Source organism: Ambystoma mexicanum, chromosome 2p (genome assembly GCF_040938575.1).
Source record: "Ambystoma mexicanum isolate Mex_15411 chromosome 2p, UKY_AmexF1_1, whole genome shotgun sequence".
NCBI lineage: Eukaryota > Metazoa > Chordata > Amphibia > Caudata > Ambystomatidae > Ambystoma > Ambystoma mexicanum.
In genome coordinates this window covers 961,181,248-961,325,426 of record NC_090923.1, presented here as the reverse complement: position 1 = coordinate 961,325,426, position 144,179 = coordinate 961,181,248, and positions in this window count along the sequence as shown.

Here is a 144,179-nt window from a genome sequence, read left to right as displayed (position 1 = left end):
AACTGCGAGACTTGTCCTTGGCCTCAAGCCCAGGGACCGTATCTCTCCAGGACTGAAATCTCTTCACTGGCTCCCAGTGGCTGCGAGGATTAAGTTCAAAACCCTCTGCATTGTCCACAAGGCCTTCTGGGGCCTGGGACCTAAATACCTTCAACTCTCTCTTCCTAAATATCTTCCTTCACAAGCCCTTCGCTCATCCGTCTCCAACTCCCTCATGGTCAGCCGCTTCTCGAAGCAACGAGCTGGGGGTAGATCTCTCTCCACAGCAGGGGCCTCCCTCTGGAACAGCCTTCCTGCCTCCCTGAAACTTGAGGAGAACCATCTCCGGTTCCGGAAGCACCTCAAAACCTTCCTCTTCGCTTCTGCCTTCTCTCTCCCTCTCCCCTGCTAATCCTGCTTAACTCCCCACTGAATTCAGCACTAAACCTGCATCTGGGCCACTCTCAGCAACCTCGGTCCAGGGCCCAGCCACTCTTCCACTTGCACTGCCTCCCTGGCTCCCCCTGCACTGTGGGACTGTCACTGTATCCCTACAGCCCCCTTCCCAGCACTTGCTCTGCACTTACCTCGCACTTGCCACCAGCTGGCCCTTTTTATTTATTATTTATTATTTATTATTTTTTACGCTACTTACCTTGTACTGCACTTCCCCCCCACCTCCTCCCCCTGCACTTCCTCCTTTTCCCCTTACCTCTGCACTTGCGCGATCTGAATGACACCTGGCCTAGTAGGATCGTTTGTCTGTCTTCCCCTTGTTTCCCTCCCTCCCTGCCTCGTCGCGCCTTGAAACACTTGTGTATAGGCGTGTTACAAATACCATATCATATCATATCATATCATATCTCTAAAAAGTCTAACCATCAGCTACACCTCCTCAGAGGTACTCTACCTTTTCTCACTTTCTCCCAGCAGCTCACTGTCTCCAGAGTCCTGGTTCTCTCTAGGCTGGACTACTGCAACAGCCTCTTCCTCAACCTCCCTGCTTCTGCCTTGCGCCCTCTGAAACTCATCCAGAGCAGAACTGCAAGACTTATCCTTGGCCTCAAGAACAGGGACTGCATCTCTCTGGTGCTAAAATATCTTCACTGGCTTCCCGTGGCTGCAAGGATCAAGTTCAAGACCCTCTGCATTGTACACAAGACTTTCTGGGGCCTGGGACCTACCTATCTGCAACGTTGCCTACCTAAATACTGTCCCTCCCGAACCCTGCACTCATCTACCTCCAACCTTCTGCGAGTGAACCAATTCTCCAAGCTGAGATTTGGAGGAAGATCCTTATCCTCAGCAGGTGCTTCCCACTGGAATAGTCTTCCTGCCGCCACCCGTCTTGAGCCTGATCTTCTCAAGTTCCGGAAACTCCTCAAGGCCTTCCTTTTCTCCTCTTTGTTCTCTCTCCCTCAATCCAGCTAACCTAGCTCTCTGTTCTTTCCCTCTCTCCCTCCCTCTGTTTCCTCACAGCTTGCTGACTGGCCGCCTGGTGTACCTCAGAGTCTCACAGGTCCCGGGCACCCCAGCCAGACCTCTCTCGCACATTCCTCAGGGTCCTGCACTCGCCCCACCCTCACTGCACTTGAGAAATGACCCAAGAGAGCGGCTTTCTCTGCACTTACCCTAGTCTCCACTGACTGGGTGCACTTTGACCTCCCCCTCCCTTTAACCGTCTCTGCACTTGCACGGTCCGAATGCACCATGCCTGAAGATCGTCTGTCTGTTCTCCCTAGCCTTCACCCCTTAATTGCACTCGGTAAAACTGCAGGGTCGTCGTCAGGCCTACTTGCTGTGTCTCAACTGTTAGTTGTATTATATGCACTTCCTCTGCCTGTGCGGACTATTATCGTCTATGAATTTCAAGGGCTCTGATTCGACTGTTTTTCCCAATGGCCTCATTGTCCGTGAGCGCATTGAAACCCTTGCGTTGTGTATAGACGCTTTATAAATAAACATTGCCATTACCATTTACAGATTCTATCAGAATAGGAAGAAGATTTATGATCCAAAAGAAGATTGATTGCCCAACAAAAGAAGTAAATATATGAATTTGTGTTTTTGGAAAATTGTAGTGTGAATGTATGCTTCTTTAGAGCTTTACACTTTTGAAGATAAATCTTAAGCATTGCTAATGGAATTTAGATTCCCCAGTGGGGGGTCAATGATTGAAGATCTCCACTTAGTAATTGAACCTTTGACTGGTATTCAGCCATTATAAGTGTGCAAGGGACCCGAGTGTCCCACACACTGTCGGCACTTTTTGTATGTTCAATAAAAACCCTTTAACCATCTCTGAGATTGGGAGTGAGTCTTGAGCCATCCGTAACACTCTGTAAAACCGTTTCAGGAATGGTACAATGTGGGGTCTTCCAGGAAGTTGAGTGTTAATGAATACTGCCAACATATATTTCTAACAAGTGCCTTAGTCTCCTGGTTAACTCTATGTTTTCTATAAAGCTTCAACCCTAATCGACAACACAACACAAGATGTTCCTCTTGAAAGTCCCTTCCATCGGTAGTCATAATTCCGGTCTACCACCTGATTTTCTGTAAAACCTCTGCCATCAGGCCCCTCCTTGGACTCTGGCTCTCATTTCGGTTTGCTCCTTCAAAATTCTCTTAGGTCTCTCCATGGCCTTCTTTCTTGTTCACCATTTCCAGGTTCTCTAGGCCTCTCCACAGACTAGGGTTAACCTTCAACATTTTTCTCAGGTCTCCCAAAGGCCTCATATCTTTATATGCTAGAAAAGTGTTTCTGCCCTTCAATCTGGGTCGTTGTCAGGCAGACGACATTCTCACCCTTCTGCAGGGTCGGACTGGGACAAGAAATAGGCCCAGTCACCCAAAAAAAGTGGCCCACCCCTCGTCTCACGACCCTTGAACTCTGATGACATCACCGGGAGTGATGTCATTTGACCCCACCCCAAAGTGACATCCCGGGAAGCGATGATACATGACCTTTCACCTCTTGACCAAACAGGAAGTGGCATCAAATAGCATTGTCCCTAAGTACACTAAATCACTCTGAATCCAAGCAGACGTCCAAGGCCAAATGATAATATGTTATTGTATAGCACTTACACTTAAGCTCTTTTTTATAGAACAAATATGCATACAATATCACCCAACCTGTGTTGGTACTCATTTATTGACCTAAGAAGGATGAAAGGCTTTTTGAAAAAAAAAGAAAATATATATATATTTGTTTTCAATTTTTTTTTCTTCCAAACCGTCCCAGGCATGGTCAGAAACCGGCCCCCACTCCCCAGGGGCGATTTCGGCCCGACCACAGGCCGAAAGGCCGAGGGGCCAATCCGACCCTGCCCTTCTGCAATGGGGTCTCTACTTTTCACGTTTATGCTTCTCTTGGGAGGATTCCATGGTTCGCCCTCCCTTAGCCTGTTTGGTGTCTAAGGGAACATCCAGCGGCATAGTCCACACCAGTCTCAGAAGTATCTGGCAGAGATTCTGCTCTACTGCTGTCTGCAGACGGGCCACCTGAATCCAGGTAGCCGTCTCCCTTGTTCCCCAGGAAGCAGAGCATCTGCTCTCTTCCATTTTGTACCTGTTCATGGTTTTTCCCTACCCTTTTCTTAGACTTGGGTTAAGGGTCCCATGTTTAAGCTAACTCAGGATTAGCCTTTGCTCTGGTTGGGGGTTCCAAGGTTCATTAATGGTCCTCTGCAATGTTGTCATAATGGATTTCAAATTGCCTGGTTGTTATCCCCGTTTTAGTGGTTAAATAATAATTGGACCTTATTGTTCTTAATTATTTGTTCCGAGGCATTATATGGGTGTCAGGCCCTCAGCGCCATCTTGGAAGTCTTATTGTGTTTGCTCATGACTCCGCTGTGTTCTCCGTTAATCAGTATCTGCAAGGTGATCTGGTGTGGCGCACAGGCCAGACCATGTGGTGTGGTCAGGATACTCACCTCCCTCGGATTGGTCAAATATGCTTGATTCATTAAGCACCCACAGTTCGGGTCACTTGTTAGTTTTGCTGGTCGGGAGATTTGTGAAGGATATGCATGTTCGGCTAAGCGTTCATCATTTCAGAAATACGTTTGTTCCACCGAACCTTGCTGGAACACTAATATTTTTTCATTTCAATGTCCCCTTTTTGGGGCATACCCCAGCTCATGGCCTAGTTTCCTTCAAAGCTCAAGGAGTTTAGGACTAGAGGTTCCTTACTAATGGTTGTGGGTCGTTGGTCTTCCAAGAGGAATTATGGCTACCATGGCTTAGAAGGGGTGATGCGCCCAGAGAATCCTGCTCCACCCAGCCTCTCAGAGGCTCATGGAGCAGCGGTCGGACCATCCCAGTCTCTCCTCATACAAACGTTCCTCTAATTCTCCAAAACAACCAAATAATTTAACTATGCCTCATGGAAGGAGCAAGTGGTGCATCTTGAGGTGTTTGCGAATTTGCATTCAGGCCTCTTTCGTTTTTTCTTTTCCATTATAAACATGAAGCTGCAAGTGGCAGAATGGAAGGAAAGGGGCAGGACTGCATGTGCTATTCACAGGTCTAATGGGACATCTAGTTCAAGGAACCGTCACCTACTTCTATCATTGTTTGAAACAAATAAGTAATTTGTTGTCATGTATTAAATGAATGAAATGTGCGGTGCCACAAAAGTAAAACTTTTTTTCTTTTTGAATCAGAGTTTTACATCGTTTTACAAGTACGAGAGACTATAAATGTCGACTCTGTGGTCATCCAATGGAAACACTTCGCCATCTCATCATGAGCTGTCAGGGCACCATGGACATTTGTCGCAATCTACTGGGGAGATTTTTTGTAAACAATCGAACTTCAACAAAGAAAGACGTTTGGTTACAGCTGCTACAGGGCTCAAGGTTTTGCCCTGCTAGAGACGGTATCAATCTTTTTTTTTAAACTTGATGGACAGAAGTGAGAAAGAAAGTTTAATTCTGCATAACAAGACTGAAAGAAGCTGCCAACTCTGGCTGAACTGGTCCTTCCCTCTTCTCCTTTTGTACCCGTATTTTTCTCCTTCCTTTTTATTTTTCTTCCCTTTTCCTTTTTCCTTTTCACACAATTGACTGAAATGATTGTATCATGTTTTAAGAGTTATGGAATTTGTGTTTACATATTTTTCTTCCTTTTCTTTTTCTCAAATTTTTTCCACTCATTTTTTTTTCTCTTTTCATGCTGAATTTGAACTGTAACTGGTATAAAGCTTCTGTTGAAGCTAACACTGATTAAAAAAAATGTAAAAGAAATGATAGAGTTTACATTTAATTTCACAAAATAATACATTAATCTAAGGGTTTCGTGGGGATTTACATTTAAAACTCAGATGACCCATCACAGTTTTAAAAGCACAACCAGCAAAGATGCTTACACAAAAGTGCACTCATGGTTCATTTTCCATCAATTGCTGCCTGCTGAACATGAGCAGCCCAGGACTGTCAGGAAAGCTGTACATTACTAAAGCACGTTGCAAAGCAAAAACAGTGACTGATGTAAAAACAGGTAGTGATTATGGAGGAATTGCGTCATGATCACTCTGGGCCCAACATAACGGTAGGGAGGTGAAAGGGGGCTGCACATTATCAGGTCACTGTGGAGAGGCAGAAAGGCAGCTTTCATAAGTTCAGGGAGACAGGATACCCTTAACCTGCCCTGGTAGTTGCACCTATAGATCGGAGAGACCATGGGGCATCTCACCATGTTTGCTTCTTTGAGGAGACACGGCTAAAGCTTGTCTCTTTGTATGGTGCTACTGCATTTTTTTCTGTCTGTCACTCAATCTGCTTGAGCAAACAACTAAAGAACTTGTAACCTGGGTTTTATTGTCTTTGAATTTTAAAGTGGAACGGTTTGACGTGGGCAGTACGGGTGTTTTGTATGTGACTTTGGAAAGACGACAAGCAATTACATATTATTTATGCAATGTAAGTAACCATCTTGATCGTACTGCTATGTAGGGAGATGACTTCATATTTAGATGCTATTAAGCTACTGCGTTCGGGAGATGAAGCAACAATTATTTTGGAGTATGCTATAGCAACAGAAGTGGTGACTATAACTGCGAATTTTCAACTAATAAGGCAGCTGGTCCTGATCACTTTCTGAACGAGTTCCTCGAGGCAACGGGCATTGGTATTAGGTAATTACAAAACTGTCAAGGTCTATACAAGAAAGTAATATAAACTCCAAAATGTGGGTTACTAAAGCACATTCTTGCAGGGCTTTAAGTGGGCCTGGGCTAGTCATGGCAGAGTCTCAGGAAAGTGTTTCGGAGGCGAGGTACTGCTAGAGCACCCTAAAGTTCCCTGGTAGGCCCAGCCCATCAGGCCGATAGATGCAAATGCCTTTTATTCCAAAGCCTGAATAAGAGAGAGCTTCAGACTTAAGAAAAAATCGCTTGGCTCCTAGCAGCCTCACCCTTTCTTCCTTAATTGTGGGAACAACCTCTGCCAGGCATCCTTGAGATGCAGAGATCTTCAACTTTACACCTGAGGTGAGAGCCTATGCTGCACGCCATCTGTTATACCACGTCCCCTGTATGTCACACCATCTTTAGGGAACGCCCCCTGTCGATTTCACATGCCATTTAAAGCACTACACGTCTTTATATGTTTATAATAATAGTAAAACACAAAGATTTTTTAAATAAATGATACGGCCTAGGCTGCCTGGGCCGTACCTAATGAATTGCCCCTGCACAGTCCATGAGCCGCTCATATACACTTTCGAATTAAAATATTGCAACGGATGAGTGCTCCGGAACAGAGCACCATTGCAGCAATTAGCAGCTGACTCTCCTGGTTGGAGTGCCTTGATGCCAGCACTCCCCTCCCGCCCACACGAAGAGCCCCCCCTATTGGCTTTTGGCATGCCAGCAAAAATGCCTGGTTCATCCTACCTGAGCTGCCCCTCTCGGTGGCACTTCCTGGGCTTGCAGGAGCATCACGTCATGGTGGCGCACACCCTAACCATCACCACTGCCATGCCACCCTAGCAAGTAAACCAGTTTTACCCCAGAGGATAAAAGTATAAAACTGATTACTTCCACTATGGCTGATGCCTTCAAGGTCACGCTACATGAGACCATCTCAGCACCATCAGAGCATGGCCCCTATGCCGTCTTACGACCTTTCTCTCAGGGGAAACCGACTCGGAGGGACGAAGATGCATGGCAGACTTGGATGGACCAGATCACACAGACGATTCACGACTGGAGAGCCCCTCAAAGGGAGAAACAGCATCAGGTGATATAGAGTCTATGTGGTCCTGTGCTACCTATCATTCAGTCACAGCATGCTACGCATCCAGACCACTCAGCAGCCAAAATTATGTACACCGTGGATGGTCTGTTTGGAGCCACTAAGGCATCAAGTTCACATTCAAATACTGCACCTCACATCTCCAACTGGGTGAAAAGCTATCTGAGCAAGTAGCCAGGACAGAGTCAACACTCCAGCTGACCTTATAATGGTGGGGAATTGAGCCATATGGATGGAACCTAGACAGGCTGTAGCAAGTCCTGGGTGGAGCCAAATCAGTGCTGCTAATTCTCATGCATCCACGACTTCAGGAATGGATCCAGAAGCCACCATTGAACCAATAATTTGTCCAAGAGGTGCATACCTTGGAAGGAATAATGGCGGACACAGCGTACTATCGTCCCAGCCAGTTGGAAAGCCCATCTACAGCTCCAAAGTGAGACCTGAGACGTCAGGTAGAAGCATTGTGGCAGGACATCCAGACCATGAAGCTGCTTCCGGCATTAAATCTTCCGGACCATCTTCACAGTGGGGGCAGACAATAAACCCCTGTTAGGACTGGTTTTCTATACTCTGGCCTGGTGGACAGATGTATAGAAGGCCAACCTAATTCAGTGACAGGGGACACTCTGGGAGCTGTAGCCGAACCAGTTAAAGGTAGGTGGATGAGTGGTCTAGGCTAAGTCTCAAGAGATGGTAAGATTGTAATGAGCACGCACATTGAAACATCAGGTAACACACTTAGACAATCAGTTATAAAAAATACTTATGTATTTATGGCCCTATACCACTATGAACAATTACTACTAGCATGTAATATTGTCACACAACACCAAATAAAAGATACATATATACAATCAGTGGAGTAGGGCAAAATGCATAACAAACCCCTGAAAAGGAACGTAAGTATTAGTATGCAGTCCACAGAGATACAACACTAACTTGTCCATCCCTAAAATGTATGGAGCCTTGTGCCCAAAGGTTCACCAAAGTTCCACACAGTTTTGTGAGACGGGAATAAGTGAGTGTAGGGCTTCTGGGGTCCAATGACGAATTCCAAGTGGTAGGGGACAAGTTATTCTAACTAACAAAAGTGTCCTCAACTTTTGGAGTGCTTGTGCGAGCAATCAGTGGCAAAGCCAAACTGTTGTAAACGTTTCTAAAAGTTATCAAACTTTTAAAAGAGAGTTAGTGGTTCAGGTAAGTATCGTTAGAACTCATGCCTCATAATCTGATTCATTTTAGGACTAGGCAGGTCTTCTGAAGAGGGTCCGAGGTCACTTTTCCCACCTTCTGTACGGGTCCCTGATGTGCAGGGATTGCAGGTTCGAGCACTTCTCCAGTCAGCGACAAATGCTGGTGCAAGGTCTTCAGGTTTGAGAATGCAGGAGAACTCAATGCTTGGCCCCTCTCAGCACTGATGCAGGAAAGCTGTTTCAGACAACGCCTGCCGATGCACCGTGACGCAGGGGGATACACTTGTCACGGTCAGACTTTGCATCCTATCTCAGGTCCCCTTTATGCTGGAACCACGTAATTTGGCAGAGGAGAGTCTTTTAGTACAAGATGGCGATCCCCAGGTTTCAGGCCTCAAAGCAGAATGGTGATGTCTGCAGCACGGTAGCCCAAATCTGAGCTGGTCAGCCACTGTGTGATCCAGGGGCAGTTCCGAATGCTCTTCTTCGCAGGACTTCGAGCTGATGTCGAGAATTGATGTTCCATCCCCACCAAGGGTCGCAGCTCCTTCGCAGGAATGCTGAAGATCTTCACCAAGACAGGGCTCTTCCAGGACAGCAGCAGAATTTTATCACCAGGACTTCTTCCAATGAGTCCATGGTCTCCTTGCAAGTCTTGCAGATGGATAAGGTACTTGGCTCCTTCGATTTCTTCCAGGATCTCTGAAGAATGGGTGCAGACAGTACCAACCCACTTCCTGGCAGCAAATACACATGGCCCTGCAATAGCCCAGCAAAGCTTCTCCTTTCCGGGGCACTGGAAGTCCATCTAAGGATTTTCCTGGACTCACAGGCCAGGAATAAGGATTAGTGACAAGATGGCCAAAGGGCAAACGAAAAGCCTTGTGGCACGGCCATGTTTGTAAACTAGCCACAGTAGGTAACCAAATCCAGTAAACGCGGCAATGCTAAAGTAAAATACACTGAAAATAGCAAAATGTAACTGCTGCCACCAGCTTGTCTCTTAGGCACACCTAAAGGAACCATAAATCCTATGAGTGTTAGTCAAGGGTAAAACAAAAAGTGGCCCGAGCTATGCTAATACTTATATGGCATACCTGGAGGAATAATTTGTGACCTACAATCCAATATGGAAGCCCAACTTGAAGTTCCTAGTCAGATACATTGATGACCTGTTTGGGATATGCAATTGGGAAACTTTTTCAGTTTCATGGATACCATGGCACCCAGAATCATTTACTTCAACCAGAAGTAAAACATCAATTGAATTTCTAGATGTTAGGATCTACTTCAAATCAGGTGGCCTACGGATGACAATTTACACCAAGATAACAGACAACACAGTCTATTATATGCCACAAGTTTTCATCCTAAAAAAACATTTGAATGCATTCTGTTGAGTCAATTTCTAAGATATAAACAGATTATCTCAGACAATGAGGATTACCAACAGAAAGCTGAAATCTTGACAGGAAAATTTCAAGCAAGAGGCTATAACCGAGAACAAGTAGATCAATCTGCTGCAAAAGTAAACAATGTGACCAGACTCAAAGCACTGACTCCAAAAGATCGTTGGCCAGCAGATCATTTGGTATATGTTACCACATATTCTCAACAAAGTTCACGCATTAAGAAAATAGTTTTAGAAAACTGGAACACTCTGCATCTAGATCCTACATTATCTGTGCTTTTCCCTGAGCCTCCGTTGTTTACATATGAGAAAAGCTGATCCATCATAGATTCTTTAGTAAAGGCCGATTTTGCATCAACTGTAACAACTTGATTAGGGGCAACTCTATCACCCATCCACACATGGGTCACAAGATTTCTTTACATCACTCTGCCACTTGTGACTCGAAAAACATAATTTATGAGATAAAATGTCCATGTGGACTCTATTATGTTGGCATGACAACAAGAAAGGCTAAAATGCGCTAGTCGGGACACAAATCCAACATTAGACTTAATTCTGAATGTTTCCCAGTTGCCCACCACTTTAAGAAAGCCAGACACATCATTGCCCAAATTAAATTGATTATATTGGAACACATACTACTACTGAGTCGTGTTGGAAACCTGACAAAATTACTCCTTCAACAGGAACTATTCTGGATAGATCGCCTTGACTCAATGGCACCGAAAGGAATGAACGTAGTTTGGGATCTAAGCTGGCATTTGTAATTGAACACTTTCTAATTGTGCCAAGGCCTTTTTAGTTTTTCATTTTGATTGCTAAACTACTGATTTAGATGTCTGAATCAACAATCATGTTGGTGAATCAATTAGATAACAAATGTTAATCAGGATGGCTATTCTGAACAAAGAATTATTTGTAGGGTCAAGCTGTTTGTCCCACAACCATTTTACTTATTTATTCCGATGTTCTCCTTGTTTACATACACAGGGGTAATCGGCAAGCACACACTATTAAAATCAATCATGCATTGATCTCCGATCTGGTTCAGCCGCCTATTTTGGCTTCATGATCACTTTATCAGGCAGTACCCGTTTTTCATCACATTACATTTGTGGTCTGCCACACCACCCTACCAGGGGAACACTCTGTTTGATTAAAGTTATAATCAAAACGACAATACAGCTTATGCAAATTCCAGCATACGCGCAAGCGTCAATGGTCTCCATGACAACCACAGGCGGCCGCTGAGCCGATTTACGCAAAGCGAAAGAGAGCCCCGATTGCCTTGACAACAAGCAACGGACAAGGAAGACGCCATTCCAGTTCGGAAAAACTAGTTGAAACTTCCTGGACTTCACTCTGCAGCAAATTGTGAGTAAACACACTATTTCATATCGGAATAGTTCCTGCATATTACAAGACGAGTGAACTATTAAAACCAGCGATTATATAACAATCCGCTCGTTCTGTCCCACAGGACACGCGGACACCCAGAAGATACGATCTCCCACACACAGCCAGAACGCCTTCTTAGCCGCTGAGATCATGACTCTGGGAGTTTCTAAAACACATACACTTCGACCAAGTAAGCCAGTCATATAAGTATTAATTAATATTGATTCAGCATGAGAGCAATGTGGAATCGCACACAGATCTGGGACCTACATATTTCGTTATAGGTCTTGTCACCCTTATGAGCATTGAACTCAACTAGAATATTCTCCATGTGTTCTAATAACTTACCCCAATGGAGTGGTAAGCTCAAATGATTTAATTACAATGTTACTTTATTACCTATGGATGAATGGCCCAGCCATGGGACCCAGTGCTAATAGACAGCGACTGATCCCGTGCCTGGCCATCCACCTATTTTAATGTTGGCAATACTCCTTCTGAGCTCCCCTTTCTTTGGATTATATTTTGCTTCAGAAATTAGGGGAATAATACTGGATCCATCCCGCTCTGACGATTGAGACAACAAGTCTTTCCCTTTCTGGTGCAGAACATATAACAGTCAGGTCAGATGAACTTTATTTTTGAATCTATTTTTATTTATAAAACTCGACTTAGATTTCACTTATTTTACAGGAATCGTCCTTTCTACCTACATCTGATGAAGGGCTCTGCCCGAAACGTGTAGTGTATACATACAAGGAGCATCACTGGGCTGTTATGTTCTTCTCCAGTACTACAAAGCTCCTTGAATAAAACAGAAGTGTTTTATACAAATGGACTTTTCTCCTGCACTAAGTGCCCTATGAAAGAAGCATTTATTGTGATTTACCCTTTATTTTGATCAATATTCCTTGTGTTGAATACATTATGATGATTTTTTTATGTGCATAAAACTAATTGTACAAACCCCGAGATTTAATGTAAAATAACATGCATGATGCTTTTTTGTACTTCTTACCCTGTTAATTAAAACATTATGTTTAAGCAATGAGTTACTTTGGACATTGAACAAACCATTGCATTGTTAGCTTCAGGATTGCCTTTTAGTTGTCTCCCATATTTGCGAGACCTCTCTTTTCCTGTTATTTGTTAATGATTTTGTAGACATGATCCACTCAGGTGCACCTGAAATTCTCTTTAATTCTAAAACTGAATCCCTGAATCCAGTTAAACTGTTACCAACTATTGAACTTTGTGTGCACCTCTCCCCCACTGCACACAACAAAAAGTGGACCCCATGGTACTGCATTGTAAGAAGCGTTGTAGAATGACAAAAGGTTCTTGAACACTATTGTCTTGAAGAACGGTAGCCAGTGAGCTGCTCTGCAGGCAGCTTAGATGTTTTCTAATCTAGTTATGTTCAAGGCGGCACTCCGGTCATTATTTTGAATGATCTGGAGTTTCTTCATATTTTGGGTCGATCTCCCAGCAAAGAGGACATTGCAATAGTCGAGTGTGGCGCCGACTACAGCCCAAGCAATCGTCAGGCAACTGTCACTTGGGAGGAATGGTCTAGTGGCATTTAGTCATTTAGTTGCGTAGGCTGCTGATGAGGCTATGGCGTTGACCTGACGGGTGAGGGATAGCATGGCTTTGAGGTATACCCCGAGAGTTTTGACGAAGGGAGAGACTGGGATCGATGAGACTCATCGATCTGAAAGGCTGAGTAAAGAGGGTCAATTTTTGTTTAGTACCGCAGCTGGTCCAGTGATGAGAAGTTCTGTTTTTTTAAACAAAAATGAAGAGGCTGGATGAACCATCCAGCCAAGACTGGTGCTCACGCTTCTGTTCCGAGAACTGAATGATATAATTATTTTCTGAACAGAGTCAATCAGAGTTCCATTTGTAAATTGTTTCTTCACAATTTAATTAATATTCAAAATGTATTTGATTGTTGCGTTGATCAATGTGCATAGTAAATTCAACACCATCCAAGTTGATTGCCAAAAACATATGGTTAACAGTGCCTATGCATTTCGGAGTGTAGCTCCTTCCTCAGGGCTGAAACCATAACATAATATGCTTTTTCTAATGAGCCACAAAAAAAATGAATTAGTTAAACAAATTAAGTCCATAATGTCATACACGTGGAATGTTCACAATATATCACATAGGGTGGAATCAAAGGTAGTGTACATAGCAGATACATACTGCATCCCGCGTGCACATAGGACGTAGTAAAACAGGAGTGCAAAACATGAAAATAAAAATAGAGAAAATGCAAATGAGTGCAAAGAATTTGTGTGAGAAACTTCTTAAGTAAACTAACAATGGTGCCCAAACAGAATTAAAAAAAGTAAGTGTACCTGAAGTTCAACTTGAATATACCGTGTGTTTCTTATCCAGATTGAGTGTGTGGAGTAAAAGTGTCTCTCTTGAATGCTGCGCAGAAAAGCAAATAAGAATGGAATATGCGCGTAACTTAATACAAGTATGTCATTACTGAAGTAAATATACTAGAATAACGCTACATATAGCCACGCGTCCTATAATGGTTACCTGATCGCTCGAATGTATGTCGGAGCACGAGAAGTACGTGTGTCCAAGGAGGTGAACGGCGTTCACTTCCTTGTTTTATTGGTTGCCATGGTTTCCTCGGCTCGGCACTGCGCAGCGTCATTAAGCGTGTTGACGTGGCAGTGCCTCGCGTCCCGTATCTCCATGGGGTTCGGAGTACGGGAATGAGGAATAACCATTCGGATGAACACTAAATCACTGTAGTATTAGAAACACTCGCTCGTGTGGATCAATGTAAAAGGTAAAAGCGCATAGTTATACAAGCCGGAACCACCGTGGTGATGATTCAGCATGTTGGATCGTAATGGTTACCTGATCACTCGAATGTATGTCGGAGCACGAGAAGTACGTGTGTCCAAGGAGGTGAACGGCGTTCACTTCCTTGTTGTATTGGTTGCCATGGTTTCCTCGGCTCGGCACTGCGCAGCGTCAATATGCGTGTTGACGTGGCAGTGCCTCGCGTCCCGTATCTCCAAGGGGATCGGAGTACGGGAATGAGGAATAACCATTCGGATGAACACTAAATCATTGTAGTATTAGAAACACTCGCTCGTGTGGATCAATGTAAAAGGTAAAAGCGCATAGTTATACAAGCCGGAACCACCATGGTGATGATTCAGCATGTTGGATCGTATCTCTGCATATAAATCAGGGATGTCAATGACTGGTATGGCAATTAAACAAATGTGAAGTATTCATACCTGCTCACTAGATAATGGGAGGTAATAATTTCTGTGTTACAGGCTTGGAGTACATTGCACATGTGGCTCTTATGGGCTAATGTAAGCTAGCATTGGGATCCATTCGCTGAGTCCCAAACTGAGAATTGAATAAACTAGTGTTTCAAAAGTTGAACAGTAGAAAACCATCTTAGTAAAACCTATGGTATAATCGTAGTTAAATAAATACACCATGTATGAATAAATAAAACATAGTTATGCAAAAATAATATACATTAAGAAATAGACTGGGAATAAAATGACAGAACTGAAAAACAGAACACAAATAAGTGAAAGTAAATAACATGTCCACAATGTACATGGATATGTGGATGATCGTGTACTATCTGTACCCTAAAGGTAACAAGACCAATTGATCTCCTCATTGAGCCCTCTGGGGGCAAGTGTCCCAAGTCTATCTATCCAGAAGCACTCTCTCCTGTCCGGTCTATGTTGGAGATTCTCATGGGGTTCATGTCGATGTATGACCTCCAGTATTTGGAACCGTATCTGTGCCAAGTTGTGACCTTTCTCTGTCCAATGTTTGGCCACTGATGAAGTCATATTCCGGTTGCGGATACATGAGCGGTGTTCATTCCACCGCAATTTCGCCTTTCTCTTCGATTGTCCCACATAGTACAACCCACATGGGCATTTGATGGTGTAAATGATATTAGCTGTTTCACATGTCGCAAAGTCCTTAATGGGCAATTTCACACCGGTGTGTGGATGGTTTATGATTTGTCCTTTCAATATGTATCCACAGTTGCTGCACTGCAGACATGGAAATGTTCCTTTACGTTTTGTCTCAAATCTTTTCTGAGGCGGACGTGTCTTTACCAGATGGTCTCTAAAATTTCTACTGCGTTGATATGCAAAAGTAGGTAAATCCTTGAACAAATGTTCAGTTTTCTGGTCACATGATAAAATTTGCCAATGCTTCTTAATGATAGATTTGATTCGTTTACTTTGTGTGGAATATTTTGTCACAAAAACCAAAGGTGGTTCAGATTTAATTCTTCTAGATGGTGTTAATAGATCATCCCTGTTAATGGTCTCGAGTCTGGTTTTTGCATTGGTAAATTCACATTCTTTGTAGCCTCTCTGGATAAATTTCTCGCCCATTTTGTGTAGTTCGATGGTGTAATCAGTAGGGTCACTAATAATACGTTTAACACGTAACATCTGGCTATATGGGAGATTGCGTATGAGGCTTGGCTGATGAAAGCTCAATCTATGGAGCAAATTGTTGCGATCGGTGGGTTTGGTGTATATGTTCGTCTTGTATCCTTCTCCTGTAGTCTTGATTTCAACATCCAAAAAATGGATGCTTTCTTCCGAATACTCGTGTGTAAACTGTATTCTGGCATCGATGGTGTTAAGATCTCTGAAGAATGTTAGCAAGCTTTCTTCACTCTGAGTCCAAATTCCAAAAATATCATCAATATACCTAATCCAGATAGCTAGGTGTAATTTCCATATAGGATGGTTCAAAATGTGGTCTGTCTCAAATTTATACATGAAGGTATTTGCATATGTGGGTGCCATGGTGGCACCCATCGATGTTCCAGCAATCTGTTGATAATGTTGTTTCTGGTATTTAAAATATGAATTTTTGGAAATGAACTCCAACAGGATGATCAAGAATTCTTTATTTGCTTCTAATTCGCCAGTGTTTAACAGGAGCCAATCAACCGCTTGTATTCCTAAATCATGTGGGATTGATGTGTATAAATTCTTAACATCCAAGGTAAACAAAACATTTGTTGGGACATAGGGTATAGCTTTAAGTTGTTTCAAAAAGTGAGTGGTGTCCTTGATGTAGGTGGGAGTGTTCTGGATGAGTGGCTGGAGGAAAAAGTCAATATACTTCCCAATCTGTTGCAATACGCTGTTGACACCTGCTACAATAGGTCTGCCGGGAGGTTTAAGGGGATCTTTCTGGATCTTAGGCAGAGTGTAGAAGTTAGGTACACGTGGGTTGGTATTCTGTAAAAATATATGTGTATGGTGTTGTGTATAAGTTCTGTTTTTTTGTCATTGAGACAAAGGCCATTAGTCGACATCCAGACTTGGATGGTGGCGTAGGATGGAGTTTAGCCTAGCAGCGTCATCAGTGTAAGAACCAGAGAGGGGGAGGAAAATGTGCGTGTCATCCACGTAATTTGTGTAGGCTACACCAAGGGAGTCACTGAGGTCAAAGAGGGGTTTCGTGAATATATTGTAGAGTGTAGGCGAGACGCAAGAGCCTTGGGGTACTCCACAGTTGATAGCAGTGGGGGTTGCACAAGCATTCCCAGCAAAAACCTTCATTATTCTACCTTCAAGGAAGAGGCGATCCAGGATACTGCTTCCTGTGAAAAGTAGGCTGAGGATGTGAGGTGGTGGCATAGGATGCTGTGATCGACTAAGTCAAATGCTGACAACAAGTCTAAGAGGAGCAGCCGGGCAGTGTTCCCTTCATCCCTGAAATCATCCATCTGGTTTTTCAAGTCTAAGAGTGCAGACTCTATCCCGTGCCCTGAGCAGAAACCGTATTGGCGCGTTCCCAGAATGTGATTTTTCTCTAAATGATGTTTGTTAGGGAGAATTCTCCAGAATAGCTAATTTCCCTTACCTACCGAGTCCCTCAGCAGCTTTGCTGGATTTCTAGGATTTATTTATTTCACCTGTTAACAGTGTGAGCCTTTTTCCCACTCTTACATGTGTTTTACTATGTGTGTTTTTACAGTTTGTGTGATCTTGGGCTATGGAGCCTCACCTACTCCATAGGCATCATCTGTTTACTGTGTGTTACAGTGCACCTTTAGTGCAGTGACACAGGGTTGTCTTTTAGACTCCGTTTTCTGGGGCTGACTACTGTCCCCCAGAAAAGATAAAGTTGCCATTAACTTTATTTAGTCTCTTTAATCACAGACCCAGTACACCCCATCTTACATGGAGTATTGGAAAGGGTTAATAGTTATCCCTTTTTGTCTGTTTCTCTTGGAGCATTGTTTCACTCCCTTTTCATCAAGACTTGGCTGGTGGCAGTGGTAACTACCCTATTTTTCATACCCCGGTTATCTTAAACAACTATGGTATTGTTTTAGGCTATTTTATTAGCCTCAAACATAAACCCGCTTGACCAAATATATTTTATTTCGGTTCCGGCTGGGTTTATTCGCCATTTCTTTTTGTAAAAGTCTTTTTTCGTGTTTTACTCTGCGTGCCAAACCAGGTTTGGTCCCTTTGTCCGCTGTCTTTTAGCGGGCTTCTGCACAGAAGCCCTCCTTAAGGCGCCTGCAAGTCTGGGTAGGCAGGATGTGAGGGAGGGGTCTTAGGACCCCTGCTATGGGTTCCCTTGGTAACCCAAGTCGCACTCCTGTTTGATTGGCTGGGTGACTGTCCTTGCCAGGACAGCCACCCTGCTGTGTGATTGACAGCCAGGCTGTGTGAATGGGGGAAAACTGCATAAAAAGCAGGTCTCTGGGACTGAGAAGGCAGAGTCGCCACTGGAACTAAAGAACCGACGAGGAGCTGACAGAAGTGGAGCACTACAATGACTGAACCACCCAGTGAAGCCCTGCTGCAGGTCCGAATCTTCAGACTCCAACGACAAGAGAGGATCCTCCAGGAATCTTGTTTCCTTGTGCTGGTGGGACCAACCAGTTTGCCCAAACTTCAAGCCTGGACCCCTCCTCTGGTCGAATTCGCTGTACAGAGCTACAGTGGGCCAGATAGTCAGGAAGTTCGGACCCTGCTTGGGTTTTAAGGAGCGCACCTTTTATTCATTGCCTTGCTCTGCTGCTGGTTTCTTCCCTGGGTAGTGCAGGACCCTCCAGTCTTCCTACTTCTTGTCAGTCCGAGAGTCACTTCAGGAACCGTGAGCCTGCAGGAACTACCAGGAACGTCCGCCTCAGCTACAGCTGCCTCTCCGTTTTAAGGTACTGCGCAAATCCGGTTGTTCATTTCGTTCAGCTGCGGTGAAAGTGTGTGAAATCTTTCACCAATCCGAGGGCTTGTCCTTCTCTTCTCTTAACATCAACTTTTCTGCCGACCAACTTCGTCCGGAACTCGTGGCACAAACTTTACCGCGAACTACCTTGAACCTTGTGATCTTGAGCAAAAGACTTTTGTCCTATTGACTTTGGCCCTAAGCCTTTTTTCCCTGATCCTATCACTGTAGTTCCTCTTGTTCAATTGCCCCGAGTACTTACCTGTTGATGTGGTTCAATTTCTATTTAACTTTGTCTTTCCCTCCCTTTTAAATTGCTGGAGTGCCATTTTGCTCCCACTTCATTTTGTGAGCTTAACTTGTCTGGAACTTATTGGGAATGGTGTGGTGTATTAAGAGTGTGATTTCTAAACTGATTTACCTTAGTGAAATGTATACAACTGATGTGTAAATAAATGTATATTCTTTTACTCAGAAACCTTGAGTCAGTGTTTGTTTGAATCATGGTAATGGCTGTCCTTTGTGTAACTATTTGATACTGCTCACTTACTCTTGAGATAAGTCTGGCTGCTCAGCCATCGCTACCACTTTACTGTGTAGTACAGGCTTGTACCAAATGTGAATTTGTACTGTCACTTGTAGTCTTAATTGTGTGTGGTGTTCCCAAAGGGTAATGCATATAATTCTGTCTAACAATGTTGTATTCAGATATAGGCCGCTCTGTCAAGTATTTTAGGAGGAAGAGGACAGTGGTAACAGGCCACTAGTTATTGGGCGGGCCAGTTTGAGTGTTGGTTTCTTTAGAAGGGGTGTACCCAAGCTTCTTTAAGAATGCAGGGGACCACTACTGTAGTGAAGGAGGTATAGAGGATGGCAGTGATGAGTGGTGCTAGAACTTCAGCACACTCTTTGATCAGGGGGGGGCGGGCAGATATCCCCTTTGCATATAGATGGCTTGAGCTTCTTAGTATGAGTATTTTTTCTTGGGTGGAGATATTGTGGAAGCTGAACAATGGGATATCTGGGCGAGAGTATAGGGTGTGGAGGTGGATTGGCAGGGATGGGGGAGGCTGGCTTGATTAGTATTTTCTTTTTTAGCAAGGCAATTTTGAAGATCATTGCATTCTGGATACTGTCACACCATGCAGTATCTTTGGTAAGGGAGAAAGCCTCTGGGATTGCGGTTTCCAGTTCTCTGAGGATAGTGAATAATTCCTTAGTGTCTGATTTGGCAGTGGCTATTCTGGTGTTAAAGGGAGAGGCTTTGGCTTGCATGATAGCTTTTTTATATTGTTTGGAGAGGTTCAGGAATTTCAGTTTGGAGTCTTCTGTGAGATTACTTTTCCAGTGGGTTTCGGCCAGTCTTTTCTTTGGCTCTGAGTGGCATAAGCTCTTGGGTGTTCCAGGAAATAGTATGTGCTACTACTTTAGCTTTTTTGGGGGCTAATGGGGCGATGACGTTGATGGCAGTGGTCAGAGTTTGGGTATAAAGGTCCACTAGTAGCTTGGGGTCAGGGCTGTCAAAGGTCTCTAGATTGAGAGTGTTGAGGAAAGGAAGGAGGTTCTCTTTGGTTAATTTGCAAAAACTGTGGTGTAGCGCAGGGGGAAGCCTTGAAGTGGGTAATTAGGTGGCGGGCCGATGGGGAATGCAGACTAGATTAAGTGGTGGTCCGGCCAAGGGCAAGGAGAATTGGTTATGACAGATATGGGACAGTTGAGGTCAGCTAACCAAGCTAGGGAGCACCCTTTTTGTGCGTCGGGTTGTGAATGCATTGGTTGAAGCCCAAAGTGGTCAGGGTGTCGGCTAATGGGATTGCTGGGGGGTCTGTTCGATCATTAAATCCTAAATTGAGGTCACCTAGAAGTACTTGTGAGGAGGGTTTGATGTGGTCACCCAAAGTGCATAGGAGATCTTCAGCAAATGTGAGCATGGGACATGGCGGACAGTATATGAGATGGACCGAGATGGTGTTCAATGGGGAGGTGGTCAGTTTAAGTGAGAGGATGTCACAGTTGTTGTTGGGAGAGGTGATTACTGGTCTACTAATTAGGTGCTCTTTTGCGATGAAGGCCACTCTGCCTCCTCTAGCGTTGAGCCTATCACTCCAATAGTGTAGCCTATTCGGAGGGCAAGGGACATGGCCGGGCCTGAGGCTGTGTGTAGCCATGCTTCTGTGATCACTAGGCCGTCGAGGTTATTGACTGTTAGGAGGTCATGGGTACCTAGGGCGTGCGCAGTAAGTGATCGTGCTTCAATCGGAGCTAGAGTGAGATTGGGATGGTGAGCGATGCGGTCGTCTGCCTTTGTCCTTTGTGTAGGTAGGAAGGTGGGACAGGAGGCGTCACTAGGCGACCATTGTGGCATGCCCTGGACTGGAGAAATGTGGTGTGACATATTTGAAGTACAAACATTGCTATTAGTATAAGCATTGATCAGTGTGTCTTTAAGCTGCAGGGCATAGGCTGAGGCTGGTGAAGTGCAAATATTTCTAACATTACAGGCATCAGTCAGTGTACCTTTCACTGGCCGGGCAGTGGGCGAAACAAATGGAGTGCAAACATTTCTAGCATTACAGGCATCAGTCTGAGTACCTTTCAGGAGGATTGCATTGCCTGGATGCCATGGATTGCTCTGTGCGTTATGCACATTGTTTTGAATGTGATTAATTGTTTGATAGGTAGCCAATACAGCATTTTTAGTGCTGGAGAGATGTGGTCCCTTTATGATAGTTTGAGAAGACTGGCCGCCGCGTTCTGGATACATTGCAGTTTTTTCAGAAGTTATTCCGGCACTCCGAGGTATAGGCTGTTGGCGTAGTCTACTCTGAACATGATAAGGGAGAAGATGGATAGTGTTTTGTGGGTAAAGGAGAGGAATGGTAGCATACTTTTGAACATGTGTAGAAGGAAGAAGCATTTATTGATTATTGCATTTACTTGTGGTTCCAGCGTTAGCTTGTTGTCCATTGGGACTCCAAGTTTTTTAAAACTATGTTAGAAGGCGTGGGCGTTGTTTCTAATTCTATAGACCATGGAACGTATTGGTTGTTTTCCTGGTTTTTGGATATGATCATGATTTCTGTTTTGTCAGGGTTGAGGTCTGCGTAGTTGTAACATGTGAGGCCATGCCTTTTGAGGGGTTGTTTAATGGAGTTAGGTAAATGTGGAAAAGGAGAGGGGATAGGGAGGATGCTTGTGGTACTCCACGGATGGAGTCCCGTGGTGTGGATTTGAATGGTTTTAACCATACCTTTTCTATTCTTTAAATTAGGAATGGTTTAATCCAAATAAGTGCTGTGTCGATGATTCCTATTTCTTTTAATTTATTGGTGAGGATGTCATGGCTGACTGTGTCGAACGCTGCAGAGAGGACAAGTAGTATCAGTGCTGAGTTTATCTCGGAATCCGCGTTGGTCTTAAACTCATCCCAGATAGAAATAAGTGCTGTCTCTGTTCCTCTCATAGGTCTGAAGCCGACTTGTGCCTGGTCCAGTAGACAATGTTTTTCTACATGTTCCTGTGTTTGTTCATAGACATAGGTTTATAACAGTAGGGAATGTTTCATATTGATCTGTAGATAGAGAGGTCGTCCACATTGTCTGTTGTGTCTTTGAGTAGAGGTTTGCTAAACGCCAATTTGAATGATCGTGGTACTTTCGCTTTTAAGAGCGATTGGTTGAAGAGGCTTCTGTGGCATTCCAGACTCATGCCCTGTGTGAGGGTTGTTTTATAGATGTGCGGTGGGCAGCGGTCAAGCAGGGGGCCTGTTTTATTGCTATGTTTTACCAGCTTCAAAAAAGTTTCTACTGATATTTCGGTGTAGCTTTGGAGTTTGTTATGTAGTTTCAATGTTGGTGGGGTAGCTTGTTTGTTCTGGTTGCTTGGTCTGCTTAGGATGGTCCGATGTATGTCAGTGATTTTCTTTTTTAAGTGGTCTGCAAGGTCGTTGCAGAGTTTTTGAGAAGGTACTGGTGTGTTGTTGCATCCAGGTGGGATCCTCATTTCATTTATGATGCTAAATAGTTCTTTCACTTTGTTGATGGCTTTGTTGATTCAGTTGTCGTACCAATTCTTTTTCGCCTTGCGAATTTTCTTATTGTATGCGTGGATTTGTCATTGGTTTTTGGGTCGGAAAGTAATTCTTCCTCCATTCTAGTTCAAGCTTCTTAATTCTTTTCATTGCCCTGAAGAAGGGTGTAAACCATCCTGCCATTGCCTTCTTTCATGATGGTGTGAACGGTTTTTCTGGGGAGATGCTGTCAATTGTTTTGGTGATCCATTTCTGTATTAGGTCAGTTTTTTACACCTTGGTCCGCTCGGTACAGGCTAGCGGTTGCTGGTTTTGTGAGTTCCAAATGTTCTATTAAGTTACTACCTTTGATGGTCTTCCAATTTCTTTTCCAGATTATGGGACGTGTTGGGGCTGTATAGGTGCTTTTATTGGTAGTTTGATTATGAAGACAATTATAAGGTGGTCGCTCCAGAGTATCTGTATTGGTGGTGCAATGGTAATGAGGTTTTTGTTGGTGAGATTGTGTCACGCCTGTGTCCTACTGTGTGTGCTGTTTATTTCACCATCTGTGATTCTCACCCACATATATAAGGACAGAGAAAAAGAATGCAAAAAGTGGGAGAAAGCGAATGAGGAATGAATGATAGGAGAAAAAGGGGAGGGAGAGAGAGAGAAGAGGGGAATAGAGATAGAAAGAGGGGAGAGAAAGAAAAGGAGGGCGACAGATGAGGACAAGTGAAAGATGAAAAAGACAGGATGGGGAAAGATAGAGGAAGGGAAAGAGAAAAGAGGACAAGGAAGTGGCAGGAGAGAGAAAGAGGGGAAGAGAGAAAGAAAGAGGGGAAAGGGAAAGGGGGGTGAAAGAAAGAGGAGGAAGACAGGGAATTGGAAGAGAAAGAGCAAAAGTGAGAAAGAAAGAACGAGTGAAAGCGAAAATGAGGTGCAAGAGTAAAAGGAGCGAGAGAGAGGGAGAAAGGAGAGAGAGCAGAGGGAACGAGAAGTGGGAGATTGAAAGAGGAAGCGTGAGAGTAACTGTGTGGACCTCACTGCAGGTGTGAAAGCAGAGCTCCAGAAAGGCAAATGCAGCACTTCATGTTTAAAACCTGTGTCTGTCATCAAAATGCATTTCTAAATCACTGGCTATGTTTTCGAGCATGTCCAAGTGCTAACGGGGCATTTACATGGAATGGTATTAGTAAGCCGCCATACTGAAGGCTTTCTCTGCAGGATATGGCGGGCGGCGGCTTTTATCTGCTTATTCTCACAACAGGAGCTAGGGGGGGGGCGCTGAGTGAGGCTCAGATCTTCTTATAAACGGCTGCATGAGACTGGACCGCTTGGGGGAAGGGGGGTCGAGGGGGTTCGAGGAGGGGTTGCAATTCCCTCCCTAAAGGCCTGACCTGTTCTATTCTATGGGTAATTGTGTGTGCCATAGCTGTTCGGTGTAAACTTACTTTTTATTTCTCACATTCGAATATGCTAGAGCGAACTCTCCTGCAGGAATGGCTGTGTCCAGGTGCACTCCAGTTTATTAATGCCGGGACATGCTGCCAAGACACGTGCTCACTTCAAGCACGTTTACTTCTCCGCATTGGTAGAAGTGTAACAAAAAAAAGTAGTGGAACTGTGACCCCGGCGGGGGACAACGTAGGCTGGGAGGGAGCAACGTGCAACACATTTTTCAAGGGTGCAGCCATGCTGGTTGACAGCCAATTGTGATGAAGCAGATTTCAGTTTAGCTGTAATTGCTATTCAGTGGTAAAGAGGAGAAGTGCGTTTCAACTTCACAAAGAACAGTTCCGGAATGGTTATAGGACCAAGACGGCAGAAGACTGTTGGCAAAGGTGTTTTGACGAATCAAGCAACAAACTATTATTTGCACTGACTTTCCTTTTGGATAAAATCGAATGTTATTTATTGGAAAATGATAAAAATGTGATTTAAGTTTTGATTGGTTCTGGGTGACAGTGCTAAAAGGATAGGTATTGTGTTGTTTGGTTTTTGCTGTACACCTCGATTCTTTCTGTATTTTTTGTATGGTTCTCATTGTATGGTAATGTATTTGTAAATTAGTTATGGATTGTGGTTTTCTTCGTTGTTTTTCTCTTTTTAAAGTTTTGTAATAAACCAAATAAAAGAAAAAATATTGAAAAAAGTCCTGGAACTGTTAACAGTAAAAAAATAAAAGTAGTGGAACGCCTCTCCCTCCCATTCCTGCTCCCTTCGACAGACCGCTACTTCTCCGAGAACGGATGAATGCATTTTTGTATTAGAGTGGCCTAGCGCATACCGCACTCTGCGCTGTCTTTGTTCTGTCAGTCACAACTGAACTCTGTGTAGCTTAGTCTTACTGAAATGCAATGTCATTATACCGTCTTCTGTCATGCATTAATACAGTCGATTAAAATCAGTCATCTTAATGTTTAAATTAACGTTCTTAGGCATTGCGCGGGTTGCGCATGCGCACAGCTGGCAAACGGCTGAGGAAGAAAGAGCGGGCCCCTCCTCATTCACCTCGTGCTGCTGGAATGGTGTCTGTTTTCTGTCTGTCTTGACCTTCAGCCAAGCAGTAAAGCTCGCTTAAGACACTACCAAGGAATGGAATGATGTCCAAGGCCCGGTGAGCTCTCCTGGAGGGAAGCATCAAGCTCTCCGCTCTGGAGGAGCTGGCTAGCAGTGATCCTTTATTCAGGCTCGCCTTCTTTGACTTTCAATTCTGTTAGTTGATAAACCCAATAGCCTTGGCTTATATATACTACAGCTGTGGTGATGTACCTTTATATTTAGAGGCGCTTCATATATGCTGCATTAAGCATCATTACACACTATTGGTTATCACACTAAGAGGGTAATTCATAGAAATTCGCACAAAAATGGCGCACGCGGCTTGAACAGAGTGTCCCCGTGCGATACACTGCGCCAGCCGCGTGCGAAAAAATCCTTTTCATCGCACAGCGTATTCATGGATTTTAGCCTCCGAAACCAGCCGTGGCGCAGAGTGGCGCAGCGACCCTGCAGCAGCGCCAGTTACGCCCCCAAGAACGCCCTCGTGCAAGGAAAAGCCTTCACAATCCCCAAATCATCGCAAAGGGCTGCGCTAACCCTGGACCAGTTCACAGGGCTGGCAAACAGCAAACGCCAAGCGGGGAACGTGTATTTCAGTGGTTCGCGGGAAGTCCCACGCGCGATTGTCCTGGGTACGTGTACATCAGGGGTGCGTGGGAAGTAACAGACGCTATTCCATCAGGGCACATGTATTCCAGGGGTGCGCGGGAAGTATCACACGCAAAAGCAGCAGGGTACGTGTATTTCAGGGGTGTGCGGGAAGTATCACACGCGATTCCATCAGGGTACGTGTATTCCAGGGGTGCGTGGGAAGTATCACACGCAAAAGCAGCATGGTACGTGTATTTCAGGGGTGCGCGGGAAGTATCACACGCGATTCCATCAGGGTACGTGTATTCCAGGGGTGCGTGGGAAGTATCACACGCAAAAGCAGCATGGTACGTGTATTTCAGGGGTGCGCAGGAAGTATCACACGCGATTCCATCAGGGTACATGTATTCCAGGGGTGCGCGGGGAGCACCACACGTGAATTGCACGTGTGGGTCGTCCCAGGTGTTCCCTATACACCCTCCACGGCCCATGCAGGTGGCCCACACCACAGGGGCCTAACCTGCACATGTCCTGCAGGCACCCCATCCACCATGGCCATGCCCCCCAGCCAACCCACATGTCACCTTGCACTACTGCCCAACAATGCATGTCCCCCTGCACTCCCAGCCACCAGGGGCAGCCTCCACCAGGCCCCCACTCAAGTCCGCTATCACCCCCACCCCCCAGCAGTGCAGGGGCAGCCTCCACCAGGCCCCCACTCATGTCTCCCACCACCCCCACCCCCCAGCAGTGCAGGGGCAGCCTCCACCAGGCCCCCACTCAAGTCCCCTATCACCCCCACCCCCCAGCAGTGCAGGGTCAGCCTCCACCAGGCCCCCACTCAAGTCCCCTATCACCCCCACCCCCAAGCAGTGCAGGGGCAGCCTCCACCAGGCCCCCACTCATGTCTCCCACCACCCCCACCCCCCAGCCATCAGGGGCAGCCTCCACCAGGCCCCCACTCAAGTCCCCTATCACCCCCACCCCCCAGCAGTGCAGGGGCAGCCTCCACCAGGTCCCCACTCATGTCTCCCACCACCCCCACGCCCCAGCAGTGTAGGGGCAGCCTCCACCAGGCCCCCATTCATGTCTCCCACCACCCCCACCCCCCAGCATCCAGGGGCAGCCTCCACCAGGCCCCACCCACCACCCCCACCCCACAGCATCCAGGGGCAGCCTCCACCAGGCCCCCACTCATGTCTCCCACCACCCCCACCCCCCAGCAGTGCAGGGGCAGCCTCCACCAGGCCCCCACTCAAGTCCCCTATCACCCCCACCCCCCAGCAGTGCAGGGGCAGCCTCCACCAGGCACCCACTCATGTCTCCCACCACCCCCGCCCCCCAGCAGTGTAGGGGCAGCCTCCACCAGGCCCCCACTCAAGTCCCCTATCACCCCCAACCCCCAACGGCAGCCTCCACCAGGCCCCCACTCAAGTCCCCTATCACCCCCACCCCCAAGCAGTGCAGGGGCAGCCTCCACCAGGCCCCCACTCATGTCTCCCACCACCCCCACCCCCCAGCCACCAGGGGAAGCCTCCACCAGGCCCCCACGCAAGTCCCCTATCACCCCCACCCCCCAGCAGTGCAGGGGCAGCCTCCACCAGGTCCCTACTCATGTCTCCCATCACCCCCACCCCCCAGCAGTGTAGGGGCAGCCTCCACCAGGCCCCCACTCATGTCTCCCACCACCCCCACCCCCCAGCCACCAGGGGCAGCCTCGACCAGGCCCCCACTCATGTCTCCCACCACCCACACCCCCCAGCATCCAGGGGCAGCCTCCACCAGGCCCCCACACATGTCTCCCACCACCCCCACCCCCCAGCAGTGCAGGGGCAGCCTCCACCAGGCCCCCACTCAAGTCCCCTGTCACCCCCACCCCCCAGCAGTGCAGGGGCAGCCTCCACCAGGCACCCACTCATGTCTCCCACCACCCCCACCCCCCAGCAGTGTAGGGGCAGCCTCCACCAGGCCCCCACTCATGTCTCCCACCACCCCACCCCCCAGCAGTGCAGGGGCAGCCTATATCAGGCCCCCACTCATGTTTCCCACCACCCCCACCGCCCAGCAGTGCAGGGGCAGTCTCCACCAGGCCCCCACTCATGTCGACCACCACCCCCACCCCCAGCCACCAGGGGCAGCCTCCACCAGGCCCCCACTCATGTCTCCCACCACCCCCACCCCCCAGCAGTGTAGGGGCAGCCTCCACCAGGCCCCCACTCATGTCTCCCACCAACCCCACCCCCCAGCAGTGTAGGGGCAGCCTCCACCAGGCCCCCACTAATGTCTCCCACCACCCCCACCCCCCAGCCACCAGGGGCAGCCTCCACTAGGCCCCCACTCATGTCTCCCACCAGCCCCACCCCCCAGCCACCAGGGGCATCCTCCACCAGGCCCTTACTCAAGTCCCCTATCACCCCCACCCCCCAGCAGTGCAGGGGCAGCCTCCACCAGGCCCCCACTCATGTCTCCCACCACCCCCACCCCCAGCCACCAGGGGCAGCCTCCACCAGGCCCCCACTCATGTCTCCCACCACCCCCACCCCCCAGCATCCAGGGGCAGCCTCCACCAGGCCCCCACTCATGTCTCCCACCACCCCCACCCCCCAGCAGTGCAGGGGCAGCCTCCACCAGGCCCCCACTCAAGTCCCCTATCACCCCCACCCCCCAGCAGTGCAGGGGCAGCCTCCACCAGGCCCCCAATCATGTCTCCCACCACCCCCACCCCCCAGCAGTGTAGGGGCAGCCTCCACCAGGCCCCCACTCATGTCTCCCATCACCCCACCCCCAGCAGTGCAGGGGCAGCCTCCACTAGGCCCCCACTCATGTCTCCCACCACCCCCACACCCCAGCCACAAGGGGCAGCCTCCACCAGGCCCCCACTCATGTCTCCCACCACCCCCACCCCCCAGCCACCAGCCACCAGGGGCATCCTCCACCAGGCCCCCACTCAAGTTCCCTATCACCCCCACCCCCCAGCCACCAGGGGCAGCCTCCACCAGGCCCCCACTCAAGTCCCCTATCACCCCCAACCCCCAGCAGTGCAGGGGCAGCCTCCACCAGGCCCCCACTCATGTCTCCCACCACCCCCACCCCCCCAGCCACCAGGGGCAGCCTCCACCAGGCCCCCACTCATGTCTCCCACCACGCACACCCCCCAGCCACCAAGGGCAGCCTCCACCAGGCCCCCACTCAAGTCCCCTATCACCCCCACCCCCCAGCAGTGTAGGGGCAGCCCCCACCAGGCCCCCACTCATGTCTCCCACCACCCCACCCCCACCCCCCAGCAGTGCAGGGGCAGCCTCCACCAGACCCCCACTCATGTCTCCCACCACCCCCACCCCCCAGCAGTGCAGGGGCAGCCTCCACCAGGCCCCCACTCATGTCTCCCACCACCCCCACCCCCAGCCACCAGGGGCAGCCTCCACCAGGCCCCCACTCATGTCTCCCACCACCCCCACCCCCCAGCCACCAGGGGCAGCCTCCACCAGGCCCCCACTCATGTCTCCCACCACCCCCACCCCCCAGGGGCATCCTCTATGTTAGGCGGAAACCTGTGCAGTTCCCTCTGGGACCACTGCAAAAGATTAAGGACTCCAGGCGTTGGCGGTGAACCTACTTGGTAGCAGTCTGCACCACACAGATTCACGTGGTAGCTGTGGCTGAGCAGTCAGACTTCTCTCAAGAAAAGTTGAGCAGTATGTGGAGTATACAAGATAGGGCAATTCTTCACAGCAAGACAAGCAAACACGCAACGAGGCTTAGTGTAAAGATATTAAGGTATTTATTTATAACAAAATGTCTAGGAAAAACACTAAGGCAAATCACGGCAAACAAATCAAACACAATTACTCTACGAAGTAGACGATCAATCCCCCTAGCAATATCGACAACTCTAGGTTCTACCGGTACCACTTATTTTCAGACAGAGGTGTATACCTCAACCCAGATGACACTCGAATATTAGTTAGGACGGGAGAGAGAAAGATAGGCAGGTTAAGAAAACAACACAGTTCGATCATAGCGGATAAAATGCAAGGCAGGAAGGCAAGAATCACAATAGATCGTAAAGTTCAGGGGCCAGGCCCACTCGGAGAGAGGCAAGGCGCAATGTCCCAAAAAGTCTCTAGGGGAGATGCATTCAAGTCTGTATCGCAAATTGTTATCGGTAGATCGAACCAGTTCAGAACAAAGAATGAGAAAAGCTTGGAGGCGACCCAACGGGACGGAGAGGATTAAGACACCTCACTCGAACCGATCGAAAGGTAAGCCAGGAGGACACGGTACCTTGTTGTGGAGGGCAGCTCCGGCGGGGGCAGTTGTTCCTGGTGGTGGATGCACGGCGGGTCTTTGCCAAGAGTAGAGATGATCTCGTCGTCGAAGAAAAGGAAGTCCGGTGCACCACCAGGGAAGAGACCAGCCGCGGAGTGCTCCGTCACAAGGCACCACCTTTTGGTCGCGGTTCAGGGGTAGTGGCTATCCGGTTGCCGAGGTGCTCTGCACGGGCAATTCGACCACTGCGTCCTGAGGCGAATAAAAAGCAAAGGGGATTGGTTGTTCCCACCAGTCAGGGGAAGAGACTCTCCGGCAGGGAGATCTCCTCTGTCGTCGGGAAGTGGTGAGTCGGTTCCGCAGGTCTCCACCGGAGGTGTCGTCGTGCAGGTCGGCTCAGCGTTACCCTCGTCGGATTCTTAGGTCCTGTGGCGACTTCTGAAGATCCAGTCCCAAAAGCCCTGCTTTTATGCAGAAAACCCCCATTCATTCAGCCTAGCTGTCAATCAACACATGCTAAGTGGTGAGCGGGAAGGCTCACCACCTGGGCCAATCACTCCACAGTGCGACCGGAGCTGGCAAGGCAACTCGGTCCAGGGTGCCTAAACCCCCTCCCACACCCCTGTGGTAACCCAGACAGAATGGCACCACTTTGGAGGGTCTCTGTACAGAGCCCGCCAAAAGTGGAACAAAGGGCTCGACCTTTGGTTTAGGAGTCACAGAGACGAACACAGACGCCATTTTACAAACCGAGTTCTGGCAGAAAATACCACCCGATAAACCTATTTAAGATAAGTAGATCGGTGGTACGTTAGAGATTAATGAGAAAAAGTATCAATCTCCAACAATGGGACGAATCCCATAGGGTTATGTTCGGGGACGAACATAACAAGTAGTTTCCACTGCCACCAGCCAAAACTCGACGAGGGGGGACGGGACAGTGCCCCCTCTAGTAACAGATCCAGGAGTAATCGAATTACCCCTACTAGCACGTCCACAATAAGATGGTTTGTACTAGTTCTGTTAGTAATTTTAGGTCTAGTAAAGCCAATGGTGACTTTACATGCCCGGGGAGACAGTAGTCAGTCTCCGGGTATGGAGTCTATGGTGGAGGACCGCTAGGACGCCCCAGTGTTACGGCACGCAGGGTGCGGTGTAACACACATAGAAAAACATATGAGACCCTATGGAGTAAAAAGACCCCATAGCCCATCGAACACATTGACATTTCAAAGGAATTACACACATACATGTCCAAGAGTGGGAGAAAAGAGTCTCACTCTTGGCAGGATGGAAAAAAACAAACTCCAGAAATCCAGCAAAGCTGCTGGGGGACTCACTAGGTTAGGAAATTCAGCCTAAACAGAGAATTCTCCCTAACACTCGCCCCCCCCAGACTAAGGGACAGGAGGATTTAATCCACTCCTGGATGAATCTCATACCTCTAGTCGATGACATACATCCTAGAGAGACCATCAGCATTTTGGTGGCGACATCCTGACCTGTGCTCAATGGTGAAATCAAACCCTTGCAGGCAGATCGACCATCTCAGTAGTTTTGGGTTTTCCCCTTTCATTTGCATTAACCATCTCAAGGGTTGGTGGTCAGTCTGAATGACGAAAGTAGAACCATACAAGTACGGCCTAAACTTCTTCAGAGCCCACACGATAGCAAAGCACTCTCTTTCGATTGTTGCCCACCTTGATTCTGGATCCTTCAGCTTGCGGCTGATGAAGCAAACGGGGTGCTCCCTACCCTTCCCATCCAGTTGACTGAGTACGGCACCTATTCCTACATTTGAAGCATCTGTCTGCACAATGAAGTGTTGGCGGTAATCAGGAGCTCTGAGTACTGGGGCTTGGCAAAGAGCCTTTTTCAGGTTTTCAAAAGCCTGATGGCACTCCTCGTTCCATTTAACCTTTCTCGGAAATTTGGGCGAGGAAATGACATTAAGTGGAGAAGCTATGGTCCCATAGTTCTCTATGAAATTCCTGTAATACACAGTGAGGCCTAGGAAGGCTCTCACCTGGGTTTGAGTAGTCGGTGTTGTCCAATTTTGCACAGCTTCAATTTTACTGAGCAAAGGCCTTATCTCTCCACCGCCTACCTCATGCCCAAGATAGACTACCTTACTCTGTCCAATTTGGCATTTGCTTGCCTTTATGGTCAGATTGGCTTGTCCAAGAGCCTGCAAAACATCTCTCAGGTGGGTTACATGTTCTTCCCAGGAATTGCTGAACACTGCAATGTCATCCAAGTATGCCATGCAGATGTCCTCCATCCCATTTAGAACCTGGTTTACCATCCGTTGAAACGTAGCAGGTGCATTCTTCAGTCCGAAAGGCATTACCTTAAACTGGTATAAGCCAACGGGGGTAGAAAATGCAGTTTTCTCCTTGGCATGGTCTGTCAGGGCTATTTGCCAATAGCCTGACGTCAAGTCAAATGTGCTGAGGAACTTGGCGGCGCCAAGTTTATCCACCAACTCATCTGTTCTTGGCAAAGGGTGGGCATCAGTCTTGGTGACTGCATTAAGAGCTCTATAATCCACGCAGAATCTAAGCTCTTTAGATCCGGCCTTTGGTACTAACACAACTAGGCTAGACCATGGACTAGTAGAGGGCTCTATTACCCCGAGATCGAGCATCTTGCTGACCTCACCTTTGATGTGGGTTTGTACGTTTTCTGACATGCGGTATCCTCTGCTTTTGACTGGCAGACAGTCACCAGTGAGTATGTCGTGCTGGCCCCAAGGGGTCAAGCCTGGTGAAAGCGAGAACAGGGAGGCAAACTGATTCAACATAGATTTGCACTCTTCTTGTTGCTCGGGTGTCAGACTGGAGGAGAGATTCACTCCAATTTTTTCATCTAAAGGTAAGCCTCTGAGGAGATCCGGAAGAGCTTCACTCTCTTCTTCTTCCTCGGATGACGCTAGAAGCAACGCTCCTACATCAGGTCGCGAGACATACGCTTTAAGTCGGTTGGTGTGAAAGACTGTCGGAGCCTCCTTGGGATTGTCCAAGTCCACCAGATAGTTAACCTCCCCGAGTTTACCCACTACTCGGAAGGGTCCCATCCACTTATCTTGCAAGGCCCTCTGCCTTGTTGGGATCATAACAAGAACGAGCTGGTCTTGAACGAACTCAACCATGTTAGCCTTTTGATCGTGCCAGTGCTTGACCAATGCTTGTCCAGCTTTCAAGTTATCGCTTGCTTCTGTCATCATGTGCGACATTCTCCTCCAGAGACCTATCACGTAGTCAGTCACTCTGACTGACTTGGGGGAATGAGCACTCTCCAACCCCTCCTTGATCAGGGCCAATGGACCTTTGACGGGATGACCATAGAGTAGTTCGAAGGGAGAGTAACCTACTCCCTCCTGAGGGACTTCTCTATAAGCAAAGAGAAGGCATGGCAGTAGAAGGTCCCACTTACGCTTAAGGGGTTCCTCTAAAGCACCTATCATGCTCTTCATGGTTCGGTTGAACCGTTCTACCAACCCATTGGTTTGTGGGTGGTAGGCTGTTGAGAACTTGTAAGTAACTCCACAGGTTTTCCACATGGCTTTCATGTAGTGGGACATAAAGTTTGACCCCCTGTCAGAGATTACTTCCTTAGGAAACCCGACCCTAGTAAAAATAACAAGGAGGGCCTTAGCCACAGCCGGAGCGGTAACAGTCCTCATAGGAATTGCCTCAGGATACCTAGTAGCATGGTCTACTACAACAAGTATAAACCTGTTGCCTGAGGAGGTTGGAGGATCAAGGGGACCAACAATGTCAATCCCTACTCTCTCAAATGGGACTCCCACAACTGGGAGAGGCACTAACGGTGCCACATTCTTGGAGCCAACCTTACCAGAGATCTGGCAGGTGTGGCAGCTCCTGCAGTGTTTTTCTACTTCGGCCCCCATCTTTGGACAATAGAAGTAGAGCGAGAGCCTTTCCTTAGTCTTCTTGAAACTCAAGTGACCAGCCAAAGGAATCTCGTGGGCTAACTGCAAGAACTGTGGTCTGTTCTCTTGGGGTACTACAAGTCGTTTGTAGTCTCCAGGTGCAGACTCGGTCGGTTCACTGTAGAAGAGGCCATCTTCCCAGTGCAACCTGTATTTCCCAGGCTCTTGCCCTTCAGCCTGAGCTTCTGCCTGGTGGCGAAGACCTTCCAGAGTTGGACATTCTCTCTGTCCCTTACTGAAGTCTAGCCTGTTGGGTCCACCTTCTGCCAGTAAAGACTGCAGCTCAGGATGGTCAACAGGATCCAGATCTCCAATGAGTTCCTGGCCTTCCATTAGCTCTTCCTCAGAGTCTAATTCTACCACACAGGGTTGTACCTCCCTCTCAGCCTCGGCTGGAGGTGGAGTTACGGGTGTAACTTTGGACAACCGCGGGGAAGTCTGTGTTGGCTGCACTGGAATGCTGGCTGCTGGTTTCGGGATAGAAGTCTTAGGTTTCCCTTTCGCTTCTGATTTCTTGGAGACAGCGGCCGACAAGTCCAGTGGAGCAGGAGTGATATCTTTCTTCATCATCTCCTGGAGAGTTCCGCGCATGGTCCTCTCCCTTGCGGGTCTGGTTAGCTCCTGTAACCGTTTACTAGGAGGTCTGGGAGTATGCGATGCAACTCTGAGAGTTTTCAAATCGTTACCCAACAGCACGCGTCCTGGTACCTCACTCTGTATGCTGACAGGTATCTTCACAGTCATGTCGTTACACTGGATGAGAACTGGTAATTGGGGAAGCATCTGCACAGGCCCTCCAGCTAATTTGGTGAGGCGTTGGGTGCCTTAGCAACATCCTCGGCCTGAAAAAATGATTTATCTACCACAGTTATGCTGGCCCCAGTGTTCCTAATGGCAGGAGTTTCCTGACCATTCACCTGGACACTGTCCTTATAATACTCTTTAGTATTATCGGGGATAGAATTATAGACATCTAAATTCTGTTGTTCCCACAACCCCAGAGATACTAAAGAAACGCTGGCTGAGACTCCAATGGGTTGGTCAGCTAGCAGTAGAAAGTTTCCACTTGCCATTTGGACTTCCTCCTCTGGAGCGAAGGCTAAGGAGACAAGCTGGACCCCTGAAGGTTTACGCTTACATCTGGGATCTCCTTTCACGTGATCAGTCGAGCCACAAACAAAGCATTTACCGAATGCTTTCTGGAATGATGGCTTGTTCTGACCTCCTTCCGGTTTGGCACCAGAAGACACACTATTCTGCTGTGGTTTTCCCGGTGGCTTACCCTTCTGGTTTTGTTTGGGGCCCTCTTTGTAATGGGAGTTATTCGAATTCTCTTTTGAGTCTTTTTTAGGCTGTTTTCCCTCATCCTTCTTCTGAGTTGCCCCAGAATCCTTATGAGTAGCCCTGTTGGCAACCCACAAGTCAGCAGCCTTAGCTAGCTCCCTGGAATCCAATTCCTTTGAATCAGCCAAGTGCTGTCTGAGCTCAGGAGAGCAGGCATCATAAATAGACTCCAACATAAAAAGATGTCTCATACCCTCATAAGTGTTCACTTTGTAACCCTTAATCCATCCCTCTAAGTTTTTCAACCCTTCACTCACCCAGGTAGCCCAAGGGGTACCATCATGCTTTTTTAGGGTTCTAAACCTCTTAAGATACTGGGAAGGGGTCTTCCCAAATCTAGCTATTAAAGCTAGTTTCACACTTTCGTAATCCGTCTTATCCGCCTCCACCTACTCCATTACCACATCAGTCGCAACAGGAGGGAGCCTAGAGAACAACCAGGGGAGCAAAGCATTCCCTGTGATGTCCTGGAGCCCATGATTGTATTCAAACAGTTTCAACCAATCCAACACATCCAATCTCGGTTCATACATACCCACTAATTCCTTCGGCATCCGGGGTCTTTTGGGACTGGAGCTCCTAGAGGAACCAGAGGAGAGAGAAGCATTTTCCATAGACAACTTTTTCATCTCTAACTCGTGATTAAGTTCTATTTCTCTGAGTCTTAACTCAGCTTGCTTCTGCTCAGCCTGGACATTCATCAGTCTGAACTTGAGCTCTTGGTTTCGTTCAGATTGAGCCAAGAACCGTTTATATTCTAGTTCGAGCTTCATTTTTTCAAGTTCAAAATAAGCAGGGTTACTTGTGGGACCTGGTATGGGCCCCGTAGGCACAGCTGGTAAGGCAGGTAAAGGAGCAGGGGAGACAGTTTCGTTAGCCTCTCCGTCCTCATCAGCCTCTTCATCGCTATCATCAGAATTACGATTCAGATCAACACCATTACTGTTATCTACAGTTGCTGGAGAGATTGGTTCCTCTGAACCAGTACCCAGACTTTGGTTCGCCAGCAATCTCTCGATTAGTTCTAACTTCTTGCCTCTTACAGGAAGATTCTCTTGCCTACAGAGAGCTCGCAGACTCTCAGTATTTTCACTTGACAAAGACTCTTGACTGTAAGTTTCCATCGTAGACATGTTTTTTGAAAGTTGCTTTTTGTGCAAAGTTTTGTGGTTAGTTATCCTACAGTGTCGAAAAGCACTCTAAACTGTATACTCGATACAAATCCCACCGCTGTACACCAGTGTTAGGCGCAAACCTGTGCAGTTCCCTCTGGGACCACTGCAAAAGATTTAGGACTACAGGCGTTGGCGGTGAACCTACTTGGTAGCAGTCTGCACCACACAGATTCACGTGGTAGCTGTGGCTGAGCAGTCAGACTTCTCTCAAGAAAAGTTGAGCAGTATGTGGAGTATACAAGATAGGGCAATTCTTCACAGCAAGACAAGCAAACACGCAACGAGGCTTAGTGTAAAGATATTAAGGTATTTATTTATAACAAAACGTCTAGGAAAAACACTAAGGCAAATCACGGCAAACAAATCAAACACAATTACTCTACGAAGTAGACGATCAATCCCCCTAGCAATATCGACAACTCTAGGTTCTACCGGTACCACTTATTTTCAGACAGAGGTGTATACCTCAACCCAGATGACACTCGAATATTAGTTAGGACGGGAGAGAGAAAGATAGGCAGGTTATGAAATCAACACAGTTCGATCATAGCGGATAAAATGCAAGGCAGGAAGGCAAGAATCACAATAGATCGTAAAGTTCAGGGGCCAGGCCCACTCGGAGAGAGGCAAGGCGCAATGTCCCAAAAAGTCTCTAGGGGAGATGCATTCAAGTCTGTATCGCAAATTGTTATCGGTAGATCGAACCAGTTCAGAACAAAGAATGAGAAAAGCTTGGAGGCGACCCAACGGGACGGAGAGGATTAAGACACCTCACTCGAACCGATCGAAAGGGAAGCCAGGCGGACACGGTACCTTGTTGTGGAGGGCAGCTCCGGCGGGGGCAGTTGTTCCTGGTGGTGGATGCACGGCGGGTCTTTGCCAAGAGTAGAGATGATCTCGTCGTCGAAGAAAAGGAAGTCCAGTGCACCACCAGGGAAGAGACCAGCCGCGGAGTGCTCCGTCACAAGGCACCACCTTTTGGTCGCGGTTCAGGGGTAGTGGCTATCCGGTTGCTGAGGTGCTCTGCACGGGCAATTCGACCACTGCGTCCTGAGGCGAATAAAAAGCAAAGGGGACTGGTTGTTCCCACCAGACAGGGGAAGAGACTCTCCGGCAGGGAGATCTCCTCTGTCGTCGGGAAGTGGTGAGTTGGTTCCGCAGGGCTCCACCAGAGGTGTCGTCGTGCAGGTCGGCTCAGCGTTACCCTCGTCGGATTCTTAGGTCCTGTGGCGACTTCTGAAGATCCAGTCCCAAAAGCCCTGCTTTTATGCAGAAAACCCCCATTCATTCAGCCTAGCTGTCAATCAACACATGCTAAGTGGTGAGCGGGAAGGCTCACCACCTGGGCCAATCACTCCAGAGTGCGACTGGAGTTGGCAAGGCAACTCGGTCCAGGGTGCCTAAACCCCCTCCCACACCCCTGTGGTAACCCAGACAGAATGGCACCACTTTGGAGGGTCTCTGTACAGATCCTGCCAAAAGTGGAACAAAGGGCTCGACCTTTGGTTTAGGAGTCACAGAGACGAACACAGACGCCATTTTACAAACCGAGTTCTGGCAGAAAATACCACCCGATAAACCTATTTAAGATAAGTAGATCGGTGGTACGTTAGAGATTAATGAGAAAAAGTATCAATCTCCAACAATGGGACGAATCCCATAGGGTTATGTTCGGGGACGAACATAACAAGTAGTTTCCACTGCCACCAGCCAAAACTCGACGAGGGGGGACGGGACAGTGCCCCCTCGAGTAACCGATCCGGGAGTAATCGAATTACCCCTACTAGTACGTCCACAATAAGATGGTTTGTACTAGTTCTGTTAGTAAATTTAGGTCTAGTAAAGCCAATGGTGACTTTACATGCCTGGGGAGACAGTAGTCAGTCCCCGGGTATGGAGTCTATGGTGGAGGTCCGCTAGGACGCCCCAGTGTTACGGCACGTAGGGTGCGGTGTAACACACATAGAAAAACATATGAGACCCTATGGAGTAAAAAGACCCCATAGCCCATCGAACACATTGACATTTCAAAGGAATTACACACATACATGTCCAAGAGTGGGAGAAAAGAGTCTCACTCTTGGCAGGATGGAAAAAAACAAACTCCAGAAATCCAGCAAAGCTGCTGGGGGACTCACTAGGTTAGGAAATTCAGCCTAAACAGAGAATTCTCCCTAACACTCCACCAGGCCCCCACTCAAGTCCCCTATCACCCCCACCCCCCAGCAGTGCAGGGGCAGCCTCCACCAGGCCCCCACTCATGTCTCCCACCACCCCCACCCCCCCAGCATCCAGGGGCAGCCTCCACCAGGCCCCCACCCATGTCTCCCACCACTCCCACCCCCCAGCATCCAGGGGCAGCCTCCACCAGGCCCCCACTCATGTCTCCCACCACCCCCAGCCCCCAGCAGTGCAGGGGCATCCTCCACCAGGCCCCCACTCAAGTCCCCTATCACCCCCACCCCCAGCAGTGCAGGGGCAGCCTCCACCAGGCCCCCACTCATGTCTCCCAGCACCCCCACCCCCCAGCAGTGCAGGGGTAGCCTCCACTAGGCCCCCACTCAAGTCCCCTATCACCCCCATCCCCCAGCAGTGCAGGGGCAGCCTCCACCAGGCCCCCACTCATGTCTCCCACCACCCCACCCGCCAGCAGTGAAGGGGCAGCCTCCACCAGGCCCCCACCCATGTCTCCCTCCACCCCCACCCCCCAGCCACCAGGGGCAGCCTCCACCAGGCCCCCACTCATGTCTCCCACCACCCCCACCCCCCAGCAGTGCAGGGGTAGCCTCCACCAGGCCCCCACTCATGTCTCCCACCACCCCCACCCCCCAGCAGTGCAGGGGCATCCTCCACCAGGCCCCCACTCAAGTCCCCTATCACCCCCACCCCCCAGCAGTGCAGGGGCAGCCTCCACCAGGCCCCCACTCATGTCTCCCAGCAGCCCCACCCCCCAGCAGTGCAGGGGCAGCCTCCACCAGGCCCCCACTCAAGTCCCCTATCACCCCCATCCCCCAGCAGTGCAGGGGCAGCCTCCACCAGGCCCCCACTCATGTCTCCCACCACCCCCACCCGCCAGCAGTGAAGGGGCAGCCTCCACCAGGCCCCCACCCATGTCTCCCTCCACCCCCACCCCCCAGCCACCAGGGGCAGCCTCTACCAGGCCCCCACTCATGTCTCCCACCACCCCCACCCCCCAGCAGTGCAGGGGCAGCCTCCACCAGGCCCCCACTCATGTCTCCCACCACCCCCACCCCCCAGCAGTGCAGGGGCATCCTCCACCAGGCCCCCACTCAAGTCCCCTATCACCCCCACCCCCCAGCAGTGCAGGGGCAGCCTCCACCAGGCCCCCACTCATGTCTCCCAGCAGCCCCACCCCCCAGCAGTGCAGGGGCAGCCTCCACCAGGCCCCAACTCATGTCTCCCACCACCCCCACCCGCCAGCAGTGAAGGGGCAGCCTCCACCAGGCCCCCACCCATGTCTCCCTCCACCCCCACCCCCCAGCCACCAGGGGCATCCTCCACCAGGCCCCCACTCAAGTCCCCTATCACCCCCACCCCCCAGCAGTGCAGGGGCAGCCTCCACCAGGCCCCCACTCATGTCTCCCACCACCCCCACCCCCCAGCAGTGCAGGGGCATCCTCCACCAGGCCCCCACTCAAGTCCCCTATCACCCGCACCCCCCAGCAGTGCAGGGGCAGCCTCCACCAGGCCCCCACTCATGTCTCCCACCACCCCCACCCGCCAGCAGTGAAGGGGCAGCCTCCACGAGGCCCCCACCCATGTCTCCCTCCACCCCCACCCCCCAGCCACCAGGGGCAGCCTCCACCAGGCCCCCACTCATGTCTCCCACCACCCCCACCCCCCAGCAGTGCAGGGGCAGCCTCCACCAGGCCCCCACTCATGTCTCCCACCACCCCCACCCCCCAGCAGTGCAGGGGCATCCTCCACCAGGCCCCCACTCAAGTCCCCTATCACCCCCACCCCCCAGCAGTGCAGGGGCAGCCTCCACCAGGCCCCCACTCATGTCTCCCACCACCCCCACCCCCCAGCATCCAGGGGCAGCCTCCACCAGGCCCCCACCCATGTCTCCCACCACCCCCACCCCCCAGCAGTGCAGGGGCAGCCTCCACCAGGCCCCCACTCATGTCTCCCACCACCCCCACCCCCCAGCCACCAGGGGCATCCTCCACCAGGCCCCCACTCAAGTCCCCTATCACCCCCACCCCCCAGCAGTGCAGGGGCAGCCTCCAGCAGGCGCCCACTCATGTCTCCCACCACCCCACCCCCCAGCATCCAGGGGCAGCCTCCACCAGGCCCCCACTCATGTCTCCCACCCCCCCACCCCCAGCAGTGCAGGGGCAGCCTCCACCAGGCTCCCACTCATGTCTCCCACCACTCCCACCCCCCAGCAGTGCAGGGGCAGCCTCCACCAGGCCCCCACTCATGTCTCCCACCACCCCCACCCCCCAGCCACCAGGGGCAGCCTCCACCAGGCCCCCACTCAAGTCCCCTATCACCCCCACCCCCCAGCAGTGCAGGGGCAGTCTCCACCAGGCATCCACTCATGTCTCCCACCACCCCCACCCCCCAGCCACCAGGGGCAGCCTCCACCAGGCCCCCACTCAAGTCCCCTATCTCCCCCACTCCCCAGCAGTGCAGGAGCAGTCTCCACCAGGCCCACACTCATGTCTCCCACCACCCCCACCCCCCAGCAGTGTAGGGGCAGCCTCCACCAGGCCCCCGATCATGTCTCCCACCACCCCCACCCCCCAGCATCCAGGGGCAGCCTCCACCAGGCCCCCACTCATGTCTCCCACCATCCCCACACCCCAGCAGTGCAGGGGCAGCCTCCACCAGGCCCCCACTCATGTCTCCCACCACCCCACCCCCCAGCATCCAGGGGCAGCCTCCACCAGGCCCCCACCCATGTCTCCCACCACCCCCACCCCCCAGCATCCAGGGGCAGCCTCCACCAGGCCCCCACTCATGTCTCCAACCACCCCCACCCCCCAGCAGTGCAGGGGCAGCATCCACCAGGCCCCCACTCAAGTCCCCTATCACCCCACCCCCCTGCAGTGCAGGGGCAGCCTCCACCAGGTCCCCACTCATGTCTCCCACCACCCCCACCCCCCAGCCACCAGGGGCAGCCTCCACCAGGCCCCCACTCAAGTCCCCTATCTCCCCCACTCCCCAGCAGTGCAGGAGCAGTCTCCACCAGGCCCACACTCATGTCTCCCACCACCCCCACCCCCCAGCAGTGTAGGGGCAGCCTCCACCAGGCCCCCGATCATGTCTCCCACCACCCCCACCCCCCAGCATCCAGGGGCAGCCTCCACCAGGCCCCCACTCATGTCTCCCACCATCCCCACACCCCAGCAGTGCAGGGGCAGCCTCCACCAGGCCCCCACTCATGTCTCCCACCACCCCACCCCCCAGCATCCAGGGGCAGCCTCCACCAGGCCCCCACCCATGTCTCCCACCACCCCCACCCCCCAGCATCCAGGGGCAGCCTCCACCAGGCCCCCACTCATGTCTCCAACCACCCCCACCCCCCAGCAGTGCAGGGGCAGCATCCACCAGGCCCCCACTCAAGTCCCCTATCACCCCACCCCCCTGCAGTGCAGGGGCAGCCTCCACCAGGTCCCCACTCATGTCTCCCACCACCCCCACCCCCCAGCCACCAGGGGCAGCCTCCACCAGGCCCCCACTCAAGTCTCCTATCACCCCCACCCCCCAGCCACCAGGGGCATCCTCCACCAGGCCCCCACTCATCTCTCCCACCACCCCCACCCCCCAGCCACCAGGGGCATCCGCTACCAGGCCCTCACTCAAGTCCCCTATCACCCCCACCCCCCAGCAGTGCAGGGGCAGCCTTCACCAGGCCCCCACTCATGTCTCCCAGCAGCCCCACCCCCCAGCAGTGCAGGGGCAGCCTCCACCAGGCCCCCACTCATGTCTCCCACCACCCCCACCCGCCAGCAGTGAAGGGGCAGCCTCCACCATGCCCCCACCCATGTCTCCCTCCACCCCCACCCCCCAGCCACCAGGGGCATCCTCCACCAGGCCCCCACTCAAGTCCCCTATCACCCCCACCCCCCAGCAGTGCAGGGGCAGCCTCCACCAGGCCCCCCTCATGTCTCCCACCACCCCCACCCCCCAGCAGTGCAGGGGCATCCTCCACCAGGCCCCCACTCAAGTCCCCTATCACCCTCACCCCCCAGCAGTGCATGGGCAGCCTCCACCAGGCCCCCACTCATGTCTCCCACCACCCCCACCCGCCAGCAGTGAAGGGGCAGCCTCCACCAGGCCCCCACCCATGTCTCCCTCCACCCCCACCCCCCCAGCCACCAGGGGCAGCCTCCACCAGGCCCCCACTCATGTCTCCCACCACCCCCACCCCCCAGCAGTGCAGGGGCAGCCTCCACCAGGCCCCCACTCATGTCTCCCACCACCCCCACCCCCCAGCAGTGCATGGGCATCCTCCACCAGGCCCCCACTCAAGTCCCCTATCACCCCCACCCCCCAGCAGTGCAGGGGCAGCCTCCACCAGGCCCCCACTCATGTCTCCCACCACCCCCACCCCCCAGCATCCAGGGGCAGCCTCCACCAGGCCCCCACCCATGTCTCCCACCACCCCCACCCCCCAGCAGTGCAGGGGCAGCCTCCACCAGGCCCCCATCCATGTCTCCCACCACCCCCACCCCCCAGCCACCAGGGGCATCCTCCACCAGGCCCCCACTCACGTCCCCTATCACCCCCACCCCCCAGCAGTGCAGGGGCAGCCTCCAGCAGGCGCCCACTCATGTCTCCCACCGCCCCACCCCCCAGCATCCAGGGGCAGCCTCCACCAGGCCCCCACTCATGGCTCCCACCCCCCCACCCCCCAGCAGTGCAGGGGCAGCCTCCACCAGGCTCCCACTCATGTCTCCCACCACTCCCACCCCCCAGCAGTGCAGGGGCAGCCTCCACCAGGCCCCCACTCATGTCTCCCACCACCCCCACCCCCCAGCCACCAGGTGCAGCCTCCACCAGGCCCCCACTCAAGTCCCCTATCACCCCCACCCCCCAGCAGTGCAGGGGCAGCCTCCACCAGGCCCCCACTCATGTCTCCCACCACCCCCACCCCCCAGCCACCAGGGGCAGCCTCCACCAGGCCCCCACTCAAGTCCCCTATCTCCCTCACCCCCCAGCAGTGCAGGGGCAGTCTCCACCAGGCCCACACTCATGCCTCCCACCACCCCCACCCCCCAGCATCCAGGGGCAGCCTCCACCAGGCCCCCACTCATGTCTCCCACCACCCCCACACCCCAGCAGTGCAGGGGCAGCCTCCACCAGGCCCCCACTCATGTCTCCCACCACCCCACCCCCCAGCATCCAGGTGCAGCCTCCACCAGGTCCCCACTCATGTCTCCCACCACCCCCACCCCCCAGCATCCAGGGGCAGCCTCCACCAGGCCCCCACCCATGTCTCCCACCACCCCACCCCCCAGCAGTGCAGGGGCAGCCTCCACCAGGCCCCCACTCATGTCTCCCACCACCCCCACCCCCCAGCCACCAGGGGCAGCCTCCACCAGGCCCCCACTCAAGTCCCCTATCACCCCCACCCCCCAGCCACCAGGGGCATCTGCTACCAGGCCCCCACTCAAGTCCCCTATCACCCCCACCCCCCAGCAGTGCAGGGGCAGCCTTCACCAGGCCCCCACTCATGTCTCCCACCACCCCCACCACCAGCAGTGCAGGGGCAGCCTCCACCAGGCCCCCACTCATGTCTCCCACCACCCCCACCCCCCAGCCACCAGGGGCAGCCTCCACCAGACCCCCACTCATGTCTCCCACCACCCCCACCCCCCAGCATCCAGGGGCAGCCTCCACCAGGCCCCCACTCATGTCTTCCACCACTCCCACCCCCCAGCAGTGCAGGGGCAGCCTCCACCAGGCCCCCACTCATGTCTCCCACCACCCCCACCCTCCAGCAGTGCAGGGGCAGCCTCCACCAGGCCCCCACTCATGTCTCCCACCACTCCCAACCCCCAGCCACCAGGGGCAGCCTCCACCAGGCCCCCACTCATGTCTCCCACCACCCCCACCCCCCAGCATCCAGGGGCAGCCTCCACCAGGCCCCCACTCATGTCTCCCACCACTCCCACCCCCCAGCAGTGCAGGGGCAGCCTCCACCAGCCCCCACTCATGTCTCCCACCACCCCCACCCCCCAGCAGTGCAGGGGCAGCCTCCACCAGGCCCTCACTCATGTCTCCCACCACCCCCACCCCCCAGCCACCAGGGGCAGTCTCCACCAGGCCCCCACTCATGGCTCCCACCACCCCCATCCCCAGCCACCAGGGGCATCCTCCACCAGGCCCCCACTCAAGTCCCCTATCACCCCCACCCCCCCGCCACCAGGGGCAGCCTCCACCAGGCCCCCACTCATGTCCCCTATCAACCCACCCCCCAGCAGTGCAGGGGCAGCCTCCACCAGGCCCCCACTCATGTCTCTCACCACCCCCACCCCCCAGCCACCAGGGGCAGCCTCCACCAGGCCCCCACTCATGTCTCCCACCACCCCCACCCCCCAGCCACCAGGGGCAGCCTCCACCAGGCCCCCACTCATGTCACCCACCACCCCTACCCCCCAGCTGTGTAGGGGCAGCCTCCACCAGGCCCCCACTCATGTCTCCCACCACCCCCACCCCCAGCCACCAGGGACAGCCTCCAGCAGGCCCCCACTCAAGTCCCCTATCACCCCCACCCCCCAGCAGTGCAGGGGCAGCCTCCACCAGGCGCCCACTCATGTCTCCCACCACCCCCACCCCCAGGCTCCAGGCGCAGCCTCCACCAGGCCCCCACTCAAGTCCCCTATCAACCCCACCCCCCAGCAGTGCAGGAGCAGCCTCCACCAGGCCCCCACTCATGTCTCCCACCACCCCCACCCCCCAGCAGTGCAGGGGCAGCCTCCACCAGGCCCCCACTCATGTCTCCCACCACCCCCACCCCCAGCCACCAGGGGCAGCCTCCACCAGGCCCCCACACAAGTCCTCTATCACCCCCACCCCCCAGCGACCAGGGGCATCCTCCACCAGGCCCCCACTCAAGTCCCCTATGACCCCCACCCCCCAGCAGTGCAGGGGCAGCCTCCACCAGGCCCCCACTCATGGCTCCCACCACCCCCACTCCCCAGCATCCAGGGGCAGCCTCCACCAGGCCCCCACCCATGTCTCCCACCACCCCCACCCTCCAGCATCCAGGGGCAGCCTCCACCAGGCCCCCACTCATGTCTCCCACCACCCCCACCCCCCAGCAGTGCAGGGGCAGCCTCCACCACACCCCCACTCAAGTCCCCTATCACCCCCACCCCCCAGCAGTGCAGGGGCAGCCGCCACCAGGCCCCCTCTCATGTCTCCCACCACCCCACTCCCCAGCATCCAGGGGCAGCCTCCACCAGGCCCCCACCCATGTCTCCCACCACCCCCACCCCTCAGCAGTGCAGGGGCAGCCTCCACCAGGCCCCCACTCATGTCTCCCACCACCCCCACCCCCCAGCCACCAGGGGCAGCCTCCACCAGGCCCCCACTCAAGTCCCCTATCACCCCCACCCCCCAGCAGTGCAGGGGCAGCCTCCACCAGGCCCCCACTCATGTCTCCCACCACCCCCACCCCCAGCCACCAGGGGCAGCCTCCACCAGGCCCACACTCAAGTCCCCTATCACCCCACCCCCCAGCAGTGCAGGGGCAGCCTCCACCAGGCCCCCACTCATGTCTCCCACCACCCCCACCCTCCAGCCAACAGGGGCAGCCTCCACCAGGACCCCACTCAAGTCCCCTATCACCCCCACCCCCCAGAAGTGCATGGGCAGCCTCCACCAGGCCCCCACTCATGTCTCCCATCACCCCCAACCCCCAGCCACCAGGGGCAGCCTCCACCAGGCCCCCACTCAAGTCCCCTATCACCCCCACCCCCCAGCAGTGCAGGGGCAGCCTCCACCAGGCCCCCACTCATGACTCCCACCACCCCCACCCCCCAGCAGTGTAGGGACAGCCTCCACCAGGCCCCCACTCATGTCCCCCACCACCCCCACCCCCCAGCAGTGCAGGGGCAGCCTCCACCAGGCCCCCACTCATGTATCCCACCTCCCCCACCCCCCAGCAGTGTAGGGGCAGCCTCCACCAGGCCCCCACCCATGTCTCCCACCACCCCCACCCCCCAGCAGTGCAGGGGCAGCCTCCACCAGGCCCCCACTCATGTCTCCCACCACCCCCACCCCCAGCCACCAGGGGCAGCCTCCACTAGGCCCCCACTCAAGTCCCCTATCACCCCCACCCCCCGACCACCAGGGGCATCCTCCACCAGGCCCCCACTCAAGTCCCTTATCACCCCCACCCCCCAGCAGTGCAGGGGCATCCTCCACCAGGCCCCCACTCATGTCTCCCACCACCCCCACCCCCCAGCCACCAGGGGCAGCCTCCACCAGGCCTCCACTCATGTCTCCTACCACCCCCACCCCCAGCCACCAGGGGCATCCTCCACCAGGCCCCCACTCAAGTCCCCTATCACCCCCACCCCCCAGCAGTGCAGGGGCAGCCTCCACCAGGCCCCCACTCATGTCCCCCAGCCAACATGTCATCACAATCTAGATCCCTGGCCCCTATGGTCAGCCTCCAAATGCCAAACACCCACCGAGTATTGCATCCACCCACTTAGAAATGGCAATAACATGATAGAACCCCAATTGCAAATTTGGAAATGAACACATTTCCCTCACATACACCCAATGGGTGTCAGTGAATCTCAAAACCCATATCATGATATGCATGAAACCAATGAGATGATACTACACATTGAAGTTTGAACAAAAAATATGTATTAAAAGAAACATAAATTGAATCAAAAATAAACAAACAGAAATGGGAATTCAAAAAAAAAAAGCAGCATGTCCGTGAAATAATGCAAAACCAAAAATCATAATCCAAAGGAATGGTGTCCAAAGTCACAGTCCACAAAAGAAAATCCAATGGAAAATTGTAATTGAAAGCCATTGCTCCATGGGTAAATTGTAAAAAAAAATTCAACAGTCAACTATATACAGATAAGCAAGCCAGGGTCCATGATCCCAACAGAAGAAATGAAACCTATCTAATAACACTACCTAATAAAAAAAAACTATATACAAAAATGTGGCCCATTGTCCAAAAGGTCCAAAAAAAATGCAAAACCAAAGTAAACCTAACACTAACTACAAAACTATTTATAAGGGCAGCGGGCTAGTCCGATGGCTCACTTTTGGATGTCCCGGGGCCGTCGACGTGTCCACCTCCAACCCTCTGCGGATTGCCTCGAGGCACTCGGCCTGCCTCAGGGCCCTCCGCATGGAGTTCTCCGCCCTGACCATCGTGAGCCGTGCCTCTTATGCCCGCGGCCGCTCCGCATCTATGGCGTGGCCCAACCGCTGCCACACGGAAGACACTTTCTGTCCTGGGTCCTCCTGCCCTCCGGCCGATGCCTGCCCCTCCGATGTCGAAGGCCCGAGCCATCATGGCTCCCACCACATTGCTGCTGCTGCTGTGCCTCTGCCCGTGCACTGTCTCCTGCTGCCTGCATGTCCTCCGCTGGCTGGGGTGCAGTCATTGATGTGGCCACCCCTGCTGGACGTCCGACTCCCGACTGTGGCAGGGATGCCTCCTCCACCAGCCTGGCCGCACCGTCAGAGGCAGCTCCACAGGGCACCCAGGTGACTGATGGGTGGGAAGATGGCACGGAGGACGACTGGCGCATAGGGGGTTCAGTTGAGGAGGGGGTCGCAGCAAGCCCCATCAAACGGAGGAATCCGGCCTGGGTGACCTGTCCCAGTAGGCCGACGCGGTCAACGAGCCATTCGAGATGAAGTGCAGTCTCCTCATGAAAAGACTGCAGGTCACCTCGCATGGCCCGTTGACGCAACGCCACACCAGTCAGGCAGGCTCAACCCGGACCCAGATAGCCATGTCCGCAGGCAGAGGAAGGCCAGTTGTCGTGAGCTCATCCCCTGCCTGAAAACGGGTCTGGACTTAGGCATCCCTGCTGGTGCAAGATGATGCAGGGACAGGATCAGGGACAGGATTGCACACAGGCACCTCCGCTGCGGCCTGTGCTGCCTCCTGTCCCTGGTCCTGCACTGCACCACTAGCACCAGTGGAATCCCCACCTCCAGACCCCGTCTCTGTTGCTTGCACGGCCTCCTCCTCCACTCAACCCCCCACCAACATGGATGACTCCGTGCCATCTTCCCCCGTTGGGCCCTGTGGGGTCCCAGCTGCCCCTTCTGCTGCCGAGGAGTCCAACTCCGACCTCCGCCTCTTGGACCTCCCCCCGGCAGCTGCGGCCTGGGACGCGGCACCGGACTCCTCACTCCCCAACGAGATTACAACCTGGGAGGGGAGCCGGGCCTTGCGTCTCCGGCTGGCGGTGGGATCCCCGCCGCTGTGCTCCACAGCACCTTCTCCGCCCTCTTCATCAGTTGAAGCTGCAGACAGGGAGAAATAAAACACAGGCATCAGGGCACTGTACAATGGACACATACACACATGACAGTTGTACATGAGTGGCATTGGCAAACCTCAGACATGCCATCACAATCCCCAACACACATGTCATTTCAACTTGCACACATGAGCCATACCACAGCCATATCGCAACTGCCAGCACCATCCATACACATACAACAGCATGAGCAGGCAATGGTGAGCCAGACATCACATGCAACACAGGGAGTGCACTACACATGTACACACACCACCACACTTGCATGCATGTGTACACCTCTGCCAAGTGTCGCAGTGTTCAGATGGGCATCCATGTCACATCTGCCAATCAGGCTTCCACATCCCGCTGTGCTGTCACATGCATCCATGTTGCATCACTGTTGCACCCTTGTCAAATACACACACATGCACACAGCGCTGATACATGCAGCTGAAGACAACATACATGCGTGACATCACAAACATGCCTACTTACATACACATTCATCCAAACATGTGTGCCCACACAACTGCATTTGGCATGCAAGCCTACACACACAAGCACCATCCATGTCTCACACATGACAGCCCTCGCATGTGTTAGCCTCACGGCCCTGTACACCCCCACCCATGCTCGACCCCATACAAACAGATGTGCAACCTGCACACTACTGAAACATCACCACACGCACAGCTTACAATCAGGATGCATGTACACTTACCGCTCGACTCCAGACGGGTCTGCCTCTCAAGGACCTGGACGTGGAGCGCTGGGGATATGCGTTCCAGGACCCTCATCTGATCCTCCGACAAGTGGCCCCGGCGCTCCTTAGCATCCGCTGCCTTCAAGAGGCGCCGGGCCTTGTTCAGGGTCCTGGACCTGAAGTCCTCCCAGCGCTTCTTGACATGTTGGAAGTCGCGGACTGCCACCCCCTCCGCGTTGATGGCAGTCACGATGTCCGTCCAGATCCGAGTCCGTCCTTCCTTGTCGGCGCGGGAACTTCCGAAGAGGACATCATAGGTTACCAGTCAAATGGTCGAAAACATTTGGTCGACAGACAATTTGGTCGACACCATTTGGTCGAATGCCAAATGGTCGAATTTTTTTTTTTTTTTTTTTTTTTTACCCATTTTTTGGGTTTTTTTGGGGGGGTCCCCCCCCCCAACCCCCTTTTTTTCTTTTTTCTTTTTTTTCCCCACACGAAAACCCACAAAACACATATATATATAAAAAAAAAAAAATTCGACCATTTGGCATTCGACCAAATTGCAGTCAACCAGTTTGTCGTCGACCAGTTGACTGAACACCGACATCATACTGCCCCAGGACTTGCTCCACCAGGACACCAACTTCCCTGGCACTGAAGCTGGTGCCCCTCTGCCTCTCTGGCCGGGGGTTGTCAGTGGTGGCAGATGTTGCAGTGCCCGACATGACAACGCCAGAGGCAGGAGTGGGTGGGCAACTGGGTCCTGGGGCTGGGCTGTGGAGCGATGGAATCCTAGTTGGGAGTCTTCGGTTCCAGCAGGGGTGGTCACAGCAACAGCACCCCTGGCTGATGTGCAGGCAGCAAATGGCAGGGCACGTGGGCAGCAGGCAGGCAGGCAGCAGCAGATGGCAGGTGGGAGTGTGCTCGGGGCTCTGGGGGGCAGTAAATCGGCTTTCTGGGCAGGAGCGTGGTCTTCCGTGTGCTTACGCGTGGCCAGCTTGATACGGAGTGATTTGGCACCTGAAAATCCTGCACGTCTGCGTGTAATTCGAGGAAAGGCCCTTAGCACGTAAGCGCGTCTGCACGAATACGTGATTTCATTGGCCCAAAGGGCCCCATGCGCGCAGCTGTGATGTCACACGCATGGCCGTTGAGAATGGCGCGTGTAAAATAAAGAGATACACGTCCGAGTGTCAAAGTGTATAATTGGTGGAAATGGCCTCATCGCGTATGCGCGTCTGTGACGTGTGTATAAAAGGTACGTGTAGAACGCCATTTCCTTGTACGGGCTTTTCATGGAGAGCGAGTGGGTGAAATCTGTACTTCTTGTCGGTTCACAAGCGATTTACTTCACAGCGTTTCCAGTTCGTACTCCCTGTTACCTCTGACAGCTTTTTCTCTTTTCCTCTTTTTCCTGGGCCTGTTTCCTGAAACAGCGTTCCCTTCTACTGTTGTCCTGTCTCCTCAGACAGCGTACAATTCTTCTTTTGGCGGGGGTGTTGCCAACGCGCACACGCGCATATTTTTCAAGCTTTTGTTCCTGGCAGATGGTGAGTCGCGCACGTATTTAACATCTGTGCTTGCCCCGTGTGTCGCATACTCCTTCAGAGGTCATTCTAGGCTGCATGTGACACGCATACGTTCATTCTTGTGTTTCTGGGTGCCACAGCGTAGTGCAGGTTTATTTTTCCACGCACATGGTCTAGGAGGGGTTGCGTGCACCTTCCCTTTTTTGGGGTGCCTGTGCGTTGCGTGACCCGTCATCTTTCCCCAGGGGTGACATACAGCCTTGCTAGAACACTAGGGTACGATTACCATCTGGTACCCAACCCCTTTGACCCCCAATTGCCCAGGACAATAGTTCAGTGACTCCCATACGCACAATAACATCAGTGCCATGGCTGGGAGGCGAACAAGCCGAAAGGGTGGCAAAGGTGGCCGAGCCCCAAGTGGTGGCCGTGGTGGATCCGGTAGGGGACGTGGCCGTGACTTGCAGGGTGCCCCTAGCCCCCCATGTGTGGAGGAGCAGTCAGGGACACCCATGCCCCCCCCCGTTGAGGTTAACGTGGCTGACACCATCCATGCTCAGCCCTTGTTGGACCAGCCCACTGTGGAACCAGACCTGGCACAGAGTGACTCCATGGCTGACTTCATGGTCAGCAGGTCTAGGCCACGTGCGCCGGTGAACGTTGGTGTCATCAGGCCACGTGGATCAGGGGCAGCTAGGTCATCTGCGCCCCGCGTAGGCAGGCTGGGGAGGCTGCAGGGGCAGCTGCGGCTCCATCCACCCCACCTCTCACACACCCAGCCAGGACAGTGTCGGTCAAAGTCCATCATGCTGACATTCCCCCTGACACCATCACACTTGAGCTAATGCCTGCACCAACTCCCATGCTGAGTGTGCAATCCCACACTCCTAGTGCTGAGTCCACCGGGGCTCCTGCCCCTAGTGTCCAGAGCGGCGTAAGACACTCAGGATCCCCACCACCTTCCAAGCGGAAGAGGAAGAGTGCTCGTCCAGTAGAGGCTGATGCCCCAGACACGGCTACACAGTCCGGCCCGTCAAGGAAGCCCAGCTTCAATGAGGCCGAACTGAATGCACTTGTAGAGTACGTGTCCGCACATGACCGCGAAATGGTGATTGTTGCAGGATCCAAGACCACACCTGCACAACGTCAGGCACACTGGCAGACCATTGCGGACATCATAAGTGCCCTTGGAATCGTGAGGCGCGCAGCTACTGAATGCTACAAGCGCTGGAATGACCTGAAGTGCAGGGCAAAGAAAAGCTGGCCTCAAGTCATGCCGCAACTCTAGTGACTGGAGGTGGGTCTCCAGCAGACGACATGGAACTCACTCCACATGAGCAGGTTGCTGGGACCTACGTCACGGAGGAACAGATCCAAGGCGTGGGAGAACTGGCAGATTACGAGGCATTGTCCGGTGAGTGCACATGCATGTGTGTGTGTCAACCATGTGCATGGTGTGTGTGGGAGGGCTTCTGTTTGGGTGCCAGGGGAGGGTGTGTGTGCCTGAGTGGTTTAGGTCACCCATGTGCCTCTTCCTATACGTTCTGCGCACCAGCATTTGGGTATAGCAGCATCCCTTCTGCCAACATTAGACATCCAGCCCAACACCACGCCAGTTGCCCTTGGAGTGTCATCTTGCCACAACATTGTTGCTCATTTACCTCTGTTTATTCAGGCAGATTGTTTGCATACCACCACTTTTACTCTGGATTTCTCAGTCCTATTGTCACGTCTGACATGGCTATGGTACAGTGGACTGGCTTTGTTTCCTGCACATGATTTGTTTAGACATGTCCCTGTGCTTTAGGGCCATTTTGGACTGGCAGCTCCAGGTTAAACATTTGAACCATTTAAATGGAATAATCAATTTCAATAGCAAACTGGACTGAATGAACAATTGGTGACCTCCTCTCGCTCTTCACTTCATGGCTAGGGTACATGCCATCTGTGTGATGGCATGTGTATTTGACCTGCCAATCACTGGCCAATGTGTGATGCCACTGCTAGGCAGCATGCATCAAATGTGTTCATCTTCCATCTTGGTGTCATCAATGTGTGCCATCTGCCTACCCTTCACACGCAGTGACGGTGCATGCATGGGAGGGTTTTAGTCATGTGGGACATGTGTCAATCAAATACTGTTTCTGTAGCCTCTCAGCCCTAATTGTGTGCCATAGTGCTAATGCCTGTTTCCATTTGTTTTCTTTGATGTCTTTGCAGGGGATGACGCACTTGATACTGCTGGGGTTGTGGAGATGGTGCAGACCCAGGAGGGGTCTGAGGGCTGACCAACCACCAGTGAGGGACGTGGTGTGGTGGTGGGTGAGAACCCACAACTGCTGCAGGTCGTGCTCTCAAGGGGTGTCTCTGGCTGCACCTCCCCCGAGCTGTATTCAGGTGTCGATTCGGATGATGAAACCTATGTGCCGTCGCAGGTGAGTGTTCCTGGGAGGGATTCTGTTCTGTCCGACCCACCTGCACCAGGGTTAGAACCCTCAATGGGGATGTCAGTGTTGGCAGGTACGCCTTTGGTGGTTACGGATGCAGGGTCACACTCCGCGACATCTGATCCTGTTCCTGGGCCAGCAGATCAGAGGGGGAATGCAGTCCTGCAGCCTCAGGCAGTGCCGGCACAGCAAGGCGCAGTTCGCCTTGCCCCAGACAGGTGTGGTGCCCGCCGATGTGGTGGCCATCAGCCACCTGGCAATACCGCATGGGAGCAATCCATATACGGTATGGCAACCCAACAGGCAGCATCATCAGAGATGATGGCTCAGGCCATGGATAGGGTGGCCACTTCCATTGTCCCCCCCGAAAGGCTGATGGAGCGACTACAGCAGGCAACAGACTCCATCTGCCAGTCACACAGGGAGGACATGTTGGCGTCCGACAGGGACAGGCGGGCGGCACTGGTGACTCTGCAGGAAGCCATTGTCCCAGGGCCACAGGGAAGCCCTGAGGGTGGAACTCCTTCACCTCAGGACGACTCTTGTTGAGCTTGAGGCTTCAACAAACAGAAGAACAGAACAGCAGCTGGAGCGTCTCACACGTACGCTCTCAGCTGAGATGTAGGCAACTAGGGCGGAGGTCCGGGCATCCCGTGAGTTGTTGCATGGGGACCTCCGCACAATTATCCTCCAGAACGAGACCTACCACACCCGCATGCTTGCAGCCATGGAGGAACAGACTAGGGATTTTTGTGGGCTGCCTCCCATAGTGCCACCACCTCCTGATGCAGCTGCAGAGGGTGAGGAGAGCGACAGAAGTGATTCTCCCACAATAGGGTAGCCGTGTAGGCCATGAGCCCATGGAGGTGTTTTTTTTCCGCAAGATCCACACAGGTGGGTTTTGGTGTGCACTCCTGGGTGGCCTCCCCCACCCCCCTGGGCCCATTAATGGCCATTTTTTTTTTTTTTTTTATTATTTTTGTTTTGGTTTTTTTTTTTTTTTTGGGACAGTGTGTTGCCTTGTGTGGCTCCCGTGGGCATACGCTGCATTGTGGCTGGGCACATGCAGGCTTGTCATGATTTTGGTTCAGATGCTTGGGTTTTTGTGACACACACCCCTCCTGCTTCCCGTTTCCATGGGCTTGCAAAGGGTGTGCCCAAGTGAAATTGACGTACATGGTGACATTGGACTCCCATTCGATGTGTGGGCAGTCTGTAGTCAATACTGTGTATACATTCATAGTGCATATTGTTGTTGTATTGTACACTGCATGGTGTATTGATATGTGCCTCTGCATCCATCTCATCCTCCAAATTTGCAGGTCCATTTCTCATTTCTTCACAAGGCGGGCCACCTTGGAACTGGAGTCCCTGTTGTAAGCAGTGCACCTACACTCTTGCATGGCGCTAACACTGTATACTTGGAAGTGTTTGAAGTGCTGGCATCAGCAGGTAGTGAGGCTAGCAAATTTTTAAGTCTGTTATGTCATGTTTAAGGTAGGTTGGAGGTTGTGTAGGTGATTGGTATTCTTGGTAAGTATTTGGTAATGTGTGTTGTAGGTCCTGCATTACTGTGAGCATTTCATGTGTGGCCATGTTTCCATTAGGCACACTGTTGCTGGTGACACTTAGGGCATGTTGTGTGGATTCATTTGTTTGCTCTCACATTGCATGACATGCCATGGTGTGTTGTGTGGCCGTGCCGGGGAGGGGTTGGGTGACATGGCACTGTTTTCATGTAGTATTTTGGAAGTGGGTATTCATTTCTGCAGCATGGAAGTGTGTCTTTTGATGACACTGCATTGGTGGAGTTTGTGTAGGTAGGGATGCACACATTGTGACACTTCCACATGAACAATCTCAGGCTGCTATGGTTCTGACAGTTGACTGTCCCTTTGTTGGACATAATTGTCAGGTCGAGTCATCATTGCTTATCAGATGGTATGTGCCAGGGCTGTGTGCACTCCACAGGGGTGTGATTTCTATGTGAAGTAATTAGCCACCAGCTGCGTACGGGCTGCGTCATCCCGTGCCCTCTCCCCTCCCATGCGCAGCGGGCGTGCATGTGGTTGGGGATGTGGGGGAACCACCATGTCCACAGTTGGGCCCCGGCGTGTTGCAACATTGTGCAGGACACATGCTGCCACTATGATCCTGCACACTACTGGGGGCGCATATAACAGCTGCCCGCCAGAATGGTCAAGGGAGCGAAAGCGTGACTTGAGCACTCCGAATGTGCGCTCCACTATGCCCCGGGTTGCAATATGGGCTGTGTTGTATCTTACCTCTGGAGGCGTGATGGGGTTCCGAATTGGCGTCATCATGTGGGTGCTCAGAGGGTAGGCACTGTCCCCTGGTGAGGAGGTGATGGGTATCATTAGTGGGGTAGTGAGATAACTCTGCATCTGACATGCATGCATGTGCAGTGGCATTCATACTCACCAAGCAGCCATGTATCGCCATGCTGCCCAGCTTCTAGGTCCCGGCTTAGGGTAGACATTTGGTAAATGAAGCTGTCGTGGGTGGACCCTGGATAGTTGGCATATACTGAGGTGATGATTCCCTTGGCATTACATACTACCTGCACATTGATGGAATGCCAGTGCTTGCGGTTCCTATAGATGTGCTCAGATGCCCTGGGGGGACGTAGTGCCACATGGGTGCAGTCAATGGCACCTAGCACTTTGGGGAATTGTGCCACACCGTAGAAATCAAGGGCGGCAGCCTGCCTTTCTGCAGGTGTCCTGGGCAGGTATATGTGCCTACGCAAAAACAAAGAGGTGATGGCTGGAAGGTTTAGAATAAATCTCAACCACTGGCAATGCTCTGGGCAACCCTCCAGACCACCGTTCTTCGCCTGCCAAGCCATTACAGAAGGGAAAGACCATATGCAAATCAGGCTTGGCCCCACCCCACTGATGGGCGTGCAGTGATGATGTTCAAGACCTGGTGTAGGCAGCGTGACTGCGTGGCCTGTGACACCCCACCCACTATGGCACTTGTCCGCTGAAATGATCCTGTGGCCAGGAAGTGCAGTACATTGAGGACCTTCTCCAGGGGGCTGAGTGCTTGGGAGCACAGGGTGGGTGATGTGAGGTCATCCTCCCACTCACTGACCAGGTCCAGTATTATGTGTGGTGGAAACCTGTACCTCCCATACACATGGTCATCAGGCATCCCAAAAAGGCTGGTTCTGGGAGTGAAAATTCGGGCCCTCACTATCCTCCTCCTCCTCCTTTGGTTACCCACGGCCACTGCTGCTAGGAACAGTATATTCATCCTGGCGTCTGAGCTTGTTTGTTGTTTGCGTGCACTTTTATGCTGCGCGGGTCGACGTACGCCAGCAGGCGTACGTGTTTCAGGATTGGACCATTTATTTTTCGGCGCGTCGTAGGCGAACGTGTGAATCTTCCCGCCCACCCCAGGAATAAACGTAACACACTCTCCCAGGCCCATTCGCGAGTGAATATTCCCGCCCACCCCTGTAATACACGTACCACACTCTCACAGGCCCAGTCGCGTGTGGAAGTTCACGCGCACACCGAAATACACGTACCCAGGGCAATCGCGTGTGGAACTTCCCGCGCACCCCGGAGTACACGTACCCAGGCAAATCGCACTGCTGGGGGGTGGGGGTGCAGGGAGACATGAGTGGGTGCCTGGTGGAGGCTGCCCCTGGTGGCTGGGGGGTGGGGGTGGTGGGAGACATGAGTGGGGGCCTGGTGGAGGCTGCCCCTGCACTGCTGGGGGGTGGGGGTGGTGGGAGACATGAGTGGGGGCCTGATGGAGGCTGCCCCTGGTGGCCGGGGGGTGGGGGTGGTGGGAGACATGAGTGGAGGCCTGGTGGAGGCTGCCCCTACACTGCTGGGGGATGGGGGTGGTGGGAGACATGAGTGGGGGCCTGGTGGAGGCTGCCCCTACACTGCTGGGGGGTGGGGTGGTGGGAGACATGAGTGGGGGCCTGGTGGAGGCTGCCCCTACACTGCTGGGGGGTGGGGGGGTGGGAGACATCAGTGGGGGCCTGGTCGAGGCTGCCCCTACACTGCTGGGGGCGGGGGTGGTGGGTCGACATGGTTGGGGGCCTGGTGGAGGCTGCCCCTGCACTGATGGGGGGTGGGGGTGGTGGGAGACATGAGTGGGGGCCTGGTGGAGGCTGCCCCTGGATGCTGGGGGGTGGGGGTGGTGGGAGACATGAGTGGGGGCCTGGTGGAGGCTGCCCCTGGTGGCTGGGGGGTTGGGGTGGTGGGAGACATGCGTGGGGGCCTGGTGGAGGCTGCCCTGAACTGCTGGGGGGTGGGGGTGGTGGGAGACATGAGTGGGGGCCTGGTGGAGGCTGCCCCTGCACTGCTGGGGGGTGGGGGGCGGGAGACATGAGTGGGGGCCTGGTGGAGGCTGCCCCTGGATGCTGGGGGGTGGGGGGGGTGGGAGACATGAGTGGGGGCCTGGTGGAGGCTGCCGCTGCACTGCTGGGGTTGGGGGTGGTGGGCGACATGGGTGGGGGCCTGGTGGAGGCTGCCCCTGCACTACTGGGGGGTGGGGGTGGTGGGAGACATGAGTGGGGGCCTGGTGGAGGCTGCCCCTGCACTGCTGGGGGGTGGGGGTGGTGGGAGACATGAGTGGGGGCCTGGTGGAGGCTGCCCCTGCACTGCTGGGGGGTGGGGGTGGTGGGAGACATGAGTGGGGGCCTGGTGGAGGCTGCCCCTGCACTGCTGGGGGGTGGGGATGGTGGGAGACATGAGTGGGGGCCTGGTGGAGGCTGCCCCTACACTGCTGGGGCATGGGGGTGGTGGGAGACATGTGTGGGGGCCTGGTGGAGGCTGCCCCTGCACTGCTGGGGGGTGGGGTGGTGGGAGACATGAGTGTGGGCCTGGTGGAGGCTGCCCCTGCACTGCTGGGGGGTGGGGGTGATAGGGTACTCGAGTGGGGGCCTGGTGGAGGCTGCCCCTGGTGGCTGGGGGGTGGGGGTGATAGGGGACTTGAGTGAGGGCCTGGTGGAGGATGGCCCTGGTGGCTGGGGGGTGGGGGTGGTGGGAGACATGAGTGGGGGCCTTGTGGAGGCTGCCCCTGCACTGCTGGGGGGTGGGGGTGGTGGGAGACATGAGTGGGGGCCTGGTGGAGGCTGCCCCTGGTGGTTGGGGGGTGGGAGACATGAGTGGGGGCCTGGTGGAGGATGCCCCTGGTGGCTGGGGGGTGGTGGGAGACATGAGTGGGGGGCTGGTGGAGGCTGCCCCTGCACTGCTGGGGGGTGGGGGTGATAGGGGACTTGAGCGGGGGCCTGGTGGAGGATGCCCCTGGTGGCTGGGGGTGGGGGTGGTGGGATACATGAGTGGGGGCCTGGTGGAGGCTGCCCATACACTGCTGGGGGGTAGGGGAGGTGGGAGACATGAGTGGGGGCCTGGTGGAGGCTGCCCCTGCACTGCTGGGGGGTGGGGGTGATAGGGGACTTGAGTGGGGGCCTGGTGGAGGCTGCCCCTGGTGGCTGGGGGGTGGGGGTGATGGGAGACATGAGTGGGGGCCTGGTGGAGGCTGCCCCTGCACTGCTGGGGGGTGGGGGTGGTGGGAGACATGAGTGGGGGCCTGGTGGAGGCTGCCCCTGCACTGCCGGGGGGTGGGGGTGGTGGGAGACATGAGTGGGGGCCTGGTGGAGGCTGCCCCTGCACTGCTGGGGGTTGGGGGTGGTGGGAGACATGAGTGGGGGCCTGGTGGAGGCTGCCCCTGCACTGCTGGGGGGTGAGGGTGGTGGGAGACATGAGTGGGGGCCTGGTGGAGGCTGCCCCTGCACTGCTGGGGGATGGGGGTGGTGGGAGACATGGGTGGGGGCCTGGTGGAGACTGCCCCTGCACTGCTGGGGGGTGGGGGTGGTGGGAGACATGAGTGGGGGCCTGGTGGAGGCTGCCCCTGGTGGCTGGGGGGTCGGGGTGGTGGGAGACATGAATGGGGGCCTGGTGGAGGCTGCCCCTACACTGCTGGAGGGTGGGGGTGGTGGGAGACATGAGTGGGGGCCTAGTGGAGCTGCCCCTGCACTGCTGGGGGGTGGGGGTGGTGGGAGACATGAGTGGGGGCCTGGTGGAGGCTGCCCCTGCACTGCTGGAGGGTGGGGGTGATAGGGGACGTGAGTGGGGGCCTGGTGGAGGCTGCCCCTGGTGGCCGGGTGGTGGGGGTGATAGGGGACTTGAGTGGGGGCCTGGTGGAGGATGGCCCTGGTGGCTGGGGGGTGGGGGTGGTGGGAGACATGAGTGGGGGCCTGGTAGAGGCTGCCCCTGCACTGCTGGGGGGTGGGGGTGGTGGGAGACTTGAGTGGGGGCCTGGTGGAGGCTGCCCCTGGTGGCTGGGGGGTGCGGGTGGTGGGAGACATGGGTGGGGGCTTGGTGGAGGCTGCCCCTGCACTGCTGGGGGGTGGGGGTGGTGGGAGACATGAGTGGGGGCCTGATGGAGGCTGCCCCTGGTGGCTGGGCGGTGGGGGTGGTGGGAGACATGGGTTGGGGCCTGGTGGAGGCTGCCCCTGCACTGCTGGGGGGTGGGGGTGGTGGGAGACATGAGTAGGGGCCTGGTGGAGGCTGCCCCTGCAATGCTGGGGGGTGGGGGTGGTGGGAGACATGAGTGGGGGCCTGGTGGAGGCTGCCCCTGGTGGCTGGGGGGTGGGGGTGCAGGGAGACATAAGTGGGGGCCTGGTGGAGGCTGCCCCTGGTGGCTGGGGGTGCAGGGGGACATGAATGGGGGCCTGGTGGAGGCTGCCCCTACACTGCTGGGGGGTGGGGGTGGTGGGAGACATGAGTGGGGGCCTGGTGGAGGCTGCCCCTGGTGGCTGGGGGGTGGGGGTGGTGGGAGACATGAGTGGGGGCCTGGTGGCGGCTGCCCCTGCACTGCTGGGGGGTGGGGGTGGTGGCAGACATGGGTGGGGGCCTGGTGGAGGCTGCCCCTGCACTGCTGGGGGGTGGGGGTGGTGGGAGACATGAGTGGGGGCCTGGTGGAGGCTGCCCCTGGTGGCTGGGGGGTGGTGGGAGACATGGGTGGGGGCCTGGTGGAGGCTACCCCTGCACTGCTGGGGGGTGGGGGTGGTGGGAGTCATGAGTGGGGGCCTGGTGGAGGCTGCCCCTGGTGGCTGGGGGGTGGGGGTGCAGGGAGACATGAGTGGGGGCCTGGTGGAGGCTGCCCCTGGTGGCTGGGGGGTGGGGGTGCAGGGGGACATGAATGGGGGCCTGGTGGAGGCTGCCCATACACTGCTGGGGGGTGGGGGTGGTGGGAGACATGAGTGGGGGCCTGGTGGAGGCTGCCCCTGGTGGCTGGGGGTGGGGGTGGTGGGAGACATGAGTGGGGGCCTGGTGGAGGCTGCCCCTGCACTGCTGGGGGGTGGGGGTGGTGGCAGACATGGGTGGGGGCCTGGTGGAGGCTGCCCCTGCACTGCTGGGGGGTGGGGGTGGTGGGAGACATGAGTGGGGGCCTGGTGGAGGCTGCCCCTGCACTGCTGGGGGGGTGGGGGTGGTGGGAGACATGAGTGGGGGCCTGGTGGAGGCTGCCCCTGGTGGCTGGGGGGTGGGGGTGGAGGGAGACATGGGTGGGGGCCTGGTGGAGGCTGCCCCAGCACTGCTGGGGGGTGGGGGTGATAGGGGACTTGAGTGGGGGCCTGGTGGAGGCTGCCCCTGCACTGCTGGGGGGTGGGGGTGCTGGGAGACATGAGTGGGGTCCTGGTGGAGGCTGCCCCTGGATGCTGGGGGGTGGGGGTGGTAGGAGACATGAGTGGGGGCCTGGTGGAGGCTGCCCCTGGTGGCTGGGGGGGTGGGGGTGGTGGGAGACATGAGTGGGGGCCCGGTGGAGGCTGCCCCTGCACTGCTGGGGGTGGGGGGAGACATGAGTGGGGGCCTGGTGGAGGCTGCCCCTGCACTGCTGGGGGGTGGGGTGGTGGGAGACATGGGTGGGGGGCTGGTGGAGGCTGCCCCTGCACTGCTGGGGGGTGGGGGTGGTGGGAGACATGAGTGGGGGCCTGGTGGAGGCTGCCCCTGGTGGCTGGGGGGTGGGGGTGGTGGGAGACATGGGTGGGGGGCTGGTGGAGGCTGCCCCTGCACTGCTGGGGGTGGGGGTGGTGGGAGACATGAGTGGGGGCCTGGTGGAGGCTGCCCCTGGTGGCTGGGGGGTGGGGGTGGTGGGAGACATGGGTGGGGGGCTGGTGGAGGCTGCCCCTGCACTGCTGGGGGTGGGGGTGGTGGGAGACATGAGGGGGGGCCTGGTGGAGGCTGCCCCTGGTAGCTGGGGGGTGGTGGGAGACATGAGTGGGGGCCTGGTGGAGGGTGCCCCTGGTGGCTGGGGGGTGGTGGTGGAGGGAGACTTGAGTGGGGGCCTGGTGGATGCTGCCCCTGCACTGCTGGGGGGTGGGGGCGGTGGGAGACATGGGTGGGGGCCTGGTGGAGGCTGCCCCTGCACTGCTGGGGGGTGGGGGTGCTGGGAGACATGTGTTTGTGATCAGTAGTGCAAGGTGACATGTGGGTTGGCTGGGGGTCATGGCCATGGTGGATGGGTTGCCTGTGGGACATGAGCAGGGGTGCAGAGTAGTCCCCTGTGGTGTGGGATGCCTGCAGGGCCCGTGGAGGGTGTAGTGGGAACACCTGGGAGGACCCACACAGCCAAATCACGTGTAGCATTCCCCAGCACCACCGAAATACACGTACCCTGCTGAAATTGTGTGTGAATCTTCCCGCGCACCTCGGAATACACGTACCCAGGCCAATCGCGTGTGGAACTTCCCGCGCACCCAAAGTACACGTACCCAGGCCAATCGCTTGTGGTACTTCCCGCGCACCCGAAGTACACGTACCCAGGCCAATCGAGTGTGGTACTTCCCGCACATCCCGAAGTACACGTACCCAGGCCAATCGCGTGTGGTACTTCCCACGCATCCCGAAGTACACATACCCAGGCCAATCGCGTGTGGAACTTCCCGCGCACCCCGAAACACACGTACCCAGGCCAATCGCGTGTGGAACTCCCCGCGCACCCCGAAACACACGTACCCAGGCTAATCGCGTGTGGAACTTCCTGCGCTCCCCGTAGTACACGTACCCAGGCCAGTCGCGTGTGGAACTTCCCGCGCACCCAGGGACACACGCACACGCTATTTTTCACACAGCGGGTGTCCATGTTTGTCGGTACCCCTTTGCACCTCATTTGTCCTAGAGGGCCACTGTATGGACCATTCATCATGGCTGTATATGGGTGCTGTTTGTTATCGCACATTTTGACTCACATTTTTTTCATGCGCAGGGACGCTACCGCCTGCTTTCTTGTGGCGTACTTGTTTGGCCCTGTGCACGTCTTTGACCGTGCGCTGGTTTGCCCTATTCGATTCCATGAATACGTGTTGTAGGCGAGCGTGTGGGCGTTCCGCGCACTTGCCTCCTGTACTTCCCCCGTGACGCCCATATGTTCACACGTTGTTCCCCATTCCGAGTGTTACGCCCCGTGTTCCGCCTACTTTTGTGATGTGCGCCGCACTATGTGCGATTTCGCAGTGGCCGTGGCACACGCTGTTGGATGACCTGTGCGCCGGCGCGTGCGGCGCACATTTTCAGCGCACATCCAATGTTTTTCTCGCGCACGGACTTCCATGAATCGATGTGCGCTGGTTTCCCTGCGATTTTCGCACTTGCACTGCGATTTTCGCACTTTTACTGCGATTCGCACGTTTTGGCACCTCTGCGCGGGAATTTTCGGCACACATTAATTCCATGAATCGACCCCTATATATCAATTCCACTTTAAACCACTTCCATGCCACTGGGGATGAGTTACTTCACTATGCGGAAAATAGTTTTGACCAGTGTTGCTGAGTAAATATTCTTTAAAATGCATAATTAGCATTCCATTTTTATTTAAAAAAAATTCCCTTTGGGTACTATTCAAACACGGAGATTTTAACCTTACGCTTTCCTTTACTTGAACCACACCCAGCACAGCTCCTGCAGCTCCCCTCTGAAAGCAGTTGGGTGGCTGCATCGTGTGTGATCTTAATAGGGGTATTTATTTATGCAATGTTTGTCGGATACGTGTATATTTATTTATTTATGCAATGTTTGTCGGATACAAGTATCCAACAAACATTGCATAAATAAATAATCTGGGTCGTGGCTGAGGACTGTAACTTCCCCTTGTGACCTCTTGTATGGGGTCACCAGAGGAAGTTACAGTTGCTCGCATGCATGCTTTTTTTTCCTTTTCCTCAGAGCAGAGCAGGGCTTTGGGGTGGCTGACTCTGGCCGGATCCCGAGATCCAGCTACACATCGGGTGCTGGAGCTCGGATCCGGCGAGAGCCGGCCCTATCACAAGCCCTGGTTATACTCTAGATGCTTTCTAATAGCAGAGCTTTTTGTTTTAAATCTCAACAGGGAAAGTGCCACAATCCTTGAAATCAGCATACATCAAACTGCTCCTCAAGGATACAGCAGGAAACGTAGAGGACCTATCCAATTACAGACCCATCTCCAACATCCTGTACCCAGCTAAACTCCTGGAAAAACACTTATATAGAACAACCCAAGAATTCATAGATGAAAACTGCCTATTAAACTCGGCACCAGTAGGCTTTAGACCGATAAGAGGAACCGAAACAGCACTTCTCTCAATCTGGGATGATCTAAAGGCAAACACAGGCTCGGACAACAGCACTGCTTTGACAATTCTAGACCTCTCCACAGCATTTCGACACAGTTAACCACAACATCCTCATCATGAGACTGCAAGAATTTTGAATCACTAACAACTCCTTACTATGGATCAAATCCTTCCTAACAAACAGAACAGTAATGATATGGATGAAACCTTTCAAATCAAACCCAAGAGAATCATCATGTGGAGTCCCACAAGGATCATCCTTCTCCCCACTACTATTCAACATCTACCGGTCTCAACTAATCAAAATCATCGAAAGACACGGCCTCACCTGTTACAACTATGCTGACGGCGCACAAATAGTCTATAAAATACAAGACTCACAATACAAAAACTCAACATTAGAGAACTGCCTTTGTGAAATATATAACTGCATGAACTCAAATTACTTCACACTCAACCCAGGCAAAACAGAAATCATGATCATCTCAAAAAACAGAGGAGACAACCACTACATCCCTAGGCCAACAGAACTTGGTGAAACCCCAGCCCCATTGTCGATTGTAAAAAACCTGGGAGTCCAGATGGACAACAAACTTACTCTAGAGCCACAAGGATCCTACCGCTCCTGTCATTCACTAACAAAACAATTACCATCATCTCTCTCGTCATGTCCAGATCAGACTATGCCAATAGGTTATATCTAGGCATGCCTGACTTCTAATAAAAACTCCATAACGCATAAAAAATGCAGCGGCCAGATCACTCCTTAAACACCCTCAAAGAGAACACATCACATCAGCGCTGAAAACGCTTCACTGGTTACCCATCAAACAGCGAATCAAGTTCAAATCAATGTGCATAACGCACAGAGAAATCCACGACCAAGGCGCAGAGTTAATTTGAAGAAAGGTAAACGTACATTGCACAACAAAGCCAATCTAATCCAGTAGCGACATCCATTTGAAACCAAAACCATACATCAAAAGAAAACTCTGAGGATCCTCTTTTTCTCACCTAGCACCAAAAACCTGGAACGAACTACCAAAGAACATACATAACACAAGAGATCACCTCCTATTCAGGAAACTCCTCAAATCCTGGCTCTTCATCCCATAACTAGAAAAAATGCCTATAGGGGCAATACACAGCTGAAACAATGCTGAGAGAGGAAACCGACTGCCTATTCCCCAAGCCATCGACCCTCAACAGAAGTAAGGGATATACCAATCTACAACATATCCACTTACCAACTGAAAGATAGACAACCTAGAATCATACCAAAGAATGACCACAGATCAATCTGGATGGAAGGGTAAGGATAACCTATCAATAATACCCTGGCCCACAGTGTAATCACAGGCAGCAATGGACAACCGATAGTAAATAGATAGTAAGGGAGCGGGTGAATGTAAATACAGCACCAATCTCAGAGTGGGGGATAATGCTCGCCCAACCGGGTATACTAAGCTCAAATAACAAAGCTGAGAACCAGCCAAGCCATTGTCCTAGAAACTAGACAGTCAAGAAAGAAAAGAGAAAGAATATACCTACCCCATATGACAACCGAATACATAGAACAAGAATTGCAAGGATAAAGAGACATATAGCCCACTAAACCACAGCAAAAATTTCTGTATACTTAACTCACACAAAAACCCACACAACAACTTCTCGCACAGCAAACTGCACACACTTCACCACACCGCAACAACGATCAATACATAAAGTGCACCAACAGCACACGAGGACTCACATCGATCCGATATTCACACCCAAGCTCAGCGCACAGTGAAAACCGAACTGAAGCTGCCAACAGAACACCACCTTCTCATTTACCTACACCCTTTTCACCCCACTAACCCACCCCCACCTCCTTGTTTGCAGATCTGCTTGCGCGACTGGGGACCAATTCTGTTGGCGAGAGTGCACTATATAAATACCTTTAACATTAACATGATTGCAGACTTTATTTTGCTGCAGTGTAGTAGTCAAAGAGGGCTAGCGCTGAGATCCAAAGCATGCACTGGAGGGGTGCAGTGCACACGCACAAGCACAGGCTCCTTCCAACACACTAGCGCGACGGACCCTGTGCGACCCATGAATTTAAGTGCCCAGGGCAGTTTCTAGCCATCTTGGTGCCCAGGGTGAAACAGCAGAATGCGCCCCCTCCCCGACAGGCACACGTCACTCCCAAACTACACCTATGTGTCGTGCGACAAAATCCTTCCTCAATTTGAATTAATAATTGCTATATAAAGGAAGCTGGTTTCATTACATTGCAATGCAAGTACTTTACAGAATAATTCTAATGTGAAAATACAGATGTGGATGTCCAAGTGAATGGTTTTTCTGCCACCTGCTCTTAGAGAAGGCTTTGCCTGAATGCAGTTTCAAACTGTCCTTACTGGCACACTGCAGTGTGACCAGCCTACCAGGGTCTGAGGGCCCACGGGCCCTGTGTTGCAGGTTTCTGTTTGTACCACCTCACTTGTATTTCGCAAGGGGCAATACCAGACTAACCATATTATTTTCTGATGGAAGGTTATCATTCTAAGATGGATAGTCTGGTGCACTCTTATTGTACTCTTTCAAAATACATCTGTGATAGTGGGAAAGGGGACAAAACCCAAACTTTCAGGAGGGTAAGGGGGGGTTGAGGGGGCTGAACCCTGGTCTGCTCAATGGCCGTTGCACCACTGCTACCCACAGTAGCCAACCCTTCACTGCTGCTGCGCTGGTGTGTGCAGGCAGCCAGCATGGCATTGCAAGCAAATGGGTGCTATTAGCATCTGCACATTTGTTAGGGACTGTTCGGGAAAAACATGATAATTTTACTGTAGAGCAGTAAAGTGTTAAGGATACCCTGCTTGGTGATAGTGACTGAGGCGGCTTGAAATGTTTGAAGTAACATGCAATTGATTCCACTTCCATCCACTCCATTTCTATCACCAAGCCCAGCAACCTCAGAGTCCCTTGGCCCCCTCCATCTATATGTGTGATCTTGGGCATATTCCCTCATCTCAGGGGCTGATTTTCTAATTAAATAGAGGTTGTTTCCTGTCCTTCAGATTGGCACAGGTGGCTTTCGGGAGTAATGTCATATCCTTCCCTTTAGGTGTTTATATGAACACATACCTTCAAACCATGTATTTTCTGAAGGACACTTTAATGCATGTTCTCCCATGTCTATTAGAGGATCTGGGTGATTTTTCCATCGCCGAAAAGTCTGCGACAGAAAGGTTTGCATGAGAAATGTGCGAACCACAAAAGGTTTGCACATTTTCCATGCGAACATGCATTCAAAACCCCTACATACCAACACCCCCATCCACACCCACAACACTCCCCCACCTACACGCTCAACACACCCCCACCCCCAAAATAAACAAACCCTACTTACCTTTTTTACACGCTGAGTCCCTGCGGTGCCCATTCCCTTTCACTTCCGTGATCGGGAACCAGCGCCGCAGGGTCTTTTTCTTTTTTTTTACTTCTTTTTTTCGGGAGCTGCAGGGATGTCCCCCGCAAACCCCGCTTACTATACCACACAGTATAGTGAGCGGGATGTTGCAGGGGACACCCCCGCAGTCTTTTTTTTTATACTTACCTACAATGATACCACCAAAGGTTTGAACTTTTGGTGTTCGGACCTTTGGTGGTAGCATTTTTCAGACTTTTTGTACTGTCTGACCTTTTTTTCGGTCCGATCGTACAATTCCTCTATTAGATATGCTTTCACATACACATGTGCGTACAAACCCATGCACACACTCTTTTCTCTCTGTCTCTGTCTTCTGTCTCTCTGTCCTTCAGACATTTGCCACTTATCATTACAAGCTAGGTGATCTCTCTTTCACGATGACAAGCAAAGTAGTAGCAAGGTCAAATACTCACGTCAACCCCCTGATGTGCTGGTAAAGAGTGCTTGTATCTTTTCCATGCCTCGTGGTAGGTGATCAGCCAGGATCCTCAGCTGTTGCAGTCCTTATTTTATTTATTTTATTTTATATACAGAGAGGCACAATGCACTTTTGATCACAAAAGTATGTATGATAGATAAGAAATCAGATTTGACGGGAAGCAGTGAGTTTCTTACAATGCAGTGGGTTTCACTGATATTCTGACTAGGTTGTTGAGGGAGGGGGGAGAGGAGCTACTAATGAATACGAGTTCTCCACTTGCACATAGACAGCAGCAGTCCAGCGTTTTGTTTCCATGCAAATAAATGCTATTTCTTTTTTAACCTGTTAATGGATAAACTGTTTAACTTCGAAAGAACAAGTCTTCATCATCAAAGGAAGGGCAAGGGAATGCTGCTGCAGCTGCTATAGCACCACCTAAGAAGAAATGTTGTGCTGCTTTCCAAGAGGATTGGTTAACGGAAATAGTCAAAACAGAGTCCTAGAAATCACAAGATAAGGTTGGAGAGAGTACAATGCTGATGTGGGCTTGATTTGCAGAGTATGTGTGGAAGTTAAAGTTACTGGAGAGTTTTCTACAGGAAAGAAATGGGCCGATGGGTGGAAATTGGATTACATGAAATGCCATTCAGTTGGAAAAGTTAATCTCTCTGCTGTACAGGCTCTCGGGCACAATAATGCTGCAGAGAAACTGGGGTTTGTGTTGCGTTGTATGCTGGCACAAACGTTAACTGAGAGATTTAATAGATTTAGCATGGTTGAGCGACAATGGTCCAAGCCTGAACAGGTGAAAGTGCAAAACAGAAATGTTTTGCTAGCTGTAAAATTAAACACTTCCATGATATTTGTGCAAGAAATCCACCATCACATAGCGCACTACGCCCAAATACCAGATAGTGGGAGAAGTAAATTATGCATTTGAAATCCTGGATTCCATCAGCTGTGTAATCAGATCAGAAATAATGCAGAGGGTCTCAATGCTCCATTTCACACTCCGATTGTTGATGTAAGCACTGACATTTCAGTCAGTAAAAAGTTAGTTATCTACTTTAAAATCAGATCTCTTGCAGCAACACCACATTCAATGTACAAAACTGTGTTTGGTGGCATTGTCAAGTTAACATCTTGCAATGCAGAATCTGTCACTTCAGCTATTACTGAATTTTACTCTGCCAATTGTCTGAATCTGCAAATACTGTTTCAAGAACCTGTCTGACCCCACTTATCACATTTCTTTGGCAGACTTGTCCAACTTACTCCAAAAAGCAGTCTTACGGTAATTGAAGCCTTACAGTTTGCACTAGCCGAGATCAACCAGATTAGAGGAGTACCTTGGTCAGGAAGTGTTCTGGAGCAGCACAGTTAGAGATCTGATCTAAACATACTCTAAGAAAGAGAAGCACTTCAATAGCACATCTATTCTGAGTTTTATTGGCTTGGTGTGTGAGCATATAGAGAAAAGGTTTACAGAAAATGAACTGAAGGATTGGGCCAGTTTTGATTTTGATTCATTACCCACTCAGCAATGCAGCTTTGACTTTAGAATAGAAAATGTTAAGCATCTTGCTGAAAAATACAAAGACATTTTAGATTGTAAGGAGGTGGACTGTTTAGAATAAGACCCTACCATGCTTGCGGTGGATTCCATCGTTAAGCAATATAATGCCTTAAAGTATATGGTAGCAGAGAGGAACACGTGTGGTTCTTTAAAATGTTTTCAAGATATGGTGAATTTCACACGTCAGCATGCCATGGAGTACAATGTACACAGCTCATGGACATATGGGCCACATTTCAAGCCTCAAGTGCAGAGTTTGAGTGAGGGATCAATCTCATGAACAGCATTAAGACCAAATCAAGAAATCGACTGGAACAAAGTCACCTTAACATGCTCATGCGAACAAAGGTGTATCTATTACACAATGAAGTAAATCTTGATGATGTGTATCAACACTGGAAGAGCGGCAAAGACAGACGAGAGAAGCATGTGAATCAGAGGGAGGCTAACAGCTCAAAAGACTCAAGTTTCAGTAGTGCCACAGCGGGCACTGGCATTGGCGAGTGGTAGCATAAGAACCACCATCAACTTCTCATCAATGCCATTGCTGACACTTTGTTTTGCCCGACTTCTCACTTAATGACCTTTAGAGCTTATTGAGAGAATCAAAGACTCTGCTCATCAGAGAGAACTTTGAAAAAACAAAAGCATATTAGGAACAAGCTTTCAATGCAAACCTGTTGATGCTGTTGACATGTTACTGACACTCCAACTTTAATGAACAGCAATTGGTATGTATGTATGTTGGTGTGTATTTAAATTGAAATGTGTAGATTTGTATTTTTTCTTGTATTAACATATCATCAGCTTAGTAGCAATATATGGAAAAACTGGTGGTGCTCTCTGGCCTGGTGTTTTCCTATCTGATGTGAAATGTTTGTTTTCTGTATTATTTACATAATAGTTTCATTTATTTTCTTAATTGACTGTAAAACAATTTATTTTGTAATGTGCTACCTGGCTGCTTCCATACCAGTCCCATTGTCCCCCCAAGTTCCTTCATCTTTACATTTATTGTTCATGTTGAATAAAATAGTAAACATAATATACTAAACCCTTCCTTGCTAGAGTGTTGCCTCTTTCTGGACCTCTGATTTGGTGCACAAGACTAAGAGTCCTCTTATGATGCTGTAGTCAACCTATTCTTGGCAGACTTTCTGAGACTGTCAGGTTAACTTCCAGGACAATCTGCCATTAAAAGATTCAGCGCTTTTTATTTAACTGTCCAGTGTCCATCCATACCTCCTTCTCTTAAGTCATCTTTGTCATTAATCATGTTCATGTATTGCTTATTTCGTTAAACCAATAGAAAGCATTTCCTTTATATTCATACATTTAGTGAAGTGAGAATGCAGGAGCTACTGCTTTGCTTCTAATATTAATTTGTGAGGCAGAATCTGTGTTCCACTAGAAGAACCAGACTGAGTTCTTGTACCAATCCATCAGAAAAGGAAAAATCTTGCTAATGTTTAGAGATGTAAAAGGACACAATTTGAGATGAGCTAAAGTTTTAGGAGAATAGAACATCCAAATGTCCCTTGAAGTAGAGCTTGATGTGCCGCAAATTTGCATTCCTTGCTTGCACACTGTGGAACCGGATCATTAAGCACTTGCTCACTGGTGGGGCGCCGGTGCCGACCACGACCTGTCCGGCGGCGCATCACGCAGTTGCACAGATGGCTGAAAAACAGCCTGCACACAAATATTCTTTGGCACACACAGCCCAAAGAAATCAGAGGGAACATTGGTTGCCACCATGAGTTCCTTGCATATGGTGTAAGAAGTGGGATGTGACTCAATTGAAACAAATTGGGGAATCCTACAATTTCCAGAACTTAGTCAGAGAGCCTCTAGTCCTTCCATCCCCACCAAGGAATTAATAGGATTTGACATCTGTAGTTGTAGGGAGGCTACCCTTCCCTCTGGGAAGTGAGCAATGATTCCTACAGACTTTGCTTTGATACTCCCTGGGGGGTGTTACATTCAATTAGCCCCAAAATCTGGCTTAGCGTTGAAGTTCAGCATAGACATCTTAGCAGGCGTTATTGATCCCGACTTTAGGGGAAATGTTAAGGTTCTCTTACAAAACCCTGGTGAGATCCCTTTTGAGGTACGTCAGGGAGATCAAATTGCCCAGGGGATTTTGGAAAGAGCTCTGTTTCCTCATTTACAACAAAGTGAACCAGATAAAACAGAAAGAGGTAACTTAAGCTTTGACATCGAAGAAAGGAAGGGAGAGGAACCCACCATCTATCCAGACTTGGCCTTTGCCCAGCGAAATGATCCAGTTCTCGCTGAAAGCTTTTTTACAAGCGATACCAGAAGAAGAATGCTTAGAAAAAGGGAGTCCTTTTTTCTTTATAAAGCAAGGATGGCTTTATAGAAAAGAAACCTCCCCACAGGGCATAGTAAAAACACAATTGGTAATACCCAAAAGCCATCAAAAGGTTGTACTTGAAATTGTGCATCGCCTCTTACCGGGGGGGCATTTAGGACACTCTGAAACTAAGACACACATTAGTGGAAAGTTTTACTGGCCAGGCATCCATGGCAATGTAAAAATGTTCATCCAAATGTGCAAAATGTGTCAAAAGACCAGCACGCACTTTCCATCACCTGCTCCTCTGAATCCGTTACCGATTATAGAAGTCCCCTTTTCTAGAATTGGTATGGACATAATTGGACACTAGAAACCTCCAGATTGGGCAATAAATATGTCCTTGTGATTGTGGATTATATAACCCGATATCCCGAGGCATGCCCAATGCGAAATAATACCACCCAGCAGATCCTTAAACCATCTCTACCTTATTTCTCCAGGGTCGGTTTTCCCAAGGAAATGCAACCGGACCAGGATTCGAATTTTATGAGTAAACCTATGGCTGAAGTCAAAGAGTTACTCCACATTACCACCCTGCAAACTTCTGTGTACCATCCCCAAACCGATGGCTTGTTAGAAAGATTCAATAGGACCTTAAAATGAATTCTCTGAAAACTGGTAGACAAGGATGGGAAAGACGGGGACAGCATGATCCCATGGGCACTATTTGCTGTGAGGAAATCTCCCTAAACCTCCACAGGGTTCTCTCCCTTTGAATTGCTCTATGGAAAAGAACCGAGAGATGTACTCGACATGCTCTGGGAAACCTGGGTAGAACAAGAGGAGGCCCCTATTCCCATCTCGCAAACTGCCACCTGAATGCGAGAACATATGAAGTTGGCCCAAGACTTAGTTTGCATTCACACGGCAAAGGCGCAAAGGCACAAAGCCAACAAAAGGCCGCTTATGATAAAAAAGTGAGTTTAAGATCATTTTCCATAGGACAGAAAGTACTAGTCTTCTTACAAACCTCAGACAACAAACTGCTTTCCAAATGTCACGGACCTTATGAAATAGTAGAAAGGACGTGAACCTGCACGTATAGAGTAGCCCAAACCAGATAGGAAACAGAAAATCCAATTATAGCACGTAAATCTCTTCAAAGAGTGTAAAGAGAACCCATCAGCCACCCATGCCAAAGTACTAGCATGTCTGGTTCCCGAAGACATAGATAACTTGGTTTTAATTCCTTTTGAGTTATGTACTCAAAACCAACAAGATTTAAAGGATGTAGTAATCTCATTTCCGATGTATTCTTGGCAAAACCAGGCAGAGTAAAGAATACATACCACTATATCAGAACACCTAAGGGTAAAGTGGTACACTTAAAACCATAATGACTCCCAGAAGACCGTAAGCAGATAGTGTTCAAGGATGTCAACAAAATGTTGAAAGCTAACATTAATGACCCATCCTCAAGCCCATGTTCCTCTCCTATCATGCTAGTCACTAAATGACCGTTCCTGGAGATTCTGTATTGACTTCTGTCAAGTTAATGCCGTATCAGACTTCAATGCCTATCCCGTGTCATGCATTGACAAACTAATTGATAAACTCCTTTCTATCTACCCTAGATTTAACCAAGGGATACTGGCAAGTTCCCATCTATGGACCAGACACGGAAAAGACTGCATTTTAAACGCTGTTAGGATTATTCCAATTTAAAGTTTTACCTTTCGGTATACACGGTGTGCCAGCCACTTTCCAACGCCTCATGGATAAAATCCTTCAACCCTATTCTGATATCTGTGGAGCTTATATTGACGATATTGTCATTTATAGAACAACTTGAGAAGACCATCTATTCCATATTTATACCATCATGTAAGTCCTCAGAAACGCTGGTCTTACTGCTAATCCAGCTAAATGCAGATTGGCCCAATCAGCCATTAAATACCTTGGCTTCTTTGTAGGGAACGGAATGGACAACCACAACATGAAAAGATAAAAGCTCAATTAGATACACCAACTCCCAAAACTAAAAGAGATTTTAGAGCTTTCCTCGGGTTGATAGGGCCCTACCAAAGATTTATCCCTAACTTTTCAGACAAAACAGCCCGGCTGACAGATAAACATAAGAATGCCGAACCCCAGAAACTTCATTGGAATGATGAGGATGAGATATGCTATAACACCTTAAAGCAAATGAACCCAATCCTAACGGTAGTCGATTTCTCTAAGGAGTTTGTCTTACAGACAGATGCCTCCCTTACAGGATTAGGAGCCGTCCTAGCCCAGGTTTGAGATGAATTAGAACATCGCATCTTGTTCACAAGCCGCAAGTTGTTCCCACACGAAAATAATTACTCTGTCGGAACTAGAGACCTGGCCATCAAGTGGGACTTTAACCATCTTAGGTATTGCCTAGTAAGATGAAAGTTCACACTCGTTACAGACCACTCACCCCGCTTTTGGATTAGCCAATGCAAAGAATCCAACCCTATGGTCATGTGATGGTTTCTAGGCCTACAACCGTATTGTTAACTGTGGAACACAGAAAAGGAAAAGACCAGGGAAATGTAGATTTTCTTTCCTGGTTCCCCTGTAAAACAAATGTGGCTACATCGCATGGATGAAGGAAATGTGAGAAACCTGAAGGTGTCTCCCTAGCTAGCCCCCCAGGGTTCTGTCATCCGGGTGGCCAGGACACGGCCATCGCTATTTGATCCAGTTCCTGGGGGTGGACCAGTGAGGGAGGTTCACCTGGATGGGGGGTCCTTGGAGAGTGTGAGTGGGACACCAACGGGTGAGACACGGTATCATCCTTCTTCTTTAAACACCTTTTCCCCATCCTACCACGTAGGACATTCCAAAACACTGCCCCCCCTTTTTCCACACAAACACTTTAGCACAACACGAAAAACAGCAGACTAACACCAGGGCCATTTAACTGACGTGTCCCAATACATGTGTCAGGCAAAATCAGGCAAATAACCATAATCACACACACCTGATGGCCCTTTCCCTTCCTCACAGGGATTAAAGGTGGAGCACGAAAGCACAATACGAGCAAGGCAGACCGCATGACATGAAGGCTAACTCAGCATGGCAGTTCAAGAGGAGGCGAAAGACGGCGAATACTGAGAGGGTGACAAGGGAGAAGTAACCTTGCCCTGTCTGGTGAAACCTCTGCAGATGGAAACATAAGACCATGAACAAAAGCCATTATGTGTTGCAGCAGATGTCTATGATACACGAGACCCTCCTCCGCTGATAACCAAGCCGGGGAAAGACGCATGTCTCAGTGGTACCAACCTTGACTCCAAAGCCAAGCGCTACATCACAGCCGGTGTTTCGAGGGGAGTGTCAATAAGAAATCAAGCTGTGTTGAATGAAAGGTAGCCAAAGGATAATGTGAACTTTTAAAGAAACAATTGAGAACCGAAGGGGAAAACCAGCAATAGAGGAGGCCACACCACGTGGGTGCTGAAGCAGGAACCTCTGGTCGATTACCGATGGTAGAAAGACTACCATAACCAGAAGGCCTTAGGAAGAGGCCAAAATAGGTCAAAGTGGTCATACAGGAAGTCAAGCAAAATCCCTGTACAGTCGAAAGCCTTTGACCTTAGAACTGAAGAGGAAGCAAGGGAAGTGAATCCCGTAAACGTTGAAGACATATGTGAAGTTGGAAAGAGTGAACCCGGAAGAGGGATGCGGATGAAGCCCCAAGAAACAGTGTGTCGAGAAGAGTGAACCTGGCTGAGGGATGTCCACTAGAACTGTTTAAAAAGACATTAAGATTTGTGAAGCAAGGAGTATTGCAGAACAAGGGGAAGGGAAACGCCCCTCTTGTCATTTGGGGTCCAAGTCCGGCTGAGGGAGATCCAGTGGTGGAAAACAATCACCCAAAGTTCACTGAGAAAGAAACTGTTTTATGAATTTGTTGAATACAATTACTGAGGGTTTTGCGCCCAGAAGAGGGGGGCGCAGGGGTAAAGCTGCCACCCAAAGTTCATGTGAAGCAGAACTTTCTGTTTGTTTGTTGGCAAGAGACTTCCTAGTGCAAAAAGACTTTACTATCGAAGAACTTTATAGCTGGAATGGAACTGTCGGCTCGTGCTGAGAAAGCTTGAGCGTGTGCTGTGCTCCAAAGTCCCACCTTGTCCCGTGCTAAAAACATGAGCAAGGGAGACCTCAAGGCAATCACATCCTGACTTATTATTTGAACACTGTTTCTTTTATTTTGATATCCTATCCCACACTCTTTCAGTGATTAGTTGCAAGGAATTGGCAATAGGTTTTTCTTAGTATAGGCCCTTTTATTTTGACAAGACGAAACCAGGACTGTCTTATTTTTCATTTGATGGTCAACGCTTGCTCCCATCTTAGATTTAGGTTAGGAGTTTTTCCACCCAGCATTTATAGTTCAAGAAACACCCTTAAACTGTGATCACTTGTGTTTGTCTTTACTGATGCCACCATGAGTTCCTTACTGCGCCTACAAACACTTGTATACAGGCGTGTTATAAATGACATATCATATCAGAACTCTCTGCTGATTAAACGCTTCCACAAAACCCACCTTCTCTACCTCTTTCCCTCTCTCCCTCCCCTACCAATCCTTCCACTGCCACTGAGAATTGTGGCCTGGTCCTTCCTGAGTTTTATAGGCTACCAGGCCCTCTGCCCAGTCGACACCAGCACCCACACCCCTTCAACACTGCCCTCTAGCACTTAGCCAGTAGCTTCCTCCCCTGGCACCCTATGGCACTTCCCTTCTGGGGCTCCCAATAGCACTTGCAATACCCTGATACCCCCCTCTACCCTCTTCCCTTACCTCTCTCCTGCACCTCTCGTTACTGCACTTGCACGTTCCGAATGTCACAAGACCTAGTGGGACAGCTTTTTTGTTTATATATTGTTATTGTTATTGTTATTGCTTATTTACTCCAGTGCTCCCTCCCTACTTCTGCCTTGTGGCGCCTGGAAACACAATTTGTTGTACATGTGCCTTATAAATACTCAACAAATCAAGCGTCGTTCCTAACGATATGTTTCATAAGAGTGTGTCATAGGTGCCTGTGTCATAGGTGCCCACATCGTTTGCACCCATGTCAAAGATGCACGTGTCTTAAGTGTACATGTCGTATGTGTGCATATCGTAGGTGACAGTTTCTTAAGTTTCTTAAACGCATGTGTCGTAACAGCGCGTGTCATAGAAGTGTGTGTCATAGGTGCGTGTGTCATAGTAGCATGTGTACTAGGAGCTTCTGTAGTAAGAGCTTCTGTCATAAGAGTGTATCTCGGGAGCGGGTGTCATAGGAGTGTGTTTTAAGAGGCTGTGTTGTAGGAGCACATGTCGTAGGAGCACGTCTGATATAAGAGCATGTCATAGATGCGCGTGTTGTATGTGTGCGTTTCATGGAGCATGTGTCATAGGAGCATATGTCATATTTGCATGTCTCCTATCCATATACAAGCTTACATTAAAGTTAAAGCTACCTTTGATGTGCATTTTCAATACCTGCAATATGCCTTTTACAGTTTGTACTTATATGCACTGAACATCTCCTGAAAACTGAAGTCAGCCCTAGCTTTCATGTGAGTTTTCAAGGGGTTTAAATTGCGTAATGTATTATCTCTAAAACTCATAGCCTTCTTTGTACAGTTCAAGCACATTAATTACATCGGAAAACTGACATCAAAGTCAGCCTTGAATTTCATGTGAGTTTTCATGAGTTTTAATGGCACAATGACAGAACTGTGAAACTCAAAAGCCTGATTAAAAATGCCCATATATTATTACATCTCCTAAAAACTGACCTCAAAGTGATCACTGGCTTTGATGTGAGTTTTCTGATGACGTGTGCAATGTACATACATACGCCTCTATACACAGTTTGTATGAAGGGGATGACAGCCTTTCTTCCAAAGATTTATGACCATGCCATCACCTGGATCCTATATGCAGATGATTTGATCGTGATCGACCAAACACCTACAGAGCTACAGCGTAGATTAATTCAACTCGAAATGTACATCAAAGTGAATGGCTTTAGGATTAATGCAAAAAAAAAAACCACAATGTAATACTGTACACTGCAGGGTTAGCACAAAGCGAGGTTCAAATGGTATGTGGGTAAAGAGAGATTGGACCAAGTGGATTAGTTTACTTATCTGGGAGTCCCCATTAACTGCAGTATAAATGAAAAAAATCGGAGTCTATACTGGGATCAAAAGGTAAAAGCTTGGCGACCCAAGGCCGGGTGCTCCAAAAGAAGTATGTTAAATTTACAATGTACCCAATTATTACATTCTATAAACAAAAAGTTGTACCGATTTTGACCTACGGAGCCGAAGTGACGCTGAATATGCCTTGTCAAATTTCTGAATTTTGGAGAAGGGTACTCCATCTGCCCAATAGTTTACAGATGGACACGGTTAGGCATGAATTAGGTCTGCGATCCCTCCAGTCGATAACCCTATGGAAATCCTTGGCTCTGTTTCATAAGTGTGTTAAGATAGATAATCTACCTTCATTTGAGATCTTAAGAAATTGGCATAATTGTAAAAATGAATGGACTTTGGACACTTGGAAAGTGAATTGAATACAGTAATAGCCTAGACTTCACTGTTGATGTATTAAAAACAAACCCAGAGAAGATAAAGAAAAATATATTGAGACAGGATTGGATAAACACACAAGATAGGAGAAACATAGATTATCCCTAAACCTGGTACATGAAATGCGAGCTATTAACCAATTGCCGGCATATCTAGCCCAGTTTCCATGCCCCTATTTCCGAGATGTATTCATGCGACTATGTCTGAATTTACTCCCCACCAGAGAAGTGTTAAGTGTTCAGAGAAAAATAGAGAAGACTGAGTGCTACTGCAGATTCTGTAAAGAGGAAGATTTGATTGAATCACTAAAACATCTGGTGTTAGAATGCAATGCTTTAACATTTGTTAGAACCAGATACTTTGGTAACATTGGCAAACATTTCCAAAACTTATCGGTTGAAGACTGGTGGAAAATGTTCTTGGTTGGGGAAAACCAAAGTATGATTTTTGATGTGTTGAAATTCCTGGAAGAAATGTTGTTATGATTAAGACTTTTATATGTAAATGATTTTATTTGGTTTTTCTTGTGTTGCTTTTGGATTTTGTATGATGAATTTGATTAAATGTGTTATTATTTTGTGTGGATAATGTGAAAGATTTGTAATAAACCAAACCCATAATACAAATATATTTTCACAAATTTTAACTTTTGCTTGGTTGCTATTTGTGCATTTCTGTCAATCTTGTGGATTTTTCAGGGACGTAAACATTTTTTCCTGTTCCTTTGCTTCATCTAATGTTGGGTGGATTAACTACTTCCAAGTTACTTACTGTCACATCCACTGGCGTGTTCATTAAGGTGACTCTCCACTATTAGCTTTTTCCAATGAGGCAAAGAGGCATTGGAAAAGACACCTTTCCATCTACAGTGCCAGCATGGCAGAGGTTCACCTTTTAGAATACTAGGTAGAGTTAACACACACAAAGTTGTTGTTTTTCTTATGTAAACATTTTAAAGGTTCATAAAATTGATTTGATTTTTGGTTTGAAAAGTTTGGCGTAGATGCAAGTGCTTGAACAGTGAAGCAACTTGTGTCCCAAATTAGAATTTATGGGTGTGGCCACAAAACCTGCTGTTAGTGGACTCTTAATAAAAGATACCTTGAGTGATTTGGAGCAGTCAATGGAAATTGCAAGGGGGCATGCCAGCCCGAATGTATTTGTATTTGTTTTAATTGTTTACAATTTCTAGCAAAACAAATTAAAAAAGATGCATGTTTCAGACCAAATTCATCAGTTTCTCAATGTTGCATTTTTTTAAAATAGTTTGTTTAAACAGTTATTCACTTCCAACACATGCTTCATCTTATCACCATTAGATGGCAAAAAAGTCCACCAATCATCTCTGTCCAAGGTTCTGTATTCTGATATCAGTTGACCAAAATGTTTGCTATGCTCGATTGATAAAGCCGGGCAACAGAGCAAAAGATGTTTCACTGTTTCTACAACAGTAGCGTCTTTACAAAATCGACAGTTATTCCGTTCACTTAGACTACTTATAGCCAGGATTTCATTTGTTGGAATGAGATTGAGACAAGTTCTCAAGAATAGGTATCGGTACATGCTATTGGAGAATTGCCTAGAATAGTTATGTAGAGTGTTCAATTTTCTTGACTCCATTGACAAGTGTATTACTGTTTGATATTAGGTAGCCGCTTCCAGAGTCTCGATCCAATCGTTCTCTTTTAACTTCTTTTTTATGCTCATTGGATTCGCTACTAAGGTTTCGATTGAACCCCCGATTTTGTTTAATAATTCAATGTTTTCCTTCATCCACTCATTTAACATCAAGTTGTTTTGGGCTGATAGTTCTTTACGAATTAGATTCAAAATTGGAAGACAAGAATTGATTAAACCTTTCCTATAGAGTGCTAGCTTATTCCATTCCACTGTGCTCTTTAAGAATGATAAGCACAGTTCACGATGTATGATCTGAATCGGGCCGGAAAGTGGCAGGCCCAGTGCCTTTTTCCAAAACAGGCCAACAAGTCGTGGCCATATGTTTCTTGGAATACGAAGCACAGCTTTGGCTCCATACATCAAAGAAGGTGTTACTTTTCACTTATAATAGGTTATCATTGGCATGATTGAGAAGTGACTAAATATATTTTTTATAGCTCGTGTTTGACTTGCTAAAAAATCGATGGAACTTGCTCTATTTTGTCTCCATCCAGAAATCAAGTATGATGAATTTTGCCTTTGTTTCAATTCCCAAAGGTTAAGATCTTAGATTTATCTTTGTTTATTTCCAGATCATTTTTCGTGATGTAAGATTGCAAGGCATTCAGTTGCCGTTGGAGGCCGACAGGTGTTTGATCTAACAAGACCAAGTCGTGCGCTTACAGTAAATGCGGAAGAGGAGTCTCTCCAACCACCGGTGGAAATGATCGGACTGAAGGATTTGGTTTTTGCATGTCAGCCAAGAAGAAATTAAATAGGGCAGAAGCCATTGAGCATCCTTGCTTCACTCCTTCGGCTGCTGGAATTTCCTCTGATAGTAAGCCAGCCTGATTTAAACGGACTTGCATTGATGTTGCAGAAAGCCTGGCTACTATGGGATCCATTAATGGTTCTGGGCAGTTGTGATTTTGAAGTTCATTCCACAACTTACAACGATTTATGCGGTCAAATGCCTGGACCAAATTAATTAAGGGCATTAATATTTTTGATTTATTTTCTTTCGCACAGCTTTGTAACATAGAAAGTGGTAGGATGTTGGCCATTGTTCCAAATCCCTTGATAAATCCTGTCTGAAAGGGGTATTAGCAGTTAGTTGTTTTGCATCAATTTTGGAAATGTTCCAGAATTATTGACCTATACATTTTCCCGATCACATCTAAAAAGGCGATAGGTCGATAGTTCATTGGATTTTCTTGATCGCCTTTTATTTTTGAAGATGGGGGCGATTGTCGCCATCCTTCATGAACTTGGTATTTGTCATGAGGTTGTGACCTGGATAAGTAAGTTGTGTGTAAAGCTGGCCCAGAGAATATACCCAATGTTTGGAACTTTGATGGGCTTTTCGCGTGGTTTCGCCGTCTTTGTAGCACATGTCTTAGTGAAATGCTGAATCCAATGTTTTTCACTTATGGAATTTCTTTGGTCATAAGTAGGCGCACATCCCACTGATCGTATCAATGTCCAAAAGCCTTTGGATTTACGACCACAAAGTGCAAGAATCATGGCTTAAGCATCGTTCTGGTATGATAAGAGTCTATATGATTGCAGCCATTGTTTTCTCTTCTTGTGTGTTAACCTCATCCTTTGGGTGTTTCAGTGTTTTTGCAACTCAAACTAGTTTTCTCACAGATTTTCTTTTTTTTACTAGTTCTGCATTAAATGAATGAGCAGTGCTACCAGATTGTGCAAAGTTATTTCTGGTCTTTTACTGATATACTTCCAAGAGTGGTGTGTATTCCACATTTGCTCCCTTTTGTGTGAAGTTATCTGCGAATTGTCTAATGTCATAGTTTATTAACTTCAGTAGAATGCCTCCATTACAAACCGCAACATTCACAGGAATCGTTTGCTTATCTCCAAATGCAGTCGCCATCCTTTCCAAGTACAGCAAATGATGGTCACTGTTTAAGGTTTTAACCACTTGAAACAAAGTGACATACGGAGGAAGCTTCTCGAGACAAATATGAAATCTATAGTTGAGCAGCGACCTTCACATTTCCAAGTCGCCTGGGGGGGTGTATTTCCCACCATATGGCTGTTTAGCATATGCATACCTTTAGATTGCATTAATAATTTCCATGCATCACTCGTGATTGTTCTTGGTGTTCCCTGAACCAGGCATTGAGGCTTGTTGATATCTTCTATGCAAGATGTATTAAGGTCCCCGCAAATAATGACGTAGTCAGTTTGTTGGTTGATGTAAGCATCATCAATCTGGTCTGAAATTAAATCTAAGAATGTTTCATTGGAAACGGATTGTGGGTTCCAATATAGATTAATAAGGACCAGTTTTGATGAAGTGCTTGTACTACGTGATATTTGCGGCTTCTGCCAATCAATAAGAAGTTCTTGAGAAAACGGTCTGCAAGAAATGGTTTTAGTGAGGTTCAGAGGGGAGCCTGATTTTACTGCTGTTAGTAGACCAGAAGATGGACACCATTTTTCCCCTCTTAACGCGGGGCTCAAGGATATTTCAAATCCATCAAGGGTCGGTTTATTACATAGCCAGGTTTCCTGTAAACACAAGAGGTCATAGGTGTTCAAATTAACATCACTAGTTTTGGTGAGATGTGCGAACCCATTGTGTTCCATGAGGCCATTTTTATTAGTGTGTGTTTTTGCAACCCTATGAGATCTGCTTTACTCTTTGAAGTGGATGACTACAGTTGTTCTTGAAATATAAGTGCTTGAGGTAACCACGACCAATCCAAGGTTTTTCTGACTTCGTGGAATGGTGAGATGGAGATTTAACCTTACGAACTCAGCACAGAGGTCGATCCGTTTGAATGTTTAAAGTTTGCATTGTTTACAGTCTCACAGGAATTCTGCCCATTTGTAATGGATCCAGATATTTAGCATTGGAATCAGAGGTTGATGTTTTTTGAGTCTTGGTGTTATTTTCTGCTTCAAACATTTAAGAGTCGACTCTTAATGGTACATATTGGGTTGGTGGTAAGGCCTTTGTTTCTATTTCTTTTGATTGTTTGAGGTCGAAGCCAAGCATCAATAGGCTTTCAGCTGCCTCACGTAACATGCCTTTGATCACTAGGGAAATGATGTGTAAAAATACTGAGTCAGTGTGCTGTCCTTCACCAAATGCAATGATCTTCAAGTCGTCAGACGAAGCGGTCTTAAGTAACGGTCCTTCTATTGTGGATCAGACTGTCATCTTTATCCAAATTTCGCTCCAATTTTAGTGATCAGCCTTTTGGATTTTGTGTTTGCCTGATAAACGTTTTTGGATAAGGTAGTGTAGAATCATTAATCTTTGCTGTTTGTTGTCCCTGTGCACTCTTAAAAGAGTGTTGTCTCAGACAAGAAGGATTGGGAGTGTTATGGATTGACATGTTTGTGTCTGTATTTGTTTTTCCTGTCAGATTGCCTTGTACAAGAGTTCTTGCCACTACTTGATTTTAGGTTTTCCAAGATTTTTTTTATTATTCTGTGATGTCAGAGATGTTGTTAATGATGAGTTCAAGGGCTCAGTTGAGATATTTTGATTCGACTTATGCATAATTCTTTTCCTTTTTTCCGATAATGTTAGAAAGGCAGGTAGTGATTGTAAGGTTTTTGCAAAGAGGCAGAGGAACCTTCATTCTTTAGTGTTTGGTCCACCTGATTCAGATTCCCAGCTTCTATCATTGGGTCAGTCTCCTGGTTTTCTATAGAGTATGTTGATAGATCCATTAGAATTTTAAATGTTGGACTGGCATTTGTGGCTTTTGTCAGTGAATCAGCGAATTCATCCTCGTCTGTTGGTACTAACATTACTGGTGGGGAACATGATGTGCGGTGTGCCACTGCTCGCTCTGCTCTTGGTGCTGGTTTTCGGAACCCCCGTGTTGTTTTGACTCTGGGCGTTATTACATTGATACCATTGCTAATTTGTGTTGACCTTCTTTCTATTCTTTTAGTTAAGGTTTCTTTTGTTTTATCCTTTCCTTTTTGTGAAAAGATGGCAATGGGGGGATTCAATGGTGCTTCCACGCTAGGTTCCACAAGTTGTATTTCATTGGCATCTTGTTCAAGTATTACGCAATGTTGCTGCTTGTTTGACATGTAGTTTCTGCAGAAGTGTTTAATATGATCCTGGTTGTATTTTGTGCGTAATTAGTTAGATCTACTTGTTGCCATGTTTTTGTGGTCTGTGTGGTTTGATTAAGCATAACTACCTGCCTATCAATTTCAGTCTGTGTACCAAGACTGTTCTGCAAATGAGGATGATTTTTTGAATTTTTAATTTTTTCTTTTGCCATTATGTAACCTTCAAGAAGGGTCAATTTCGTATGTGATCTTTTAAAGGTGCCATTTAAATATTCATAAAGTTTTGTAAATGTGGCTAATGCAATCATGATTGTTGACATCAATGTTAGTAGGTCAGGTTTATTTTTCTTTGTTGAAGTAGTAGATTGCTCAGGATTGTGTTTGTGATTAGTTGAGCTTCTATTTGAGAAAGTCAGATCTATTGTTGATGAAAGGAATATGTTGCCATGGTTTTGTGAATGGCATTTATGGCAGAAGGTAACTCCTTGTCTAGACCTGGCTCTGCTTTTTAAAGGGGTTTGCCTGGCACAGATGTGAGTCAGAGGATTTGCTTCCCTGCTCCTTTGTTTTGGTGCTCTTTAGTGTGGTCAAGAGGTGTGGATGTCTATGTTGGTAAAGGTCCTCCTGGTCCAAAGACAAAACTGCTTCTGAGCCTACGTAAGTGGATCTGGAAAAGGAGGTTGATGTAGATTGTGTAGTCAAATTAAGGTTCTGTTGTTTTTGCACGCCATTGTTGTTTTTATTATTGACCACTGATGCAGTTTTCTGACGAAATTCGTCCTGCAAGATTGATGTTTGGGAATCCACTAGGATCCATGTGTTCTGGCTGATTTGTATTATTACACAGTCTACTTTCAGCCATTTCATGGATAAGTTATCTGGATGGTAATTGCTGTTGAGAGGGTTTAGTTATGTTGCCTATCTCATCAATGCCTGCTAGTAATTCAGCATCTGAAAGCTCACCCAGTGCTGTGGTAAGAGTTGGGCTATCTGTTCTTGGCAAAAAAAAATGTATTGCCCTTTAGGTTGTTCTTACAAGGAGGGCGATTTAAGTTATCTGATGATGTCATATGCCTCGAATTGTGATTATTGGATTTGATCAACAAGTGAAACAGCGGTTTCGTTGTTCCTTTCGATGAAGGTTGCAATCGAGTAGGGGACTGTTCCAGGTGCACATTGTTTAGTCCCAAATGTACCGAATAGGAGAATTCCTAGAGACTCATAAGCCGGAGTTTGATTACTTTGTGCTTTTGTTTTTGCTTGAAAAAATTATGTGATTTCAGAGGCCATGGGGGGGGACTTGTGAGTATCCCTTTTTGAATTGAATGCACTCAACTTTTACTGTCTAGTGGGTTAGTGCAAGCTTCCTTGTTATTATTGTTATTATTGGTGTTAGCCCTGTTTTGTATATATGTTGATGTGATGGTTGAATTGTCTTGGGGGATTCCATGTATTTGAACTGTTGTCAAAGTTGTTATCATGGTCGAAATGGAAGCAGGTGATTGAACAAGTGTTTTTGAAGTTGCTGTAGTTGTTCCAGACTTTGGAGACAGCGAGGTGGCAGATAAAACAGAGCTTGCTATGGATAGCGAGTTGTTAACTTCAGCTGCTGCAGCCCCAGCTGACTCCATTTCAGTTTGCTGCGTGTTTAGAATATCAGCATCAAGGAGTTGATGTCAGTGTTTTCTACTGGAGTTTGAGAACACGTCTCAATCGCAGTTTCAGACTGTCGGGCGACAGAACACCATGTTGAAACAGAGGGAATTGAGGCATTATTCGTTCCAAACACAAGGAAGGGGCAGGATTATCAGTCACCGAATTGCTTGTCTTTAGTCGCGGCAACTCAGTGTTAGGTTCCCGAGCTTCCATCAGCGCTTCCTTCCCTGTGTGAATCAGCATTGACGTTGATGCTGTGTTACTAGTTGACAAGTGTTCAGACGAGCAGGGGGACAAACAAGGTAGGGATGGCATGGATGAATGTGTAGGAAGGGGTTTAGGTGAGGGATATGATATGATATTATATGACATTTATAACGCGCCTATACACAAGTGTTTCAAGGCGCGACAAGGCAAGGGACGGGGAACAGAGGGAGGACAGACAACGATCGTACTAGGCCAGGTGTCATTCAGATTGCGCAAGGGAAAGTGGAAAATAAAAGTGCGGGGGGTGGGGGGCAGTACATGGGATAATAAAATAATAACATAAAATAAATAAAGAATGGCCAGCTGGTGGCAAGTGCATGGTGAGTGCAGACATAAGTGCTGGTTTGGGGGTTACAGAAAACAGTCCCCAGGTGCAGGGGTTGCCAGGAAGGCAGCGCAAGCATGCAACTGGCAGGGCTTGAGCCCCAAAGATCAGATGCCTGCCCAGATAACCCGTGCAGTCTCAGTATCAGCCAGGACTTCAGCAAGGGAGAGGGGGAGAGAAAGCAGAAGCAAGGAGGAAGGTTTTTAGGGTCTTCCGGAACCGAAGATAGTTCTCCTGAAGTTTCAGGGAGGTGGGGAGGCTGTTCCAGAGGGAGGCCCCAGCCGAAGAGAGAGATCTACCGCCAGCTCGTTGCTTGGAGAAGCGACTGACCCTGAGGGAGTTGGAGGCAGATGAGCGAAGAGCTCGAGAGGGAAGATATTTAGGAAGAGATAGTTGAAGGTATTGAGGCCCCAGGCCCAAGAAGGCCTTGTGGACGATGCAGAGGGTTTTGAACTTAATCCTCGCAGCCACTGGGTGCCAGTGCAGAGATTTCAGTCCTGGAGAGAGACGATCCCTGGGCGGCTTGAGGCCAAGGAAAAGTCTTGCAGTCCTGTTCTGGATGAGTTGCAAAGGGCATAGAGTAGAAGCAGGCAGATTTAGAAAGAGGCTGTTGCAACAGTCCAGCCTGGAGAGAACTAGAGCTCTGGAGACAGTGAGATTCTGGGGGAAGGAGAGGAAATGAAGAATACCTCTGAGGAGGTGCAGCTTGTAGTGTGACTTCTTAGAGACGTCAGAGATGTGAGGGGAGAAAGAGAGTGTGGAGTCAAAGATGACTCCCAGGTTCTTAGCCTTGCAGGTGGGAGCAGGAAGAGGGCCAGGAGAGGCCGGTCAGAGAGCTACAGGAAAGGAGAGAGGTGGTGTGAGAATCTCAGTCTTACTGGAATTAAGGCAGAGGTCATTGGCGGCACACCATTTCTGGATAGCAGACAGACAGTCATAGATGAGGGACGGGGAAGAGGTGGCCGAAGGTAGCCTGAAAATGAGCTGAGTGTCATCCGCATAGCACTGAAAGTTGGGGCAGAGAGCGGCAATGCGGTGGGCAAGGAGTGCCAGGTATTGGTTGAACAGAAAGAGAGAGAGGTTAGACCCCTGGGGGACACCACAGGTAGAGAAAAAGATAGCAGAGAGGAAGGACCCAAGTTGGACCTGGGAGGGTCGGTCAGAGAGGAAGGAAGTCAGCCACGCCAGGGCCTGACCAGTGATACCTATGTTATCACAGAGATACTTTAGCAGGATGGCATGGTTGACAGTGTCAATGTTAAGCTCACCTAGTATCCACAGGGGCGCCACAATACTGGATGGAGATCTAGCCGCTATCCTGGACCCCTCTCTGCTTGGTTATGTGCCATACATTGGGTAGCGCTTATAACAGGAGAATGGAGGGTTAAGATACTGGTTCTGTGATGGGTGGACTCCCACCTCCCTCTGGTCCAAATCCCCTCCCTTGGGGTTATTGCTCACCTTAGGTTTTTGTGCGTTGAACTCTCCGCCCTGCGTCTCTGTGCAGGGGCGCATGGTTGGTGCGGGCATTCCGTGGCCTTAGTTGCTTCACTGGTCCGTGTGCCCCTATGTCGGGTCCAGACCGGATGTGACTCCGACTCTGCATGTTGTCTTCCAGGTGAGTTATAATGTATTTTCTTTATTCTGTCTATTTCATTCCCTCCTTTTTCTCTGTCTTCTCGGCGTCTTGCTCCACTAAGCTGTTCCCTAACAATGTCTCTTTTTGTTTTCACAGCGATGGTTGCGATCTCGGAGTTGCCGCGCCGATGGCGAAGACCATGGTGAGTTATTGATGTGTGGAGCGCTGCGCTGTTTATTGGTGTTATTTGCTAACCTGTGTTCTCTTCCCTTCTTTGTACAGGTTGCAGTGATGTTCCGGAGTGATGAGCGATCGAAGCACTGCTTGCCCAGGTAAGTGCTTTGTTAATGCTGACCTTGTTCCTTCTCCCTTGCAGGTTGTGGTGAAACCCGGAGATGGGCGAGGTAAGAGAAGCACAGGGTGCTGCCAGGACTCGCTGCTTGCCCAGGTAAGTATTGTTATTAATGCTGTCCTTGTTTCTTTACCTTTGCAGGTTGCAGCGAACTCCGGAGATGGGCGAGGTAAGCAAAGCGTAGGATAGATTCAAGACCGGTTACTTCACAGGTAAGTGTTCTTGCTCGCTAATGCTGTTCTTGTTCTTCCAGGTTATTAATGGAATCCAGATATAGGGCTTCAGGATCGGGCCGCCGGAGAATCAGATGAGCAGGAGCTGGACACTGTGAGCGTTACGCTGCAGGAGTGCAGAATAACACGAAGCGTGTTCTGCTGTTTGGGTGTGGTTTAAATAGCCCAGGTAAAGTAGTTCCAGGCCAAGTAGTTCCAGGCCTAGCCAAGACCCAAAACACTAGACAGCATGTCTTGGTTCTAAAGAACTGATCTGTGTAATAGGCCTCCATGTTGGATTAAGGTCCAAAACTGGTATTGCTTTATTCCTGATAATGTGCCTGGCGCCATAGGACTGACTCCATGTATGTTTCTGATGGAGTTTTAAGGCCCTTGGGGCCACTGTGAAGGGCTTTAGCCCCACTGCTGCCACGGAGCTGTTATACCTGAGGGGGGTCAGGGGCATGGATCATGACAGTCAAAGGCAGAAAAGAGATCAAGCAAGATGAGGACACAGGGGGTGTTAGAGTCAAGGTTTGAGAGCAGGTCTTCACAGATGTTCAGGAGAAGCAAGGAAGAACTAGTTACTCTTACCTTGTAACGTTCTTTCGATGGGATGTTCCTCCGACGTATTCCTTATCTTAGATAGAAATCCTTCAGCTTTGCTGGCCTCGGATAGAAATCCTTCAGCTTTGCTGGCCTCGGAAAATTTTTTCGCCAGAGGGCGCTGCGCGTCGATGATCGCCGAGTCGATGACCCTCGACGGCCTCCGTGCCGACGTCGACGTCATCCTGCCTATAAAGGCCGCGCGCAGCGTCCGTTGCTCAGTTCCGTTTTGTAGTCCCCAGTAATGTTTTTGGATTAGACTAATCACCTTGAAGGAGCATAGGCTGCAAACCCACAGGAAGTCATACTGCGGGGATGGATGGGAGGGTCGATAAGGAATACGTCGGAGGAACATCCCATCGAAAGAACGTTACAAGGTAAGAGTAACTAGTTCTTCGAAGGGATTGTGTCCTCCGACGTATTCCTTATCTTAGATAGACTCCCATAGCAGTGGTATTGTGACTGGAGGCGGGAGTAATAAAAGTTATGTTACCCTTCCAGAATGGACAGAGTGTAACACAGCCTTGCCGAATCTAGTTTCTTGACTAGAGGAGGAATCCAGGCTATAGAATTTGGTAAATGTATGTGCGGACGACCATGTGGCAGCCGCACATATATCTCGAATTGGCACCCCTCTTTGAAGGGCTGAGGATGTTGCGATACCCCTGGTAGAATGAGCCCTTAGATTTTGAGGAGGCTCCTTTCCTGCCAATTTGTAGCACTCCAGAATGGCTAAAATAATCCATCTGGAGATGGTTTGTTTTGTTATTGGAAGGCCCAACTTATGTCCTGCATAACCTACAAAGAGTTGGTCTGCTTGTCTGATCTTAGCCAATCTGCTGATATAGAAGCTCAAGGCTCGCTTAGGGTCCAGCCTGTGCAGTCTCTCTTCCTCCTTCCCCGGATGAGGAGGAGGGTAGAAAGAAGGTAATATAATCTTCTGAGTGATGTGAAACTCCGAGACTACCTTCGGGAGGAAGTTAGGCTTCACCTGAAGAACAACTTTGTCCTTGTAAAAGATTGTATGTGGAGGTTTACACGATAAGGCTTGCAACTCGCTAACCCTTCTAGCAGATGTCAATGCTATTAGCAAAACAGTTTTGAGGGTGAGAAGCTTCAATGAACAAGAGTGTAGTGGTTCAAAAGGGGCACCCTTTAGGAAGTTTAAAATTAGGTTTAAATCCCATAAGGGAACTTGAAAAGGTTTCGGGGGATAAACATTAGTTAATCCTTTTAGGTATTGTATTACCAATGGAATTTTGAAGTATGAAGGCTCCTCTGCAGTGCGCTTAAAGATTGATAGCGCTGCGAGATAGCCCTTAATTGTGCCAACCTGTAGGCCTGAATTAGCCAGGTAAAGTAAGAATGACAACACCATAGGTGTACCACAAGAAAAGGGTTCAATATTCTTTTCTCTGCACCAGCTGCAAAATTTGTTCCAACGGCAGCGGTATAGAGTTTTAGTTGCCGGCCTTCTGGCCGAAAGCAACACCTCCATAACATCATCCGGAAGGTCCCAATCCTTGTACCTCAACCTTTCAGACACCAAGCGTGAAGGTTGAGGGTCTTGATGGCTGGATGGAGAACCTGACCTTCCTTCTGCGAGAGAAGATCCTCTCTGTATGGCAGTCGAATTGGAGGGCAGATGGACATGTCTAGAAGGTCCGGGTACCACGTTCTCCTGGCCCAATCCGGGGCAATTAGGATCATGGTCTTCCGAAACCTTCTCAACCTCCTGATCATTTGAGGAATGACAGGGACCGGAGGGAACGCGTACAGAAGTGGGAACTCCCAGTCCACTACGAACGCATCTCCTAGAGCTCCTCTCGGGGGAAATTCCCTTGAGCAAAATCTGTCGCACTTCCTGTTGATACTGGTGGCGAACAGATCCACTTGAGGGGTTCCCCAAAGGGCGAAGATCTCTTGAAGGACTTCCTGAGCTATCTCCCACTCGTGAGAGACTGTGCTCTGCCTGCTCAGAGCGTCCGCTGTCAAGTTCTTCTCTCCGGCTAGGTGAATTGCCGATAGAGAGATTCCTTCCTGAATTGCCCAAAACCAGAGCTGCATCGCCTCTCTGCACAGTGGTAGTGAGCCTACGCCTCCTCTTTTGTTGAGGTAGTGCATGGCCACTGTATTGTCCGTCATTATTAGGACGTTTCTTCCCCGTACAGACGGCAGAAAAGCCTTCAGCGCTAGTCTGATGGCTCTCAGCTCCAACAGGTTGATATGTAGTTTGGACTCCGATGGAGACCAACGACCGCTGATGGTCAAGTCGTTGGCGTGAGCTCCCCACCCCGTGAGTGAGGCATCCGTGACTACTGTTATCTCCGGCCATGGTTGCCAAAACATTTCTCCTTTCAGGATGTTCTCCCGACAGGCCCACCACTGAAGGTCTCGGGCTACTTTGACCGGGATCCGAAGGAGATCTGTCATCCTTCCTGAGAACTGTGACCACTGAGTTCTCAGTGCCCACTGGAGGGATCTCATTCTCAGGCGAGCCTCCGGCACGAGGAATATGCAGGATGCCATGAGGCCTAGCAACCTCAGAAAGTCGTAGGCTGGGAGATATTGGGCATTCTGAAATCTGATGACCATCTGCAGAATATCTCGAGCCCTCACCTCTGGTGGCAAGGCTTTTCCCAGGGAAGTGTCCAGGACTGCTCCAATGAATTGGAGTCTCTGTGATGGTATCATCTGTGACTTCTTTAAATTGAGGGAGAAGCCCAGCTTGTGAAGGAAGTGGCAAACATAATCTAGTTGTCTCTGAGCCTGTTCCGAAGATACAGCTCTGATCAACCAATCGTCTAGGTAAGGGTAGACATGAATCCCTTCCCTCCTTAGACTTGCAGCCACAACCGACATTAGCTTGGTAAAGACCCTCGGGGCGGAGGTTAGCCCAAATGGCAGAACTCGAAATTGATAATGAGAGCTGCCAATTGCGAACCTCAGGTATCTCCTGTGCCTGGGATGGATCGGCACATGGAAATAAGCGTCCTGGAGGTCTAGAGATACCAACCAGTCCTGAAGCTGGAGGGCCTGAAGGATCTGAGAGAGAGTCACCATCTTGAACTTGTCCTTTCGGAGGAATTTGTTCAATTCCCGTAAGTCTAAGATGGGTCTCAGTCCTCCGTCCTTCTTCGGTATTATGAAGTAGGGGGAGTACCAACCCTTGTTCCTTTCCGCTACAGGTACCAGTTCTATGGCACCTTTCTCTAGCAGGTCTAAAACCTCCTGCAAGAGGAGCGGATCTGGAAGCTTCAAAGGGTTGTTCCCCGGTGGATGACTCTGAGGGATATGTAGGAAGGGCAGGCAGTAACCTTGGGCCACTGTCTCCAGAGCCCAAGCATCTGACGTAATAGCCTGCCATTCCGTCAGATGGTGAGTTAACCTGCCCCCTACTGGTGTTCTGTGAGGGGAGACCTCAGAGTGGTTTTGAAGCGGCTGATGCAGTTGCCGAAGGTAAAGTGGCTCCTGCTCCTGCGGGTGCGGCTTTCTTTCCCCTACCCCGTCCACCACGGGTAAATCTTCCTTGGCCTCTTTGAGCCGGTCGTCCCCTGCCCCTTCCATATGAGGAATAGTAACGAAAGGACCGTCCTCTCCACGATGATCCCGAAGGACGAAAGGTATTCTGACGGATAGCAGCTCCCAATGACTTGGCTGCTGCCTTGGACGTTTGCAGTTTCTCCAAACTGTCATCCGCCTTCTTTCCAAAGAGGGTAGAACCGTCAAAGGGCATATTCAAAAGCCTGGTCTGCACGTCAGAGGCAAAACCAGACTTCCTCAACCACGCATGCCTGCGGATTGTGGTACTTGCCGCCATGGCCCTGCTGATACTGTCAGCAGAATCTAGGCCAGTTTGTAGGGTCTCGCACATCGCATCTTTACCATCCCTGATGATGTTTAAAAATGCGTCCCTTTCCTCTCCTTCTTGGAGGCAGTCAGCCGCTGATGAAGCGCACTCCCAAAGGGTGTGGCTGAACCTAGCGAGCGTACAGGTCGCGTTAATAGACTTTAACGCCATGCTACAGGCAGAAAAAACCTTCTTAGCCATGGCATCATACTTTTTGTCATCCCTATCCTGCGGAGCAGTGGGGTATGCAGATGTGCTGCCTGATGAGGTTGCAGCCTGTACAACCAAGCTCTCAGGAGTAGGGTGTTTTGACAAATATTCAGGGTCAGAACTAGCCACCCTGTATTTTGTTGACAGTTTTTTATTTACTGCCGGGATAATTTCTGGCGTTTCCCAGTTTGTCAAAATCCTTCTCTGTAGAGCAGAGTGAAATGGAACCACAGGATCCTCCTGTGGGCCCTTGTCCAGTATGTCAGTGAGGTCATCCTGCTGAAAGGCAGGAGAAGGTGCAGACCAACCCATAAATTCTATGATTCTAGACATCAGAGCTCTATATGGAGTCTCCGCATGTTCTCCTGGGTCTGGTTTGATAAATTCTGCTTCAGGAGAAGTGTCCAAGCCACTAGCTTCCTGAAGTGCATCCTGAAGATTTTTTAATCTTCCTTCCTCAGAGGCGAAAGTCTCTGGCTCTGGTGATGTGGTCCTCTGTAAATCAATATCTTGGTCTGAATCCTCCCTTTCCTCAAAAATCGAGGTTAAAGGGGGATACATTGGTTTTTGGAATGGTATAAACCCCATTTCCAATGCAGAAGGAGCCATCATCACAGGCCTTGAAAACGTCGATGTCGTCGACACCGACGTGAAAGTACTCGAAGGCGCCGTGAAAAGCGTCGAGAAATGTGTACTAGGCCTCGAAGAACTCGAAAGGATCGGAGTCCTGCTCGAGAACGACGTCGACGTTCTCGGCGTCGAGTCGGAGGTCTTTTGTCTAACCGTTGGCTGTGGAGTAGCCGTGGTTATTTCCTTCACCGGCGTCGATATCGGCGTCGACGTCGGCGTCGACTCGATCGACTGATGCGCCGATGAATCCTTCGACAACGGCGTCGATGGCGCCGACCTCTGTTTCGAAGGAGTTTTCGACGATGGCGTCGATGATGCTTTATCTCCCGATGGCTCGAGGCGCTTTCGGGTTGACTTTTCCGCCGGGTACTGCGACTCGCGGCGTTTAGATTTTTTGGGTTTTTTACCCGGGGTATCACCCTCAGCTGTCTTCGAGGGGGACGAGGCCGCTTTCTCGAAGACGCTTAGCATCTTTTTCCTGAATTCCTCCCACTCAGCTTGCGAGCTGCGTTTTGTGGGGCAATGAACTCTCTCAGGAGAACTCGACGAAGATGACGAAGGGGATCTCCTACGTCTCTTCTTCGAGTGTCTCGATGTCGACGAGTGGTGGGAGCCACTTCGTGATCTAGATCGAGAGTGTTTTTTATGGTGAGGAGACGAACGTCTCGACTCTACCGAAGAAGCTTTCGAGGAAGTTAAAGTTGACCTACCTCTCTCGAGCTTCCCCCTACGCTCCTTCAAGGCTTTCGCCGTCATGGAAAAGCATTCCTCACACTCCGAACTCTGGTGCGTGATTCCCAGACACCACAAACAGACCCTGTGAGGGTCCGTCAACGACATTTTCTTCCCGCAGTCTCGGCACTTTTTGAAACCGGACCGAGGGGTCGTCGGGTCGGAGGAGGATGCCATCGATATCGAGGTAAATAGTAGTTATTATATACGTTATCTTGACGAGAACTGAGCAACGGTGTTCCGAGGCACAACGAAGCGCGGAAAAACGGAACTGAGCAACGGACGCTGCGCGCGGCCTTTATAGGCAGGATGACGTCGACGTCGGCACGGAGGCCGTCGAGGGTCATCGACTCGGCGATCATCGACGCGCAGCGCCCTCTGGCGAAAAAATTTTCCGAGGCCAGCAAAGCTGAAGGATTTCTATCCGAGGCCAGCAAAGCTGAAGGATTTCTATCTAAGATAAGGAATACGTCGGAGGACACAATCCCTTCGAAATGTTTATTCAGGCAGTTTTGTGAACTTGCTTACCCTGTTTGGTCGCTGGTGTCACCATAGACCATGAAGCGGTGCAGCTCGCTGAAATAAGGCTCAAGGGACCTGTCTGCTCCAGTACTTTTTTTACCATCCCATCGCGTTTTGGCACTTCTAAGTATACGACCTTCATCCATGCTGCCTTCTGCCTAAAGCGCACGCCGCACACCGGACACCAGGCACTCTACCTCGCTCCACCTCGCTCCACTCCAGATGCCGTTTTTAGCTGCGGGCAAAGGCAGGAGGGGGAGTGTTCAATTGGAGTAGAAAGCGGACTGGAAAATGGAAACTCCTATGCTCCACAATGTTGCAATTTTTCCGCAAACAAGTTAGTTATAATTCAGATATGATTCAGCAGGTCATGCCCTTCCGACTTCTTGCCACCAGACACTCTACCTCAGTCTTTAGTAAGAATAATGTTTTGAGTGCCCACCCCTCGGGTGCTCAGAGTGCAAGGAGAAAAACATGTTGGGGAACACAGGACTTCCTAAACCCCTGCCCCCAATTCAGGACGTAGATACATTCCCTTTGACAAAACAAGATACATTTTTAGGGTATATATAAAAATATCTTATTGAAACTGAAATGCTAAATGAGTAGCACAAGTTTTGTGTTTTAAGGACAGTGGAACAGTCTTATGGTTACTACCTGGGTGGCAGAGCAAATGCACGCATATGGGTACCGTTAGGGGCTGTCAGCAGCAGCAAATTAAGGTGTTACCTCATGTTGTTGTGTCTCACTTTCAGCACATGGAAATCGGAAGGAGCTCCTAATCTCGAACACTGGATGGATAAGCGCCAAGACTAACTCTTTCCTTGACTTGACCTTAACCAACCTCATACTGAAATGTATTTTTATTTGCTCTGACGGATTGTTAATGACTGACCAGGATTGTAGAACAGTAAAGGTTTAACAGAAAGGGTGAGTCAACATTATGATAAACCATCTCTTGTAGGAGCCTCGGCTGGAAACCTTGGTATTTATCCTTACTGTCCTGAAATACTTTACAAGCCTTGCTGTGAGTCCAAATGGCGTTTCTTCAGCACATGGAGGAGGAAAGCATCGGACTCTTCCAAATCATTCAGATTACCCTGCTGGACATTCCACTATGCTTGACAAGCTCACACAACTTGCTACAGATCTTCACAGCCGCCATCCCTGAGCACCACTGTAGCCCCTCACCCAATGTCACCCATGGCCCCAATGGCAGCTCTCACTTTAACCTTAATGATGTGGACCTGAGGGTCTTCATTCCTTGGAACAGCAATCAGAAGTTGGAGAGTTGTCTCCGATTCACCTCACCTCAATGGCAGCTCTTGGAAATGAACAGCACGTGGTCCACAGACGCCCTAGTTATTGACACAGAGGCTTGCCATGATGGATGGGAGTATGACCACAGCATGTTCACTTCCACCATCATCAGTCAGGTAAGGAAGAAGCAACATGAATCATTGCAAGATCTAAGTAAATACAAAATGGTTATTTTGCATGTGACAGATACTGGAGTCTCCCTCCTCACTGCAGCCATTACATTGTGTGCCTGTAATTTTCTGACAACTTTGGTTAAGGCCGTAAGTTCCTCCCTAGACTCACTGACCAAATTCTCTGCAGCTGTTTGGGCATCTACTGCAGTACGTACGGGGGTAAGTGGTGTACTCATCCTATGCCATGTGACTATCAATATACAGAATTGTGCACCATTCTTCACCTTCCTCACTGAAGCCTGAAAAAACTACCCTTTAATATATATTCACTGCCTTGAATATTATAGTAACAATGGCACTGGATGTTATCTCTAGTGAATTTACAGGCTGAAACAAAAAGTTCAAGTGGTATTTGCCAAGTCTTGTCTTGAATCCCAGGGACCTATCCTAGCACAACCATGACCCCATAAAAGAACAACGCAGCATGTGCAGGCACCCACTCCCCCCCTTATCACACTATCACTGTAACATAAAATGTAGAAGTGCTTCTGTGTTTACTGGGTACAACCCTGGAGTTGAGCATACAATATCTTTTTCTGGGAATACTATGGTCATATATAGTTTGCTGAGAATATTTCTACCCAAAGGATTCACTGGTATATCCATACGATATACCAAGGGAGCAGATACATTTTGATTACCCACCTTGATACGTGGATCCTCTGTGTATGGAACTGACAGGACTGCCACACAAAATCCCTGTGTGTCCATCATTTTACCTAAGAGAAACTCACCTGCCTAATGAGGGAAACTCACCTTGCTTGATACATTTTGTAGCACGTGTGTCTACCATAAATAAACACTAAAATGTCCTATTATTACACCTTAGCTGGGGTTCCTCTTCTGGATCAGAAATAACAGGCAGGACTGGAACCGCTACAGGTTTCTGTGGGATTTCCTAACCTGGATACACATTGGCACCCAGGAGCGGGAAAGGACTCTCTCCCAAAACATTTGCTCCAGAGTAATGTGCCATTGTTCCTTGAGGTAAATGATTCTTATCCCATGTTTGCACGGATGCCTGTGCTTGCATTATCGACAAAGGTGTATAGTTCTGTGAAACTTCAATCACAAGGTTCTGACCAACCTAAATCCGCTGGGGGTTCACATACCCTGGGGCTTATGGCAGGATTGGGGGCTACATCTGCTGCAAAGGACTGCATGGAACCCTTCCTGCAAGTCCTTCTAGATTACCAGGTGGGTTGGAAAAATATGGACGTCCACTCCGCCAATCTCATGACACATATCTCATTTTACAGCAAGACCAGCATAGCACTCCATACAACCTTCCATACTGACCTCTGTGATAAATCAGTTGTGATTCCCCGCCAAACCTTGGCCTGGGACCTTTCTCATGTGGCCAAGGGAAGGCAGACGCTTCCTGAACCCGACCCTGGAGGTGGTGTTTTGCGGGAGGATAACTGTGGTATCTGGGAACTCCAGGTAAGTTAACTAGCACACAGGAACAACACTAAGTACAAACTGGAAATGCACTTTAATACTTCGAGGTTAGGTAGTAGGTTACAGTGGAGAGATAGGGTTAAGCTTCCTTCTGCTATAGTTTCCCATTTCCATGTCCCTCATCAGTGGTCCTTCTCAGAATCCCCCTCACACACCATCCCACATTCCCTCTGCATTCCTAAGGTAGCTGACCTACACAGGCAGCTAGGAATCATTCACTCAGCACACAACCATGCCAGGTAAACATGCTAGACACCGAAAAACACCTCCCTTCCTAAAGAAACAGACAAACAACCCTAACACACAGCACAACCAACCACTTAGGGCCAAACACTGTACCAGTCACACAACAGAGGTTACTTACAAACAAACTATTCATCCTCCCAACCTGGGATGCCACCCCAGGGTGTCAGACTTGCCACACCTGAACACAACTTGATGCGAAATAAGCAACAACCTGCCTACGCAGAAGCAGTAAACATGCACAAACACACACAACCCTCAAAGAAAAACTAAACCTCCTTCCACCAGAACCTGCCACATTCCAGCCTCAGATCTGACACATCTGAGAAAAACCTAACTCCACGAACTGGAGCAACCAACAACACAAACCGTGACTTGTCCTGTCCCTACCACACAAATTCATCCTGGGAATCCAACACAACCAAACACTCACAACCCCAAACACTCACAACCCCAAACACACCCAAGACAAAAGACCAACACAACCACATCCATTTCTCCCGAAGAACACATAAAAGATGGAAGAAAGAAAAGTCACTCACAGGACAAAGGGCACATTCAAATGTCCTGCAAAGAGACAGCACATCAAGACGCTACACAGTACATGGTTGACAAGTCCATGTTACTGTGGAACCAACTACTCGCCCAGACACAGGGTAGTCAATCCTATGCCTACGTAACTTTCCAATAAGTTAATTTTGGAATATCTCTGCTACAATACACCACTTATGAACTACCTGCACATGCACTCATGTCTACTACCTGACATTAGCTCCCCAACATTAACAACAAAAAACAACCTACACAACAGTGCACCAATGCCTCTTTCCTGATATTAGCTCCTCAAACAACACCTACTGACAATCGGTGCATAAACTCCAAAACTGCGCCCCGGGAATGCCTCAACCCTGACCAGTTGTTTACTAGGCAACAAGCCAGGTGAAAACCTCTCCACTCCTACTCTTGCCTTACCAGGTTACAACCAAACTACACCCCAGGACTACCATGGGGCGTGGTAGTCATGTACCATAGGGTGCATCTGGTGGCTATGCCACCGGCTAGATAAGAGTTTGCAACACCTACTACAGCTATATTCATGACCCTTACTCATAACTGGGGTCACTACGCTCTCCAGAAATACCATAATGCACCTACAAATAACTGGTGCACACTGACCGCCTCAACTAGGGTGCTACACAACTTCACACAAACTACATCACCACAAGTGCTACATGACTGCACACAAATGCAACAATACTGCACCACTATGACAACATCACCACTAATGCCACACAACTGAACCACTACTATGTGAAAAACTCATGGTGGTCAACAAGTAAGACAGACACAAGTGATCACAGTTCAAGGGTGTTTATTGAACAATGACTGCTGTATGCAGGTTGGAAAAACTAAGAAACCTATTGCCACACCTTACACCTAACACAAAAGGGCTGTGGGATAATTCTCAAGAAAAGAAAGAGCTGTTGTCAAATAATATGTCGGGATGCGGTAGCCTGGGTCTCCTTTCCCCATGTTCTGGACACAGGATAAGATGGGAGCTTGGAGCACAGTACAGTCTCGGGCTTCTCCATCATGAGACGACAGTTCTAATGGTAACGCTCAGAGACCATCGAGGGCTAAGTCTCATTTTCTTGAGAGTCTCTTGCCTTCGAGGAACTGACATATTCAAATAACTAAACAGATACACAGTGAGCCTCATTACGAGGCTGGCGGTAGCCGTGCCTGTAGTACAGGCACGGCTGCCACCGGTATCCAATTTTTTCCGGCACCCGCGAATGGGCAATTAACGGGTCATGTGAGTTTGGCAGACCCGGTAATTGCCCATTCGCAGGTGCCGGTGATAAGGGACTCCCCATCCCCATTCAGCCTCATAGGGCTGAATGGGAATGGGGAAGGAGGTAGCACTGGTACCGATAAAACGGTACCGGTGCTACCATTATGTTCTGCTCGTGGGTGCTGGTAGGGCCACCATGTCAGACCTGGTGGCTGCAAGGTCACCCACAAGCAGAACTCCTAGTATGGCGGTACAGTGGCAATGGTGCCGGTAGCGATACTGGTGCCGTTGTTGCCTTACCGCCATACTTGTAAAGAGGCCCAGTCTTTTTTCCATGGGCTTTGGGTGACAACTTTCACCCCGGGATTCCCCTCTTCTGGGTGCAAATCCCTAGAAAGTTCTTTAATGATATCAAGACCCTGCATAGCTATGTTTTCTCGCTTTCAAGGGCCTCTGGTTCCAAAATAAAGTTCCTTTAACAAATTAAATTTTGTTTCCAATGTTCACTGGGTGATGGTTTCAACCCCGGTCCCCTTTTTCTGGGCGCTGACCCTTCTCAATTGCTTACTATAGTTTTACGTAGGGTGATGTCTTGACCCCTGGGTCCCCCTCTTCTGGGCACTGACCCTTCTCAATTGCTTACTATAGTTTTATATAGGGTAATGGCATCACCCATGGCTCCCTGTCTTCTGGGCGCAGACCCTTCTTTACTTTCAACCTCCCTTCTCATGGTTCACTACGGCTTCTCCTTTGCTCACAAATCTTGATGTCTTTTCAAAAAAAGTCTAGTGGACATTCCTCCGCTGTGTTTAGTTTAGTTTGTTTATTTGTATAGTGCGGACGAACCCTAAGGTAACTGGGCGCATTATCTTAGGAGCAGCAGTGTTACAAAAAGATGCACATACAGAATATAACCAGAATATAACATAGGATGATAGAGTACAGTAGTTGGTGTGAGGGACCAGGTTACAGAGTGGTCCGTGAAGAGGCATATATTAGATACAAGGATACATGTGGCAGAGTAGCATACCCGGTGATACATCTTAAATAAAAGGATACTTTAAATATAGGGGGATCAGGGCACAGGGTTTAGCTAAGTGCAGTTAACAATCTATTGCTGGGTTGTGAGTAGTTCCTTTACCTTGGCTCGGAACGACCAGAACGATGTATCAGCTCTGATTGTCATAGGTAAGGAATTCCAGGATTTAGCTGCTAGCACGGGAAAGCTAGCTCCCCCAGCTGTTTTCAGGTTGAACCCTGGGATGTTAAGTAGGTGTAGATATGGGGATATAGTTGGTCTGGTAGAGTTCTGTCTCGTGAATTTGTCTGATAGGTAGCGTGGGGCTGTCAGGTAGAGGCATTTGTGTGTAATGACCATTGCTCGTAGTTTAATTCTGTCACGGATAGGGAGCCAGTGAAAATCCTTTCTAGCAGAGGAAATGTGGGCTTTGCGTGGGAGATTAAGGGCACATCTAAGAGCGTTGTTTTGGAGTATCTGTAGTCTGTTCAATTTGTGGTTCATGGAGGCAAGGAAGAGTATGTTACAGTAGTCCAGTTTGGACAATATAAGGACCCTGGCAAATGTGAGGCGACTGTTAGTGGATATGAAAGGTTTGCAGGCATTGATAGGTTTATTGGCGTAGGCTGTGGATGAGATGGTGGCATTAATTTGTTTTTTGAGGGAGAGAGTTGAGTCAAGATACACACCTAGCATTTTGACTTCTTTTGATACTTTTATAATGTTGCCATCAATGGCAAAGAATTGGTATCTGGGGTTGAGTTAATTGAGACGAGCCTGTGAGCCGACTATCAGCAGTTCCGTCTTGTCATCGTTTGAGCAGAGGCTATGGGTGGCCATCCATGCTTGGATTTCAAGGTAGATCTCATTTAGTTTTGCAACATCATCCTCAAAGTTCCCCAGTAGCGCGATGAGGACCTGGGTGTCGTCAGCATAGTTAATATATGTACTCCCAGGTTATCAAGACAGTCGAAGAGGCGCTTGGTGAAGATATTATAAAGTGTGGGGGAGATGCAAGAACCTTGGGGGCTCCACATTGGATCGGGACAGGGCCCGCCACAGCACCGCCTGAGGGGGGTGAAGACCCTGGTTGTTCTGTCCGCTAGGAAAGACCGAATCCAATTGGAGGCATCCTGAGAGAATGCAGCAGCCGAGGAGAGGTGTTTGATAAGTATTTGGTGGTCGACTAAGTCGAAGGCCGCAGGAAAATCTAGGAGCAGGATGGCCAAATTTCCCTCGTCTTTGGCTTCATCCATTTGGATTTTTAAGTCCAGGAGGGCTGTTTCAGTCCCATGCCTGGGTCTAAAGCCAGATTGTCGCAGACCTGGAAGGTTGTTGTCTTCCAAATGTTGTTGTATTTGGAGGTATGCTACTCTGTCTATTATTTTTAGGCGAAAGGAAGGGGGGCAGTCGGGGTGGGGGGAGCTAAGTGTGTAGCTCGTGTGGATTTTGGAAGCGAGGTTGGCTTTTTTAGGTTCTATCTTAGCTTGCAGGAGTGCTATTTTATTGGAGAGTGCTTGTTGGATGTTGTTACACCAGGTTTTGTCCTTGATGCAGTCATCAGTAGGGGGCACGGGTGATTCCAGTTCTCTTAGGATGGAGAATAACTCTTTTGTGCCGCATTTGGCGTTGTGGATTCTCATATTCAAAATCTCTTTTTTTGTGTTTATAATAGTGGCTTTGTATGTAGCTGCTGTAGAGGAGAATTTTTCTTTAGTGGCGATTGAAGGAGCTTTCCTCCAGCTAGATTCAGCTGTTCTCTTGATGTTACGAAGAGCTTTTAGTTCTGCTGAGAACCATTTGTTCACATCGGCAGTTGGTTTGATCTTTCTTAATTTTAGTGGCGCTATTTGGTTCAGGGCTAATTCCAGTGTCATTGTAAAGTTTGACTAAGGATGTGGGATTAGAGTTGGGGGTAGTAAGGGCTCCAGGGGTGATTGGGTGCAGCAAGGGTCTGAGATTCTCAATGGTGATGTTGCGTTTGTTCCTAGCTAGGGATTGTAGTGGGACGGTGTGGGGTCAGCTTTTTTGTGTAGTTATAGGTATAGAGAAGCTGATAAGATGGTGGTCTGACCAGGCGCAAGGTGTGATGTCAGTCAAGGAAATGTCACAGTTCACATCGGCCAGCCAATCTAGAGTTCTGCCTTTCGCATGTGTGGGTTTGTTAATGCGTTGTGTCAGGCCTAATTGTGTGATAGTGTCATTGATCAAGGAGGCATTGGTATCATTAGGGTCCTGAAGGCCAAGGTTAAAGTTGCCCAATAATATAATTTGGGAGCCTGGTTTTGTGTTAGAGATCAAAAGGTGGGAGATGTCCCCCTCAAAGGAGGTGCTTGTGCCTGGAGGTCTGTATACAAGGTGAGCAAGTATAGTTCTGGAGCTGGACAATGGGAGTTTAAAGGATAGGAGTTCGGCAGAGGATAGGTCTAATTTGGTCACTCCTCGGATATTCAAGTTAGATTTTGCAATGACAGCTACCCCACACCTTATCCCGAGTGTTCTGTCTACTCCGATAATAGAGTAGTTCTCTGGGGTGGCAACTGAGAGAGATGGTCCGGCAGCGCCATGTAACCAAGTTTCTGTTCACTCTTGTCGACACACTGTTTACTGGGACTTTAGACTTGCCCCCTTCCCGTCAGCATTCCTCGGTCAGGCTCACTCTTGCCAACTTTTCTAACAGTTCTTTTCTTAATAAACTTTGGATGATATCTTCACCCCTGGATCTCCTTCGGTCGTCTTGACTACAACTTCACTTTACTTTTATGGTTATGGGATTTAGGACCCTTGCTTTCTCTCAATGCGAGATTCATTTCCCTTGCTTTCTCTCAATGCAGGATCCACTTCCCTTTCTTTCATATAGTTTGTCGATCAAAGTCTTTTGATTGTACAGGGATTTTACTAGACCTCCTGTATGACCACTTTGGCCTCTTTCGGCGACTCTCCTATGGCCTTCTGGTACCTGTAGTTCGCTCAGATGGGGATCGACCAGAGTCTCTTGAATTAGCACCCACGTGGTCTCCCCTTAACATTTTACAGTTCTTTCACAGTTCCTCGAACTTATTTCAAAACTTTGCCACTTTGCAATTTTCAATCAGCACAGCCCAGTTCTTATGGATTCCCCGTCAACTCACCGGCTGTGATGAACCGCTTGGCTTTTCTCCTTCATCGGAGTCAAGGCCGGTGCCACGGTTGCGGAAGCTTCCCTTGGTCCTGCGTATCGGCGTAGGCTTGCCCCGTTTACCGTTGACATCTGCTACAAGACACTGGTGCTATTGTTCGCGGTTTTAGGCTCTCTTCCACAAAGGTTCTGCCGGTCTGGGACGAAAAGCGCAAGGTCTCTTCTCTCCTTGCCACCCTCTCGATTCCTGCTGCCTTTTTCCATTGCTTGAACTGCTGCTCCTGCTTTGCCGTCTCATTGTGCTGTCTGCCTTGCTCGTCTTACTCGTACTGCACTCTCTGGCTCCACCTTTTATCCCTGTGGGGAAAAGGAAGGGCCGTCTGACCCTTGGTTTGGCATACAGGTTGAAAATTAGTCCGGTTTGGATCACAAGTGTTAATTCATTGACTTGGGTGTGGTAAGGTGTTCGTGTCAGACAAAGGGGGAGGCTGGAATGTCAGAGTATCCTACAGGATGGGACAGGGAATATTTGTGCAATGGATGAGAATGACCGGGATGGAGAACAGGACATAGGGGATTGTGTGAATTGTAGTGTTCTAGCTGAACAAATTGGGGTTGCAAAAGATAGCAGTCAGAGGTACGGGAAGGAGAATGACTGGGAGTATTCAGATATGGAACCGGAAAGCAAGGATTCTGAGAGAGCCAGTTTTTAATCCTGATGGGGTTCGTGCTCCTAGGGTATTTATCGGATGTAAATGGGTTGGTAGTTTTATCTTTGGGTAAGGAAGATTCAGAGATGATGGGTGGGAATAGCTTATAAAAACCTCAGGGATTTTGTTCCCCTCACCATCCCCCCTGTGATGGTACTGCATCTCACCTCGGGTATTCCCCAGAGCATAACCGTGGGTTCCCCTACCCAGGTGATCCTCCCCCACTGGTCCACCCCCAGAAACTGGATCCAACAGCGATGGCCGTGTCCTGGCCACATGAATAAGGGATTCTCAAGGTCTTACTGGGAGAATACCTCCAGGGTTCTCACAACTACAACATTCATCAACAGCTACACACATCAGCTCTCCACAAGTGATGACCACAACATACATCCATGAAAACATCCACAGCATACGAGCTACACCAAAAGATACTCCACTCAGCCAAATACAACATGCTCACACATTACAACACTACCATGCAATAGATGGAAACACGCATTCATCATGTAAAAAGAGTGGTGATCAGGCCCTACATTATACATGACACTAAAACATTTTGAAAAGTAACAACAAAATGTTTAAACTTGTCACTACATGGCATACAATATACCCCAAACCCATCTGGCGCATGTACATGGCAAATAAAAAACATTTCAACTACACTGTGCACAGAAAACAGCTGTAAATGTGCACTTAACTTCAAACATGTAACACAAAAATCAATATGTAAAACATATCATTTTCTATTATCTGTACATGTCATCCTCCAAAATCATGATAAATAACATCATTAATGCCCACCAATTAGATGTCACTGCTCTTGCTCTACACACCGCTCTTCATGAAAACATAAGGCACAACTTTCATTGTGAACCACGTTAATATGCACTCTAATTCATCTTAAGCAAAACTTTTTCACTTCATTGCTGCTAAACCGCTGTTCTTCTAACTTCCAATCAAAATCGTAGTATAATAACTTGGAATGCCTCAGAAATTCATTCTACGTGTTAAGAACATGCTGTGAGAAACGTATAAAGTACAGTATTATTCCTTTAAGTAATTGTTGAACACCTCTCTCCGGTGCCATTGTTTTAACAGTGTGTGAAACGTGCTCTCTTGACGAGATATCAACACACAACGGCAATCAACTGGCAATGCAAATAACTCTTTTCCCCCAACACCGCCCCATATGCTTATTAATAAAAGCGGGGCTGCTCTCTGACATCCCATAGCTGTGTCTTGCTTATGATTCTGTCAAGTGTTACTTCAAACATATGAGCTCCTTCTCCCAGCATCACTGTGCAGTAAATCATGTCCCACAAACTTCCTATATCACCCAACGCAACAGTGCTCGATGCTGCCGCATCTTCTCCTGATTCACAACAGACACTGTTAAAACACTCTCTCCCTGAATGAGCTTCCGGCTGTACCTCTGTTCGGCCACTCTCTGGATGTACCAGTGCCCCAGGACCTCCGTTTTTTTAGTTCTTTTTCTATACTTCAAACTCCATGTTTTCCTCATGGTATCGCTGGTACATTCACAGACAGCAATCCTGCCACTCTTCCAGCTTCTCGAAGACTGCAGTTCTGCATGGGCAGAGCAGTGAATGGCCTCACTCTTCAGTCCTCTTCACCCCCCCCCCATTCTGGGCATCCTCGCCACCAAAATGTGGTATCTGGGAACCTCAGGTAAGTCAGCCAGCACGCAGGAACAACACTGAGTCAGATATGTACAAACTGGAAATGTACTTTAAGACTTAGAAGTCAGGTAGAAGGTTACAGGGGAGGGATAGGGTTAGGCAACCTTCTGATACAGGTGCTCAAGTCCCTCACCAATGGTCCTCCTCAGAATCTCCCTCACAGAACATTCCACATTCCCTCTGGCATTCCTAAGGCAGCTGAACCACAACGACAGCTAGTAATCAATCACTCAGCACACAACCATTCCAGGTAAACATTGCAGACACAACAATCACATGGGGAAGGGACATGTGAGGAGGAAGGGGAAACCCCCCTGTTTAATTTCTGCCGAAACCCTAATCTCTTAATGGCTTATTGCAAAGTAGAAAAGACTAGAAAAACTAACTTTGTGAGCAGGGACTTCAAGTCCCATCATTCCCTCAGTACTGGAACGAGGAATCAGGATGCAGAGAAACACTGCTGTAGGAGTGGTCAGCATCTGAGGGAAACTGAGAAGCTTGAAAGGCCCCTTTAGGTGCAAGCAATAGAGAAGCAGGAGAAGAGAAAGCAATGTGGGCCGTGTATGCAATTGGAAGTGAAAATGGAGACGAGAGATGACAAGAGAACCACTGTAAAGCCAAAAACAGTGGCAGGTCCTCAGAGGGTCTTTGCCGCGAGTTGTCCTTGTTACAGAGGTCGCACAGCGGGAAGCGGGAGAAAAGGATGCTTGCCCATTGAAGACGCTTTGTACAGTGGCCGTGCAGCGGGAAGCAGAAGTAGCATGGGAAGTGTGCCCTCTCTAGAGGTTTCAAGTGGCTGAGTTGTGTTCACAGCAGGCGTGTGAGTGAACAAATCAGTCATTGTAATATTGAACATCGAACTGTTCGAAACCAATGAAAGTTACATTTACTGAACCAAAGTGACCATGAAAGCAAGTGTCTGAGTTTGTGGAGGGCCCAAAAATGCTGCGGGGAAGCTTTGTTAAAAACAAAAGCCTACAAGCATTATTCAAGCCAAGAGTGTTTAAAAACTCTGCAATACCAGTAGAACACTTGCTCAAGTAAGACTATATCCTTGTCAATATTTGGTTGTTGGTGCAGAGGGGAAGATTATCCAGAGGGAGAGGAGCATAGTTGCAGAGAAATCCAAAAGAGCATTAATGGGATTTCTTGTTTCCCTGAAAGTAACTTAAAGTTTGATGTTAAAGAAACATTGTGAAGTTGTTGTTGTAAGTTGTAAGTCACCACTGAAGCACACTTTGTTCTTTTGTGAAATGTTGAGCGGCAGCAGAATATACCCGAATGGCAAGCTGTTGATGTAGAAGGCCCAGCATGGGAGTAAATCAGGTAGTAGCTGATAAAAGTGCTGAACTGTGGTTCTAACACAGACAACCTATGTTAAGTGTGACATTGAAAGAAGAATTGTGTAAACCTGCTTTAGAGGAGTTGCATTGCCACAGAAATCAAAGTTGCGGCAAATCATCCTGACGAAGACAATTGTTGTTTACTTAAAGCAGACAAATGAGAAACTTGTTCTTACTCCAGGAGGAGCTGGAACATACTATTTCTTTTGGTACATTACTGAAACAACTGAGCTTTGTTTTATCAAGTATAAATCCTTAAGAACTGTGTTGGAACTTTGGGACAAACAGGGATTTCCTTATTTCTTTTGAACTGTGGAGAAAATCCTTGCTCAGATCTGGGGAAGGGGAATTCACCCAGGTCATAAGAAGAGACAGTGGTCATATTGTGAATTTGATTGTAGGTAATACATATTTGTTGAATTGAACTGCAATGCATTTCCTTATTGCTTTATTGAATGTGCAAGTGTGAGGGATAGATGTCCTTTTGTTAGAGTGTTTCCTTTAGTTTATTTTAGGCAGGGAAATCCTCATCACGGTTGGGATAGTGAGGCGTTCATCCATCCTTTTGATTTAATAGAATGGCTAATCTTTAAAACCTGTTAGAGTTGTCTACCTCACATTTCTTATCCCTACTCCTCCCATCGGTCCAATCATCCGTGGCCTCATCCCACCAAACCTGCTAAAGGCACCACCTCCTTTTGGCAATGCTCTTCTTCCCCTCATTAATCCTCCCATTTACGTTAATTCTTTTTTTTTTAATTATTATTTGGTTGGCTGAATTATTCAACCTTTCAAATACTCAATGTCTTACATTCAGATTCATGACTTTACATTTCATTCATACAATTGTAATCCAAAGATCTAAAAAAAAAAAAGAAAAAAGTTCTAAAAGTTTCCAATATACACTTACAAGGGATACATAAAATTTCTGCAGAATAACACATGAAATCCAGAACAATTATTACACATCTCTTTTTGCTCCATTTTCTCTAATGGAGCTCAGATTGTATAGCAATATTAACAAACTGGACCAATGCTATCTGTATTGACGTTTTTGTAGAACATAGTAACAATTTCCATATTTCTTCATCAGAATGATAACTTAGAAATTGACAATGTCTGCCAAAATACAGATTCCTAAGGGATATCAAAGCTGGACAACGGATTACAAGATGTTCAAGGGTTTCAATTTGCCCATTACAATGACGACATGCATTTTGCTCGACAGGGATCATGTTTCTTCTCGCTAAGACCTGTCTTGTTAGACACAGATTTAATCAGATGCATGACATCTGAGATCTCACATATCTTGAAGGACATTTAACTAAATATGATTGCATCATGCAAAATTTCTTATGAGAAAACATCATTGCTTCGCAGTCGACATAGAGTTGACATTGTGCTCGAGTATTAATCCAGTCATTTCGATATAAATACATTTTAGCCTTAGTTGGATTTGACAAAAGGAGCGCCAGTGAAATGTCTGCATTACACAAGGATTCAATAACACAGCTAGTCCAAACTTTAGGAAATCTAGACGAAGATGTTAGTACGTAATTCGACACTATTCCCAAAACATTTGGAGTGTTTGCTCCTATAAGACACTTTCTATAGAGACTAATCAGTTTCCATTGTAATTGTGAATAAAGAGAGATGGCACCTACTTCAAATCGCACAAGGGGCATAGGTGTACATTTTGGGAGACCTAACACAGTTTTCCAGTATTTGGCTTCCAAACAATCCCAAAATTTTCTAGCTTTAGGCATCACTGTTTCTTGTCCATATGAAATTATCGGAACAACCTTTTGTTGGTAAAAAGTCATAATATGAGAAGTTGTAAATTTACCATATTTGTACAACAGTATCTTAGCTTGTGAAATTAATGTTCGCATTTTAGCTTCCAATGTCACAGTTTGAACAGTATCACTATTTGTGTCAGTGAAAGGCAATCCTAGGTATTTATATTCAGGAACAACCGATAAAACCTTGTGCTGCATGATCCATTGATTATTCACTAGTTTGGGTGTTCGAGCCTTATGACAGACAATTTGAGTTTTGTCATGATTAATAATCAAGTTGTTCTTTATAACATACTCATACAACTTGTCTAGATTTTGTAGGCCTGACGGTGTTCATGATAATAAAACTAGATCATCAGCATAAAGTATCCACATAATTTTTTGATTACCAAATTTTGGGGCACCAGAGATGGTATCTTCAAACATATGACCTATATCAGACAAAAATAGGTTAAACAATGTGGATGCTAGAATGCACCCTTGTTTCAAACCATGCTCCATTATAATTCTAGCAGATAATAGCCCATCAAGTGTCAACCTCACTTGTATAGAAGTATCAGAGTGTGAGAGTTTAATTTACCTTAATTCAGAAGCATACCCATCTGTCCATCCTGATTCTAACTATCCCAGTTGTTGCAAGCATCCCTGCTGTCCCTCTGCGGAGCTGGTAATCACTGCCCCTTCCAGATTCGTTTTAGCTAATGTCTTCTGAACAAGCTTAGCCTCTGCTCTTTATGTCTGCTCAGCATTCTTTTTTCTTTTTCCAATCTTCTTTTACAAAAATAAATAATATGCACCTGTATCTCTGGCCACTGCTTGTCCTCTATCACACAACTTTGTCAAAATTATGCTTGACCTCCTTTGGAAAGCCCCTTTTCAACATTGCTATGCTCTTATGCCATGCTTCTCTTGTTTCTGTTCTCCACATTTCCTAAAGTATCTGAATATGTTTAGTAGGATCGTTTTCCAATTTTATGGTTTTACCTAAAATTGAATTACTATCCGATCAAGGTACATTACCCGTAGTGCCATCCACACCTCCGCCCTACAATTATTAAAAAGTGATCCATCATATTAATTTGATTCTAATATAACTTTGGGGTATCTTGCTTTCCTCCACAGGTCTTCTGATTGTTCCCCAATTAAAGCTGAAAATAAACCTTTCATGTCCCAAATAGCTAACATGAACCTAGCAGTATATTTTTCTAAAGCATACATCCACTTTCCTGCTCCTGCAGTGAGTGAGGGCAATGTTTCATTAAATTATTTGGGTCCATATGTGACCAGGGAACATAATACGCTTTTCCCTGTCCTTTCTGAAGCAACGGAAATTGAGTTGCTCGAATTTTTCCCATTCTTCCGCTTTTACCTACAACTGCCAGTGCGAATCCTGGCGTGTCCTAAGATTCTGTGACTACTCCTACAGGGAATGCCAAGGCCGCTAGACCCTGAGCTCCATCTCCAGTGACATCTTCCCAATCCTCATCTTCCTCCTCTATTGATGCATCCATCTCTCTTCTCTTCTTGTTCAAATCCTAGACCTAAAGCAGCACTATTTCCATCAAAGTCTCCCTGAACATCCTTGATGGAAGATTTATCAAATCTTAAAAGTACTTGTCTGTACCAACATTTCTCCAAACCAGCCTCTCCTTTGTCTATTTACTTTGTCCCTGCCTTGCTGTTATAGTCCCAGTACCTCCTGCTCTCCTTGTGACTCTTTCGTCCCAATTTCTTTGCCTCTGGTTTCTAAGTTCCCCTCTCATCCTATCTTCTATTCTGGTTGTTGAAGGCCCTTCCAACCCCCTTTCATTGGTGCTACCCATTGAGAACAGTGACCTTCTTTTCCACTCTTAGTCTTCTGACTAACCTTTTGGTTGCTGGCATATCCCCTAAACATTCCCTTCAATCAAATGTATCTAGAAGCCTCTCCTTTTGGGGCACAGCCCTCTCTTTTTCGTCTAGTCATAACCTCTGTGCTAATTGGGCTGATGTAGGTGCCATTTTCTCCTCTACACCCCATTCTCAATCTCCCATAGCCCTACTCTGAAAGGGTTGGCTCATGCTTCGTCTATCCGGAGCCACTGGAGTAGTTGCTAGGAGCTCAGACTCTGGATGGGAGTATCCTTTGGCAGATTCCTAGGAATAACACTCATAAAGTTGTGGTGCAGAGGGACCCTTTGTGCCTATCATAGTTGGCCCCTTTTTCTCATGATATATATTCTATAATTCTAAAATATTTTTCTAATTTAGAACCCTTATGACATGTGACTAAAAAGGTATGCATATTTTCTAACAGTCTTTTATGAAATGTCCCTTCCTCAGGCTCATTCCCTGTAGTCAGGTTAAAGAAGTTGAGTATGCCTGGCTTTTGGTGTGCTCTAGTCCAAGAAGTCATGTATTGGGCATGCAGCGCAGCTAGTACAGAGAGGCCCTACTCATGGCTCCATACAATACAATAGTAACAAATTGTGCTAGCTGGTCGCGCTCGCACCAACAAATTATAACAAATGAAATGATCAAGTATTCTTTTTCAGATTTCTTGCTTTAATATAGTCCACTCTTAAGAAAATAGAGCCAACACATGTTTTGATATAAAGTCTTTTTCAAGGCTGTACCAGTACAATGGTCAAGATTAAACAATATTGGTATATTTGCAAATGATAACAGTACGCAAAATTGCACATCGCAGTCAATAACAAAACCAAATAGATGTTCCAAAAGCAAATAAATATACATGCCAGAGTTAATGAATACGGCATGTTAACAGAGGGAGAGAAAAGGGTAATCCAGACAAAGTCAGGGGTTTTCAGCAAACAATCACAAAAATAACCATTCTTAAGTATACTGATCTCAATTATTTCTCAATATAGAGACATATAGACATTAGTCTTGAGTTAGGATTGCAGATGACTCATGCATTATGTAAACAAGTGACCTGTATCTAAGTTGGGTAAACAATGAAGCACCCAAAATACCCTCATCCGGTGTAACGATGGGGAGTGATCGTCCCATGAGCAGTGAGTTTATTTCAGTAGATTAATTACCTATATTGGTGCTCGCCAATGACTGTTAGAACATGCAGGTGTATCCTGATGTGTGTGCCCTTTGCCGAGTGCTGTGAATATAACATTATGCCTAAGCCTGTAAGCCACATTTCTGCCATTAAATGGCTGTGGATATTAGTGCCATGCTTCTGACATCACACGCATGACGTGTGCAGCATCACAGCCTCAGGCAAATTACACAGTTACTGATTTCAAACCAGTTTGTAGTATAGTCATTATGAATGGTGGATGAATTACAATGCAGTAGATTGTAATATAATAATACCACATGTGCAAATATCAGTCTTGATTAATATATGTTAAATTAGTAAGTAATAGGCTGAATAGCCCTAATTCCCCAGCAAGTCAACAGAAATAGTAGTCATCATTTAATACCATCAGAGGTTGTGATTTACTGTTCCCACATAAATCAGTGTGTATGCTTATAAGATAAAATTAGGCAACTTGAATAAATCACTCATTAGCGCTAAACATGAGTCAGTATACATGAATAGATAGCAGAAAAGAGCCACTAAGGTGGTCCAGTCATAAAAAAGCAGATGCTTGTAATCCAATGGTGTGTTAATAAAATATGTGGGTGAGACAAGATCTCCCAAGATTGGTTCAATGGTATGTTGTAAATGGCACATTGCCTGGTTCAATCCCAAAAACCTTTTAAAAAAAGGGAAGCTGGTGTGGTAAAGGGAATACCATATCGAGTGATAGTCATCATAAGTGTGTAGGGTGCTTCATCCAACCTTTACTCAGATATTCATATATTACCTTAGTAGTTAATGATAATGAGTGCTGGCTTAGTGCCACATGACACTTGGGGCAAAATGCCCATTCCTTGCAACATAAGTATATTAGAAACATGTTATAATTCAGAATAGTGAGCATCATTAAGCATCTCCTGCAATGGTATCATTAGAAGTGAGTTGTAATATCTTAGTCTGATAGCAGCTAATATAGTTGCTAGTCTTATCCTATGAACATCACATAATGTGTTGTGAATCAGTTAGTACATTAGCACTGAAGATAGACAAGAGTGTATCAGAAACATTAGCTAAATGCAACTCAAATTGGAAAAGAAACATTAATCTTATGTTCGGTGTTTAGTCTGTCCTTGGTGCGCCATAGTTTGCAAATGCATTTGGCTTCCACACGCCTTAAGCTCAATGTGAGATTGCCTCCCAGTAGTAATTTAGAATCTTTTCTTTATGCCCTGGAAGCACCTGGCACAAGTGATTGAGTGGAGTCTCAATATTTAAATTAATCTGAACACAAAAATCTATTTCTAACACAACAGCTGGACCTGCGGCACAAAATGTCTAATCAAAACACCAACACAAAGTAAATTCTTTGCTCCCAATTTCTAAAACATTTTCCCCCCATCATCCATACACTTCCTAGTCACACCAGAATTGTCTCACTAACTTTCCCCACTATTCCTTCTCAAGACACTCGTACACAAAAGCCAGCATGTTATTACACCTGCCAACACCCAAAATCCTCCTTTTATCTCTTCTCATTTACAGTGATCTCTACTACTACACTGTCTGTTTCTGTCTGCAGAAAGATTCCCATCACTACTTTTGACTAACCAAGAAAGAAAAAAAAACTAACTACAAATAGAAAAAATGGAAAAAAGATTTACAACATAACAATTCATTCACTTCCACCAAACACTCATCTTACACAACCACCCACTCCATACATCTGTACCCCTTAATTACTATTCCCCAAAAAGATACAATACACAACCCTATCAAAACCACACTTGGCTTCTTGCCAAAATTCCCTCATATAAACTAGATTTCCTTCAAGGCTCTACAAAGTGGTGCTCCTTTTAAACATAGATTGAAATTGCCAAGTGGCAGATGCTCCTTCAGCCACACTTAAGAAATGAAACCCTGGGCCATTCTATTTTAATTCCAAATAGCTGTTCACATGCGGTTTCAGCTGTCACCCCGCCAATCTCGTATGTTCAAGACTGCTGCATGTAAAAAACGTTTTTAAATCTCATCAGCCTAAGTTGCATAATATGTTACGATATTATATTCATACAATTTTATGTTGTTACATGTATGCAAATCTGAACTTTTTCACATGAGACACAAAAATAGCACTAAAAGTAACCTACCAACCCTCAATTAACTATCCTAGATGCATGCAAAATTGCAACATTATAATAATATTGCATCCATTCTTAATGTTAATATGGTGCACATATTGTAAATGTTTTCCTTCTATTTGTATCAAACTGATCTATCCCAACAGCGACCACATAACCTAGCACTACTGGACTCTTAATTGAAAATGTCTTGAGGCATTTGGAGTATCCAAAGGAGATTTCAAGGGGGCATGCCACCCCAAATGTCAAAGAGAAAGAACATTTGCAGCCTTTTGCAGCCTTTAACAAGAATCTTTTGAATGAGGGGGCGGGGGGGGGCGCTGTTAAGCAGCGAGCTGATGAAGGGCTTAACCTACATCGCTCCGCTCAGATTTGCGCTGTATGTGCCATATATGTGATTCCTTCACGGTATTGACCAGCTGAATCGACCTGCGGAAGGCTTGGTTCATCATACATTGACTACATGTAGCAGGGGAGAGGGCAGGCAAAACACTGAGGCGCTGACCTCTGCTATCGTTGAGAGGACACCGGCTGTACATGGATTGAATCCCGCTATAGAGGTGGGTCCATAATGGGGTGGAACTTGTCTGCAGCTGACCCTGGTGCCCATGTTGGGGGTGAGTTGTGAGTCGAATGCTCCTCCCCGAAGACATATTACGAGGCAGCGCGGAAAGCTGGGTGCCCCACGGTGAGACCAACACTGGAGCAGGTGAAAGGATCACCCCATCCGAAATAGTCAGTTGTGCGAGGTGAATTGGCGCAGCGGGGGTTAGAGCAGTGGCAGGTCCCTGATTGGCACCGTTGGGCCATAGTCCACACCAGCGGTGACAAGTGTGTCTCCCTGCACGCTCATTCGGCGCGGCACCTGTGATATGTTGGTGGGCTCCACGGTCCCTCAGCCGTTTAAAGCTGGGCTTGTGGATCTTTGGCCCCTGCTTTGCTCGACTTGACTCATGGCTTACGGCATACACCCTGGTCCTCTATGTGCACACTGATGTTACATCCTAACATGTGGTTCATGCCCTCCACATGGGGCCTGGGTGTGAAGGGCGCGCCATGTTGTTTTGCGGTCTACTGCGCATGATACCCATTGGAGGTGCAGCTGACTTAGTGGTCTGTATTGAGAACTTGTGTTGTTAGAACTGAGCAGTAATACTACTCCCCGTCCAACGTCTGCTGGTGGTGTGTGACCCCCAATGCCATTGTGGGAACCTCTTTATCTGCCATGTGACAGAGTAGCAGGAGCTACATCTCCCGTATCCTCTGCTTTTGGTCGGTCTACAGCCCAGCAAACATGAGTACTTCACCCCGTCGGCCCCCTGCATCCAGGTATATCATGAAGATGTTGACCACCCAGGTGGGTTCTTAGGGTTGTTGCGGCCTGCTGGCTTCACAATGGGCACAGATTTGTTCTGTTCTTTGCAGTCCAGCACCATACACCCAGTAGCCTGCATAGCTGGGCATTGTGTATATAATCCCAAGAATACTGGCCTACACTGGGTTAGGCCGGAATCCCTGCAGCTACTGTGTCGGGTTGTGTTGCGAGCACGGATTTGTTAGTGTTGTTGCCTGGCCCTGACCTGACAGGGGTACTTATGTGTGCAGAGTTTGTGTGGACATAGTACTCTGTGATCTCCCTGGCATGCCATTAGGAGGAGATTTGGCTCAAAAAGCTCATTTGTGGGGGGAGAACATTGTGGTGGGCCGCCTCTGGTCTGGAGGTGTGGTGTCTAAGGCTTGCAACCTATAAGCTTTCAATTCAAACGTCTACAACACACTGGGTGCTAAGCTGTGAATCCTTTCCGCAATACCGTTGTGTCAGTATATATACCTGTGGCATCCATCGGATGAGTGACCACGATTGTCTCAGAGTCTCTGCCTGTGACACCATGCTTAAGGGAGCGGGCAGCGGGGGAAAACGGCTACTATGGACAAGTACATTACAGCTAATGCCAGGGTTACTTCGGAAGCTGCATCTACCTCTGACATGGAGCACCCAAAGGCTGTGGTACCTCCACCTTCAGATCTCCCGCACGTGATGGAGGCCATGGCAAAAGGGTTTGCTGCCGTCCATGATAAACTGGATGATATTATGGCCAACGCAGCATCTATGAGGACCCAACTGGCCAGAGAATCTGGGCCGATCACGGAAGCCGAGACATGACAACAGAGGATACCGTGCAGAGCCTCCAGGGCAGAGTGTCATCCTTGGTGAAGGACATGAAAATGGTAAAGTCTAAATGTGACGACAAAGAGTCCCGATCCAGAAGGAATAACATTACGATAGTGGGAGTCCAGGAGGATGCCCTGACGGGGAGCATGGAACAAGCAGTTGAAAATGTACTTAAGGATCTCCTGGGATCACCGTCCTTGTCCCCCTTCTTCGCACTTGAACAAGCACACCAGGCTTTGGGACCATGACCAAAATCCAGGGATTTCCTACAGCCCTTTACAGCTAATATTCTCAGCTATCGTGACAGGGATCATCTTCACCTTGCCAGGGGAAAAAAGAGCTGCAGTTGAGATTCCAAGCAATTAGACTCTTTCCGGATTTCTCCATATCAGTGCAGAATGAGCGACGTCAGTTTATTAGTGTTAAAAAAACTACTCTGCAGCCGTAATATTCAATATGCCATGTTTTTCCCGGCTAGACTGAAATACCAGTTTCATGGAAAGCTTTATTTCTTCACGGTCCCTGACAAAGCAATCAAATTCATAGAGGCACAGATCCTGATGCCGGACGACTCAGACCAGGCCGAAAATTGATCTACCACCGAACTGAAGCGACATTTACATATCCGACCATGTATTACCCGACTAATCCCGTGCGGTCATAGGTAACATGGTATACCCCGCTGTACGATAGTTCTTCAAATAGTATGGTACTATAAGGTGTACACAGTGGGTCTGAGCATCGAGAGTTTTCCCCACAGCAGGTGCTATTGTTATGTTGGTTTTCAGGTTGGGGGGAGGCCAAGTTGGGGTAGGCCGACCAGAAGGGGGGTAGGTCGTGTGGGGATCACACTGCTTGGTTGGGGGGGGCAGTGAGGGAGGGAGTATGGGTGAAAGGCGTAATGTTGGGGGGGACAATGGAAAATGCAACGTTTTTAACAGCAGAGCACATGGTTGGTGATGAAAACTTGGGTAATACGGACATAATGTGTGATGTAACAGTGAGGACAATGTGGGACATCCCCTGAGGTGTGAGATGGATACTAACTTGATGTCTTGGAATGTTAGAGGGTTGGGAAATTTCACAAAAGCACGTAGAATTACTGCATACGCACAGAGACATGATACTAAGATACTTCTTTTGCAAGAGACACATGCTAAAAGAGGGGCAGCAACGGATATAGTGCCAGCGTGGGGGCCCAATAGATTTTTCACTACCCACTCCTCCCATGCGAGGGGGTCCTGACATTGGTTCATAAATCGGTTCAATTCAATCTGAAAAAGAACTTAACTGATCCTGAAGGTAGACATGTCATATTGCACTATATAATCACAGGTGTCGAGTACCTACTGGTAAATGCATATTGTCCCAATGTTGACACCCCTGAATTATATTTTTTGACAATGTAGTGTTCATCCTGCTGAGATTTATTGGTATCCCAATCATGTGGGGGGGTGACATGAACTTGATTCTGGATGCGGGGTGGGATAGAACAGGGACAGCCCCAAGATTTCTATCACCGTCCGCCCGTAGACTGCTTATGCATATGAAATCACTGGGACTAAACGACATTTGGAGAACCCTCCATGCACAAGTGAGGCAATATTCATATTATTCCTCTGTACGCGATAGTTTGTCACAGATAGACATGTTCTTAGTGTCCAGCTCCTTGGTGGGCAAGTTCAAGAACACTGAGATACAGGCCTGTACATTGTCCGACCATTCGCCATTCACGCTGCCACTAGTGTTAGGGTCATCGCCTGTACCTTGCAACGCCTGGTGGTTTATAGCAGAGGCACGATTGGATATTGTGTTTAATTCAGAGATCCGATCGGATATTGAAACCTTTTTCATTTGCAATGACCAGCATGATACCACTGCAGGGGTGAGATGGGAAGCCTTTAAGGCATATATACGGGGCATGTTCATATCCAGAGAAGCAGCTATACTGAAAGTGATTAGGAAAGTTCTTCAGCATTCAGAAACCAAACTGAAGCACCTAGAGCAGGAATGCACAGCAGAGTCGAGCCCTGACAAATTAGCACAGATACGTGCCAAGTTGGACATCTTCGAGTGACATGCTCTTAGGGAAATACGCTATTTCACACACCCGCAGGCTGCAAGGAGATATGGAGAGGGAGAGAGACCGGGAAGGACACTTGCTAGGTTAAAGGAATAGTGCGCTCAAAAATGTTATTGTCCCGATTGTTCGGGCATGTGGGTATAAGCAAACTGTGATCGATCGTAAAAACATTTCCTATGCACCTTACCTTAGTTTTCCACAATTTTACACATGCGAAATCAACAAGTTGGGTGAGGCCATCTTGTGCTAATCTTATCCGTTGATCGATCGCCCTTAGTGCAAGTGCCCAAGCAGCACTATAACATATCACCCACCCCTGAAGCTGACAGCCTAGCGATATTCCCCACCTATTTTCATGACGTTAGTGGGCAGCGTAGCAAAATGTGCCCAGTCATCACCTACGTCTTAATGTCAGTTGACGCAGAACCCGGAATATCAACACACACATCCTCTCACAGCACAGCGCGTCCCAAATCGGAATAGAAAACACAATTTTTAAAGGAAACATCCATACTCTGCAATTTATAATGTGCTTTTATTTCACAAAAAACACTCCGAGGCAGGGCAGATGGCAGATCAAACCTTTAGGTTGTGCACAGAGATTGTGGTATTAAATAGATTCCAATGGGTAGAGATTAGAATGGCAATATATTAGCTCATTTCACCAAAGTACACCTATTCATGCACGATTTTATGTGTGCCATTATTTCTGCATTATGAGTTTTTGTTTAGTTTAGTTTGATAGATGAATTCTGAAGGAACTAGAAAACCCTATTTCACCTCCAGAAACCTGCCTGAAAGACAAATACTGGTCCACCAACATCCAGAACGCCCTCAACAATAAAATTTTAGGACTCCAAACTAAAATCGAAGACAAACGGCAACAACTCTTCAACAATAATGTCACCAACCTTAGCCTACCCACACCTAACAACACTAGCGCAGGCTTTTCGTTCAAAAAAGTCACCATCCCGGAAGTTCAAAAAATCATCACCTCCCTGAAACCCTCTAACTGTAAAGGAGACAGCTGCCCGGCTCAGATCATAAAAGATGCAGCCAGAGAGCTCTCCCCCTTCATCACCAAACTCATCAACCTATCCTTCACCACTAGCTCTATTCCCAGCAACTTAAAACAATCATGGGTTCTCCCTCTCCTGAAAAAACAATCCCTCGACCCGGCCACACCCACAAACTACAGGCCCATCACCACAGTCCCCTTCCTACTGAAAATCCTGCACAGAGTCGCCTACATCCAAATTCAGGAATACCTAGAATCCAACCAACTGCTAGTAATACGTCAATAAGGCTTCAGACCTCAACACGGAACTGAAACCGCCCTTGTTGATCTCAAAAGCCAGATTGATGAAATTAAAGACAAAGGCAATGCCGCAACCCTACTCCTCCTAGACCTCTCAGCGGCCTTTGACCTGGTCAACCATGAAGTCCTCTGTAATCACCTTGCCACCGCAGCCCACTTCTCCTCCCCTGCCATCACATGGATACAATCCTTCCTGGCAAACAGAACCATACGAGTCTTTTCCACTACAGCTGCAGCAGACCCCATCCCCATCACATGCGGGGTCCCACAAGGTTCCTGTGTATCCCCCACTTTGTACAACATACTTACAAAGCCTCTATTTGACCAACTGGACCATCTGGGTGTCACCTACACAAACTACGCAGATGACACCCAGATACTCCTCACTATCTCTGGTAATTACCAAGAAGACTCCGCCCGGATCAACAAAATATTCTCCATCATTCAGGCATGGATGGCCTTCCATGGTCTCTGCCTGAATGATGAGAAGACAGAGCTCCTAATCGTCGGCTCCCCCAACACTCTAACTAAACTTGACCCTAGCTATAATAACATCACCATCGATGGTCATTCCATTCCCATAGCCAAAAGCGTAAAAACCCTTGGTTTCTATCTAGATGCCAACACGAACCTTAGCAAACACACCAATATGACCGCCTCAGCCGCTGCCTATACCGGCAAGCTCATTAGGGCCAGCAGACCCTTCCTATCACCCAACAGCTGCCTCACCCTTGCCAGGGCCCTAATACAATCCAAACTGGATTACTGTAACAGCCTGTACCTAGGTGCTAATCAATCCGTACTCAACAAATTGCAGGTAATACAAAATAACGCCTTGCGCGCAGCCCTCAACATTCCCAGACAAGAGCATATCTCTGCTACTAGGAAAGCCTGCAAATGGCTATCCATACGCCAAAAAATTGATCTAAAAACCATCTGCCTCACGTACAAAGCCCTCAATCACCTAGCACCACCTTATCTAGCTAATAAACTCACCCTGAAACCTGCCACCAGATTCACCAGATCCTCCAACACTCTTTGCCTATTAGTGCCCAGGTTCCACCTAAAAAGAGCGGGAGGGGTAAGCTTCACAGTGCTTGCCCCCCAACTCTGGAACTCCCTTCCGCTTAACATCAAAACTGTCAAATCCTTCCAGATCTTTAGGAAGCAGGTCATCAGCTGGTTGCTAAACAAAGAATAACACCACTAACTCTAGACCCGTGCGGTAACTGGCTTAGACACTGTATTTATTCTGAAAATTGTATATTGTACGTACTGCATATGTTCTGTTTATTGACCACTGTATATATATGTATATATTATAAACTTGTACGAAGTATGCAACACGAAGATACTTCTCAATGCTGTAACCAAATTCTTAAGCGCCCTTATACCTCTGGGTTTGGAGCGCCATACAAATAAAATAAACAAACAAACAAACCAATTGCTCCCTTGCCCTGACCTTCACACCCCATAGATGAGCCCAGCTGACCCACGTGTGCCAAGAGTGACAGAGAAAACTTGAGATTGCACAAGTCCAGGTGAGGGGGGAAGGGGAAAAGCACGGGGTGAAAGTGGGAGAGGGGAAAACACAGCATTACACTGTATGGCATCCTACAACAGGCACTTCTTGCCAAAAAGTTGACAAAGAGGATACATTGAAAAAGACAATTTGGACGCTATGGCTACCTATGTCGAGCTCTGAAGAACCCAAAAAAATCACACACATGAAAAGACCAAAACACTATGTAAGTATTTAAAAAGGTGCACACTCTCCAAGGTGTTTGTCAAAATAACGCACCGCTAAAGCAAGACTATCTGTATGTTATGGGGTAGACTTTGGTCAGTCGATTTATCATTGCGATGAAACTTACCCACCATAGGCCATCAATGCCAGAGCCATGCACTGCATGTATTGATGTGGTTTGGGTCTAGCAGAGGGATTTAGAGACACCAAGCAATCACAGACATGTATGTTATCATTCGAGGACCAGTAATATAAATTAAGGAAAGGCCAAAGATATTAATGAATAAATCATGAACTGGATTAAATTTGCATCATTAAATTCTTAATACTTTTCATAGCATTGAAATTCGAGTTTAATAGCATTCCATTGTTGATGTACAATGTACAAACATTGGGGAACATGTCCCAAAAGTTATAGTGAGCACATTAAGAACACAGCTGAAAATCATTTATACTGGGAAGTCAACCGTTCAACAAGTTCAGCTTTAGGTGGACAGGGACTGTTTGCAATGTTTTGTGGCATTGTATGTGTCCTTGGAACAAAATCAGGATTGATTCCATGAGTATGCATGGGCAACACAGTCAAAGTGAGATCTTTCACAAAATCGAATTATATTTCCTGGTATATTGGCTTCACCACCCATTTTTTGCTTCGTTTTGTAAAAGCCAAGGTGTAACAAAGCATCCCAAGGTATCCAGAGTTCTCGATTGTTCTCTCACATAGATCTTGTTGTGCGCTAAAACAACTAGTAATGTTCAGGCCTGCATACCGTCTATGCCGAAATGCAACCTTTTGGGCCTGTACTTTAGGCACATATTGTGGAATACCTCCAAATCTCCGGTATGACAGAATTCTGTGAGTCCCTTTAGGTTTCTTGAAACTGTTTTATCATACACGATCTTCTCAAGAGCTTTGTGTGAAGGCGAACATGGCACCAACCACTTCTTGCGTTCCTGCTCCTCCAATAAAGGTCCATGTGCACATTCGTGGAAATGTTGGTTTTCTGTCCATGAGTGAACCTTGGAACAGTGGTGCATCAATGAGCTATTTTTCAAGTAGAATTTCCACAGACCCATCACAAGTTTTGGAGCTCCACCAAAGATGGTTGCTGAAAGACTGAGACCACTGTAAAATATTTTCTTAACCCTTTTTTTTTTACCAGCAGCTGTAATTGTTTTATTGACTGATTTGGCAACGTGCCATACATCAAACTGATGACGAATGTTTGGAAACTGCTCTAGCATGGCCTTGGATTTTGAACCATATCTGTCAGTGGCTATGAGGTCTATTTGCATTCCCCTCGATTGAAGATGTTCGAGGGATTTGATAAAACAATGTTTCTCCATGGCCACAGAAGATGTACATTCGGACACCTGCACGATCTCTGAACTCACAATGTTTTTACTTTCCATGTCTTGAAAGTGGTATGTACAGTACTTTGCTGAAAATCGGAGGCTGTCACACTGTCTGTCGCAGCTAGTCAGAAACGTTTGCCAGAGGATGTGCTTTCGATTGACATCTGTCAATTGTCTAGGCTTGACTAATAGCGGGGAATAAGAATTCCCTTTGATATTTGTAGTACTGGGTTTTAGCAGGGAACTGAACCCCCACAAAATGACAGAAACTGGACATCTTACTGAAAGTCGAGCCACTGAAAAGTAAAGCTGCTGAACATAGATTTTCCAGCTGGCACTTTGCCCAGCAAGGTTGAGCGGACCATGAAAATGTATCATGGAGGTCGACACAGCTAGCTTGTATTTTCAGGTTGGTGCCTTGGACATTACTAGTTGTATTAGCGCACAACGAGAACTTAGTGAGAGAACAATCTAGAACTGCTGGAAACTTTGGGATGCTTCGTTCGACCTTGGCCTTTGCAAAACTAGGCACAAAATGGGTGGCCAAGCCAATATACCAGGACATGGAATTCGATTTTGTGAGAGATCTTACTTTGACTGTGTTACCCATGCATACTCATGGAATCGATCCCGATTTTGTTCCTAGGACACATACAATGCCATAAAACTTGCAAACAGGCCCTTTCCAACTAAAGCTGAACTTGTTGAATGGTTGACTTCCCAGTATAAATGATTTTCAGCTGTGTTCTTAATGTGCTCACTATAAATTTTGGGATATGTTCCCCAATGTTTGTACATTGTACATCAACAATGGAATGCTATTAAACTCGAATTTCAATGCTATAAAAAGTATTAAGAATTTAACTATGCAGATTTTATCTGGTTTATGATTCATTAATTTATATCTTTTGTCTTTGCTTAATTTATATTACTGGTCCTCGAATGATAACATACATGTCTGTGGTTGCTTGGTGTTTGTAAATCCCTCTGCTAGACCCAAACCACATCCACAAATGCAGTCCATGGCTCTGGAGTTGATGGCCCATGGTGGGTAACATTTTCATCGCAATGATAAATTGACTGACTAAAGTCTACCCAATAACATACAGATCATCTTGCTTTAGCAGTGTATTATTTTGACAAACACCTTGGCGAGTGTGAAGCTTTTTAAACACTTACATAGTGTTTTGGTCTTTTCATGCGTGTGATTTTTTTGGGTTCTGCAGAGCTTGACAAAGGTGGCCATAGCGTCCAAATTGTCTTTTCAAATGTATCCTCTTTGTCAACTTTTTGGCAAGAAGTGCCTGTTGTAGGATGCCATACAGTGTAACTCTGTGTTATGCCCCCTCCCGCTTTCGCCCTGCGCCTTTCCACTTCCCCCCTCAACTAGACTTGCGCGATCTCAATGTCTCTCCATCACTCTTGGCACACGTGGGTCAGCTGGGCTCATCTACGCGGTGTGAAGGTCAGGGCAAAGGAGCAATTCATCTATCCAACTAAACTACACAGAAACTGATAATGCAGAAATAATGGAATACTTCAGTGAAATGAGCTAATATAATGCCATTCTAACTGCTACCCTTTGTAATCTATTTGATACCACAATCTCTGTACCCAGGTGCACAACCTAAAGGTTTGATCTGCCATCTGCCTGCTTGGGTCCTCAGGATATAGGTATACATGTGTTGCTTTTTGGGAGAATATATTACTACACAGGATTAGGGCTGTGATGTGGGTTCTTGACTGATCAGGGCATGGGAGCGTCAGATGGATATTTGCATGAAAGGAACTGCGGGGTCTGAGCTGGTGGGCTCAAGCCTGTCAGGGTGGAGGTTGTTACTGCACGGGAAGTTCAGTGGAGATGAATGGGCACATGGATTTATGACTTGTCAGTTATCCGCAGAGCACATTCCTCTGCGAGAACAGGGCGCGCGCAGATGTAGCAATGGGGAGGAGATGGTGTGGGCTGGCTGAGCGAGGCGCTGGGGATGGGAGAGCTGCATTTGTACAGAGAGATGGATATTCGGGCCTAGTAGAAAGATGTCATTAGGGCTATTTCCAAATGGTTTCCTAATGCTGGGCTTGATCTTTGCGCCTTGATGCACTTGCACATTGGTGCATTATAAATGCAATATCATATCATCATATGATATCATGATCTGTTTAAGACAGACACACATGGAATCTTAGGTTACACCAGACTTTCAGTGGCTTGTATTATCTGTTTTACTTACCTTCAGTGTAACTATTGTCCAAAAATAACTAAATCACTAGCACTATTGATGGGTAAAAACATTTTCATGATCGTGCAGCATTGGTGGATGCCAGCAAACAATTTGTTAATTTTTTGAACATATTTCAAATGCCATGTTGGTCACCTGGGTTCATCGCTCCCATGGAGTGAAGGTCACTTTGTGTTATGTTGCTTCTTGTACGGTATATTTTAGATTTGTGGCTTTCCTTCACAAAAAGGAAAGCTACCAAGGATACATGCTCTAAACAAGCTTCAATTGTTATTCAACCTTGGACAAAAGGGAGGATCCACGATGGCTTGAAGGACGGAAGGTGTCGAATACCTGCAAATATGATAACATTCACTATTTTGAAACTGGACATTGGAACATTTACTTTCAATCTATGCAATCCGTTGTTCTGAGCAGACACTCTGCGTTACGCCAAGAGAATGGAACTACCAAATGTAATGTAAGTTGAACTATTCAGTTTTAAGACGAGTTTAAGGCCGAACGAGTAAAGGTTACATTTTCTGACCAGTATTTCTTGCTTACATTGTTATCGATTGTTAGTTGGAGAATATTGCGATGATTATTCATCGACGACCTGCAAACACAACCTGTATGTAGGCTAGTGATATCTAAACCACTTCGTCCCATGGCATATCACGGTGTGCTCACAACGTTGTATTATTGGATGTGCCGGGTGCAGAACATTTTCCAAGGGGACTTGGTTCGCTTGTCGAAATTTGATGTTGCCAGTTCAGTTACATTTTTAAACAAGGTAGCAGGCACCCCTCTCTAGAAAGATAATAGCATGATAACCTGTAATGTGTTTTTTTTACACTTTGAGTGTCCGCAGCCATTACCTTTTGCTCAATGTACCTTTCACAGACGGGAAATATTCATTTGCATATCAGTCTTTGTCCCGGCCACATGGGCAGTGCAGCACTGGCTACGGCAATTCCCTTCTGAACAAAGGTACCTACAGCAACCCCATACAAGTGTTTCAGGCTTGTGAGGTGGAGCTGTGCCTCTCTGAGCACAGTGAGCCTGGAGTCCACGTCTGGGTTCCCCCAGGGAACTTAGGATCACCGACCCCAAGTTTGTTGCAAATATTCTGTTATAATGCCGTCTACGTGTTACGCTCACCTTTCTCCCACAGGGGCGTCGATCCGAACTGGACAGCTGCGGTCTCCACCAATGTGACGTGTAGTGCCGAGATGACAGACTGGACTGGCCCACCCAGCTTGGTTTGCTTGGCCCGTAGGAGTATTCTTCTGTAAATGGAGAAAGGGAATTAACCACCCGTGGAGTTGAGAGTTAACCCCCACCTCCCCCTGCTGTTCTCCCCACTGATCGCCTCTAATGTCTCTTCTCAAAGTCTCACCTGATGGTTTGGAAGGATGAGCTCTCCATCCTGCATCGAGCGCAGGGGCGCGTAGATAACCAGTTGCTTCACTGGTTGAAGGAATTGGTGAGTTTCAGAACATTGTAGTTCGTAAGAGTTCAAATGTCTGACTTCCACTCTTGTCTGATTCCTTGCTGTTTGCAGCTTGACCCCAGCGAAGAGTTCCTCGTGGTAGCTGACAAAGTTCAGGTAAGGATTTGTCTTATCCAACACAGTTCAATAAAATAAGGCCAGAATGTAACCTGTTGCTTTCTCCCTTATTCAGGTGCGGAGAAAAAATATGAAGCTCGGGGAATAATGCCTCCGGCGATAAAATTAGGTAAGTCTATTGTGGTGAGAAGGATTCCCCTTGCTTGTCCCTTTGTCTCAACTTGTTGTCCTTTTGTTCCCCTTAGGTGCCGGAGTGCGGCGGGAACGTGCAGAAGGATGCGGTGGATCGTGAGAATGCTGCAAAGGCCGGTAAATTCAGCGCGGTGCTGCAGCAGGCGAGGCGGCGCGCGTGAAATACTTCTTTCTTCCAGCTCGAAGGCGCAGTGGATCCGGAATTCAGGTAAGGATCGAAGGTATTGCTCTTGTTCTAACCTTTTCTCCTTCTGTTTTCCCCCTTTTTCTAGGAGCTGCAGACTCGAGGTGGGCTTGGCAGAAGACTGGATGCAGGCTTGCAGACACGGTGAGCGTTACGCTGCTGGATGCAGAAAAACGCGAAGCATGTGCTGCTCTTCGGGCGTGGTTTAAATAGCCTCCAAAGTAGTCCCAGGTAAGTATTCCTCCCCAGCCCCACCCGAGTAAAAAATAGTCCCAAGGTAAAATAGTCCCTTCCAAGCCTCATTTGGCTTGGAGCTCTTGCAACATAGTCTGCATTAGGTAAGTTTGCAGCATGGTCTGCATCAGGTAAGTTCTGCTCTATGAGCCTTGCACCTATGGCGCCAGGACTGACTCTCCAGGACTGACTCTCCATATGAGCTTGGCGCCATAGGCGCCAGGACCGCACCCAAACAGCCCCTAGCAGGTTTTTTTTGGCTTGCTCAAAATAACTTGATGCCTGCTTCCGGGGTTGCTGGACCTGGTCTGGGTCCCCGGGGGTAGGCATCATGACAGCACGTGTTGTTCAATATTTCCGTCAGCTTCCGCATCCCACTGGGAGCAATACATACTCCACGGTTAATCAAAATCAGTGGATGTTCTCGGAGCGTTTTTTGTGAAATAAAAGCACATTATAAATTGCAGAGAATTGATGTTTCCATTAAAAATTGTGTTTTCTATTCCGATTTGGGACGCGCTGTTCTGTGAGTGGATGTGTGTGTTAATATTCCGGGTTCTGCGTCAACTGACGTTAAGACGTAGGTGATCGCTGGGCGTGTTTGGCTGTGCTGCCCACTAAGGTCATGAAAATAGGTGGAGAATAGCACTAAGAATAGTGATATCAGCTTCAGGGGCGGGTGATACGATTTTGTGCCGCAGGGGCACTTGAACTTAGGGCGATCGATCCACGAATAAGATTAGCACAAGATGGCCACGCCCGACTCGTTGATTTTGCATGTGTAAAAGTGAGGAAAACTAAGGTAAGGTGCATAGGAAATGTTTTTACGATCGATCACAGTTTGCTTAAAACCACATGCCAGAACGCTCAGAACAATAACATTTTTGAGTGCACTATTCCTTTAACCGGAGCGGAGAGTGGGCAGACACAGGTAGAATGCATTATAGCCGAACATGGTGCCCAACCGTGGACTGACCACAAGATCCTTAACGTCTTCTCAAGATTCTATAGCACCTTGTATGCGGCAGGCCAGCCACATGATGCACACACTATACATTCCCTCCTTCATGAGATTACTGTGTCTTCTGTTAGTCCCCAAACTAGAGTAGAGCTCGAAAATCCTGATTACCCTAGAGGAGATAGTGAAAGTAATAACTGAATTACTGAAAGTGAAAGCCCCGGGTCCGGATGGGCTCACTCCGGAGTTCTATCAAGAATAGGTAGCACTGCTCACCCCACGCCTGCTTGAGGTTTGGAGTGAGTCGCTTAGGGACTCTATTACCCCTCACACCACGTGATGCTACCATAACTATTCTATTCAAGCCTGGTAAGCCAAGTAATGAGTGTGGATCTTACAGGCCCCTCTTTCTTATGAACATATATACGACAATCTTTGCTGAGATATTGGCGAACAGGTTCCTTCCGCTTACGCCCTACTTGATACATGATGATCAAGGTGGCTTTGTCTCTGGCAGGTCAACATCGCTGAATGTTAGAAGGCTTTTTAATGTAATGTCCAGAATTGACCCTGATGCAAAGGCGGTAGCAGTAACATTGAGTGCCCAGAAGTATTTTGACATGGTTTCGTGGCAATACATGTCCTGAAAAAGATAGGCGTTGGGCCGGAAATGATTAGATACATCAAATTACTGTATACATGCCCTACTGCTAGTGTACTAGTCAACCCTCAGAGATATTCTCCCTTCACACTAAACAGAGGCACCCGGTAGGGCTGTCCGTTCTCCCCTAACCTCTTTGCGCTGGCCATATAGCCGATGGCTGACAGGATCAGAGCTTGGTACATCTGGAGGTGGATCCGGTTGAAAGGCCAGCCAGAGATAATATCATTAAACGCAGATGATGTGCTGCTGTATATTAGGGACCTGAGCAGAACCTCGACCCTATACTGAGAGATGTGATCAGGAAAGGTACCTTCTCTGGCTTTACTATTAGTCTCGGGAGGATAGCTCAGGGGCAACATTCTCACCTTGGAATCAAGACAACATGCAGCAACACAGGTTCGATCCCCGGGTCGCGCTTAGAAACCTCTGGATATTTAGCACGTTATAAATAATCAATCATATCATATCATAATTATAGCAAGTCGGAAACGTTCCCACTCACAGTGAGTATGACCCAACCGGCGTGAGTTCCCACTCCGCTGGTCACCAGAGGGAATTAGATAGCTGGGTGTCCAGATATCCAGTACCAAACCAACGCTGCTAGCGGAGAACTATGGGGCTGTGGAGAAATATGTAGAGATTAAACTGACCAGATGGCGGCCTCTCCCTATTACCATGGCAGGCAGACTATCTCTAGTGAAGATGATTCTGGTGCCAAAACTTCTTTATATTTTTTAAAACATCCCCATCTGGCTTGGGAAGCTATACTTTGCTAAGCTCCATAGACTATGTGCACAGTTCCTATGGCATGTCAGAGCTGTGCGAAAGAAATGGACAGACATGACTCTGCCCTACGAGAGAGGGGGTTTTACAGCCCCCAACCTCGGGCTGTATTGGATGGCAGCCCAGGCCCATTACACCTCATTCTGGTATACCGATTCTCATCTGCCACCTCATATCAAACTAGAACAGCTCGCAGAGGGAGATTCTGATCTCAAAACTCTCATTCTGATCCTGGCCTACAAAGATGACTCCCCATTAGACCCTACTGCAACCAAGCTACTGGCCTGGCGCTGTGTAGTACCAATGTTCAATGAGTCACGCCCCTACTATAATTGGCTCCCTATCTGGAGATTGCCAGCGTTAGACCCTACATAGGACACAGCGCTGGCACACCACTGGTATAGTTTGGGATATAGGGCACTGACAGATCTTTTTCCAGACGGAAGTTCATCACACCCCAGACATGGCGTGCCGGGCACTCTGGCTCATGGTTGGAAACATTACACTACTACAGGCTGCGTGCAGCAGTTAGATCTTTATGGCCATCCTTTCCTGATGAACCCCCTGACACCCCGGACTTGCAATACATTGACAATATGAGTGGGCCCCATGGGTGGTCTCCTCCCTATATAAAATGTTGCTGAACAATATCTCAGACCCAACATCCAGGGTACGCGGTGCTTGGGCGAGAAAGCTTGATTTAGACCTTTCCCTCACACGTACAGTCTCCCTACATTTTAGATTTCGCTGGATACAGTACAAACTGCTGAATAGATTGTATTATACTCTGCAAAGACTTAACCGGTTCGCCCGACAGCAACTCCATACTTGCACTAGATGCCAGGCTGAGGAGGCCGACCATTCGCACATGTTTTGGACCTGCACCCGGCTCCAGACATTTTGGAATGAAGTTGTAAATGCACTATCAGAAATTGTGGGAGCCTCCATTGATGTTGACCCGATAGGAGCTTTGTTTGGGGTGTGGAATGGCACTGTGAATATAATGTTAGCTTTTCTAAATATAAACTGTGTTGTAGCCAAAAATGTTATTCTTCAACATTGGAAGCAGCCCTCCCCTCCCACCTTCAAAATGTGGTTAACAGCTCTTACCTGGACCCAAACCTGCGAGGATGAATATGTGAAATCAATCGCTTTACAATCTAGGCCCAAGAACATATGGACTGAGTTTCATACATACCTGTCCAACCAAACTGAGGATTGAACCTTAGCAAAGTGTACCGTACCATCAGTACTGTCTATTCAACTCTATGCATTTTGAAAACAACGTATTGTGAAATTCCTGATGTGACACTGCACTATAACTGTTTCAGTTTTGTCTGTGTAGAACCTGTGAGTCTGTTTGTTAAACCTGTGCTCTGCAAGTTGTCCCAATAAATAAAAGTAAAAAAAATAACGTTTTGAATGCCCACTGTTAGGAAAGATTTCTATGAATGCAATTTTCCCTCCATATTATGGACCCCCCAAACCTTTTGCTTTTGTTTGGCTATCCTAACCTGAATTTTTCTAGTGGCGCACATCCTTCAGCTGCACTCCTATGGTCTTTTGCTAATCTGTTATGGGGAAACTGAAACGTCCTTCAGGCTGTCAGTACTGAGAAATCACGTTTTCCTTAGTATTTTACTTTGTTGCCATTTCCTGGTAACTTTTTATCAGTGGGCAAAGTACATTACTGTACCATGCACTGCGGTCTTTTTGTTTTATGGCACTAGACACCCTCCTTGGAATTTGTGGTGAATGTACAAGTGTGCCTAGGATGAATTAGTTGAAGCAGTTTACTGTGATGGTATTTTGACAATTTTTTAGCAAATCATGCTGAGTTAACCGCAGTTGGCTCATGACTGTGGCCAGTGCTGAAAATGGCCGTGCCACAAAGTTTTTTGTTCTGTCCTTTGGCCATCTTGTCCTTTTACGTTCCCCCAGGTCGAAATGACCTAGGACTTCCTTATTTGGGTAAGCAGCTTCCTGCGAAAACTGCATCTTTCGTGGGCTCCTGCATGTCATGTGTGCTAGCACCCAGGAAGAGGGTTGGGACTGTCTGGTCCCAATCCACACTGCTGGTGACAGGATGTCTGGTATGCATGAATACATGAGGACCATCATGGACCATGATTGGACCACGGCTGGTGTGCATACAAGGGAGCAGATCTTCTATTGGTTGTCCAGATTCAATCATGCATTGAACTTTGGATAAGAGAAGATGCCCTGCATCCATTCTAGGTCGATCTACAGTAGTTCATACCCAACTACAGAAGGAGCCAAGTATCCTGTGAGCTAAAGCAGACCCGTGGACCCGCCGAAGATAAGCTGGAAGGTTTGGCATCTTGAGCCTGCTGTTGTCCCATCGGACCCCTTATTTGCTCTGAACTTTAGAAAGCCTTCGACCCATTTGAGTAGTGGGAAAAATTACTCTTGGCGTCTCCCGATTTCCCACCAAAAGGAGCCTTCTCTGAAGTGTTCCTGCGCCGTCCAGTGAACTGACCAGCTCTGAACCGGGACATCGTATAGGAGCGCCGCCATTTTGAGTTCAGAGCTGAACCTTTGGGAATACCAAACGTGTGGTTCGCGACACTCTTCTGCCAAATTTCATACACCTAACTCCTCTGGGTCGTGAATTAGGAGAGTGCATCACGCTGCAAGCCTTTGCGGTCTCTGCGTCACTGCGTTGTGGTGACGGTCATTGTGGGTGACCTTCCCGCCTTCTCTGCTGTATCCTGAGTCCTGCTGCATCACATTGTTCTTCTTCCTCCCTTCGTGGGCAGAGTTGTGGCTACTGTCCCATCATGTACTACTGTCCCGTTACGCAGCACCTGAGAGCCGCATTCGAGAAGAAAAGGCAGAATTTACCACCTCAGACGACCTTGACTAAACTGGCCTAGTTTGGTCTGGATTGGAGCCAGGGGCGGTGAGTACTTGCATAACTTACCGGTGGCCCCTGGCTCATCCATTTATTTTTATGCACAAGGGATCCTTTGGATCCTAACTTTGGCTCCCTGGCCTGTTCCAAAAGTCAGAAACTGCTCTGTCCGCGAGGGAAGACCCTTCCCTAGAGATTGGAACTTCTTCTACCCCCTTCAGGACCCTTACCTAACGGTCCCAGCATCTTGAAAAGGTAGTCTTTGCATTATGCATGACTGTGCGTTTTTACGCACTAATGTACATTGAGCACAAGGCTCCCCACTTCATAGGGCTGGATTGAATAAGTTAGGGTTTCCATCCTGAAGACTGCCTAATGCGCAATTAGTGTTAATCCCCTTCTGTTACAGGTTGTGGATCTGTTACTGCCTTTATTGCATTAGGTTACAGTAGTTGTATATATGTTACATAGTGAAATGCTTATGTGGTAACTGTTGCGTTAGTAGCTTGGTTATTCGTGTTGTTTTGTTGGGCCTAAAATAAATGTATATGTATTTTTTTTTATATATACCTGTCTAAGAGTATTCTGTGGTATCTTTACTGTGTGTGCTCATTGTGGGCATCTGGTTACTCTCAGCCCTCCTGAGACTTCATTACACGGTAGGCGGTAAGGGTTTACCGGTACTGGTATTTTACCGGTACCGGTAAACCCTTACCGCCTTACTACGAGGTCCCTTTGCGGGTTGGGGAATTTAACGCCTGCTTTTTGCGGTGCCGTAATTAGCATCTTCCCCATTCCCATTATGCCCTATGGGGCAAAAATGGGAATGGGGAAGGGCAATGGGGGAAGGGGGAATTACCAACCCACCAACCTTGGAATAGGGCGGTAATTCCCCTTTCCACCAAGGCGGTGCCGGTATTTTACCGGCATGGACCAAGGTGCTAATAGCACCTTGGCCCACCGCCATCCGTGTAATGAGGCCCACAGTCTTGACCGCCTGCCAAACTACTGTGATTGGTCTGGCTTGTCCAGAAGGCTCCCCAGTTTCACTAACCTAGGGTGGCCTCCTAAACTTCTGTCCATCAGGCCAGAGTTTAGAAATCAATTCTAACACCCACCACTCAGGCGCTCAGAGTGGCAGGAGAAAAACATGTTGGGGAAAAGGGGACTTCCTCAACACCTGCCCCCAAAGCAGGAATTACATAATTGCCTTGTGGCAAAACAAGATAACTTTTTAGGGTGTGTGTATAAACATAATGTGGGAACTGAAACAGTAAATGAGTAGCACATGTTTTGTGTTTCGAGGAGGACAGTGGGACCATGTTATGGGTATTACCAGGCCAGCAGAGTAAGTGTATGCATATGGTCGCAGTTAGAATGCGGAGGCTGGCAGTAGGAGCAAATGAAGGTGTAACCTCATGTGGTTGTGTCTCAGTGTCAACACCACGTGGAAATCGGAAGGAGCTCCTATTGCCGAACTCTGGATGGATGCGTGCCAAGATTACCTCTTTCCTTGATTTAACCTTAACTACCCTCATACTGAAAAGTAGTTCTCTTTGCTCTGACGACTTGTTAATGACTGACCAGGTTTGGAGAACAGTAAAGTTTTCACAGAAAGAGCGAGTCAAGGTAATGATGAAACATCTCTTATAGAAGCCTCAGATGGAAACTGTGGTATTTATCCTTGCCCTCCTGGAGTACTTCACAAGCTTTGTCACAATTCCAAATGATGTTTCTTGAGCAGATTGATGAGGAAAGCATGGGTCTCTAACAAATCATTCAGTTTACTCTGCAGACCAATATAAAGTGGTGATGGGTATAAGGTCTTCGAACCGTGCTTCTGCCCACTGCAATTGTTAATTATGAACTGCAGCTGTGTTGTGTTAGTCATGTAATAGGCATACCCACTAACACCTATCAAATACTGACTGACTAGTTTGGATATGACTATTGCACCGCGCTAGTTCTATTGGAAATTGCATGCATAGAGAAACTAAATTGTAAAAGTTCAGATAGAATAATGAATGCAATTTTATGAACAGTGAGTGTTTAATTGATTTCGAAATCAGCCGACACGTGTTTCGACTTGATCGTCGTTTTCAAGGCTGTTAGAATTAATTGAAAATAATAGTACAGCATACAACAATAAATACATAAGTGTTCCAAATACATAAGTCAGAGTTATTCACAAGGAAAAGGAAAGAAAAAGAAGAAGCCATGAGAATTGCACATACCCAAGTTGAAATCAACAGCACAGGCCATGTGGAGGTCGAACAGAACAGCAGAAGACAAATAAAAATTATGAAATTATAACACTGAATTGATACAAGCTTGGTTTAACAGCATTTGCACACGTTGACAGCACTGGTGTGGTTAAGCAGCACCCCGAGTGACACCATAATATGGATCCCCTAATGTGTTATTAAATAAAGGTGAATGTAAGATCTAAAGATGACCAAACGTTTGTGTCTGTATCCATATCTTTAAAGATATGTACCTGTTTAACCGTGATAAATACAGAGTTGGTTATGGAGGTACACATTGTGTTAATTATGTGTATTACAAAAGAAATTGTATGTCACCATCTGTCCAAAATGATTTCTAAAATATACCAGATCTCACCTATCTTCATTTATAAACACATCTGTGTTTCACAGGCAAATTGAAATTAATGAGATTGAGACTCCTCTTGTAAGGCTTTGGCAGTAATCTGGAAATTAATGAATGGTGCTGTTTACAGCTCAGTTGTGATGAAACACTATGAATAGAGTGTTAAATAGAGGGATTGTTAGAGACTAGCTCTAAGGAATGGACTCATCATTAGCAGTCGCTCGCATCATGCAGCAATATCTGGAGAGATGATTCAATTAGTATAGAGCTGAAATCTGAATAGTGCCAAGTCGCTTAATTCGTGTGAGTAAACAGGGTTGAACCTGACACAGGAAGTAAAGTCCACAGTTGGAAAGCGCTCTTGAAAACCACTGATCTGGCTTATGATAACAATTATCTTGTTGTTAAACTTACTGAATTTGTATGGGCTCAATCCTGAGGGCATAAGTCTGTATAACGCGGGCACTCATGGTGGTTGTATTTGACCCTCTGTACTATTGCGTGTGTGCCTAGGATTGGATACCGAAATGCGCATGTTCAAAATCAGAGATACTGCTTTGAGCCTGCGTCCATGCGTTCTGGCTGGAATGCCAGCTTGCAATGCATGCGTAGTTTGACTGGAGTGCAGTGATAATCTATGAATGCTCATAGTAGAAAATTCTATTTTAGGACACACGCGCATGTTCTCAATTGCAATGCTGCCTGAATAGTGTATGCATATATAACATGGCAATTAAAAAATGTGAAATTAGAATAAATCTGGATTGAATTTTGGTAACAATATTATAATTAAAGAAGTTACACTAGCCAACATTCATCCTGTATTAATATATTTGACGAAGAAAACGTAAGCTATCATGATAATCACAATGTGACCTCTAATTGTAGACACTCACACATGTCACTTGACTAAATGCTAATTGTGTGGTGCATTCATAATTGGCGTAATGTTAAAGAAGTGTATGAAATAAATTAAGCAAGATATGCTTTGTAGTATATCTATACGCCACGGGTCATCGGGTCACTGGCAAAAGCGCATCAATACTGTCAAATGGTCCATAAAACATTTACATACAACTGGCGCAAAATGTACAGATCTAACTAAAATCCATTATTAGTTGGTTTTACCCAGATCTCAATTCCTGTGCTAATCATAAGAATACATACATCTCATTGTCTGAGTTAAGCCCATCTTGGGTATATCGGAGTAAACAGATGCATTTCGCTTCCAATTGTCTCAATTTCAAAACCATATCACCACCTCTTTTCCTCCTTTTAGATCTCATTAAGCCAATGAAACGAATATCATCCTTATTTCTATTTTGGTGCTTAGTTTGCCAATGATTTGCAAGGGGCGTAGTTGTCTAATAGTGGATCCCACAAATGTTCTATCAATCACACATCTCAAAGCATAGACAACATACGTGGTTCGACAGTTAATGAAATCTCGAATCACAATCTCAATGACCTTTTGCATCTGTGTATTTGGTAGTGTGACTAAAAGCGAATCTGCACATTGAGCAATTACCACAATTGTGGGATCTTGTGACTGGGTCATCCATGTGAGTTGCCTTGCCTGAGTATCAGATGCTGGTTGAAAGAAAGAGGGACTAACTTTACCTCTAATGGTTTGTGCTCTAGTGAAGACCCTTCTAGGTTTGTCTGACAGAAAGGGTTTCATATCATTGTCAAATAGTAGGGTGTGCCAATGTCTATACAGTAATCTGTATAGACTATTGGAATCGCTTGAGAATTTGGTAATGAAATTAACAGTATTTTGCATTTTCAATCTGCCACTTGATGTTTTCAGAGTGCACAATCTGTCCATGGTGCGATATCTATTGAGGCTAGTTCTAATGTTTTGTTGGGAATAGCCTCTTTGTCTAAACCTAGTTGTGTGAAGCTCACATTCTTCCTCAAAATCCTCATCTCTACTACAGTTTCTACAGGCTCTATAGAATTCACCCCAGGAATGTTTTGGATGGTGGAAGTTCTGTGACAACTAGTCGAATAAAGAGTTGAATTGACTTCAGTTTGTTTACGGAATGTCTGATTGTTGATGGTACTTTCTCTAATGAATATTTTAAGATCAAGAAAGTCTATAGATTCACTACTGTACTGACCTGTGAATTTGATATCAAATACATTATTGTTGGTGTATTCCACAAATTGTACAAATTCATCTCCAGTCCCAGACCATATCATAAAGACATCATCGATAAACCTCTTCCAAAGAACAATATTACTATTATACTGTTTGTTGTTCAAAATATGTGTCTCTTCCATCTGTGCCATGAATAAATTGGCAAGCGAGGGGGCATATTTAGCCCCCATGGCTACACCTTTTACCTGGGCATAGTATTGGTCGTTGAACAGAAAGATGTTGTTGTTAAGAGTGAATTGCAAGAACATTTTAAGCATAGTGTTATGTGTGCGGTATGAGGCAGATTAATTACAATAAGTGTAATCTATAAAGTTAACTGCTATATTGTCATCAATGCTAGTGTAAAGAGCAGACACAGCCATAGTAACCAATAAGTAATGCTGTTGCCATATAATCTGTGATAATATTTGGAGTACATGAGTCGTGTCTCTAATGTACGATGGGATCTTCGTTACAAATTGTTTAAGTGCATTGTCAAGGTATTTGGATATACCCTCCTTGGCCCAACCTATCCCACTCATAATGGGTCTAACATCTGGCAAGCCCTCATAGGCTTTATGAATTTTTGGCAGAAAATATAAAGTCGGGATGGTGGGCTTTGTGATGCTTAAAAATCTATTTTATTATTCTGTCAGAAAACCCAATTGTGCCACTCATTTATCATTACCAGCATGTTCTTGACTACTGTTTTTGTTGGATCTGCTTGTAAAAGTTTGTAGCAGTCTGGAGTTGCTAAATGTTTCTTAGCCATTTTGATATAATCTGAGGTATTGAGTATCACTACGTTTCCCCCATTGTCTGCTTCCTTGATGGTTATGGTATGGTCTTTAGCTAAATTATTTAAGGAAGCTCTCTCATCTTGTTTGAGATTGGAGTATTTGTATTGTTTCTTCTTAAATTGGTTTTGATCCATGCATTTATGAATGTCTTGTATGACAGCTTAGTGAAAGTTCTCTATAATACTATCTATGCCTAGATTGGGAATCTAGATTGTGGTTTGAGCTCTTGCAATTTGAGCATTCTTTCTTGAACTCCTAACTCTTTACATAGTGTGGACTGATCTACATTAGTATCCGTCGTTAGAGACAATAAGGTTTGAGTATCTGCAATATGTTGTATGGTATGAGAACTCAAAGGGTTCAGAGGTGTTGAAGGAGTATATGTTTTGACTTGTGTGGCAAAATATTTTTTAAGTTAACTTAAAAACCCAAAATATTTGTTAAGTTAATGTGTTTTTGTTATACTGTTGGCAAGGCAGTGGCATAATTCATGTCAGGATCGACCAGGGAAAGAAAGGAATCAGTGGGGGTTTCTAGGAGTTCCCTGAACAATAGTTTGGTGCTCATGTGTATGTGTTGCCTGGCAATGAAGGGTGCATTTCTGGAGGTGACAAAAGCCTCTTATGGAAGAAGGTATGTCATGTTTACTGTGTGATATTATGAAAATGCCCTTTCACAGAGTTTTGATAGCTGGCAGATCATCTCTGACTTTTCTTACCATTCTGCCCCTCAGGTTGCAGGTAGACACAGGAAGCAGCTAAGAAATGTATATGATACATCTCTATTCCCATTGCCAGATGAGTATTGGGACAAGGCAGAGACCTTAAATGTTATAATCCTCAAAAAGGAGTGGTTTCCATTTGAGAATAAACCTCTTTGCTCCATGTTGCAAAATATACCCAAAACCTCTTGAGAAGAAAACTAGATTCAGCCCTAGCCAGCAAAACCAATGGTGAATGATCATGGGAGTTGTAGTCCAAAACATCTGGTGAGCCTCGGGGTGACCCCTGTTATATGCCTTCCCTCAGGGGAAAGTTCTAATAGCTGTTTAGTTGAGAACAAAGTGTGTAGATTTTCTTTTAAAGTATGGAAGCAATCCTTTCATAGGTGGAATAGAATGTGGTCATTTGGTGAAGATTGGCCACTTAACCTTTAGTGGAACCTGAGTTTCCAGAGACCACAGTGGACATTAGGAATCCTTCCCAAACTCTGAATTACTTTGAAACCACTTTGCGTCTGCATCATGGGGTAAGCGATGGTCCTCTGAAGACCCAGGAATAGTTTTACAAGGCACCATGGCATGAGGGGCGCTTACAGGTTGTTGCATCCAAAGACCAAGGGGTGACATGCTGCAGTTAATAGCTCTGCAATCATACCACTTACTTCAAGCAAAGACAAATCTGGAGCCACTAAAACCATCAGCTTCATTCACAGTGCTGAGCGTGAAACCGAGATAGTGAACTGGCTGTGGACATATGAAGTCATTGGCTGTTTGCAAATCACCACAATCAACTCATGAAGCACCACAGCTGAGCACATTGTAGCCTTGGAGGAGGAACCAAATGAGTATAAAAATGGCTGGCAAGTGTGACGTGTGCGAAAGTAGGAGCAGGCAGCATGTGGAGAAAGGTGATGAGTGGCAGAGCAGCGAGGATGCTAAGGATTTAGAGGTGGAGAGGAGGAATGGAGGAGAGGTGCTGGAGCAGGGGGAAAAGAGCAGAGTTAAGGAGCCTGAGGAAGGGACTTGGAGTGTTGAGACAGAGTTAAAAAGTGAGGGAGTAGAGATAATGTGCTAGAGGAGGGAAGTGTAATGTGAAGGAGCTTAAGGAGGAGAGCAGGAGTGTAGAGAAGGGTCGAGGGGAGAAGGCAAAGTGATCAAAAAGAGTTAGAGGGGGAGGAAGAGTGGAACGAATGAGTAGGGGAGGAAAAGAGGAGCAGAACAAAATAGGAGAAGAGAAGTGAGGATGATGCAATATTGGAGGAGGGTTTAGGAGCAAGATCGGGGCAAGTCATCAAAGAGAAGGGAAGAGATCATAAACAAAAGAAACTGAGAGAAGGAGGAGAATGTGAAGAGGATGAAAGTTGCACAAAACACAGCAAGTGCCCGGCTAACTGGCTATAAAAGTTCCTCATGTGGTGGAGAATAAAGGTTGAACATATCCAGTCAATTAGGCCATGGGCAAGAATCCCAGGCCTGAGACAATCCCTGGAATGATCCACAAGAGCCTCACCTGCAAGGGTACAAGGGTAGTTGCCCACCGGTGGAGGGGCCAGTTAATTTATGTTAATAAGTTGATGAGACGCATCCTGACACCAAACATAAGAAAGAAATGTGGAGCCACTCAAAGCCCCAGTACTGTGGCTGGCATTTTTCATAGAACCAGGAAGGTGAGGAAAGGCAGCGACAACATAAGTACAGAATTCTTCCTGCATCATGGTTTGGTGCTTACAGTTGTACTTAGTTGTTTCTAAACTAATACAGAGTGCTTTTACATTGCACAGTGGCTAGATCTGTATGTTGACCCCCCTCGGTTGTATGACAGTTGGGATGGGTCAATTAATAAAGGGTCAGTGTTCATGTTCTCTTGGGGATACTGGTCTTACCCAGGTTCCCAAAGGAGAACACAGCTCCAGGTATATAGCACCCAGCTGCTTCATGGACCAACTCACACTCACAGGAACATAGTTCCCAAACACTTCTTTGCTAGGATTACAGTCACAGGGAGTTAGGAGGATAGTGTCTGACCCACTTCTTCCTTATCCAGGGTTATCATGCCCCAATTCACTCTTGTGGAGTAAAGTAACCTTCCCACTAATAATAGATGTCGTGGTCCTTTCCACTAACAGGTTAAATTGTGCCATTGGAACAGTTAAGGGCTATGGTACCCTTCTCGACCCAAGGGGATAATAGTGCTCTTCTCACTGGTAACAGATATGGTACCCTTCACACCGACAAGCAGTTTGGTTTCCTTTGGGATGCCGAGTGGATCTAGCTTCTAGGTCTGCCGCTCAACCACCAAAATTAGGTTAAATTCCCTATTTGAGCCAATACCTTTCCTTTCCTAAATCTCCGGTCCTGCCTCAGGCTTTTCTTCAGTAGCTCTAGTTGCTGAATCTCTCAGTTATTGTTGATGGCTACTGCAAAGTTGCCTCTCCTGCTCCTGTTTTGCCTGTGGTGCTTTCCTCCACGTTCACCTGCTTTCCATTCATCTGCCCTATTTCCTCTCTTTTATAGGCGCCATCTCCTTGCTACCATTTCATCCACATACCAGGTTGATCTGATTATTTGTCTTTTTGTGTGTGGCCATAACATTGGTCCGTTGCTCTAATTATACGTCTTGCCTCTCCTGATGTTGTTAGGTGGCTTTCTGTGCTGATATACAGCTTGGTGTCGATCTTAACATTGGACAGACGTTTGAGCTCTGTGCCATCTCCCTAATCACCCACTTCATCTTTCTGCCTTGGCTCTCACTGGTCTATCCACATCCGCAATGCTATCTGTCTCTGTGGTGCCTGCACTTTCCAGATTCTCTATATTGCCTATGAACTGGACATGCTCACAAGGATTCCAGCTAGCAAGCGGGGCCCTTTGACAGCATGTTGTATTCTCCCTCTGTCTGTGCTTTGCTTGCTGAAAGGTTGCCAGGTTTATTTCTAACTTCTGGGACCCACTCTGGCATTTGTGATCCCACGGCTTGGTTCTCTGGCCATACTGCTCTTGATAGCTCGATAGGTGCTTGATCAGTCACATTAGGCAACCAAGTGACCAGTCTTTTAGGATCCATATGATCTATTACCAAATGAACTGCTAGGTCTCCCATGGCACAGGCATGGCCTAAGCCCATAGGTTTACCGACATTTCTATCACTTTGTTGTTTTATCAAGACCTTGTTCATTCATTAAAAATGCATATCCTACAATTAGCACCCAGGGTGGGGGGAGCAACCAACCAGGTTGCTCTGATCAGAGGCTGAGTCACCTGATCCAAGCCTGAGTTCCGAGCAACCTGATTGCTGCTTCCCCTGCCCTGCCATCTTCCCCCCAACCTCCCTTCCCTTCTTATTTTTAATACCCCCAGCCTAATTTACCTGATTACTGCTGTGGCGGCACCCACTGATGCTGCCTTCTCCTGTGATCTCTACTGTCCGCCATGGAAATGGAAGAGGGGCACAATATAGAGCCCCATCTTCCTGATCCATGCCAGCCATCTTTAGTGAGCATTTTGTTTAAATGCTCTTATCACCCCAGGTTACCGGATTGGCAACCAGGGGTGCTAATAGCAATAATCACCTGTTCCACTGGCTGGAATGGGTGGTAACATCACTGGGCACCCTTGTTTAAGGCCCTAGCTATGCTCAGGTCTTTAACTCGTGCCCCAGGCAGTTACCACCCATCCAAAGCCGTCCAACCAGGGCAACCGTGGCACAAGTGGGCTTGTGCCATGGTTGCCCTGGTTGGACGGCTTTCCTGGCTTTTCGACTGATGCAAGGGTCTCACTATGCACATGGCAAAACATGTTTTTTCCTTGTCGAGGGATGCAAAATGTCTATATGGCACACACATGTACAAAGGTTTGATTTTGAGTTTTAAAGTAGCACAAAATCCAACTTTTGATATCTTTTATGGGGCTAACTGAAATTATAATGCTGAGATGGTGCAATGAATTAGCAGGGTGCTAATAGCAATACTTACCTGCTCCACAGGCTGGAAATGGTGGTAATGGTCAGACCTGAGACTGAGTGAGCAGGTCCTGTAAATATGCCAGAGCCGGTAGTATCATCCTTTCTTTCCAACATTTTTACCGGACCGGCTCACCCGTAATGAGGCCCATAGACTTCTTCATCAGATGGTAGTCACATTGTGAAATGATTAACAAAAAGCAAGTTGAAAATGCCTTCCCCTTGAAAATGAATAAAAGGGCATACTCCCTTTGAACTTCATTAGATCTGGGAAGAGAATTTAATTGAATGCAGTCTACCCTATCTGCAGAGCAATACATATGATACCAGTAATGACATATACAATTGCAAGGATTCTTAAAGTGGGACCAGTAGATTTGAACATGTCATTCATGGTATAGTAGAACAAACTTGAAATGTTAATGTTAATGTTAAAGGATATTTGTACCGCGCATTATCACCACC